Raw genomic sequence first — 144,179 nt, forward strand, 5'->3', positions numbered from 1 at the left:
ACAGTGCATAGCATGAACAGCAACATGAGTAACATCTACAATACTACATACATATGTGGTCCCTGCACCACACAGTTGGTTTACCCACCATGCCACTGGGAAACAATGGGGAGCATGACACAAAAGCAAATTACTTGATATCAATTTATAGAGAGGAGCTAGTCTCTGGGGACAGTCGAGCACTGCATCACTGGCATGGCACAGTCACCTACACCCGCAACTGTCCCCTGATGCCAGGTACACGGATAATGACACCTGACATGTAACTACCGGCGTTGCGCGATGTGACTATGTCATGTGTGTGTCATGTGTTCCCATGAGGTTGCTGTAGTTGTTCCGTGACATGCATCTGCAGTTGCTGCAACCAACATGTGTCTGCGTGTTGATGGGCATGGCACACTATTACGCACACCAGGCCACATGTGGAATCAGACGTAACGGGTGTATGTATGCATCGCACATGGACTTGCGAGACAAGGACATATCTGCGTAGTCTCAATGTATGTGTGATCAGTCTTGACATGTACCCCTTCATGGCAAGGTGTGTGGACTGTCCTATTTCAAGGACATGTGACCTGTGCCTCTAGTGTTCTGCAGCCTGTCTGTATGATAAAACATCCTTCTTCTGCACATATGTGGATGTCTGTCACTCCTGTAATGCGTCTGCCTGTTCACTTACACTGGCCCACAGCTAGTTTCATGGCATGTCATGTTGACCTTGAGCACCCACGTGTGTAGCTGACTCTTGGTAGGAGTATCACCTGGTTGGCATACGTGTCCTGGATGCATTGCACAGGACAGACTCTGTATGTAGCATATGTGTATTAGCTGTTGAACATGCGCTCAGTTCATTGACATTGGTGTGGTGCTGTACTTAATCTTCGTTATTCCTTCCAAATTTCTGCAGGGCACCGCCTCTCCCCCGACCAATGCCAGACTTGGCTGCCATAAGGGAATGGGACTGTATACGCCGCTACCGCTTCTCCCAACCGTTGATTGACAACTTGACCGCAAGGCTGGCACCACACCTCCAACCGCTACACAGGTATCCTACTGCACTGACACCCAAGATGAAGGTGATGGCAGCCCTACATTTCTTGGCCACGGGTACGTTTCAATTGACCATAGCTGATGTAGGTGGCATGTCCCAGACCATGTTCAGCCGTGTCCTGCATGATGTGTTAGAGGCCATGTTGGTACACCTGGATGAATTTATACATTTTCCAACTCGTGAGCAGTTGACAGGTGTCAAGGGTGAGTTCTATGCCCTGGGAGGGATGCCCCATGTCATTGGGGCCATTGATGGGACACATGTGGCTTTGGTACCACCACAGGCACAGGAGGTAGCCTTTCGTAACCGCAAACATTACCACTCCATCAATGCCCTTGTGGTATGTCTTGCTAACATGCTGATATCCCATGTCTGTGCCCGTTTTCCAGGATCAGCACACAATGCCTACATCATGAGGCGTAGCAGGGTGACTGAAATGATGCTGCAGCTGAGCAACGAACGTGCATGTCTTGTTGGTGGGTATACTCTGTTAGTCCTGTATTTTGCGGTATCTTAATATCTTACTGCTTCTCCTGACCAACTTCTGTCCATGATGTTTCCATGTAGGGGACGCTGGCTATCCCAACATGCCATGGCTGATGATGCCTCTCCGCAACCCCAGAACAGCCGCAGAACACCGGTTCAACGACACACATGGGCAGACGAGGCGCGTGATTGAGAGGACGTTTGGACTCCTGAAGAGCAGATTCCGGTGCCTCCACAAGACCGGCGGCGCCCTCCCATATGCCCCGGTGTAGGTCTGCAAAATCTTCCTTGTGTGCTGCATGCTGCACAACATGGCAGTGGAGAAGGCCGTGCCACTCATCCTGGATCCCGATGAGCAAGATCATCCACCCGTGGAGGATGAAGGGCTTGGGCACGGGGCAAGTGAGGATGAGGAGGACAATGAGGATGAGGACATCCAGAGTCAGCTTATCCGCAACTTCTTCTCATGATGGTGAGTCCCTGTGTCTGAGTGTGCACGCTTAGAGCCTTGTGTGGCATGTGTTGCAATGTGTGTGTCGAGCTGACTGTGTGCTAAGTGACTTGGAGGTGTGTTCTGATGTGTCATTCAAGTGATGATGTAATTCCACAAATTTTAGCGGGAACACAAAATTAATTAATAGCATGGTGACAACATCATTCCTGTAGAGTACATGTACATGTCTGCGGATTACTAGCTCTTCGCTGACTTGTTGTGTGTCTGTCCTCCCCAGGTTCCTGCGGCTGTCGTCTGCTCATGTCTTCATTGTCCTCCTGCTATTCCTCATGAGTATTGCAACGTGTGCTGGATCAGAGTTACATGCACAGACATAGTGAAAAGTCATTTTGGGTAAGGAGTGCAGCAAGGCTTTTTGTGGGTCGTACGTGTTTGTGATATGTGGGGACTGCTCCTGTGCATGTTGTGTTACCATGCATACATGTCGACTCACCATGGGCCACATGACGTGTTGCATGGCTCCCATGAATTGATAGTCACCCTTCCTGACAGTCATCTGTCATGGATTGTGGATTCTGATGAAGGCATCAATGTGTGTATAACGTCCCTCAGGAACATACGGGATGCTAATGGTGGACATAGTGTGGGACATCCCCATATGAGGCTCAATGGGGAATTGCAGACTCTCTGTGTGCAGCAAGGGGTGTGAGGCTCAACCCCTTCACTTGTGTGCCAGCTCAGTAGGATTTACCACATCTGTGTGTTGGAGGGGGTGTCCAGTGTAGGTCACACATGTTCAGCCAAATGACCTGTGAGTCTGTTCCAATGGAGGCATTTCCATTAGTGTGAGCCTGAGTAATAAAGGTGTTCGTCACACTCCAAGGTGCCTCATCTCTGTCAATGCAGGTCTCTTGCCACTTTGCATGCGGCATCTCTGGCATACTTGCTGTAGATAATGCATAGGAGTCCATGTGTAGTTTAGCGACATGCATGCAGTTGCTCATGGATTAGGCTCTCTATTGGGCATGAAGTACATGGTCGTGTATGTTTTTTAGCAAGGTCGACCACACAATGGGCCATCAACAGCTGCTGAGGGTGTGTCTCCTGTGCGCAGGTCGCCCTTCAGTTTCCTGATCCGGTGTAATGGCTCTTTGGTGATTGTGCATGCATTGTCTCTGGGTGTGCTATGTGACACTGGACACTCCTTACTTTACACACGCGCCTGTTGCAGTTGTCCTTCTGACATCCTAGTCTTTGTGTGCAAAATGGGGCATTTTGCAGGGAGATGGCGCCTGCTGCTGCACCCAGTGGCCACATACACAAGATGGTGTGCATCATGTTTGGCTCGCTCACATATGCCATGCTAGTCCACAGCATCTGGACCTCATGCTGCAACGCCCTCTGCATTATGCATTATGCACATGATCCACAGATAGATCCACTCCAAGTAAAGACAGACCATTCCCCAGGTCCATGACAACATCCGTCTCATATACTGCCCTGCCCTCTACGGAGCAAGTACATCCAAACTCCAAGGAAACTGGTCCACTTCCAGGGTGCATCTGCACACCTCAGCTTCAACACCCTGTGCCCCAGCCACATCACCGTCCACCATAGATAGCTGCAATGGATCACTGTCTGCTGCAGGATGACCTCCACACTCCCCACCCACACTCAGGAGGCAGTCCACAACCCGACCCCAAACCAACCTTGTACGTCTGTCATCCTAGATCCCGTTGGGCCATCTCCGTGCATCCAACCTTGCCCTGGCCACCGTTCTTCACATCCACCGTACTCCAGCATGCAGGACATTGTTCTCCCACCCGGCTACACATACCTGGGACTCCCTCCCTGGGTACCTCCACATGAGCCATGACCTCTACGCCTTGATGACAATCTCCCAAATAGGTCTGTCCGCACAGTTTAGCAAGCACCCCCTCAGCAGCCAGAGGCCATCACAGGTGAATGTTGTGCTCCATGACTACATTGAATGATACCTTGTGACCCATGTGTGTCCTGTACCAGACTCTGATCCCAGGGTATGGATGGCTGGAGTTAGTTCAACACTCAGGCATAGTTAGACATTTCCACACACATATGTCGTTGAATAATGCCAAATGACAGCAACATCTCATGTGCAGAACAATAAGAATTTATTTTTAGTGGGGTGAGTCTTTTGGTAGATGTGCTAAGGTGCTCTACCAGGTGCATAGAATCCAAAGTTCACAGGGGGAGATGGCATCCTTGTCAGTTGGAGTCATCAGAGTCCAGACCACAGTGTTGGTCATCATTGGCCAGACTGTGACCAGCAAGTCCATGTGGCAGAGAATGTCATTGGATGAGATGCTGCTGTTGTGCCAGAGGGCCAGGTGCCAGGCCAGATGACCTGGGAGATGTGATGGTCCGCTGACTCTCACGGTCTTTTCCGCGGACGACCCACCTTCCTCCGGGGACCCTCAGATGCAGGCCTTGACGATGCTGGGGACGCTCCGTCAGATGAATCCTCCTCCTCCTCCCTCCCTGTGTCTGGTGCTGGTCTACACCTGGTGGTACAGGGAGGGTTTGCCAGGCTTTGGGCGATCTGACGGAGTGATTGGCCCACGTCCCTGTGCACCGCCAGGAGCTCAGCCAGTCTTGCCTCCATCCGTCCTTGGTGTTGTTGATGACTGGCATGATGCTCGACCTGCAGGTCCTTAATCTCATCGAGGGTCCCCTGCATCCCGGAAAGTCTGGACATGACCTGGTCGATGCCTCTGGTGTCACACCGGTATGAGTCCAGGATGTTGCATATGTGTGACATACCGGGGTCCTGAGCTGGCTGGTCAGGTTCGCGCCTCCGCCTGCTTCCACTCCCACCACCCCTGCCCACACGAGCCTGGCCTGCCGTTGTGGGCACATCGGGTTTACGGGACCCCTGAGGGATGGCATTTGCGGGGTTGCCTGCCTCCTCCTGGGTGCCCAGAGAACCTTGTCCCTCCCGGTCAGACTGGCTGTGTTGTTCAGTGCGAGCAGGGCTCCTGGGTGTCTCCTGGGATGTGGCAGGAATGGGGGTGGTGGTTGGCACAGATGTACCTGACGCAGGTGCTGCAAGGGCTTGGGCACCAGAGGGTCCAGGTTGGTCGGGGTCATCCACGGAGTGGTGAGAGTCGTCGCTGCCGGTGGGATCATCCTCACGCTGAGCCTGGGACTGTGATTGTTCCGCCCCATTGTTGGGGGGGAGGTCGATGACGTTGCCCTGTGTGTGAGAGAGAGACAATGTTAATGCTGTTTCATGCCACATCCATGTTTCATACATATTCAAGTTGACACAGTTCCTCCAGGTAGTTGGATGTCCCTAGCATTCCTCTCAGTGTCCACTTGGGGATGGGTATGTTGCGGGGGACAGATTGGGATGTTCTCCTGAGTGTTTGACCTGTAGACTGTTGGCTCTGATGCTTATTTTGCTCTGGTTTGGTCTTGTTGTGTTACATGTCCATTGTGGGAGTGTGTGAATCCGTTGCCTGCCCCGGGGGTGTGTGCTTGTGTTATGGGGGGGGGGGGTGTGACCGGGCGTGCTGTTGTGTGTAGTGTGAGTTGTCATTGGGTCTCCCAGGTGATGTGTCTGTCCCCTCATGGTGCATGCTGGCATGACAGTGAGTGTGAGTTCCTGTGCTAGATACCTGTGCTTGTGGAGTTGGTGTTTGAGTGTACAGTGGTCCCAGGAGGGCCTTGTGCTGCATACAGCAGGGCCCAGTGTCAGCTACCTTGTCAGTAGTTTGCCAGTCCCTGTGCATTGTGCATGGGTATGTACCTATGTCATATGGGCTGAGGGCATTGTTGTCTGCGTCTCATTTCCACAATGTGTTGTGTGGGGCCCACCCTCCCGGACATCCAGTCTTGTGTTTGTGGTTGTTGTAGCCTTGGACATGGCCTTGCCTTGATTTGTGAAGGGTGCATGGAGACGTTAGTGGCATGGGCGTGGTTTTTGAGTATGGTTGTGTGCAGTGAGTGCTTGGGGGTAGGTGCGTGCATTTGTTGTAGTTGGGGTGTGGATGGCATTCCCCCATGTTACGTGAGTTGTTTGCGTACTCACCAGGCTCTGCGACTCCTTCGACTCCGTGTACTCCCACCGGCGGTAGCATGGCCATCACCTTCTCCTCCCAGGGATGGTAGTGTACGGGTCTGCGGGGCGGCCCACCTCCAGTGATGTTAGCCTGGGCATATTCTTCATTCATTTTCCTCTTGACCGCCCTGTGCAGATCGTACCACCTGGCTTGGCATTCATGCCTGGTCCTTCGGATGGGCGCAACAGCATTCACCTTATCGACAATCCTCTGCCACATGGCGGATTTTTCAGCTATGCTGGTCAGTCTGACCAATGTTCCAAACAGCTGTGGCTCGACTCTGATGACTTCGTTGACAAGGAGGTCCAGCTCCGCCGTTGTGAACTTTGGATTCTTGTCTGTGGGCATGGTGTGGGGTGTGGGTGTGGGTGTGGATGGTTGTGGGTGTGTGGGTGTGAATGTGAAGAGGGGGATGTTTGTGGAGGAGGTTGTGTGAAGGTGTGTGAGTGAAGGTGTAGCGAAGGTATGAGTAATGTGGGGTTGTTTGTGTGTGGGCTCTGTCAGCAGTGGGTCTGTTGCAAAGGCTCATGGTTTGGGTGTGTGGGCTATTTTTATTGGTCAATTTTTGGGTGTGGCTGTGTTTGAATTTTGGTGGGTGTGTTATAAGAGGTGGTTGTGTTTGGGGCCTCTGTTGGCCTGTTTGGATGTGGCAGGTCAGTCATTGAGATGTATTTTGTCGTGTAGATGTGTTTTGTGTTGTTGTGCGAGTCGATTTGACCCTCCTTGTGCTGTTTTACAGTGTCCTGGTTCTGTATGAGTCTTTTTCGCGTAGGTACGATCCGTGCCTACGCGATGCTGGGTGAGGGTGCTGGGGTACGGTGTTGGTGTGCAGCGCGTACATGCGGGGGGGGGCTGGGGGTACAGTGCGTACATGCGGTGGGGGTACGGTGCATACATGCGGTGGGGGTACGGTGCGTACACGCGGTGGGGGGGCTGGGGGTACAGTGCGTACATGCGGTGGGGGTACGGTGCGTACACGTGCGGCCCTGGGGAACGGCGCGTACATGCGGAGGTACGGCACGTACATGAGGGGGTGCTGCGCGTACATGGGGGGGTACAGCGCGTACAGTTTCGGGGCTGGGGTGCAGTGCGGACAGAGTGGTGTACGGTGCTGACATATTTGGGGGCATTAGTTTACCCATGTACATGTGTGCTACTGCGTTGGCTCCGTGCGGGCCTTTTTACGTGCGATTGTGTATTCGGACGGACGGTCGGGATCGTACTTGCGCGCTCGGACTTGTGTTTTACGATTTGCACGTGAAACTGTCCGGATCACATTCGTACACTTTTCCCGAGCGCCTCGATGTTGTCACTGCACACGAGGAGTTGTGCAATCTCCCATGCGCAACTGCCAGCACATACGCCAAAGATCAGTGCATCCCATGCACGGCTATCCCAGTGACAGTCCTGTTTGTGGGCCAACAGTGGGAGCACTGTCAGGTCATAATCCAATTCAGCTACCGTTGCATTGGATAGGCAGACCTCCATGGGCCACTCAAATGTGCATGATCGACAGTGGAACTAGGGCTGGACGCAGGTGACGTAGGCAAGACGGAAACTCAGACGGAAACTGATTCGCAACACTGCCATTGGCAGGGATCCCAACAGATACAGCATTCTTGCACGGTACAGTTCCACGTGACAGGGGTTGTGCATGTGCCCGGGAATGTCTGCCATTGCTTTTGTTAGGCTTGTGGTACCGGCACTCCTCAGACCGGCGGAAGTTTGTTGGAAGATGTGCCACAGCTCAGGGCAATGAGTCGTATGTGTGTACGACGTTTGGATGCATGGGTAGGTTTTTGACTTATGTGTCAAGGGCATCCCTCGCAGGTGTAGGTCGTGCAGGAATAAGTGTGTGTGTGTGGTGTTGGCACGTTGGTGTTTCATTAGCGCAGTTCGTGGTGTGGGAGTCGTTGGAGGCTGTTATGGTATCTCACGCAGGGTGTGCCAGCCGCATTCAGGACCAAGGTCGGGGGTTGGGTTGACCTTCAGCCTTGTGTGTTGATACAAAGGGGCTTCCATTCCTGATATCAGTCTGACTACTGCTTGTATTTCTTGAATGTGATGTGGACTTCGCGCTGACGTTGATGCCAGGCCTGTGATTTAGGGTGCACAGATTTCGAGACACACGCAGCTGTTGTCATGTTTGCATGAGCCAAGGGCCCGATTGGCCTTGCACTCCTTGTTCAGTCTCTCTCTTTCTTTCTCTTTCTTTCTCTCTATCTCTTTCTCTCTCTCCCTGTCTTTTGATGAGTGCCCGACACACCGTCTTATCTTGGTTATTTTCTTGTAGGCTGTGTGTCACAGATTGTCCAGGGATGCCCCGCCATGACTCTTCAGAATAGTTGTTTGGTGACAAATTAGGATGTGACAGTTTGGGGTCTATTAGGATGGCGGTTGGAAAATCACTCCGACCACCATGGTAGCGGGAAAGCACCACCCGCTAGGACCACAGCAGAACCGCCGGTCCAGTTAGTATGCTCAGGAGTCGAAATCCGACTGCGGTGGTACGATCGCGGCATTTAACATTGCGGCGGTTGCTGTTGCCAACAGCACCGCCGTGATGTCCAAAAAAGCATGTCCTGTATATCCCTGCACTGCGTGGCAGGCACTGCACATTGCCTGCCACCTGGTACAGGGACATGTAGGGGGGTACATGGTACCCCCCTGTGCACCCACACCCCCCCAAACACATTAGGGGCCACAATGGGCCCCCGGAGTCATTCTCTGCATGCCTTTCCACGGCGGTTCCACTGCCGCAGAAAGGCTGGCTACTGCCGGCATCATAATCATGCCGGCGAAGCCTGGCCCTGCACCGTCTCCATTTTAGCGATCCAGCTCCGCCCGCCCAGCGGCGGCCATCCAACTGCCATCCTAATAGACCCCTTTGTTTGGTCTTTCAATTCTGAATGTATGTATTAGGATTTCAGTACTCACATGTATGTAGATTGTTGCAATTGTGCGACATCAAGCGGGTGCTTTTGTTCATGTTTTAGTGCCGTTGATGTGCAATGTCTTGGTCCAGGGGAGGAGGAGGGTGCCCAGGGTAGGGCCCGGGGGGGTGGGGTGTGGTCCCTGGGGTGGTGGCAGTGGGTGTTGTGGCCCTCTTGGGTGTCTGGCATGTTCAGTGGCTCCATGGCATCTGTTGTTCGTCAGGTGTGGCTCTGAGCTGGGCTCCCTTTTGTGGTGCAGGTTGTAGTCCGACTTTGCACCAGGTCAAAGCAGGTGTTAGTTTCCTGGTGCTAAAGCGCCTTATCGCATGTTTTGTGATCTTATCGCCGATGTGGCTGGTCGTTGAGAATGTTGTGGAGTGGTGTTGTCGCGGCTTTTTGCTCGGGAACGCCTACTCTGCATCTCATTAGCGATAGTTGCCGGGGTCATTCGTGGCGATATTTTTTGCGGATGCTTTCGCAGGAAAACTGGTGGTATGGGCTGTTGACACCTGCTTGTAAATAGGGAGATAAATTTATCGCAACTTTGGCTGAGATAAAGTGCCATTAACTCGGCGATAGCTCCTTGAGAATATGGCCCCAATTGTATTATAAAAAAAAATATTTATTTTATATATATATTTTAATATATAAATATATATTTATAAATGTGTGTAGTTGTGGTTCACTTTAAAATAAAAAGGCCTTTTTTTATTGATAAGCACTGGATTTGTATGAGACTTGGAGGTCATTCATCTCGGCCATCTTAAATTTGATGAAAATCCGTCCACAGGAAGTAAAGTTATGGGGATTGTGAAATAGTGTGTTATTTTCCAATTTGGTTCTTTCAGGGGATTTCAGCAAATGTACAGGAACAAAATCTGAAAAGATTTGCACCAAACTTGTCATAAACATAGAACTTTGCTCAGAAAGCTTTTTTTTTTATTTGGTGTAAACACCTCCAGTTGTTTTTGAGATATTTGCAGTTAAAAAAGGTGCTGGGCAGGATCTAGATTATTGAGACTTTTGTATATATTAGTTAATATTCACTGTAAATCACATTTTGAAATTTTTCACACAATGTGATTGACTGGAAGCACTCAGGGCTACGATCAGAGATTTAAAAGAGCATTCCAATGGAAGCAGCAGTATAGTGAGGCTGTGAGTGTCCAACACATGCCCAGGTTAACACATAGATTCCATTCACCCACACCAGCACTCAGGGCCACAGTCAGAGATTTGGGAGAGTGTTCCAGTGGCAACAAAAGTCGAGCACAGCACAGGGTCCACAGTGCAGATTCTGGTTTATGCACCCATCCCAGTCACCCATATCAGCACTCTGGATTCATCAGGAATTTGGAGTATACAAAAGTGGAGTGAGAGATATAACTAATCACAGGGATTTGAGGACAATGAAGGAGGTAAAGAAACAGTGTGAATAGTGTGACCAACAAATATCCAAGAGCACAACACTTGCGATCAGTCATACACACACTCAGTCTGAAAGAAGGAATGACACCATCAGCCATTTGTTGTCCAACAAAGAACCAAAACACAAGAGCACCAGTCACTCTGGTATAAACTTACGAAAAATCACAGAGAATTCACAACTCTCATGATGAGAAAGGGTTGATGAGACAGTGCAGGGTCGGCTTTAGGGCGGTGCCACTGGTGGTGCTGCACCTAACGCTGCACTAGTGGGGTGCTGTGTTTAGAAATAACTTATGGGTTTAAATGCACCTGCTGCAGAGTTCCTGGGGATCCAGATGTTTTCAGCCAACAACAAACATTTGATTAATGTTACTGATGGAGAGAGATAGAGTTTTGTCCAGTGGCAGTTTTGACTCATCATAAAGTAGTGAAGAGGTTTAATATGCTTGCTGCAAAGAACACGTACCATGCAGATCATAGAACTGTATTCTATGTGGATAGCTCAGTGAGTTTCTGCTTTTGTCACAGAGATCCTTTTGTTACTTGCAGGTTTAAAGTTTCAATCCTAATATAGCACAATGATCTAAGAACCGTCATCAGAGTTGCATTCAAACGGCATGGTATAGGTTAGAACATTGTTTTTTGTCTCCAGTCTTTCATTATCCGAATGTTGCTAAAAAGGGTTCGTTTGGGTAGAAATACATTCTTAATAGTAAAGACATCCCCAACCACTGTGGTACATTTTACATCCTGAGTTTGTGTTTCTCCAGATCGAAAATTTCCTATAGACTAATTTACACATCTATGATTCATTGTATTTGTAGAATGTGTGTGTGATGTAAAGTGCTCCGGTACCATATATTGGAATGCGTAGCACTATAAAAACAAATGAAATGCATGAGAGAGGGCTATGGAAAGATGGGATTTTTTAACGAATACACTTACTAGATGATGTCATCGGTGATGTAATTTGAAATGTCATGAGTGATGTCATGAGGAATGTTACTGACCATGTCATGAGTGATGTAATATGTGTGGTCATATGCAGTGTATTGCGGGGGCGTAAGCTATAGTTGCGGAATTTCTATGGTTTTGGGTGTGCAAAATTTGAGTCTAACTATAAAGCCCATATAACCTTTTTTTCAGTGGGTTTCTAAGGTTTTTTTTTAACTCTATTTCCTAACTATAAAATCCCAATAACCTTTGTTTTTTTCGGTGAATTTGTTCGGTTTTTAATGCTATTTCCTAACTTTGACTATGAAAGCCTTTTGTTTTTTCAGTGAATTGCGACGGTATTTTGAATGGTATTTCCTAACTATAACATCCCTAAAACCTTTTTTTAATGAATTTTTAAGTTTCTTAAATACTATTTCCTAACCAAAAAACATATTTATGAAACACACCTAACTAGAACATTACTTTAACCTTAGGTTTTTTTTATATGATTGTAATCTAGAAGTGTTTTAGGTAAAAAAAAGTGTACTCCAATATTAAATTTAATAAATGTGGTTCTTTAAAAAACAAAACTTGTGTTTTTTTTCAAAGTCATTTTAGAGTTGCGAATTCACTGCTAGCGCAACACGTGCATATTTCCTGTTCCAGGCTCTGCGGAAGGAGCCACGGATCTAGCATGATTTCTAACAACCCATAAAAACATAAATGGACACTATAAAATTGATATTTGAAGTAAGTGATTTAGTAGAATAACATAGAAACTTATATTCCAAGAAGTATCTGTAGCTTGCCAGGTTGTTTTCATACATATTTACAGATTTGCGACGGATCCGCTAAGCCCATGTGACAGAGCAACAAATACATTTGATTGGTTGAAACACCTGCAAACCTCTTCCACAGGAAATTCCCTCCTATTTCTTCTTCTTTGGGGGTGTCACCTTAGTCCTCACACCTCTGCAGCACAGGTGGAACTCCTTTTTTTGGTGTTTTTTTGTAAAGCACTTTGCAAAATGGAATCAGGAGGAGAAAGAGAGGAAGAGCAGCAGAGAGAAGAAGTGCCAAGAAATAAAGCATCTATTGCTTGGCATTTTTTCTCCATTCCATTGTTTGTTAAATGCAACTTTTGCAATAAAGAATTGTCCTATGGCAAAAGCAGCATGCTGAAACATCTGTGGATCATCCACCCCCATCAATTGGCAAGAGTGGATATCCATAGGGATGCAGCGGAGGCACCCACATCAACTGCTGAAGAACCACTTGCTCAAGAAGATCCAGCCCAATTTTTTTATAGTTACAGATTGCTAAAAAAAACACCAAAAAAGCAAACTAGTTCCAAAATTAGAAAAAGGTTCTTTTTAGAACTGCTTATTTTGGTTTGAAGAAAGAAAAACTATATGTTATATGTTTGTTTGTCAATGTATGAATATTTGTTGCCATATGCCTACATATATGTCACCATGAGTAGGTGTGTGAGTGGCTCTGTGGGCCTGTCAGTGGGTGCAATAGTGGATTTGTGGGTTTATGAGTAGGTGTTTGAGGTGTTCTGCATTGTCTGTCAGGTAGTGGATTTGTAGATGTATGAGTGGATGTGTGTGTGTGTGAGAATGAGCACATGAGTGGGTGTGTGAGTTTTTAAATGTTAGTGTGAGTGGGTGTCAATATGTGAATGGGTATGTAAGTGGATGCGTAGTGTGTGAATAGGTGTGTGAGGAGGTATGGCAGGGCTATTGTGGGGGTGTGAGTACATAAATTGTAGTATCAGTGGGTGTGTGAGTATGTGAATGGGTGTGTGACTGTGGGAGTGTGTGAATGGGTGTGTGTGGGTGTGTTACTGTGTGTGCGAGTGGGTGTGTAAGTGGCTGTGTGGGTCTGTGAGTGGGTGTTTTAGGGGTTTTGGGGATCTCTGAGTGGGTGTGTGAGTGGCTGTGTGGGTATGTGAATGGGTGTGGTAGTGGTTTTGTGGGTGTGTGAGTGGTTGTCTGAGTGTGTGAACGGATGTTTGAGTGTGTGTGTGTGTCAGTGACTGTGTGGCTCTGTGTGGCAGTCCTGTAGTGATTTTGTGGGTGTGTGTGGATGTGTAAGTGTGTGAATGGGTGTGTAAGTGGCTGTGTGGGTCTGTGAAGAGCTGCAGTATTGGTTTTGTGGGTGTGTGATTGGGTGTGTGTGTCAGGGGCTTTGTGGGTCTCTCAGTGGATGTGAGAGTGGGTGTATGGGTGTGTGAGTTTGTGTCTGAGTGGCTGTGTAGGTATGTGAGTTAGGGTCTGAGTGGATGTGTCAGGAGCTATGTGACTGACTGTATGTATGGCAGTGTTAGAGGGTATGTACATGTCTGTGTGGGTGTGTGAGTGGCGTTGTAGGTATGTGTGAAAGTGGCTGTATGGGTGTGGGAGTAGGAGTGGGTGTCTGAGTGGCTGCTGTGTGAGTGTGTGAGTTGGTCTCTGAGTGACTGTATGGGTGTGTTAGTGAGTGTGGGAGTAGCTGTGTGAGTGTCTGTATGGGTGTGCAAGTGCATCTTTTAATGGCTGTGTGGGTATGTGAGAAGTGAGTGTTTGTATAGGTGTGTGAGTGGGTGTATGAGTGACTGTATGTGGGTGTTTGACTGTGTTAGTGGGTATATATTTGTTTTTTATTGTAGCGTGGAACATCTTCACAATGTAATATATTGCAACAACACTGCAAGAACTAATTTGTAAACCACATTGCTCCAATAGTGCCAATCATCTGTATAAAAAACACAAAATTTGATTTAGTATTACAAGTTATAAAAATACAAATTAAACTTAGAACTTTTAGCAATGCATAGCTTTATAATTGTAATAAATCATTACACATTCCCCATGCTTTAATGCTATAATAAAAATCAACAGTGTATTTCCCCTTTTTACTATTCTCAGATTTTAAACTTATACAACATAAATGATGTTCTATATAAGGAATCATCCGTGAACATTGGGGGAAAACAATCATATAGCCTGCATTACCCCTTCTCCCCCACCACAACTGCACAGTATGTCACAGGAAATAAGCAACACATTGCATTGCACACACTACAATTTTTCAAACTATCATGTTATCTATACTTGCAGTACTAGTTCAAAGAAACATATACTGAAAACGGGAACTGCATCATTAGAAGTGCTACAGTAGCACTACTAGATATAGGCACACCAGCATAGGCAAAGATTTAGAAAGACATCACCCTTGGAAGGTTGCATGATATCATAAATCCTGATAATGCACATACAATTACTAGACTATTGCACTTTTACAATTGGCACCCTCCTTAGAACTTTGCTTCCCGAAACGAAAAATAGGAATTTGGTAGCTTCCGATGCAATCTTTGTCTGCATTTAAGGAGACTATCATTAGATTCTGTCCATCCACTTCTACTTTTTTAGATAGACAGTGTAATGACCAGATCAAATACTAACTCCTTTGTAGTGTCTTGTGTTGGGGCCTTTGTAGAATGTTAATGATGGATCGCTTGTTATGCGTCTCCATGGTTGGTTGGGGGTTCTAGGTGAAGAGGAACGAGAACGAAGAGCCCGGACGTGTGGTGGCTGGAGTGTAAACTTCGTACTTGAATAAATCAACTTTAATCCACCTTAAAAGGAGCTTGTACTTATTTTGTTTGGCAATGGCATGCTGTGGATCGTATTCATCTACCACATGAAGTTTTCCATTTCACTCCAACTCACACAACGGCTTCACCCTTATGTGAAACTACCTGATTGTTCAAGTGAACAATATGTTCCGGTGAGTACTCACCTGCTGCTGATTTGTAGGACAATTTGATTTAACTTACCTATTGCTGTAAATTAATTTCTTAATGCTAAAACCTGTGCCTTTCAAAGTTTCCATTTTTTTCTTGTGCCGTCTTGTTGACTCTTGAAATCTGCACGTGGTATTCTCGTGCAGTCAAGGTTACAAACGTGAGTTCTGCCTGTCTCGCAGTAGGAAGGAGAAGGAAAGTACAAGCTCATCAGCTGCAGAAATTGGTCCCATGGTTTTCCTAGTTAGGCCGCTGTGGCACTTTACTTCATTGGTAAAGGATTCCCCAATGTCACTAAGGGAAGAAACAAACTGATCAGCGACAGAAATAGACCTAAAGGTTTTCTGCGTCACACTTTGGTGGCCATTTTAACACATTGGGAGGATTCCTAATGGTTTAAATACATTGTATATGTTAAGAGAATGAGCAGCCTGGCTCGTGTAATCTCACCTGAATCATTCGCTTTCTCTGACAACCTTGTGCTTGTACTCGGTGACAGGCACACCATCATCGCTGGCCAACACGTGAATTTCTCCGCTCTCTTGAAACCTCGCCTGAATCAGTTTGGTTCTCTGACAACCTTGTGCTTGTAAACGGTGACGGGCACACCATTAATGCAGAGAATAATGTGTGATACGAGTTATTTTGGTCAAAATTGTATGTTACTCAGTCACTTCCTGGTTTACTTCAAGTGCTTGGTGACTGGTGTGTCATCTACGCTCACCAGGTGACCTTAAGAAGGTATTTACATTGTGGTTACTTTAATTTTACACATTTCTTTTAACTTGTGATTGGAGTGTGTTAAAAATTCTGGCTAAGGTCATTTGAGTTCAAAACAAGCACAAATAACAATTTGAAGACTCCAATTTCTTTCACTTCGCTAGATTTAGTTTTTTTGTTTTTAACGCTTGGGACGATTTCACATCGCACCATCATGCAAAATGTTCCTGCACCACCATTCTTCCTTAGGAACTCTGGTGATCCTCCCATTCCTTGGAGGAAATAGAAAAATGTTTTTGCAAATTACGCCAGGGTTTGTGGTACTTCCTTAAGTGCAGAACGCAAAATGTTGCTACTGTTGCATTGCCTGTGATCAGAAGGCCAAGAAGTATTCGAGCACTTACCTGAACTGCCAGTAGACATAAGCAACAATTTAAATGAATATGAAATATATGTAAAAAGTTAGATTTACAAAACTTGCCGAAGGTCTCAAGGGTATTAGAAAGATATCAGTTTGGCAAGCGCATGCAAAGACCTGGAGAATCTGTGGCGGAATATGTGACTGTGCTAAGAAAACTGTCTGCTTCTTGTAGTTTCGGTGCTGCTAGTGAACAGAGACTACGAGATCAATTTATGCTAGGGTGTTGTGTAGAAAAAGCCAAGGTAAGTTTCTGGCAAAAGGATGATCCCGCACTTTCTGAGGTGGTCACTATTGCAAAACGTTTTGAACACAGCCAAGCATGTGTAGATGTGATAAATAAAGGAAGTTCTAATGTGAAGGAGGATATGGTACAATCAGTTGGTACAGGTAATGAGGAACTCTCTTGGAAGCTAATATGATTTACCACATATCATTCATTTCCACTCAAATCTTTTAGAGACAAAAAATATCTTGAAGGATCTCACATCCACCTAAACTGTGGGCCCCAACAAACAACTACAAGCACATTGGTGAACAACTCAATGACTTAAATTCTTTTTACAATTTTATATAATTTTTCCAGGAACATATAAAAACACAATAATGTGATGAAAGAATTGTAGTAAAAAATTACAAAATACAATGCACAAGAGACAGTGAAGTACGTGAAAAACATTCAAATCATCATATAATGGTTATTTCATAAGAATCAATCAATTTAAAGAAATCCAACAGTAGATATTGGGATTGGATATAGAAAGTTCAGTGAATATAACCAAATTTAACAAACAAGGGTGTCAACGCGTTTCGGTGGCAACAAATTATTCAAAAACCACCTTCATCAGGACTAGATTGATAAACTGTCTCTTTCAATGTTTACTTTCTGGTGCAAGTGCGCGTAACCTGTATGGTAAATATAAAATGGGCTGTTGTTCTCCAATTCGATAAGGAAGAACAATGGTGTTATTAAAAGATATAGTATGTATAAAAAGGACCTTAGGTTCCTGGGAATCCATTGGTGGTGTCTTACAGTAAGAAAAGGAGAGGAGCAACCTTATCCTTTTTATTCAGGGGGCATTTAATTGGTCATACACCTCGAATCCGGGTTATTACTGGGTCCCCTGTGATATCAGTGGGATACTTTAGTCTACACCAATCTTTATGATAATTATTCAGTATTTTCGGATTATGGAGGACGGAATATCTTTATAGTAGCGGTGAGCACTGAATTCCCTCTGTTACAATTAGGCACTCTCAGTCGGGCAGCGCGTCCTCCTTTATACTGGTTCCCTCATAGCCGGATCCGCTACTATAAAGATATTCCGTCCTCCATAATCCGAAAATACTGAATAATTATCATAAAGACTGGTGTAGACTAAAGTATCCCACTGATATCACAGAGGACCCAGTAATAACCCGGATTCGAGGTGCATGACCAATTAAATGTCGCCTGAATAATAAGGATAAGGTTGCTCCTTTCCTTTTCTTACTGTAAGGCACCACAAATGGATTCCCAGGAACCTAAGGTCCTTTTGATACATACATATATCTTTTAATATCACCATTGTTCTTCCTTATCGAATTGAAGAACAACAGCCCATTTTATATTTACCATACAGGTTACGCAAACTTGCACCAGAAAGTAAACATTGAAAGAGACAGTTTATCATTCTAGTCCTGATGAAGGTGGTTTTTGAATAATTTGTTGCAACCGAAACGCGTTGACGCCCTTGTTTGTTAAATTTGGTTATATTCACTGAACTTTCTATATCCAATCCCAATATCTACTGTTGGATTTCTTGAAATTGATTAATTCTTATGAAATAACCATTATATGATGATTGGAATGTTTTTCACGTACTTCAGTCTCTTGTGCATTGCATTTTGTAATTTTTAACTACAATTTTTTCATCACATTATTGTGTTTTTATATGTTCCTGGAAAAATACTTTTAATAAAATTGTACATTTTTTTTAAAGTTATTGAGTTGTTCACCAATGTGCTTGTAGTTGTTTGTTGGGGCCCAAGGTTTAGGTGGATGTGAGATCCTTTAATATATGTTTTGGCTCTAAAAGATTTGAGTGGAAATGAATGATATGTGGTAAATCATATTAGCTTCCAAGAGAGTTCCTCTTTACCTGTGCTTTCTGTACCCTGTCTCTTGGTCAGTGGAGTCACTCCCTTTTTTTTTTACAGAATCAGTGTTGGTACATAAAAAGCAATATGGTGAAAGCGATAAGGTTGGGTTACACAAACAAGAATGCAAAGATGGGAAAACTAACTTTGGGAAGTGTTAAAGGTATGGTGAATATAGTCATTATGCGAACTTTAAAGGCTGTATTGGGTGGAAAGCTAATTGTAAGAAATGTGAGAGGATAGGACATGTCGAAGTGTTTTAGGAGTGGTAGTAACAAAAACAACCCTACTAAGAAAAAAGTTCAAGAAGTTACGTGTGAGGATGACTTCAGATGGAGAGATAATTCTACAAGGACAAGATGGTTCATGTGGACCCTGGGAAACAGTACAAGCTGAGGGTGCTTCAGTATCCATGCTGTTTGATTTGGGGGCAAACATATCATTGATACCTAAAGAGTTCTTTGAAAAAAGCTTGTCAGGAAAAGTCAAATTATTCCAACCTAATATTTGTCCCAAAGGTTACGGAGGTCAGCCAATAAAGTTGATTGGGCACTTAAATCATTCTTTGCAATGTGAAGATAGACTGGCGGTAGGGAAAATATATGTCTCTAAGCGTGGTGATTCCCTTATAAGTTGGTAACACCAGAGAGATCTAGGTGTTTACCTCGATCCTAATGAAAATCCTGCTGTCAGCTTGAGACAACGTGATCTGGTGAATAAGGTAGGGTATGTCCATCCAAATTTCAAAAAAGGGTTTCCTGAAGTTTTTTAAATAAAACTGGGTTGTTTAAAAGATTATGTGCATACAATAAGGGTAAAAAAGGGTTCTATACCTGTTGTGAGCAAGATGAGAGGTGTGTTCCTTTACTTGTAAAGGATAAGATGAAGAACGAATTGGACAAGTTGAAAGAAAGTGGTATAATTGCAGAGGTGGAGGGCATGGAGTGGCTTGCTCCTGTAGTTATGGCAAAGAAGGCTAACGGCGAGGTTCATCTTTGTGTGGACTTGTGTGAATTGAATAAGGATGGGGTTGTGGATCATTACCCTTTACCTAATATTAATGAGATGCTAGCTATGTTAAAAGGGGCTAAGTGTTTTACGACAGTTGATCTGACATCAGCTTATCACCAGGTTAAGCTGCACCAGGACTCGCAAGACTTGACTGCTTTGGTTACTTTGTTCGGAACCTTTAACTTTTTGCAAATGCCTTTTGGCTTGATCTCAGCTGTTGCTGTCTTTCAAAGGGCAATGGAGAGGATTTTGAGAGGTATTTCTAGGATCAATATTTATTGGGACGATGTATTGATGTATGGTCAGAATGAGGATCAACATGACAAGTGTGTATGTGAGGTATTACAACGATTTAAAGACAACGGGTTGATGTTGAAAGCAGGAAAATGCAAGTTTAATCTTGATCAGATTGATTATTTGGGTCACAATATAACCTCTGATGGCATCAGACCCAAACAAGTATCAATTGACGACGATTACTAATTTAGTCACTCCCACTTCAAAGGAGGAACTGGTCAAGTTCTTGAGAATGACTGAATATTATAATACGTTTATTGGGAATTTTGCGGAAAAGACAAAAAATATGAGGTTGCTGTTGAAGAAGGGTGTTCAGTTTCTGTGGAATGACACATGAGGATGAGTTCAAGGCGGTGAAGAACTGTATTGCAGACTGTTTCTCTCGCTTAGTTGGTGTTGGTGCAGGGACAGTGCTAGATGATGAGTGTGGTGTGGATGAGGAATTTGAGGTGTGTCTTGTTAGTGAAGGTATGATTAAGGAAGAAGAATAGCAGACAGAGCTTCTCAAAGGTGAGACATTGCAAGAGGTCATTCAGAGAATTAGAAGAGGGTGGACTTGTATTGACAAGAATCAGTCACAATTACAATCCTTCTGGAGGGTTAAAGATAAATTGTCTGTGCAAGGGGGGGCTAGTGTTCAGATGGACCAGGTTGACTCTTCCACTTTCCTTAAGGGTAGGGTTAATGTCATGTGTACATGACAGTCATCTGGGAATCTCTAAGACAAAGGAGAGACTCAGACAAATGCATTGGTGGCCTGGAAGGGACATTCAAGTGGATTGTGTGGTGCGAAGGTGTTTTGAGCGTATCAATGCAGATAAGATTCTCAAGTGTAGAGTTCAACCCCTGGTTATTAGGGAATTGCAAAAAGGACCTCGGCAAGAAGTGGCTTTGGACATTGTGGGGCCCAAATACTTTATTCCAACACTGATAAATATATATTAGTGTTTCTTGACATGTTTTGCAGGTGGCCAGAAGTTGTGGTAAGTAATTCCATTGAAACACATGACGTGATGGAGTATTCCTGAACAAAGTTTTGAGAGAGAGTGTTTTCCAGTGTCAATACTAACTGAAAATGGTGCGCAATTGGTTTCTCGTGATATGGAAGACATTTCAACTAAGAGGGGTATCAAACCTAAAAAGTCAGCTTTATATCATCCTGAAACCAATGGCATGGTGTAGAGGCTGAATTTAGTTATTAAAGAAACAATACAGAGGTCGATTGCTGGGAATGTGTGTTGGAAGACTGAATTATTATGCAAAATTAGGAATTATGGAGTTACCGCTCATTCTACTACAGGATTCTCCCCATTTTAACTCTTCAAGAGGAGGAAGGCAAATACATTAGTATGTCCAGCTTGGGTTAATGAAAAGTGTGGCAATGATTTGAATGTTAATCAAAGGGATGAGTTAAAGGTTGTAAGAGAAAGTTAGAAGGTATTGGAAAGGAAGTTGCGGCTTGATTCTCGCTGAGCAGTGAAGAATACGATGGTTCAGGTAGGGGATTTTGTGAAAATTAAAAATCCTCGGTTAGGAACTTATAAAACTTTGTCTAAGTACTCTTTTCCCATGAAAGTTATCAAGGTTTTTGGGAATGCTGTGAAAACTGAAAATCATAAAATATGGAATCTGGGGCATGCTGTGAAGGTAAATGAAGCAAAAGAGGCAAATATCAGAGATAATGTGAAATGTGGAGACTCTTGTGTCAAGGGTGACTTGAGGAGAAGTTCAAGAGTCTCTAAAAAAATGCAATTTCCCAAAGCATATGTTTCAGGGTTTTTTTTTTCTCTCCATTGTGTTTTTTTTCCTTTCGGCGTTGTGTTGGAAAGGAGAGAGGTGTGCACTATCTTGTGATGTAGCCTTTGTAGAATGTTAACGATGGAGTGCTTCTTATGCGTCTCCATGGTTAGCTGAGGGTTCTAGGCAAAGAGGAACGAGGATGAAGAGCACGGACATGTGGTGACTGGAGTGTAAACTTCGTACTTGAATAAACCAACTTTAATCCACCTTAAAAGGAGCTTGTACTTATTTCATCCTTCATGAAAAATTATAGCGATAGTAGTGTATGTTTTACCAGAAATAGATATTTGTCCTGCTTTAAAGTTAGATAAATAAAGTAGGAGAGTGAAAAGATGGGATAAGCCTGTTCTTCTTCCCCTTATCAATATTACAAATAAATGAAAACAAGCTCGCTACTATCAAAATGCGCTGTCACGAAATGTCTTTCACTCATGTATCACAAAAAAACATTCGTTTTTTATAAAAGAACCTTCACCCACCAACCTAGTTGGTGGCATGGTTCATCATTGGGTTCCCACCCAAGACTCCTAATGAATCGCAGGTGCAGTGTGATGCCTGATTACAGCGGAGCTTGCTTTTTTTGTGTGACGCAGTGAATTTGTGAGTGAGTTAAAACTAGCTCATGGGAATCCGGCCCTTGGGAATTGTGATTTGTGGACCTCTTGGGTAGAGTTAAAAACAGTGATGGTAGATGTGAAGTGAGAACTTAATGGTCGTTCACATCCTAGTGTGAGGTCAACATGTTTCAGCCAATCATGCGTGCCATATGAATCACAGTGGCTTTCTTCAGGACCAAGCTGCTAGGGAAACCATAGTCAGTAGATGCATACACACTAAGGCATGCGTATATGGTGTGGAATAATGTATAACTTACAATTTTCACCAATCTTATTGATTCTAGAGTAGAAAAAAACCTTATGCATACAGTCATGGTAGCTCATAACATTGATGGAATCAGTGCAGAGCCAGTGCTGTGCGCCTGTGTCATGCAAAAGAGGACTCTTCTGTTCTACACATTGTAGCTTTATTATGTCAGATCTTATTGTATGTCAATGACATTTCACAGTATGTTGTTACCTTTGTGTCTCTTTGTTTATTCACCTTGATGTTTTCACAACAAACCTTTGTATGTGATGTACAAATGTTTGTACCACACATTTTCTGCCTCAATACTGGCATCTTGTCACCAATTGTAGATAATAAAGGCACAATCTGCCTTAAGCAGAAGGAGAAATGTGTTTGTTTACCACACATCCACATACACATGGCGGAGAATCATGCTCAAGCAGCATGAGCACATTTGCCTTTTGCAATGCATATTCTCTTCACTATGATGTAGGGAAAATAGGATACATTATATCCAAGCACACACAGAGTTGAGGCCTGCTACTTCCATGCAAAGGTTTCAAGTTCGAAACAGTTTTAGGCCCCAGGCCTCTGCAAGATATAATTCAAAAATACCATGCCACAAAAGACAATGGGCCCAATTCACAGAACTAACTTAAGGTATTGACAGAAGGCATTTAGGAGTCCTAAAGTTAGGAGTCCTAACTTTACTACCACTAAATTGTGAAAAATCCTTATTTTAAGACTTTCGGTATTCACAGAAGGCATTTAGGAGTCCTAAAGTTAGGAGTCCTAACTATACTACTACTAAACTGAGAAAAATCCTAATTTTAAGGCTTTCGGTATTCACAGAAGGCATTTAGGAGTCCTAAAGTTAGGAGTCCTAACTTTACTACTACTAAATTCAGAAAAATCCTAATTTTAAGACTTTCGGTATTCACAGAAGGCATGTAGGAGTCCTAAAGTTAGGAGTCCTAACTCTACTACTACTAAACTGAGAAGAATCCTAATTTTAAGACTTTCGGTATTCACAGAAGGCATTTAGGAGTCCTAAAGTTAGGACTCCTAACTTCTATGAATACCGAAATGAGTAAGTGCCTTCTGTGAATACCAAAATGGTAGTAAGTTTAGGATTTTGTCTTAAGTTAGTTCTGTGAATCGGGCCCAATGTATTTAGCTGAATTAATCAGGTCACACAATTCATTGAAATGTCAGGAAGTAGCCTGCAAGGTCAGAAAATTGCTTGCGGTTAGCAAATTGAGTTTCTGCATGAAGCGTGAATCATATCTTCCTTCAGACTCAGGACACCAGTAGCGTTTAGGCGTAGAAACTGTAAAAATAGATTACCACAAGTTCCATCTGCTAGAGAGACGGGCCAAAATGCACCAATCATTTAAGAGCCTGCTACCTCAGAAGCGCTGTGGTTTCTTACACCTTTAAGCTTGAACACGTACATAGGAAGAAATACCAGGTGCACATCCTGCCTTAGTACATACTGACACACATGTGTATGCTTCTACTGAGATCACACGTACAGGTCAGATAGCTGGTCACTCGCTTCTGCAGAAACCACGGCTTCACACCTAACCGGCTAGATGGCTTGATGGAAGAAACCACATACAAAAGGTCAGATAAACTTGGCCAAAAGGCGTTGAAGAGGACATAACCTTGCGCTGTGCAGTTAAATAAAGATATCTTTGCTCTGCTTAGATTCTGAGAACCGAAACACACAGGGTGCTCTCCACACTCATCATGTGAGGCTAGGCCTACCTACATGCGCTTCTGTTTCTGAGAAATTGCTACATCTACTGATCCCATCTTGTATGTCCTGTGTGAACATTGCTTACGTCAATTGTCAAAATGTGATCTTTTCCTCTGTGGTTTGGAAGAATAGATAGAACTGATTCTGAGCAAAAATGAAAGACATCAAGTTGCATCTCCTTTGAGGTGAACTGATCTCTCCTGTAGTGGCTGATTCTCACTACAGTATTGTCTTAAATCCATATTGTATTGTCAACTTGCTGTTCTTGGTGTTTGTTCAAGAGATATTTCCCTCTAACATATTGTTGAGTTCCTGAGCCAGGAGTTCCACTTCTTCTCACCTGCAGCCATATCTTGAAATACCTCCTGTCCTCTTGAAATAATTTGCCCAACTAAAAGAAGGTAAGAAGACGCCTGTTACAAGGTCTTCTCATATCTCTGGGACGGGTAGGATTTGGGAGTTGACATTATTAAAAGGTGAGAACAGTGTGAATGTTGTTCCTTTTACTTTACAAGTAACATGATGACAGTAGAAAATGCTTTATGTTATTATTTATATGTTGGGAAATGCATGCATGATTGTGTATTGACACAATAATAAGGACTAGAGTTCCGGTGGTCAGTCTGGAAGGTACTAGGGGACTTGACTAAAAGTAGTCAGAAGTGGTCAGGGTAGAGTAGGACTTTAGACTGGACAGCCAGTATATGTTCTGAAAGGCAGAACACTCAAGTCTGGAAGTCACAGTTTGTAGTTACAGACAGTGAAAGTCCTCCTTCTGAGTCCGGGAGAAGTGACCAGCAGTAGTAGTAGCTTTTTGTCCTAGTAAGTAGCTTTTAGAATAGTAAGTAGTTTTAGAATAGAAGGTAATTTTAGACTAGATGCGTAGTTATACAATATATCAGCATGTGTATGTAAATATGAATTACAGTGTGGCCCCAGATTAATGTCATGTTGTAGTTTTATGCTGTTTATGCTAAGTAGTTAGGATTTCATATTTTATGAGAAATATTGTAGAATTCTAGAAAAGGATTTTATTTAGACAAATGTCTCAAGGGTACACAGGTAGTCAATCACAACAGGTCCCTGAATTATTTGTAGAAAAACAACGAGAGAGAGAGAGAGGGCTTGACGAAAGGGTCCACTCTTAAGCCCCCTGGAAAATAGCAAAACAACAACAAAAGAGTGTAGCCCAAGCAAAAATTATCAAGGAAGAGGAGTCACTCTTGTTCAGAAGGACCCTCACTCACCAACCTAGTTGGTGACATGCTTTATCATAGGGTCACCAACAGAGAGGCCGAGTGTCTCTCTGGTGTGCTACAAAGCCTGGTTACAGCGGAGCGGGTTTTTTTCTTGTGTATGACGTGAGTGCAATGGTGCAAGTGAAGAAATGTGATTTTAAAAGATGCCTGAGTTTTAGCCAAAAAATCTTTAATGGTGGAAAACTAGGCAACAGTAAAAACAAGTGTGTCGGATGTTAAATAACTGGCTAAATTGACCAGGTACATCCTATTGTGTAAAAAATCAAAAAAGGTTCAACATGTTTCTGCTTCAAAATGCAAATCGTGAATCATTCATCAGGACCAATGCACCATGGCGGTATGCGCACGCTGAGGCGCACCCTAACCTGTGATGGAGTGAACCGAAAACTCACGGTATTTTAGTTCAACCTTCAGGACTTCTGAAAGTCGATAGTATCTGTGAAAATAAGCAGACAAACAAACAAACATACAAAACAAGTCACATGGCATAATAGTACTTAATAGCTCGAGTGCTTATCCATGATGCCAGAGTGTCTCGACTCGTGCTGCAGTTTTATTGCTCATTGGAGTGCAACTATATAGGAAGCACTTTGCCAGGGACGGTTTTGGTTCCCAGTCCGGCCCTGGAAATTGCTATTTGCATGGCAAAATAACTCTAATAACTAAAATATGTACGCATATTAATAGTAGTACATGTGTTCATAGATATCGCATGATTTATGTTGCTTATGTGATGTTTGCATTCTTGTTTGGATCCTAATGGTGAGTATTATCGCTTTAAATGTCGCTATATGCTAGGAAAATACTAATATAAAAAGGGATTGGTGAGGGTTTAACATTAGAATCATCATTTCTTTGTATTAATTATTCCTTTGTGTTTGTTTCGCTTAAGTTGATATTTGGGCCTACCTAAAATGGCGACCGAAATCGAGTTCAGAAGTGGCCACCGTCTCGTGAGCGCGATGCCTACTGCGCAGACTCGGATGGCTCTGTGAACTTCCTGACAACTTCTGTGCACCATGTCCCCGATCAAGGGTAGGATCTTGGTGGACTGCCAAACTTCAGTCAGTAAAAACTGGTCTAAATGAACAATTGGGACATGCAAGCAAACCTTGAACATTGTTGCATAAGGGCTACTTCATCTACGGAAATGAACCAGCAAAATCCATGGGAACCTCATAGAATAAAAATCGTACGTTTTCCAATCAGCCAATCACAACTTTCCGTCGCCTAAAAATGTTTCATGTTGTCCCGAAAATTATTATAAAAAGAGTAGTAGAATAGGGAGGGGTTAGAGCATTCGGCGGTTTTCGATGACTGCACACCCTCTTTGACCCCACAGGCGATGACAGATGCTTGCACGATTTCTGGTCCTTTGGAGATCTGAGCAAAGAACTTTGGACTTTGAGCTTTGGCCTGCTTTATTTGGACAATTAACGGCTAAATTCGGTTTTGCAGAGCCAAATGAATTAGAGAAAAACCCAGATAGCAAGAATAGGTAAATATAAATGTCCTGCGATCTGTATTACTTGACTAAATTTCTAAACTTCTAAACTTTGATTAATCATAAATGACGAAATTATTTGCAAACAATATTTAGTTAAACAAATATTTGATTAACAGAAATTTTGAGTTTGTGGTTTTTCGATAAAATGAATAAAGGGTTCTGAGTCTTAAATGTGTTTTAGCTGGTTCTAAATCGCCATCAACCAATCCAACTAATTGGTCCGTCGACCAAGTGGGTGGAGTGCCTTGATGTTTGGGATTAGGAATCTATAGGTGGTGAATGCTAATGTATATTCTGTAAAATGACTTTTCTTTCCTATAGGTAATAAGGTACCCCCCCACATGTCCAGCGCAAAATCAGCATCCCTCCTGTGTGCAGACTCGTGAGTAAGAGATGTGTGAGTGTTGGTGTTATGGGCCCCACCAATGACTGCGTGTGTGAATGAGCTAGTGTGACATCGGGTCTGTGACGCAGGGAGGATAACTGTGTATATACATATTTTTTCCCCTTTCCTTTTCCTTCCGGCTTCGCGCTGGATCAGTTTTTCTGATAGCAGAATGATGGTTTTATTGCATTGGTTTGGTGATTATTGCTTATAGATTTGATTATTGCTTATTGATTTTCCTATTTTAGAATATTGATTATTGATTGTGGATGTTCGGATAAGTTTTGGTTCATGTATTAACACTCTATGTTGAGTCGTGTTGCGTTTTATGTTGTTTTGACGACTTCTGGGATGTAGGAAGTCGAATGTAATGATTCCGTAGTAGGGCAGAGGTAAGCGCTGCTCTCGGGAAAGACAGAATTATTGTGCCCTGTAGGTACACAGGGAAAACGTGTGACGATTGAAATTGCACGACGCATTGTCTGGGTTCGATTTGGTAACATCGTCGTGTGTTACCGTTAGGGATATTTCTGTGTGAAAGAGGTGTATGGGTAGCGAAGGCCCCCTGTGAAAATCTTGGTCTTAAGTAACAGGAGTCCACATGAACTCTGATTACGCTTATCACTGGAAAGGTAATAGGTGTTCCCTAAGCTTGATAGAAGGGTAAAGTAGATGCTACTTTATTAACGAGTGTAATAATTCTGTAGTAGGGCAGATTGATGCGCTGCTCTCGGGAAAGACAGGATTCTGTGTGAATGAACTACATTTTCCATATGAAAGTGCGTAAATGAAACAGTATTCGACTCAATTGTGAAACTCTGGTTTTATTTCTCAGGAGCAGTGCGTCTCCAACAGGTGTCTTATTTCCAGAGAAACGGTTAGTTAATGCTTGGTAGGGTAGAGGGAAGTGCTACTTTATCAACGGATGTAATGATTCCGTAGTAGGGCAGATTGATGCGCTGCTCTCGGTAAAGACGGAATTCTTGTGAAAAAGGTCAAGACTATCCTTTTTGTTAGCGAAACAGATAATGGTGGTGTATTTATGTCGTTACTAACAGAATTTTAAGTAAAAAGTGAATGTAAAAAGTTTGCCAATAAATTATGTAAAGGAAGGGTCAGCAGAAGCAGGAGTAGCGAGAAAAGCTGACGTCAGAAAGACCGCGCTGGGATTGGTTTGTCAGTGAGGGACGAAGACGCTCCTGATTGGTATGTTAGTGTGCGCCGCGCTAGGAGTGGAGAATTACAGGGTGACGTAGACGCTCCGGATTGGTGCATTAGTGAGAGTCGCGCTGGGATTGGAGAATTGCAAAAGTGACATTGACGCTCCGGATTGGTGCGTTAGTGTGATTTGCGCTACGATTGGATAAGACAACAGAATAGTCGTAAAAGAAATCTAGCGATACTGAAAAGAGAAAGTGATGTATTACGATCCACCAGAGGAAGACAAAAAGTCCTGGTTCAGAAAGATCAAGAACTTATTTAAAAAGGTCAAACCGATTGTGACTAGAGAGGGACAGTTGCTTCCTCCACCAAAATCACCTGCATCCTTTATGGTTACGAAATATGGCTATCATACATGTATTTGGTTAGACAATTGGGCAAAGTATACAAAAGATGATGGAGTTTTAGCATTTCCAGAACATGGTTCATTCAATTTAGCGGTATTGAGGAATTTGAGAGCGAGAATGATGAAACTAGAACCAAGACCTAGACCTACTCAGTTTGAAGCATTGACAGAATGGGAAGATGGGATGTATGACAGAGAACAGCAGCGGAGTGGCGCAAGGTACAGATATATGTTTGGTAGACCGTGTGGACGAGAGAATCATGATGATAGAATGAGGAGATGGCGAAGTGCAAATATGACTGATGGTATGTTCCCTATGAGAAGTGCTGACGAGACTACTAGTAGAAAATGTACAGAAAAGAGAAATAATACAGGATCAGAAGGTTATAAGTATGGTGTGCATGAGTCGGCGGATGATGTTCTTGAGGACATGTTTTATAAAAATCCACCCCCGTATCAACCAAATTCCACATTATTGACACCAAGTGCCCCAGTAAAAGAATCACCACAGAATATAAAATTTGAGTCAATACTACATGAGGTAGGAAGAAATAATCCCTTTAGAGAAACAGAAAATATACAACCTGGTAAAATGGCGAATGAAAATTCAGCTGAATTAGCCAGAACTACTTTAGAGTTAACTGAAAAGATTAGGGAATTGACTAAAAACATGGAAGCTGTAACTGTTCCTGTAACAATAGGCCCTGTAATGCCGATTTTTGATAAACAAAAGGATAGTGAGCATTGTCATGGGGACAAGCGGTAGGAATTTCTGAACAAAGTACTCCTAAAAATGTGACAATAAATCAGAGTCTAGCAAATAGAGCAATAATGACGACAGAATCAGTACCAGGGTCACCAAAAAGCTTAGAACAAACACAAAATGAAATGATTCCTGTAGGTCCTACTTCTGATGAATTAAGTGAATGGTTAAGGAGTTTACAGCAAAAAGATGCTGAGCCTAGACCTTTAGATGTGTCTAAATTGAAAATAGTTTTGGAAGAGTTAATAGTAGGAACTATTCCAACCGAAAAATTAAAATCATATCAGGATGAGGAATTAATGTTTCTATGCAAAAGTATAACGTGGAGAGCAAGAAATTTACATGAAAGATTAGAAGAAGTAGCAAATGAAATGGGTATTGACTTTGAAAAGTTAAAGTCATTACAAAAACCATACAGAGTAGACTTTTCTGAAAAAGAAATTGAAAATTTGAATACTACAGGACGAACAACTCAGATTAAAGATTTAATTATTTGATTGAGAAAATGGGGCGATGTAGACAAATGGAAAAGTAGATGGTTTCGAAAACGAGACGATGCAACAGACAAAATGTTTGCAGCTTATCCGGAAAGAGAAAAAGAAAAGGTAGTAACTGAATGTCCCATGAGAGAGATTCCAGGTGGAGGCTATGTACATGTGCCCTGGACCAGACAAGATATTTTATCATTCACCAATGACTTTCCTCGCTTGCGCGAGAAGCCGGTTGAATGGTACAGGCAGGTAGACAGGTTTGTAAAATTATCAAAAGTACTATGGATTGATTTGAATAGTTTATTTGACATAATTGTACCAGCCGATCTATGGACAGAATGTAAAATTACAGTAGGTTGGCCTACTCAAGAATACCCTAGAGATCCAAACACAGGTGCCCCTGATCCAGAAGTAATGAGAAAATATGAACAAGTAGTTACCTTTCTGAAAAATAAAGTACCTTCTAAAGAAACTGATTGGGTAAAGATTGATAGAACTCATCAAGAAGCGAAGGAATCCGTACACACATATTACGAGAGGTTGATACTTGCCTTTAAGCAGTACAGTGGTGATGAAAATTTGAGTGAGAAGGATTTGAGTCATTTTGTATATCGATTTGTGTATGGATTACGACCTGAAGTAGGTGAAATGACTAAACAGCATACAGTAGATTGGCAAAATAAAAAGATAGATGAAGTACTGAGACATGCAAAATATTTTAGTGATGAAATTGAAGCAAAGCAGCGTAAATTGAAAGAAAAAGCCATGCGGGCTCAAGTAAAAGTGGCAGAGAGACAGGAAGCTTAATTGATTGAACAAGCAAATGGTACAGGCATCAGACAAAAACCTAATATTGGGAAAGGGAAAGGACAGATTAGTTTAGATGAAGCCAAAAAGAAATGGCCATGTCATAATTGCGGAAGAATAGGGCATTGGAGAACCGAGTGTAAATTTCCCCCAAGTGCTAATGGTGATAATGCATCATTGAATCCACAGGTACAGAATGAGGTGAGTTGTCAACCGCAGCGACAGCAGCAGCTTGTTGCCCAACAGAATCAGACGCCAAAACCGCCTTTTCCACAGAGCGTAAATCATCAGAAATACAGTAATGAGACAGGATTCTACAACGAAGAACAGGTAACTAAGCTGCCGCATGCTAGTGCTGTTTCGCAGCATTGGCTACAACGCGATGAGAGTGAGTCAGAAGAAAGTTATTGACGGTGCCGAGGGGGCAACTCTAGAAGTAGACCAGACAGGCCCATTAGTGGATGGAAAGGTTAATTACGAAAACATTAATTCCTAGTAGATACTGGTGCTACTCGTTCAACTGTTAGGTCAGCTGATGTTAAAAATCTTCCTCTCTCGGATGAAACGATCCAAGTAGTTGGAGTATCCAACAGACAGATAAAAACGTATCTCACTGAACCAGTTAAAATTAACATAGGGAAATTTTCTGAAATGCAGCGTTTTGTCATGTGCGATTCAAGCCCTGTATATTTGTTAGGGAGAGACTTGCTGTGCAAAATGAACTGCACAATATTCTGTACTCCGGATGGTATATCTTTTGAGACTCCTGATGAGGACACACTGTATAAAATGACTATAGCTAATATGGAACCTGAGATTACCGAGACATTTGCTGTATTTGACCACGAGGAATTGCCTCAAGAATTGAAAAAGACAGTAAAAACTGAGGTATGGGATTTTACAGGAGAAGATGTGGGATTAATGAAAAATGTAGATACCGTAAAAGTTACTGTAAAGGACGGAGTAAGTTACCCAAATATTCCGCAGTACAAATTGACACCCGAGATAATTGCAGGAGTCACTCCTATAATCGAGAGAATGATTGAACAAGGTATTTTGAGGGAAATAATGAGCAGTCCATGTAATTCACCAATTATGGGTCTGAAAAAGCCTAACGGAACTTTTAGAATAGTACAAGACCTGAGAAAAATAAACAAAATTGTTGTATCATGTTGTCCCATTGTACCGAATCCATCTGTGATTTTGTATCAGATTCCTCACGATGCAGAATGGTACACTGTGATTGATTTGTGTCATGCTTTCTTTTTCATTCCATTGCACCCTGACAGCCAACAGATTTTTGCGTTCCGTTTTGGCGAACATATTTTGGCATGGTGCCGAATCCCACATGGGTATACAGAGAGTCCCTCAATATTTAATCAGATTTTGAAAAACTCTTTAGAAGATTTAAAAATGCCTGAGAGTTCAGTACTGGTTCAATATATCGATGACCAGCTTGTGGCATCGAGAACTCGAGAAGCATGTGTAGTGGATACCATTGCATTGTTGAATCATTTGGCAGATGGAGGACTTAAAGTATCCCCATCAAAATTGCAATTCTGTCAGAAAGAAGTACAATATTTGGGCCACAAAATTGAAACAGGATTAAGAAGAGTAACTGCAGACAGAATCAAGATAATAAAAGGAATGAGAGCCCCAATGACTCAAAGAGAAGTGAGAATGTTTCTTGGAATGGTTGGATATTGTCATCAGTGGATCAGTAACTTTTCCCTGATTGCAAAACCTTTGGTATGCTTGACAAGAAGCGATGTAAAAGATCCCATTGAATTAAATAAAGAAGAGTTGAAGGCTTTAAAACAATTGAGAGATGGGTTGTGTGAAGCACCAGCTCTTGGCATGCCTGACTATGAAAAAGAATTTGAGCTCTATTGCAGCAAAAGAAATGGATGTGCACTTTCTGTGTTAATACAAAAACACGGAAAATTGAGGAGACCAATTGCATATTTCTCAGCTATATTAGACCCAGTAGCTGTAGCATTGCCTGGTTGTTTGAAAGCTGTAGCAGCTATTTGTAAGAGTCTGGAACAAAGTGAAGGAATTGTGATGGGATATCCTGTGAGAGTGTTTGTACCTCATGATGTGGCAATCCTTTTAACAAGGAGCCGCACTCAGTTCATGACGCATAGTCGTCTGACTAAATATGAAAAAGTCATCTTAGGTGCAACGAATGTGAGCCTTGTGAGATGTCTGAATGTGAATCCTTCAACATTGCTACCTGATGCTGAGAATGTGGAAGTCAGAGATGATGTGGATCATGACTGTTTGGAAGTGCTTGATTACTGTACCAAACCACATCCAGATATAAAAGATGTACCTTTGACAGAAAGTGACTATGTGATGTTCGTGGATGGATCATGCTTGAGAACGGATGAGGGAATTCTGAGTGCAGCGTATGCAATATGTACGGTAGCCGCTGTACTGGAAGCATCTTGTCTGAAAGGAGTAAAATCAGCCCAGGTTGCTGAACTTTTTGCATTAACGAGAGCATGTAAGTTGGGAAAGAATGTGAGAGTGACTGTGATAACCGATAGTCAATACGGCTTCGGTGTAGTGCATGACTTTGGGCAAATTTGGTCCCAAAGAGGGTTTTTTTTTTTTTTTTGTAAAAACCTTTATTAACATTTCAACAAAAGACAAGTATGGGCCTACAACCCCCGGGGCCGGCCGCTAAGCAGTCAGAGTAACAGAAGCAAATTGTAATCACAGGCAGCACCTCGGGGAGCAGATTCTCCATGCTAGCATACTCTTGGCCACTGAACAGCCCAAATAGGGACCAGGATACAAAAGGTTTTCATTTTATAATAAGGGATATAAGGATCAGGTGCCAAACAATTTCCCAGCAGCAAAAAATGGCAGGCAGAATAGTAAACGCCAACAATAAACAGCAATCTATCCAGGCAATGGCGCTAAAACAGGAGGTTCAGGATGTGGAGGAATATCACGGCCATTTGCGCCTGCAGTCCCCTGCCCTAGGACCCAGAGATCACCACGGGAATTGAGGCACACATAAAAAAGCAGTGATTGGCAGCAAAGGAGACCTACCGTGCTGACCCCAGAAAAGAAGACAAAGAAGAATAAGAGAAGAAAAAGGAGGCCATAGAAACAAAGTAAAAAACTAAAGAATCCCCTCCCCCAACCCCCCACCCTGCACCTCTGCAGATGAGTACGGCCCCCCCTCCCCAGCAGTGTGCCTGTCGCCCCGGAACCAGACCCGAAATATAGAAGAAACAGAGAAAATGGAGTAAGAAAGGAAACCCCACCAGACGGGGGAGTATAGAGAGTATTAATAAACTGGAGGAGGGCCTTCAAAACATGCCCCCGGCTTCTCCCTCCCGCACAATATTTCCTCCCCAAAGCAAACAGTAAACACACACAAAATCGACCATGTCAAAGAAAAAAAAAATGGGGAGCATTATGCACCTATTACACTATTAGTTATGTCGTGAGAGCACGAAACCCCTGTGCCCGCCCGCCTGTTAGATGACAACCTCTGAAGGATCAGCCTTATCCTTGGCCACTCTTTGCGAATCCACCCATGCATACCCATCGACCCAGTGCCATGTCCAATGTTACAAGGAAGAGGAGCGTCCAAAAAAGACCAGGAAGCGACACACCCATGTAGGGTGGACGTCTCTGAACACCAACACAGTCAACATTATGGAGGACCATCTTTCCCAATACTGCCCCAGGATCTGTACTGCACACAAGGTCCAGGAAGGCGGAATCAGCCAGAGCAGGCGACTGTTGCTGGAATATTGCCTGGGTCGCCGGAGGTTGCGCGTGGGACAAAGCCACCACCCCCCGCTCAAATCCAAAACCTCCGGAACAGACCGGACCCACAGCCCGCCGATCACACGTTGGCACATTGTCCGAAGTGTCCAGCTTTCCCCTATTCACAGGGGCGGCCACGACACTGTCCTCCTGTGTGAAGTGTGACAAGTCCCTGTGTGCCTGGGGACAGGCGGATCGCAACTGTTCCGACGCTGAAGCAACACTATCAAGCTTTCTCCCCAATACCGAGGCGCCGTGAACCAGGGTGGAATGAAGGGCACCGAGAGCTTCGAGAAGGTCACCGTACCCCAGCCCAGCTCCCGGCGCCCGCTCCGCTACGCCCCTCTTAGGCACACACTCCCAATCTTGCTGAGACCCAGTGTACAGGATGATAGACTCCATCCTAGCAAGATGGCCGCCGGGTAGGTTCATCCCAGATTGGGACCGGGACTCAGGCACAGGCGCATCAAGTTCCATGTCACTGGAAACAGGGTTCCGGGGGCAGACAAAAATATATATCCAGTGTGTGGCCACAGGTAACAGTCATCCCCACCACGGACCAGCGCCCGCGAAAATCCGGGAGCAGCCCACGGAAATCGGGACGCGTTACGGGCAGCGTCCGGGCAGCTCACCGGCGAAGGCTCAGGCAATTACCGGAGAATCCTGGAATTGCCACCCCGGGCATGCACTCGTTCCGCTACGCTCAGTGGTAGGAATGACCACAGCGAAATTCAGGCCAATATTCGCACCGCTCCGGTACTCCGGCTCCACCCAGTCACCAATGGCCGCTGTTGTTGAACTGCCGCCCGGCCATGTTGTCCACCCGAGGTCCCGGTTCCAGGGTTGCACAGGCCGCAAACTTCAAATGGACATTTCTCCGGCGGTACCGCCGCCAGAAACTTCAGAATCACACGAGCGGTTGCCGCTCTCAGCCACCAACACGGGCATATAGCGCAGGCTAAGGATCTCATGCAGGATATCTGTGCGGGATGTGGAGGTTCACGGAGCCGGGAGCCTACGCTGCCGTCCTGATCGCCATCTTGGCTCCTCCCCCCCAAAGAGGGTTTTTGACATCGAGTGGAACTCCTATAAGGAATGCTGAAGTGGTTGGAAAATTGTTTGAGGCGATACAGCTGCCTAAGCAGTTAGCAGTGGTGAAATGTGCTACACATACTAAGTCTAATGATTATATTTCAGCGGGCAACCGGTTTGCCAACGACATGGCTCAGTATTGTGCACGTAATCAGAACTCAGTTAATCGTGGGAGAGAAAAAGAAATGAATTCATGTCCCTTGTTGTTACTAACACTGTGAATACATGGGAAGAAGTGAGGCAGTTACAGGAAGAAGCAGGAGATGAGGAAATGAGACAGTGGGTGGAAGGAGGATGTGCACCACGGGAAACAGATCATGTGTGGGTTTATCGGGATGGAAGACCAGTTATACCTGATAGCATGGTTTCTACCATGGCACGGATTTATCATGGACAAGCACATGTAGGAAGAGATGCTATGATCAGACTTTTTAAACAGACATGGTATAATGCAAAATTTAGACTTGTAGCTGAAAGCCTTTGTCAAAGATGCCTTATATGTCAGCAATTCAATCCTGGAAGGATAACAGTGGTAAGTCTGGGAACTAGAGGACGAGAAGGAGGGCCTTTCACGAGAATGCAGATTGACTTCATTGAAATGCCTCCCTGCAACAGGTTGAGGTATGTTCTAGTAATGGTTTGTCTGTTCTCTCGATAGGTGGAAGCCTACCCAATAAGAAGGAGTGATGGAATTAAAGCAGCCTAGCTGTTATTGAGAGAGTTCATTCCTAGGTTTGGTTTTCCAGTCACGATCGAGTCAGATAGAGGAAAACATTTCCATAATGAAATTATGAAATTTATTTGTGAAGCATTGAATGTACAACAGAAACTACATTGTGCCTATCGCCCAGAGGCTTCTGGTGTGGTGGAACAGGTAAATGGCACCATTAAAAACAGACTAGGGAAAATGTGTTTAGCCACAGGTTTGAAATGGCCTGATGTCTTGCCTCTGGTACTCATCACCATAAGATCTATTCCAGACAGGAATACAGGTTTGAGTCCTCACGAGATTGTGATGGGGAGAGCAATGCGACATGTTTTCATACCAGTCAACAAGCTATTGCCTATATCTGATGACTTGGTGTTGGATTATTGCAAGGGGTTGGCTGATTCCGTTCATTCTGTGTTTCATCAGGTTGGATCGGATGCCACCACTCTTGAAAAGAAGCCAGCTCATGATCTGAGCCCAGGTGACTGGGTGAGAATAAAAGTGCATAGAAGACAAAATTGTTTGGTCTCACGGTGGGGTAAACCACGTCAGGTGATCCTGACCACGACGACAGCTGTAAAATGTGCAGGAGTGAAGAACTGGATTCATGCTAGTCACACCTTGCGAATTCCAAATCCAGTGGATAACAAGTAAGGAGAATACTTTGAAGAATCAGATACAAGTTCTGAATCAGATGCTGAAGAAATAAGAACAAGACAAACTCCTGAAAGGGGGGAGTCAGAACCAAGTCCAGCTATTGCACCAAAGAATCTTCCATTAAGAAGAAAATTGCAGATTTCTGACACCAGCTCAGAATCAGACACTGAACCAGTACAAGCACACAAGAGTGAAACTAAAAAACAGTGAAGAGACTGTCAAAGAAATTCTTAATAAAGATGTTCCAAATGAAAATTCAAGAGAAATTCCACCTGAAATAACAGAAATAGATGGTAAGGTACCAGATACAGAGAGTGAGGGAAAGAGTTTTGCGGAAGACCTCGAGGAGTTGTAGGGAAACCATACATCCAGGTAGAAGAAGGGACAGCTAGTCAGCAGGAAGATTGTGTGGAAGAACCACGAGGAGGGACAGAAGAAGGTAAAAAAGGAAGTGGTGGAAAGAAAGACTACTGAAAGTAAGAGTCAAGTTGGAACTGAATCAGAGGACAGTGACAAAGAAATACCAGAAGGTCGAGTCCTGAGGAAAAGAGAACTGAGAGAAATGAAAAGGGAAGTAAGTCAAAAAAGGCCAGCAAAGGATGAAATTTGGCCAAACAAGATAAAGAGATTGAGATACAGATTGACACAAGTAAATTCATCTACAGCTGAACAAGTGAATGAAGCGTCCAGCCAAGAGAAATCAAAAGACGTTGAACAGACACCATCAGAAGAAAGCAAGAGAACGAGAAAACCTAACCAGAAGTCACAAGAATAGTCGTATGTGGCACTTCCTGAAGTATGAGAAGAGGCAGACAGCCAAGGAGATCTAGAGGTGACTATACCAGAAGTGGTTGAGGAAGACAAAGAATCGGAAATCCTGAGAGTTATCTTGTCCGACATCGGGGAAGAGACGGATGTTTAGGAAATTCTGAATCAAGATTGTGAAAGGAAAGTAAGAGACGATCAAATGCCAAACTGAAGAAACAAAAGTGCTCTGAAAGGAGAAACTTGAAATTACCGAAAAAGACATAAAACTGAAAAGAACCAAGTAGGTGCTTGGAGCCTTGGGTTAGACAAAACTAGTTGTGAAGTAGAAGAGGCTAAGTCAAAAGACACTGATCATTTTCCGAAATGGCAAACACAGAAAGTAGAAAATCTAAATGTGTGTTCCTCAGAAGATGGTGCAAAAAGTGTTGTTGTTGTACAGGATTACTAATGCTTCTGCGGAGTGCGTTAGCTTTAATGGTCTCATGCAAGGTTACATTAGAAACAATAGAAGATCATAGTGAGAATAAGACTAATGGAGAAAAGATTCAAAAGATTTATCCGACTAAAATAGATAGAAATTACTTACATAAAAATAGGTCCATTACTGATTTTTCTAACAAAGTTTTTTCAAAATTATTGTACGAATATATGAAGACAATGGATGTGAGGGATTCTTATGTCTGCATGTAGTTGCCTGCATCAGTATCTGAGGGAGTGACATATCATCACCTCCCAGTAACATATGGAATAACATGTAGTGTATTAGCAAGTTTGTTTTACAAAATAGGGAAACTAGAATATTATTTTTCAGATGTAGATAACATAGTTTCATAAGTACCTGTAGTCAATAAACTGAATAAAGTAAAACCTGCTAAAGTATTAGGTGATTTTTTCTTAGAAACTAAAGAATTAACATTAGAGTCAATTTTTAGAAATAATCTAACTTGTAGTCTGAAAAGAGAAGCGAAGACTTTCTTAGATATGGTAGAAGAAAGGAGATTAAAAATGCAAAAGAAGGTACCTGAGGGAAAAGAAGAAAAGACAGTTTGGGATGTTGAAAAGGAAAAACATTTGAAAGGAGAAGCTAGTCCAACAATGGCTTTAGATTGGCCTCGGAAAGGGAAGTTGTGTATTAGAAGAAATCAGACTGCATATGATAACTATTTTGTAGGCACAAGTGATTGCCATGATACTTATAGAATCATGGGTGGATAGGGATTTAAAGGAGGAAATGATCCGGTTTTTCCTGGATTATATGTTATCTGTGGGAACAAAGCTTATTATCGATTACCTGACCATTGGTATGGCACATGTTATCTAGGCCTGGTTTTCCCAAAGATATTTCATGTGGGAAGAGGAAAAAATGGTGCACATGAGATAGGTAGACAACTAACACGTAGGAGAAGAGAATCTTGGTCAGAAATTGTAGGAGACATTTTTGGAGCGTTGATACCAGCAGTTGGAATATCTCTGAATGCACATAAAATTAGAACATCATCAACAGTAGTGGATCGCTTGTCAACAAGCACTGCTGGAGGATTTTTATTGGTAAATACCGAAATGGTCGCCATGAGAGCCATGGTAATGCAAAATCGACTTGTCCTTGATATAATTTTGGCAAAAGAGGGAGTCTGTGGAATGCTGAAAGTTCAACATTGTTGTACTTACATTCCTGATGAAAGTCAAGATTTAAAAACGTATATAAAGAATATAACTGATTTGCATGAGGAGATTGTTCCACTGGAGGTTAAAGGTATTTGGGAAAAGATTGGGAAAAGGTTTTCTACTATTAAAGACTTTTTACTAAAACTAGGTAGCACTTTTATTGGTAAAATATTATTTCCAATAACATGTGTGATTATTCTAGTATTAATTCTGAGATTAGGATGTCATGTAGCAAAAGAAGGAAAATACGAAATAACATAAAAAGAGAAACTGTAAAGAAAAGAGAGAAAGAAAGAAAAGAAAGAGAATTTGAAGAGGTAGTATTAGAAGAGTGGAAAGAGAGTATGTATAAAAAGACAAGAGAAGAAGAGACAGGAGAAACAGTCATGTGATCTAACAAAATATTAAGAGAACTGAATTCATTTCTATTTACCAAATTTTGCAACATTTAAGGTAGTGTGGTGATGTTAAAAATCCCCAAAGGGGGGATTGATGGAGCAGGTAGAACAACATTTTGTATACCTCCTCTATTTTGCATGAAAAGACTAACTATATAAACCTACTGATTATAATTTTACTAACGGATTGCTGAGTGAAACTAAATCAACCTTTTGCATACACCAATCACACGTGGGAAATTGCTATCTGCATGGCAAAATAACTCTAATAACTAAAATATGTACGCATATTAATAGTAGTACATGTGTTCATAGATATCGCATGATTTATGTTGCTTATGGGATGTTTGCGTTCCTGTTTGGATCCTAATGGTGAGTATTATCGCTTTAAATGTCGCTATATGCTAGGAAAATACTAATATAAAAAGGGATTAGTGAGGGTTTAACATTAAAATCATCATTTCTTTGTATTAATTATTCCTTTGTGTGTGTTTCGCTTAAGTTGACATTTGGGCCTACCTAAAATGGCGACCGAAATCGAGTTCAGAAGTGACCAACGTCTCGTGAGCGCGATGCCTACTGTGCAGACTCGGATGGCTCCGTGAACTTCCTGACAACTTCTGTGCACCATGTCCCCGGTCAAGAGTAGGATCTTGGTGGACTGCCAAACATCAGTCAGTAAAAACTGGTCTAAATGAACAATTGGGACATGCAAGCAAACCTTAAACATCGTTGCATAAGGGCTACTTCATCTACGGAAATGAACCAGCAAAATCCATGGGAACCTCATGAAATAAAAATCGGACGTTTTCCAATCAGCCTATCACAACTTTCCGTCGCCTAAAAATGTTTCATGTTGTCCCGAAATTTATTATAAAAAGAGTAGTGGAATAGGGAGGGGTTAGAGCATTCGGCGGTTTTCGATGACTGCACACCCTCTTTGACCCCACAGGTGATGACAGATGCTTGCATGATTTCTGGTCCTTTGGAGATCTTTGGGACTGTAACGTGCTGAGCAAAGAACTTTGGACTTTGAGCTTTGGCCTGCTTTATTTGGACAATTGACAGCTAAATTCGGTTTTGCACAGCCAAATGAATTAGAGAAAAACCCAGAAAGCAAGATAGGTAAATATAAATGTCCTGCGATCTGTATTACTTGACTAAATTTCTAAACTTCTAAACTTTGATTAATCATAAATGACGAAATTATTTGCAAAAAATATTTAGTTAAACAAATATTTGATTAACAGAAATTATGAGTTTGTGGTTTTTCAATAAAATGAATAAAGGATTCTGAGTCTTAAATGTGTTTTAGCTGGGTCTAAATCACCATCAACCAATCCAACTAATTGGTCCGTCGACCAAGTGGGTGGAGTGCCTTGATGTTTGGAATTAGGAATCTATAGGTGGTGAATGCTAATGTATATTCTGTAAAATGACTTTTCTTTCCTATAGGTAATAAGGTACCCCCCCACATGTCCAGCACAAAATCATCATCCCTCCTGTGTGCAGACTCGTGAGTAAGAGACGTGTGAGTGTTGGTGTTATGGGCCCCACCAATTACTGCGTGTGTGAATGAGCTAGTGTGACGTCGGGTCTGTGACGCAGGGAGGATAACTGTGTATATACATATTTTTTCCCCTTTCCTTTTCCTTCCGGCTTCGTGTTGGATCACATGCTTTACGCGGAAATTACCGATAAATATTTAGATTTAAGAAGAGAACTTGACTATCCTGCTGGAGCAAGAGTGATTGCAGGACTCAAGCTGACAGCAGATGTGGCAGTTTATTAAACATGGGTTTTAGAATTTGTGGTCACAAGATTATTGTTGGAGGCAGGGCTTACATGAGGAAACAATCGACCTCACGACATGGGTCCCAGCGGGGGGCAGTGACTCGTAGTCACACACTGCAGGGATTAAGAAAAAACAGTAGTCCTGCATTAAATCATCAATCGCCACTGGCTTACCTTTAGTCGTGGTAGAGCTCTCAAAACCACTTACTTCGTCAGAGACACATGCCTGTATAATACCTGCATACTCCCTTCTGTGGACCCGAATATTATCGAGTGTCTGCCTTGCGTGTCTTTTAAAGGGAGGAAAGATACAGGGTGGCAGACGCGTTCAGCGTCTTCACGCCCCGCTAGGCGCAATGACGTATTGCGCTGCGAGTTAGCATGAGCCAAAAAAGCTGAAACGGTAACCTCCGTGTGTATATTAAATAAGGAGGTAGCTTGCCAATACGCGACGGCATTAGGCGTGGCCTGCATCAAAAGGCACAATGACGTGTGGGTGTGTTAAAAAAGGAGCTGAAACGTTCACCTCTACATGCGGGCAAGTGAAGTTGAAAAAAACTGTTGAAAAAAACTTTATTGGCCCATCAAAAGTTATCGCGTTTAAAGGATATTTATAAGAAGAGTGATTGGAGGAGTAATTTTGAAGGCATAATCCATTAATGGTTGTATGTCAGCACTCCTAGGCTTTATGTGAGGGGCATGCTATTCTTAGCACTTAGTTGGACTAAAAGGGATTTGGTAGTACTGATGAATAACAGTGTATAAGAGAATGTCACAAGTGGGTTAAATTACAACAGAGATTGAAAAAGGAGTTTGCAATTCTGTAGGTGGTCAAGGGATTCAGACCAGACCTACATATGATGTAAAAATAGGGTTAATGACACCAAAGAGGGGTTTGGTGAAAATTCAGCGTCTCATAATCGAACCCCAGGGGATATTATCATTCAAGCCGTGCAAGTTTGTAGAGAGGCGGTAAATCCAACGTTGCTCTTTCTCAAATAAAATCTACGGGACCTGTTTCCCGGTTTAATCTGTTCAATGACAGTCCAACGCCTTTTTTAGAGAGAGGCCGGAGAGGCCACGGGAGAAGAAGAGGGGCGAATCAGGTCCATTGGGAACAGGAGAAGGCAGTGGGGAACCACACAAGGAGCAAGTACCGGAACCCACAAGGTCAATCGGCACCTGGCAAAAACATAGGCAACTACAATGGCAATCCTTACAGCTCATCTTCTCTAGAGCAAGGTCAGCCGCTGCTTAATGAAGACATGCCAGCAGCAACTGGCGACATGTCCTTCCTAGCTTCTCAAGAGTGGGAGGAACTAGTTGCCTCTTATAGTCAAGACCTCAGCAATCCTCCAAAATTGTTCAGAAAGGAAGAAGCAAAACCACCCGCAGCAACGAATCCTTAGTCTGGGAGTCGATACTAAGCACTATGCAATACTCGACTGCGGCCCTGCAATATCAATCCCACAAGCTGGATCTCCAACTTACAGTTGTTCAAACCCTAGCTGACTTCACCTCAGGGATCGATAGGAAATTGGGTGATTTAAATGGTCTGATAAAAAGAGGGCAAGAAGCGGCCTTTAAATCGCAGCCAGAGCAACAGGAATGCTCCTGTGCCCCTATAGTGGACAAGCTATTAACGCTCCCGATGATACTGGGTGACTTTTTGACCGTCTTGAAACAAACAGCTACAACTCAGAATATTGTCTGTAACGACAGCCTGCAGGTCGACGGCAGCGTACATGGCCGACAATCAACAGGGTTGCTACATCCAAACAGGGACAGCTTACCAGGAGGAAGCGGCCCCTCGCAAGGCTCAAAAGCCAGGCTGTCAAATAAAATGGATTTATCTTCAAAATCTGGAAGTAAACATAAAAGGAAAGGCAGGAACAAGAAATCAGCTCACCGGGCACAACAGTTAGTGATTAACTTTCAGCCGGACCTAGCGGCAACAGACCGAATAAGCGATGAAACTTCAAACTCAGCAACTACAGCAGCAGCTGAAAGCAAAAGGGCCAGGACTACAAGACCCAACCCCATAAGGGCACAGCAAAGTAGTTCTTGCCAAACAGAGAGCGGTAGTAATAAAGTGGAGGATGGACACGAACCACTTGAAAAATTAGCCGGCAACACTACTTCTTCTTTAATTCCTACACCCAAGCGGAAGATCCTGGTACACACCAACACAAGGCTAGATCCACCAACACCAGCACCAGACAGAAAGAAACTCGCTGAAGGACTACAAGTGGTAAATCTGAAATTAGGTCTAGACACACAAGAAGTCCATAACAAACGTTCATTATCTCCAAGTCAAAATCATGGGCAAGGCGTCAGCCTGCACGGCACAGAACGACCTTCATCTGACCAATTGTTAACATCACACAACAGCAATAATCACAAAATGACTAAAGCTCATCCTTCTATACAAGGGCCTGTCGACCGCAAAGAGCCAATTAGCACTGGATCTCAGCATCTCACTCAGGAAACATTTGCCCACATAGCAACTAGCAGTGGCAGTTTGCAGCCCCAATGCCAGGATTCTACTACTGCAGAAGAGACCGATACAATAATATTCCTTCCCCAATATCAGTCACGTGGTCGTGTGGACATCCTAAATAGAGGGAACATCTTACGACTCCTACATTCCAAAACATCCCTAGCTAACGTTGATACTTCTGATTTAATGTCAATCAAATTCTTGCCAGCAAACACTGGACAGAGCACCGAAGCGACCAAAACAACATGGCGATCTTTAGAGGTTGCTGGTAGAATTCTACACGAAAGAAATAGATTTCAAAACTGGGGGATAATTCTGAAATCAATACCAAAGCCATCATATCCAACACCTTTTCTCAGTCTAGACGCAAGCTCGCCAAGCCTGGCGACCTTTTCAGTTCTAAAATGTGCAAGGAGTAGAACACCAGGTAGAACTATTGAGGCCAACCTGACAATCGCTCTGTTACCAACTCAAAGTCAATCATCACTACCACATCCATCAATAAGCAACAACTGGACCGCCATCCACCGACTAATAACACCCGTATCCCCAAATTGACAACAGACGGCTGCAGCATACCCATCACCAATAGACCGTGAAGGAACTTCCATATGTGTCTGGAACATTAATGGCTTGGCATCTAAAATGAGTGACCAGGAGATCTTTAGCTACATGAAATCTTTTGGCATAATATTGTTACAGAAGACCTGGGAAGATAAGCCCTTCGACCTGCAAGGTTATACCTCCTACTCACTTCCTGCAACCAAGGAATCTGCTTTTGGCCGTGGCTCGGGAGGTCTGCTGTTTCTAGCCTCAATAACCAGAATAGGTGAGCTTTTACCTATAACAATACACCTAACACCTCCAAATTTAATTCTGGCAGTAAAATTGATGCTCAAGTTAAATCAGCTTAAACAGCATATTGTAATAATAAATGTCTATATTCATCCTAAACAAAAAACAAAAGCAGCAAAGGAGCTGTCAATGGAGCTACAGAGAGTGATGGATGAAGAGGCAACAGATCTCTTTATCTTGGCCGGAGATTTTAACATGCACCTCCTAGGGCAAAGTGAGGACGACGATTCAACGCCGGACTTCTCAGGCGTATGGGGAATCCCATCGCAAGGCCAAATAGAGACCATCCATCCCTCAGGACTGCGACGAATCTGCTTCGGGACTTGGAACATCTAAACATGAGAGCTCTAAATGGCTGGTTTAAAGAGGACAACCTACCAGCAGCCACGTGCCACTCGACTATGACATCATCTTATCTAGATTACACCTTTACAACATTAACAATGTTTAACAAAATTGACACCTTTAAGATAGGCAACTACGAATTTAGTGACCATCTGCCACAAGAGTTGAACCTTCAAGCTCTACCATGTCATACACCAGAAATTAAGAAGTCTATTTTTCTGGATGAAACTAGTAATCTTAGAAGAATAAGGTGCAACTCTAACAACATAGATGAAATATCGTCTACAGCTAAAGCCCTGTACAATCAAGGACGTGTTAATCTACAGCAGCCCGTGGAAAGTTGGGAAAACTTTGTTATATCTTTAGGAGGAACATTTTCCACCAGACAAGGCCCGAAATGGAGGGAAGCTGAAGCCAACCCAATTAAGATGGCAAGGAGTCCAGTTTCAAAAACACTTAAGCGAAATTTAAAGCAACAACGTAGAAATCCAAATGACCAGAACCTACAAGATACGCTAAAGAAATCATTAAACGGAGGAGCTGGGTTAATAAAAGAGCAAAGAACAATGATTTATGGGCCAAACTCTACCACGATGCAGGCCAGAAAAAAAGCACAAAATTCTGGCAATCAGTTAACAAACTGCAGCGGCCTAATCATCCAGGCATAGGCTCAAGAATCACTGAAGTCTCTTGGGTTGACTACCTTTTTAAACATTTTAACGACTCAGCAGCAAAAGAAACTATCGTTCCCCCTCTCCAACCGGGAAATTCCTGCTCCAACAAATTGACAGGCAGACACAAATCAACACTTACAAAGGGAAGATGATAGAGGCTCACCAAAGTCAAAGCTCTGGGAGACGGATCAGCCAACAGGCTCACAATGTCAATTAAATGTAGCAGAAAAGCAAAACGGCCCCCTGGCTACAGCAATAAGGAAGCAAATTGCAAGAGGAAGGCGGGTGGGAGAACCAGGCCCAAATGGTATACCACCAATGCTGTACAAGCAAGACCCCGAGTGTTGGAGTAATGCTTTGGAACCTGTGATAGGATACGCATTAAGAACTACAGAATTCCCTGAGTCATGGAGAGGTTTGATCATCATCCCACTATACAAGCAAGGAGCAAGGTCAGATCCAAACAACTATCGACTGATAGCCCTTATAGATACAGAGGCCAAATACTTTGCGGGGATCATTTTAACTGAATTAACCAGCTGGTCCTCTATGAACCACAAAATACCCATCACCCAAACAGGCTTCCGCCAAGGGCATAGCACAATAACCAACATCATGGCCATAACCATGCTCATGGACGCTGCAAAGCAGGGAAAATACCCTCTATATCTCTGCTTCATAGACTATTCAGCAGCGTTTGATCACGTTGACCGCAGAAAGCTCTGGCAAAAGCTAGACAAATGGGGGATACCACCACCTTTATTGGATCAACTCATTAAACTGCACATCAACACATGGATTAGAATCAAACTAGGCGCCGGGAAGCACCTCTCATCCGGATTACTACTACAAAGGTTCTAAAGCAAAGATGTGTTCTAGCCCCCATGCTTTTTAGCCTTTTTCTGGCGGATTTACCGGGGGAACTGGATAGCGGTCTTTCACATTCTCCGAAGCTAGGGGGCACGACATTGACAAACCTGCTATATGCCGATGATTTAGTTCTGATTAGTAGGACTCCTATTGGCCTTCAGCACCTTCCTGACGCAACCTATAAATTCTCGCAACTGAACGCTCTGGAAATTAACTTTAAAAAATCAAAAATTTTGGCAGTAAACCACCACAAGAAGGCAAACCCAAAGTGGTACCTGGCCAGCAAACGCCTGGACCAAGTAGAAAACTATAAATATCTGGGCGTTTTGCTAGACCGCAAGAACTCTTTTAAGCCTCAGCTAGAATCTCTGCGAAGAAAAGGGAGACATGACTTACTTAGCATTAAAACCCTTAAAGAAGCTGCTGCCGGACCCTACGCTCGAACCTTTTTTAAAAGTCTTGCGAGCAAAACTGCGGCCCACACTCAATTATGGCAGCGAATCGCTGATGGGAAGAGACGCAGTAACTCTCGATAGCACAATAGCAACTGCCTATCAAGCAATCTTCCAGCTCCCCAAATATGTTTCACCGGCTCAAATCAGGCTGGAATTCGGCCTCTAAAACCAGGTGACAGAAAGAAAGGGGGCTTTTGTAAAATAAGAGCGGCCGAAGTGGGGACTCTGAACAACCATCTTTGGGTAGAGCTTTCACGCACTGGAAAGCTGACCGCCAACGTGTACCTTCAAGAGTCCATCAACACACTAGGCTTGACAGACGCCTGGAACACTCCAATGGGCAACTCAGACTTTAAGAAATTAGGGGCATATTATCAAGAAACGGCGTTGAAATTATCGCCGCTTTAGCGGCAGAAAACTGCCGCTAAAGCGGCGATAATGGGCTTGGTAATATGCTCTTGAGAATTCCCATAGAAGCCCATGTTCTTGTGTCAACATGGGCTTCTATTGGAATTCTCTGCGGCATATTATCGAGTCCATTTTCGCCACTTTAGCGGCAGTTTTCTGCCGCTAAAGCGGCGAAAATGTTAACGCCATGCGTGATAATATGCCCCTTGGTAACCAAGACAACAAGACTAATATCATCAATAGATGACAAGAATGCTCTATCTAATCGAGCTCATGGTTGGGCTGTGTTAAACAACTATGATGTCCTCAAACCCCAACGCTATCTCAAGGCAGGTATAAAAATTGCGACCATGGAAAGATTCTTGAGGCTCTACCTGGGAGTCGGAGTAATCAACTCGCTTCTACCACCTTGGGAAAGAAGAGGTGGAGACCAGCCCTGTCGTTTGTGCGCTAGTGGCATGGAGAACCTTATTCACATCATATGCATCTGTGAGAAGTTAAAAGACCTACGGAAAATGTTACTAAAGCCATTCTTCAATCAGTATGGTGTCAGGTCTTGTAGGCAGGCAGTTATGCTGTGCTTCAATCCATCTTTAGTACAGCTACCCTGCCGCCTCATAAACTTTTTTGCACTGACTGCGACGAAGCTGAAAAGCCTACCTGCAAAAGTTACATCTTTGGGAACTGTTTGAGCCACCTTGTAATACCGGCCTCTCACAATGGAATCTGGATGCTAAAAATAGCTGCTACAGGTTGCCTACTTGCCGCAAGGGATCATTTCGCCAGTTTAAAAAGAAATTTTCTATTGAGCTGCCTTATAATAGACTCAATGCTGTCTGTGCTAGGGACACATGCACTTTTGACATTATCTTAAAATTTTCACGCATACATAAAAGTGTTTATTTTAAACTTTTTCTTAATTGTTTGTATTAATTTAATGTGATTGATCTTATTGTTAAATGCATGTATGCAACGGTTTTAATTAATCATGCATATTAATAAACTTAAATTAACTTAAGTTAATGAAAAGAATGCAAGGAGTAGGAGATGAGTGAATCTCCAGGATAATGAGAAATAAAAAGAAGAATTTACCATATGAAAGAATGCACGAATTTAGAAATATAAAAAGTTCAAATAAATACAGGTATTAACTCAACAGGCATACCTCCCTGTCAGAGGCAGGGCGGTTTTCAGGGCCGGACTGGCTAGCGGGCTTTCCTTAACAAAACAATGCAAAACAAATGTTTTAAAAAGTAGGCTTTAAAGCTATTTGTTTTGCATTGTTCATTTGGAAGCGCCTGCAGCTCCCCAGCAATAAAATCGTCCACTCTGCAGTGAACCTGGGCCCCACCCTGCCACCATAGCAAAAAACGCCCGGTAGCCAATCCGGCCATGGTGGTTTTAGAGGTTGGGGAAAGAGAGGTGGATGATTTTTTAGTGGAACAGATCTTGATACAATGTCCAAACATAAAGACAAGGTCCTCCAAAGTGCCATGGGGTCTCCTGTAGAACACCTGGTTGAGGTATAACCTGAAAACAGAGACCAGATAGGAAACAACTGCACAGAATGGCACAAGGCTACTAAATACCACACATACCCATGGCCTTAGGAGCCTGCCAGTCCTCCCACTCAAAAGAGACCCTGGGGCGGACCTAAGGGTGGTACAAAGAAATGTCAGGAGCCTGCCAGTTCTCCCATTCAGAAGAGACTCAGAGGCAGACCCAATAGCAGTATAAATAAAAGCCACTCACAGAAACCAGTAGTAGATGCACAAGCCCAGAAGAGGCCAAGAGGGAGACCCTGAAAATGGCCAAAGCCAGAGGGTCCTAATGATAGCAAAGCAGAAGAAGGGACATTGAGAGAAAACACATGTCCTCCACAGTTGACTCACATCAAGGTGGTTAAGAGTCATAAAGACAACACAGCTGCCTTCTTTGCATACTCCCTGTCAGGCGATGATATCCATGACTGGGCCACATATACTCTAGATGAGTGTAGCCAAACACAAGAAGACCCCATTCCAGGCAGTGTTGTATATTTTGTAAATGGGTTTTCACAGTAGATTAGGACACAGGATTGAGACACACAGATGCAGTAGTGGTCAAAGCCATGCAGCATGACTCTTTAGATACATTGCTGATACCAGACCAGATAACGTCGCCACCTCATTACTTAACTCTGGTGGCTGAACTAGTAGTTTTAGTGCCAGTGCTTAAACAAGGGGAAGGGAAAGCAATAACCATTTACTTTGATTCAGGCTATGTCACCACAATAGTGCAAAATGATCCCTTAGTAACACACATACTACAGTTTTGTTAGCTAGTAAAACATTGACACCTTCGGGCCCATTGGATGCACACAGACAGGAACAGATTTAATATATATAGAAAGATATCCAAGCATTGCTACTTATAGCCCTAAATCAGCTACATTTCCCTTGGCACACTGCCAGGCCCAGCATGTTTCTCCAAATAGGCCAGGATTGGTTTGTTTGCAACATAAGATGACCACAATGTATGAATGCATCTATACTGTGTGCTAGTTTCCACAATACTTCAACATCAAAAGCCCTCAATGGGATCAGGGCAAACTCAAGGGCAGTGCGACCAGTGCCACCACATGGGGTGATGACTTCGGGTGGGGGGCACTGGTTCCAAGTATATTATGGTTTTAAAAGCATTTGCTAGCATTCCTCGCCTCAGGCAAATCACAAAGCACATACAAAGTAAATAGGTCAGTGGGTGACTTTTTTTTGTAAGATACTTGTGTTACTCACAGTTTTATAAGTTAAACTCATAATATATAGCAGTGAGCTATTGACTGTCAAAGAGCTGTAGAGATACTACAAGTTATAGATTAGATCAATATAGTTTTTGTTCAGTCTTTTATTTTTCTAATGTTGCTATAAGTAGAAATAAATTTTTATTAATAAAGAGAGCTACCGATCATGGTGTTACAGTTCAAACACTGAGTTTGTGCGTCTCCAGAGCAAGCACTTTTAAACTATACTGCCTATGAGTATGGATGTCATGTAGCTCCTACACCTTCTAGTTCTCTGTCTTATGAAACATTTCTTAAACATTGATTTCCACGTGTGACTAATTGTGTCTAAGTAATGTAGGTGTGGTGTTGAGTCTTTTGACATCCTGCCCTGGTATGAGTGGCACTTCAGAACCAATTAAATGCATCAGAGAGAGTGTTTATTGAGACTTAAGGGGCACTGTTAAGGGTTGGTAGTGAGGGAATCAGTGGCAGAGGTGGTCATTGGGAAGCGTCAACAAACATTTTTGCACCGGGCGCCACCAGTGATAAAGTAGGAGCTTATGTCCATTGTGATGCCAAGTTTGCTGCTAATTTTCTTGTCCATGAGGTAATGCTCCAGTGGGGCATTCCTGTGAGGATCAGATTTGATGTTGGCACGCACATTTCTGTCAATAATATCTTCTCCCACCTCACCACTTTGTTGGGAATGACACACAAACTCTTGTTGGCTTACCACCCCCAAAGTAACAACATCCTGGTGTGCTTAAATTACCTTTTCAAACACAAAATAAGTAAACTGTGTGTAACATTGAAAAATGAATGGTTGCACTGTCTCCCACTAGCACTGCTCACTTTAAGAAGCACCTCAGGTTAGACCACCATTTGACACCACATCAGATAGTGACAGGGAGAAGGATGAACATCATTGTGCTACTAACTAGACATAGGTGGCAGACTGAGAGTGCACCTGAAATAGTACAAACTTAAATGTCTGTTTATTTGTATTACCTAACACAAGTGTCATTGTTTGTCTCTAAACAGGGTACACTGTAGCTGTCATGCATGTCAAAGCCCCTCCAGATGATGGCCCTCCAGTGCATGACCAACAGACACCCTTTCCATTGGGAACTCCATGTATGCATCAGGAACCTATTTACCAGTGTTGCGATTCTGACAGCACAGTTACTGTGTGAAACATTTGCAGCTACAAGTGATGGATTTCTTTCTCACTCCAACATCTGCCTGGCCTAGCTGTGCCATCCATCCCTTTGGACACTGAGCAGGAAAAGAGGGGGGAGAACAGGATAAGCAACCGAAGTAAAGCCTCCCTCATCCACTTCAACAAGAGACACTTATTAGTTAAACTTAAACTTATAGTTTTATTTTTCTTTCTTTGTGCGCTAATACTGATGATTTTTAGCCCTTGTCTGTTTCTATTTCTTCTATTTCTTTTATTGTACATCAACTATTATTCGCATGCGCAGAACAGCTGATAATGATACTGACCATCATCCTCTCCATGCTGCTTTGTTTTGAAGATATGTGATACCAGGTACCAGCACAGTATAGGCACATCCACATCTAACACCAGTTGTTTTGTATGCTCCCTCACCCCCCATGTTGCTGCAGTAGATAAATTGCATCACCCTATAGAGGTATTCCCAAGCCTTTATTCACTGTTTTTTGCACCTTTTTTATGTAGAATAAAAGCATAGCTGCAGCCAACACATCTTAGTCCCATTACTGCGCAAGTTACAAAAAGATTTGATACCATCTCTGAAGTATTACTGACCTTGACAGATAGACTAGAGAAAAGAGATCAGTATCAAGAATGAAGATAACAGGGCATTAGAGAAATTGGCCAAAGTGGGAAAAACAAAACGGATAATAGACCAGGGTATTTTAGGGGTAGCTAAACCATCATCCAAATGTAGTACAGGATCAGTATTTGCCACTAATAAATGGCTTACCAGTTCCACATTCATATATAGAGCTGTTTCATTGTAGAATGGCACAGAGACAAGTAGCCATTTAAGATTTGGTAACATTATAGGACAATTTCAGAAAATATGGGATGCAAACATACAGAGATATACATGGACAGGAACTAAAACACACTCTAGAATAGCAATGAAATTGACTCAGTTTTCTCTATGTTTCAGAGGAAATGGGATAGTAAAGGTGTGAATTAACCTCAACACCACTGTGGACGACGCCGACATGCAGGGGGGCACCGCCAGCCTGATTGACCACTTTTGTCAGTACGGGACCCGGTTCCACATGCACCTAACCTCGAATTGGATTGGCCTCTGTGACTGTACACACACCCTCCCTGGTGATACCAGCAGTGGACTTCTCCAATTTGTATGACTGTCCCATGCACTGTTTAAGAGACTTTGTTTCACCGTCAGGGGAAGAAAAAAAGCTGCAGAATACTATGGCACTGCGGTTTGGGAAAACGTCCCACAAGAAAACAGACTATTCAACGACACATGTGGTCATAAGTAGCATGGTGGCAGTCATTAGGGGTTGTCACCGGAGGGTTGACCCGGGGAGAAGCAGAGACGGTCTGGCTAGGCCCAGATGTGGTTTGCAAGCCAGCTGTGTGCTCCTCGCACTTGATTTTGAAGTAGAACCAGAATAAAGTTGATAACGGTGGCCATGAGGGGGGTGTGTGCAAGGGGACAATGGGACATTGGCTGAGGCCATTCAGACATTGCATGATCTATACAAGAAGGTGGTTCAAGAGAGGGGTGCGCCAGATAAGGGGTTCAAAGGCTGGTTCGAATGGGTACCGTCCTGGATGTCGGGGGTGTTCAAGGCCTTGTTGCCTCTAATTGTTTTGTTACCTTTGACATGTCTTATATTTTAGGTGATACTAGCATGTTGCAAAAGGATGACAGTTAGCGTAGGAGGAACATTTTTAGTTAGGAAAAGCACCACGGATGCCTTACAACAGAGTGTTATATATGAGGAGATTCTATCTGAGGAAAGGAGATTAGGAGAAGAAGTAGTTGAAGAATCAACTAGAGGGGGAATGATGTAGAGAGAAATAGGATACATTATATCCAAACACATACAGAGTTGAGGCCTGAAACTCCCATGCAAAGGTTTCAAGTTAGAAGCAGTTTTAGGCCCCAGGCCTCTGCGAGAACCATGCCACAAAAGACAATGGGGCATATTCTCAAGAACGTGTGATAACCATCGCAAAAGTTACTTAACGCAATCTCCAACATCGCAGTCGATCGTGGGAATCCAGCGCCGTGTTAACCAGGATTTCACAACACGGCGGTACCATGCGATAGTCAACAGATAACACGACAACTGACCGCGTTAAAAACAACGCCACGCAGCAACAATGCGAAACGCTAACGCAAAAAATCCTGCGATGAGGCCAATTGCGATACAAAAAGGCGCAAAAACCAACCAGCTGCAGGCCTGCAAATCCCACGCGTCTGACAGGAAAATGCACTATTAAAGCTACAAAAACTACACACCAGAAAGAATCCAAAGTATGTAGCAACATGGATGCACCCTGGCCCAGCACAAAGGCCAACGCGAACCCCACAAGTCACACAGGCCACCAGCAAGGAACAACGTGGCCGGGTAAGGCCAAGGAGAAGAGGGAGAGGAGGACGGGGTGCAGTCTACAGGAAAACAAGACAAGCGTCAGGGAGGTGACAGAACACATACCAGCAACTGTACCACAATCAGACTATCTGGAATGCAACCGGTGTGTCGAGGAGGACAATGGATGAGGCCAAGAGGCGCTGGCATGACCTGAAAACTTAAACCAGGCCCAAAGCTGCTGCCAACAGGAAGGCAGCAACGGCGACAGGAGGTGGGAGTCCTGCGCCACAGGAGGAGCTGGAAGAAACGGAGGCAAGTCATCAGTGTGGAGACAGTGCAAGGAGGTGGGAGTACGGACACAGCACAAGAGGACTTGACACAACAACAACAGGGTGATAATCCAACAGGGACTAGGGGGACATGGGGAGATAGGCACAATAACACACATGCACAACGAGGTATAGCACACTGCACAACAATGACACAGGGACTTGTCCCCCATCCCCGTGGCACACTGCAGCACACACACATAGCAATTACAGCACATCCCATGACAATGTGGCACAAAGTGCAACACCGAAACTGCAGAACAGGGGACACAACTGGGCCCGCCCATGCGCAGAAACAGGCCAATCACATTTGACAGAGCAGGGAACTGTAAAATGCATATGTACGGGTACAACGTCACATCAGTCATGTAGTCCGAATGTCCACTGTCCCAAACCAAATTGCAAGCACCCCCCAAACAGTCATAGGGTACATTGTCACACAGTCTGCATGTCTACAAGAACAATGCACCAACATAAATGTCAACACAATGTCAAAATGCATCTCTGCTTCACATTGCAGAGGGACAAACAACACCTCCAGCAAGTCAGACCAGACAACCCATCAGTGATGCTGGAGATGAACACCACACCTTCGACATCGAAGCCCTACAACAGCCCCTGGACATCCCACGCAACCCACCACCAGGACCAGGGCAAGAGGAGAACCCAGCCCCCGCAACAGACCACACAGCATGGAGCACCCGCAAGCACGGCTGGCTCACAACACTTCACCGACCCACACATGGCACCCCAATGCCAGGTGTCAGAACTCCAAAAGGAGGTGGCCCAACAGGTGCGGGTGTGGTCCGAACCCATGGAAGGCGAACTAGAACACATACGTGGGTGTCCAATACCCTTCAGGGACCACCTACACCCCACAAAGAAGACCCACACTGCCATAGAGACACAAGCAGATGCACATTCCCAGTACAGAACCACGCCCAGGGGCACGCACATATCAGTCAAACACCCACGTTGGCTCTGCGTATGATGGCACAGTCCACTCCCCTTATGAATTGAGTGGGTGACGACAAAGCTACATGTCCAAGTTCTAACCCACTGCCTGCGGTGGCATGTCTGCGTCTGCTGTACACAGCACAATGTAATGTCATATAGCCCTGGGCCCCCATGCAGACAACAAGACCACAGGGACACACGCATATATCATGTTGAACTGGCTACGGGCACGTGCGCCCGGTCCCCTTTATTGGAAGGGCCACATGTACAGTGACGCCTGTGCTGGATGTGTGTGGGGTAAGTATAAGCCAGCCCGCATGGAGTGCTTGGTGCTGGCAACAGCTTAAACAGTGGACACCAGTGCAATGGAAACAGAAAACACCAGCATAACAGAGTCAAGTGCAGAGCAACATGTAGGGAGCCGGAGCAAGGACAGAGGTCACCCAAAATTCAGTCAGGAGGTTCCGTGAGTTGCAGTGCACTGAGGTTGGGGCACTAGAGATGAGCGCGCTCATGTGAAGAAATTGCTACGATTGTGTCCCTTTGGGTTAGTTCTGATGCAGATGCAGTGGGGTGTGTTACACCTGCATCAACTTCCTCATAAACGTCCCAGGTCTCCCACACTGCCTGAGGTGACAGTTGCATCCGCAGTCCACAGCACAATACCCAGTAATACATTCGGGTGTGTAGCTTGACTTCCACCTCCAGTCTGCATTCCTGCCTTGGGGTTGTTGCCTCCTACCTTCCCATTGTCTGTGCCTTCTCCCGTCCGCACACTTGACACATCTTCCTCATCATAGTCCCAGATCTTCCCCACTGCATGAGGTAACATTGTTGCGTGTGCTCTCCACAGCACAGTACTCAATCAGAATAGGTCCATGAGTTGTGTGCACAGAGTTAGTGGCCCTGGATGCAGTGCGGCCGGCACAGGCACACCGCCACGAACGGTGACTTACGGTGCAGTGTGATAGGGACACATGAGCTGAGCGGGTCCTCGTCGATGTCCAAGATGAATGGCGCAGAGTGTTTCAGAGGACAGTGGAAGGTGTTCTTCCAGGGCCTGATGCAGAAGGCAGAACCAAGCAGACACAAGCAATATGTAGTAGATGAATGCTACAGACACCTACTTGACAGCAAATCAATATCGGCTACATAAGAATGATGACAACACCCAGGCCATAGTCTCACATGCCACCAAAGTTCAAACAGGGAGTGTACATGGATCATGGGGTACAGAGTCAGTGGTACCAGTGCTGAAAGGGGATGCGATGATACGTGTACAATGGCATAGAATGTGCCATAAATAAATCATGTTTCAGTTCCACATGTGTGACCGACTTGTCCGCAGTGTGGTCCAGAGCCATGGCTCAGCAGGGGCCCACAGCCACGTGTCGTTGGCTCGCGTTGCACAGAGGTAGTGACACCAGGGCAGCTGTCGGTAGTGTTGGATCACCTCCGTAACGATGATCCTATTCCCTTCGGACTGCAACGCTTCATCCTCTTACGCCTCGCCTTGCGTGCGTGCGATGACATGTATTCTGCCTTTGAATAGTCGATGTCCAGTTCCAATTCTGTGACCTACTTGTGCACAGCGTAGGCCGAGGGCAGTTGTCCGCGTAGGCCCACAGACACCTGTGGTTGTAATGCTATGCACGGACTTGGTGGCACCACATCGAAGGGAGTATAGTGACATAAACTCTGCCTTAAATGATGTTTCCTGCCATGGTGTAATCAGGACTCAGTTCAAAATTTGTGACCTACTTGTCCGTAGTGTAGGCCGGATGCAGCAGTAGAGTATGTCAACGAGAAAGGAGTGAGGCGGGCCTGTGTCGTGGAGGCCGTGATGGTCTGAGGAGGCTGCCAAGGTCGCGGGCCTCAGGCTTGGAGCTTGCGCCGGCACGTGGTAGGCCCTATTTGACACACGCGGTGTCGTCAGGTGGGCAGTGTGGCCTGGCTGTGCAGGGGCAGGCCTGATGGGTTAGGGGTCCTGCGGGTCGGGGTACGGCAGGCCCACAGGATCGCAGGCAACTCCGCTCACGAGGACGGCGTCTGCCTCGTGGCGGGGTGAGAGGCGCCGCCCTTGCAGGGACGTTGGGCATTCCGGAAGAGGACCACACCCAGGGCTACGTGCTTTTTATTCACACCCCTACGCTGGGCTGGCATACGCCGGGCCATCCCACTCCGCTCAAGCTTACGGGGGGGGACATAACAGGCAACATTTCTGTGTACTCCCCCACTGGCTGGGGTGACATGGTTGCGTCCACTGTCCACTACACTCCATACACCAGCCGAGTATGTGACCATGGATATGGGTGTGTTCTGCATACTGGGGTCTGTCCAGCACATCGCCGCCACTCTTGGCATTGTGTACTTTCCCAATCATTGTTCTCCTGCCTCCATCACACATGCCTGGTTGCCACCTCTCCCCACATTCGGCTAGTGTGTGGCAGAGGTGCCATGCCATTGATGGCTCATGTTCATGGCTTGCCCAGGTTAATATTGTAAGTAGTTCTATCATGTCTTGGCATGTTTTTTTGAATGTTGTATGTGATTTTGTGACGTGTGCATTGCCAGAGTTGTGAGTTGCATGGTGGTGGAGTTGAGGTGTCTGGGGTGTTCATTTGGTACTTGACAATGGGCAGTGCATTCCCATTGGTGCCATCCTGTAAGCACTGGTTGATGATGGACTGTCGGAGGATGAGGGAATCATGCACACTGGCTGGGTATTTTGCTACGACGTTGGTGGAAATTCCATGGTGTTCGGATGTTGCCTGCACATTGATGTGAGACTCGTGCTTTCTGTTGGGGTGAATGTGTGCTGTGTCAGCAGGGGGCACAAGTAGGACATGTGTGCTGTGGATTGCCCCCGACACTTGCGTGCATCCAGCTATGGCGTACGGTCCTTGCTTGGTCTCCAGCGTGGTGGACGTATTGGTACTGGGGTACCAGGCTGATGATGGCATCCAGGACAGGTGTGAGTAACTTGGATGTGGCTGGCTGTGAGACTCCTATGACTCTGGCGGGTGTTGGTTGGGGGGTACCAGTGGCCAACAGGTGCAGCACAGCCAGTAGCTTGGTGTGGGGTGGGATGTTGGTTGTCCACTGTGTTGGTGCCGTCAGCCTGTTGGGTGATGATGGTCGGGATGCGTAGGATGGTTGTCCTTTTGAGCCTGTAGTGGGCAATGACATTGTCAGGTGTTGGGTCTGTGAGGCTGGTGCGTTTCCTAGGGGTCCGCTGTCTTTGTCTGTGCTGCCTCTGTGGTGGTCTGGGGAGGTTCAGGGTGGGGGTTGGGGTCCTGGGGGTGTTGACGGTGGGTGTTGTGGCCCTCTGGGGTGTCCGGGCTGCATGATCAGTGGCTCCATGGCATCTGTTGTTCTTCAGGTGTGGCTCTGGGCTGGGCTCCCTTTTGTGGTGCAGGCTGTGGTCCAACTTTGCACCAGGTCAGAGCAGGTGTTAGCTTCCTGCTGCTAAAACACCTTATTGCCAGTTTTGTGACCTTATCGCAGATCTGGCTGGTCGTTTAGAATGTCGTGGAGTGGTGTTGTCGGGGTTTTTTGCTCGGGAACGCCTACGCTGCATCTCATTAGCAATAGTTGCGGGAGCCATCTGTGGCGATATTTTTTGAGGCTGCTATCGCAGGTAAACTGGTGCTATGGGCTGTTTACACCAGCTTGTGAATAGGGTGATAAATTTATCACCACTTTGGCTGTGGTAAAATGACGCTAACTAGGCGATAAGTCCTTGTGAATATCCCCCAATGTGTTTAGCCTAATTAATCAGGTCACACAGTTCGTTGAAATGTCAGGAAGTAGCCTGCAAGGTCAGGAAATAGCTTGCGGTTAGCAAATTGAGCTTCTGCATGAAGCGTGGATCATATCTTACTTCAGATTTAGGACACCCATAGCGTTTAAGCGTAGAAACTGCAAAACTGGTTACCACAAGTTCCATCAGCTAGAGAGACGGGCCGAAATGCACTAATCACATAAGAGCCTTCTTCCTCAGAAGTTGCGTTGATTTCTTACACCTTTAAGCTTGAACACGTACATTGGAAGAAATACAAGGTGCACATCCTGCCTTAGTACATACTGAGGTACATGTGTAAACTTCTGCCGAGATCACACCTACAGGTCAGATAGCTGGTCACTCGCTTCTGCAGAAACCACAGCTTCAACCTAACTGGCTAATTGGCGTGATGGAAGAAACCACATACAAAAGGTCAGATAAGCTTGGCCAATAGGCGTTAAGCAGGACATAACCACGCGCTGTGCAGTTAATTAAAGATATCTTTGCTCCGCTTAGATTCAAAGAACCGAAACCCACAGGGGGTTTTCCACACTCATCATGTGAGGCTAGGCCTACCTACATGAGCTTCGGTTTCCGATAAATTGCTACATCTACTGATGCCATCTTGTATGCTCTGTTTGAACATTTCTTACGTCAATGGTCAACTTGTGACCTTTTCCTCTGTGGTTTGGAAGAATAAATAGAGCTGATTCTGAGCTAAAACGAGTGATATCAAGTTGCATCTCCTTTGAGGTGAACTGATCTCTCCTGTAGTGACTGATCCTCACTACAGTATTATAATAAATCCATGTTGTATTGTCAACTTGCTGTTCTTGGTGTTTTTTCAACAGATATTTTCCTCTAACAACTAATGAATGAAAGGAATAACCATTTGGCATGCTGTGTGTCATATGGTAGAAAAGGATTGCTTTCTCACCACATGCATACTGAAATGATTAAAGAACTGATGTTCATGCATGATGGGCACTTTTGCATGACACACATGCGCAGCTCTGTCTCTGCACAGATTCCATCAATGTTATGAGCAACCATGATTGTATGCATGATGTCTTTCTCATTATATTCACTTTAGAATCAATAAGATTGGCAAAAATCGTTACGAATTATTCCACACCATATACACATGCCTTAGTGTGTATGCGTCTACTGACTAGGGTTTCCCTAGCAGGCTGGTCGGGCACCTTTGAATAAGCAATGCCCTCATGTAATGTTGGGGCTCCCTCCTTAATGCCCCAAGTGCCAGTCACTCTCACAATAGGCTGGGCCCCAGTCACTGCCACAGGAACCAGGGCAGTGTACCTCGCATGGCGCCACCCACCTCCTCCCTGGTCCATGGCACCAGCAGGGGGTTAATTTCAGCAGTCACAGAGGGCCAGGCAGTCGATGAGCTCCGGTCTCCCAGACGCAAGCCACTGCGGCCTGAACAGTGCCCTTGGGGTCCATGTGAGCTCAAGATCACCAGCCTCAGCTCCCTCACGATGCCGCCCAGCCCCTGGCTCAAGCACCGTAGGCAATGCAGGTGCTCTCCGCATTGGGCCCCCTCTCTGCCTCACATGTACGCCATTGGCGAGGGGTAAACTGCAGGATTCGTTGGAGGAAGAGAGGCAAACAGTGTACTCAGGTCTCCCAGTCACTGACGCATGCATTCCAAGGATGGGTTGGACCTCGACAAGTACTCGAGGCCACAGCTTCACCCCCTGACTCAACACGCAGTGTTCACTCTCCGTAGCGCCCGCCAGGGCCCAGATTCTCATCAGAGGTTACCGGCCAGCCTCGATCAGTTATGGGCGTTGCCGGGGACACTCTTGCTTTTTAGGTCTCGCCTGAGCCAGTGCATGCGCTGCACTGGTGAGACATTTAGTAAGTGGGCTTTAAAAAGTCCGACCACATGCTTTTGCTTGTGGCCTAAAGCTTGGGGTTACGCGCACAGCCACCATCTGGCTTTCAGATCTCTTCCTCATTAAGCGCATCGCTCAAGCGCATCGCTCGCGGGCACCCTTAAAGCTCGCGCACCAAATCAGCATTAGTTATTCACTCCTGCTCGGCGTGTGCTTTAAAATATTATCATTAGCTATTTATATCATTCGCGGGCACTCCCTCTCTTTCCCTCCTGACTTTCCTTCTCCATGCTCTTTCCTTCGCAACCCTACTCTCGTTAGTTTTCCCTTTCTACCCTTCTCTAGCTGTCTCCTTTCTTGCCTTGCATTCTCTTTCTCTATATTTTCTTTTTCTCCTGCTCCCTTCTCTCACCCTGTATATCCTCGATGTATATTTGTCGTCTACTCTCTCCTACAGCCCACTCCCTTTCCAGCATGCCTTCCACCTCTCTCACAGTTTCTTCCGAGTTCTCGCCTTGGCCACGCCTCTTTTCTGATTCTGTCCCTGCAGTGGACCAGACCCTGCACAGTCAGCTCCGCTGCTTCCTATTTGCTTCCGATATGTAGCACCTATCCAGCCCTAGCCAGTCTCTTTTTGGTCATTTATTCATTCTATGTCTCTTTCTCTTTCTAAGTCTTATTAAGTCTTCGGTCTCGCGCCCTGCACTTTTTTGTTTCCCTCTTCTTTCCTTCTCTCTATAGTTCTTCTCTTACTTGCTTCTTTATTTCCTGACGAGGGCCCCGTTTGTTCTTGTTTTCGAATGCCCTTCTTTTCATGCACCCTTTTTTTCTTTTCTCACTATTCTTTCCATTGTTTTCGAGTCTTCTCCTCTACCATTTCCTCCCTTCTTTTTTCTGAAGTCCATCTGTAGCTCCTCTTAATCTTGTCCATCTTCCCTTTCTTTCCCTTGCCTTCGATCCCTTCATGCCCTCTCTCCTCTTCCCGTCGCTTTGCCTCCCCTCCCTTCTTCTCTCCTCCTTTCTCACCTCCTTTTACACCCATGCTGTTCAGCTTGCTTCCTTCCCTTCCCATGCACGTTTTCCTTCTTTTTCCATGACTCACTACAGCGTTTCATTCATACTTTTCTGCATCAATTCCTCCGTTCACTCTCTTTGCTATATTTCTTTATTCCACTGTCCCGACCTCCCTTCTAACACCCTGTGGCCCTGTGTATTTTGTCGCTGGCATTCTTTAGTGAAATGTAGCGCACATTGCCCCTATATATTTCCTCTTGTATGTATGGTGTCTTCCCAGCTTTTATTCAGTCGTTCTCGTTCTTGCTTTTCCTCTGCAGCCTCTTTCCCTCTACGTTTCTATATTATACCGAGGCACATCTCTTTACCAGGCACATGCACTTATGTCACTTAGGGAGCATGCAGTACCGAGCAGGGCATTTGCAATGCGTATGTTTGCTTGTTTGTTGCTGGGACATAACTGCGTGTTAAAGAGTCAGAAACACGGGTGAGTGCACATGAGATTTGTGTGCGTCAGTGTTGCCGGTGAATGTAGGAGTGGCCATTAACAGTAGAGACAAAGGAGCATCAGTGTGTGAGGGCTTACGTGCAATGTGTGTGTCTGTGTAGATGTCTTCTAAGTGTACAATGTATGCGAGCCTGTGTATGACTGTCTACGTCTGTAAAATGTGTATTTCTTTGTATTCTATATGTGTGCTTGCATAGAGGAGCATGTTTTTCTGTGTGTACACCTCTGCACGTTACTTGTGAGCTTGTGCACGTGTCATTGTATATGTAAACGCTTGTGCGTGTTTGCTTGTGCAATAAATGTGTACAATGATGTGTGTATCACATTTTATGGCGTGTGTGTGCTGTGCAAATGTTGTGCTTGTACCTTTGTGCATGCCTGTGTGTTTGTGTAGATTGTGTACGCCTTTGTACTTGATATATAGCTCCGTAGTAGTGCTACTATGTGTAAAGTATGACTGTGACTTTTAGCTGTGCGTTTGGGCATGTATAGAAAAGCTTCTGTAACGCCTTTGCATGGTGTGAATTATTATTATTTTTTATATAGGAATGACTGTGTTTATAGATAAGTATGCGTGTGTAATATATGTATGCACTGCGTGTTTGTATTCCGTGCTTGGCTACGAACTCTGTTGTTTTGTGTGCCCTTCAGCGTATGTATGTCTTTTTGCGAGTTCATGTCTGTATGCATTTGTGTAATGTATGTCCCTTTGGGTGATGTATGACTGCTCCCTGTTTTTTGTATGCGTATGATATAATATGTGTGCTTTCTATGTAGTTTTTTGTAAGTGTGTGTTTGTTTGTGTGCGTGTTTTTGCTTTTGTTCCGAAAGATAACGTACGCATAGATAGATAGATAGATAAGTAGACTTTATTCGATATGTAATTTCAATATCATAAAAGTACATACACTTGAATATATATAAAATCATTTAAAAACAGTAAAATTCATTTAAATCATGAAAATGATAAAATTAGTAAAAATACGAATACAGGATCAGGACATCAAGGCATATATCATCTTAAACCTGCATTGATAACCGCAACCTCAGCGACATTTTCAGATAAGATGAGACAGCTGCTAAGGTTAAAGGTGTTTCCAAGGATATCAATTTTTGGTAAGCCACCTTACATGACCTTATTCCCCAAGATTTAAGCAGTGGTTTCAGAAAAATAGCTCTTGGGTGTTGGTAAAATCTGCAGAATAAAATACTGTGAATGTTAGATTGAGTTGAAAGGTCATCGCAAGGGCACTTCGGTAAGTCACTGGACCAGCAGTTTAAAGTAGGAAAAGTTAGAAGTCTAAAAAAGGTATTAGTGCGAAAACGAGACAGGAGCATGCGCATATACGGAGATGGTTCTAAGAGTAGATAGTGCTGTGTACCACTCAAGGTGGTTGATTTTTGATAATCCGCAACAGAACTCTTCTGATTTTCTAGAGACCATCGTTTGCAGCTCCAGTAAGTTAGGACAAGATGCTTTAACGTTGGTTTTGGTATATTAGCTAAGGTTGAAGGGTCAGTAAAAAATTCAGAATGCCCTATATAACTAGACAAATTCTTGACATAGTTCAACCATTTAATGTTCTTAGCATCTTTCAATTTTAGACAATCTTTAATGATTTCCCTGTTAAAAGGTGTCTCTTCGTTGGTCCAGACTTTGTGCCATAACAAGAGGGGCGAGGATCTAATCGTATCCATAATGTACTTAAGGCCCAGTTCAGTGTGCACCATATGAGTAGAGGTGCCGGGAGGGACGGCCAGGAGATAGCGTAAAAAGGCGTTCTCCAGACGTTGAATTTGGTCGACGGGTTCAATCCCCCAGATCCCGGATCCATAGGTGCCAGTTGGAATACACTTCGCCTGGTAGATCTGCAGTAAAGGGCTTATTGGTCGACCCCCCAGTTTTTTAGAAAAATTAGTCAAGGCCCCTATGGCTTTAGACAGTGCTGAGCCTCTCGCTTGAGCCACAGCTCGCCAGGTGCCCCTCTTGTTAAAAGTAATGCCCAGGTAAGGAAAACTATCGATGTTTTCCAATTTGTTGCCTTTCAGAAAAATAGTGCATGATTTTTTTCCAATCCCTAGGCCACAAGACATGGTATAAGTTTTAGAGGTGTTAACATTCAATCCTTTTCTTGACATAAAATCAGTAAAGGCATTGACAGCCCTTTGTAGGCCGATAGGTGTCTGGGACATAATTGCAGCATCGTCCGCGTAGAGGAGGATGGGAACCGGTTTACCATTTATTGTAGGATAATCGTGGTAAGTTCTATTCAGGTGATGGGTAACAGAGTTGATATAGAGAGTAAAAAGTAAAGGGGCTAAAATACAACCCTGTCTAACTCCTCGCCTGATAAAAAACCTGTCAGAACATTCCCCATTATTACCATATCTCACGCGGGCCGAGGCGTCCCTGTACAGCTCTTTGATGAATGAAAGAATGGGGGGGGTCTAAACCAATCTCAACCAGAGAATCCCATAATTGCTTATGGTCAACGCAATCAAATGCAGAGCTAAGGTCTACAAAGGTTATAAAAAGATTACCTTTTTTGGCCTGGGTATATTTTGCTATTATAAGAGTTAAATTCAGGCCCTGTTCAATTGTACCCTTGCCTTGTCTGAAACCATATTGCGCATTAGAGATGATGTCTTGTTCACTTAACCAATCCTGTATTCTATTTAAGATAATTCGCCCAGCTACCTTCATAAGGGAATCTAAAAGTGAAATTGGGCGATAATTTGCAGGATTATCCCTTGCACCTTTTTTAAAAATTGGGACGACAACTGCCTCAGGCCAGGTGGGAATAAAGCCAATGTTATTCAACGAGTTTAAAACATTAGTGAGCAATGGAGCCCATAGGTCAGGATGTGCTTTAAAAACGTCTATTGGGACACAGTCCGGGCCAGGGGCTTTCCCAGATGGGCTGGCTTTTAAGGCCATCAGTACTTCAGAATGTTGAAAAAAAATATTTAAAGGAAAAAAAGTAGTTGGATCACAGGGAAAATTAAGGTCACTTTCACACTCACACGATTGGTTAGCGGAATCCCGAGGGTTATATAGGGTGCTAAAGTGTTTGACCCAAGTTTCAGGGGTTATGGCTGAATCCAGTATCAGGGGGTGGCAAAGTCGAAAAAAGGGGGCATTAACTGCCCTCCAGAAGGCGGTGTTATCCTTCTTCTCAGAAGCTTCCACAAGCGCTGACCAGGCCTCCGACTTCAGCTGGTTTTGTCTAGCCTGACGGATGCTACGATAGTTATGTCTAGCTTGCTGAACTTCCAAGCGGTTCCTAGGATTACATTTCAGAGCTGCTTTCAAAAGTCGCAAAGCTTTAGAGCAATTTCTGTCAAACCAGCCATGGGTAGATAATTGAGATTTCCTTGGGGCTCGTGCAAGGAGAGTTTTTATTTCAGACAAAATTGTAGAAAAGGAATTAGTTATTGTCTGTGGGTTTTCAGTTAATGATAAACAAATTTGAATATGGTCATATACGTTGTTAACCAGAGAGTTAAGAAAAGTCAGGGGGACCACTTTGTCCCATTTAAGAAAGAGGCCTATGGTGGATCCTGTGTGTAAGGGAGGAGAATAAAGAGGATTCGGCCTGACCGTGTCATTAGCGAGCGGGGTTAACTTTAAAGTTAACCCTATAGGATAGTGGTCGCTAATGGCAGTGTCAAGGGTCTCCCAATTAAGAATCATTCCTGAGTACCTGACAGATATAAGTGTATAATCAATAGTGGTATGACAGCCTCTCCCGTTGTAAGTAGGTTTGAAACGCTTGGGTGGGAGACATAAATCGTTAATGAAAGATAAGTTGAAATGAGATGTTATATCATTTAAGAGATCACCTAATTTAGAGTGACGAAAGTGAGTAGAAGGGTCGTCCATATCGACTGTCATTCCACAGGTACCTTTAATACTCGGAGAGCATAAGGAACAATTGAAATAGCCCACCATAATGATTAGGGTGTCGGATTTATTTTAGGACTCTATTTTAATTAGGTCAGTTTTTAAGCCATTGAGTCGCAATGTTCTTAACTCGTTCCACTAAGGGAAACAGCAAGGATTTTACCAACTGTTCAATGTCAGTCAGCAAATTTGAGAAAGGAGATGTAGGAGGGTCTATTGAAGGCGTTGGAGGTCTACTTTGTGTGGTAGTCAACTTAGAGTGAGGCATAGATTTGAGCAAATCAGAATGGGAGTCTTTTCTCCGTTTTTTATTAGGTGCAATGGAGTTTTTTTTTACTAATAACTTAGATGTAGAAGGTCTATTTTTAACAGCTTTGCTCTTGAGTGTCTTAGCGTTGTAGGTTGGAACTAAATCCTCGGGGGAGCTAACAGTTAATAATGGAGGAGATAAGACACGTGGGGTGGTTTCCTTTGGAGCAGGCGCTATCTCTACTAAGTCATGTTGTTGCAAAGAAGGACCAGCGTCGTCCCTAGAATCAAGATCAATGGTCCTTGATGGGGGAGAACGGACCTGTTGAATACGGCCCAGGGACGAACGCTTCTGATAGATCGGGTCCATTGATAGACGGCGTTCCGTAATGGCAATCTCATTTTCTAGAACGGTAGCGGCTCTGGTTATAAAATGGTCCAAGGTCCCCCTAACTAAACCCCCCACCAGGGATGGCCTTGGTTTTATAAGATTTGTAGCCATAGCGGTTTAGTAAATAACTAAAACTTGGGTACAGAAGTAGACCAAAACTAAAGATAAGTAAAAAATGAAATGTCAATGAATACCACTAAATATCGATAGAAGACTGAATAAAAACAACCCCCTGTATTCCGAGCTAAACAAATAGTGTACAAATCGCTTATCTCTCAGTCTGGTGTTGCCTCTGGTGTCAACGACAGGAGGTGTGGCCCAGCCCGGCCTCAGTCGGCCTTGGACGGCCGTAGACGGCCCGCCCTTTGCCCGGGCTTAGCCCGGCGTGTCCCGCTGCACGTCCCGCGAAGCGGGAGGCGCGAGGTCTCTTTGTAGTCCGCCGCCGGTTAGGGGGAGGGGCTGCTGGTGATGACACTGCCCTCCGCTGCCTCTGGTCTCTGTAGTCCTGCTGTCCTGTCGGCGATTCTGTGTACCATACGCTGCGCGTCCCGCGAAGCGGGAGGCGCGAGGTCTCTTTGTAGTCCGCCGCCGGTTAGGGGGAGGGGCTGCTGGTGATGACACTGCCCTCCGCTGCCTCTGGTCTCTGTAGTCCTGCTGCCCTGTCGGCGATTCTGTGTACCGTACGCATTTAGTATATAAAAGTATGCAGATGCATTTGCATAAAATATTCCCGATTGTGTGTGTTTGCAATATGTGTGAGATGAGCAAGACATTGGAAATAGAAATATCAAGGAATTGTATTTCCAGTGATTGGTTGGAATACGCCATTTTATTTTCCGTACGAATAAAGAGATGTGCGTGGTAGGTGCGTTTTTTGTTTGCTGCAGGGCTACGTGACACGCATGCACGCCAAGACTCTGCATGTAGAAACAAAAGGGCGCTCTTGTTTCCACAGAAATGTGGACACATTCAAATATTTACAATTCACCATTTTAACATATAACATATTATTGGCAATCAGTTGGCAAACAGATTTCGCTATTTTTAATCTGCAAAGGTCTGGAGCTCGGCCTTTGCTATACTAGCCATACATGTGGCAAACATCCACAAAAATGTGTGCTATCCGTAGTGGGGGAGAGCTCTGTTTTATGTAGGGGTTAAAAGCCACACAGAAGACAACAATTCAAAATGTACTTCATGCTCATTCAGGAAGGCATCGCTCACAGATACCATCCCATCTCAAGAGCATATCCGAAACAAGCATTGGCATAGCCAATAGGTCTCGCCTTTGGGACCTTGTAAGTGTTTAGTTATCCAGCACAATATCCTTGGTGCAACAACATCAACTGTTGCATGGCTAAACACTTATAAGGTCCCAAAGGCAAGACCTATTGGCTATGCCAATGCTTGTTTCTCTGTGTGTTTATCCAAAAGGGGGAAAAGGGCAGGGAAAGGCAAAGGAGAGAATGGGGTGAAAGGAAAAGAACAAGGGCAGGGAAAGACAAAGGAGAGAATGGGGTGAAAGGAAAAGAACCCAAAGGGAGCACAGAACTCTCCTAGACCGAGTCCACACTCTTCAATTAAGGTTTGTTTATTGAACTCTCAGATATCGATTAAAAGCTTTTAGAAACTTCACATTTAGGCCCAGCTCATATTATTACCCGGTTTTTTAACACCAGGCTATATAATTTTGGTGCAGGATTTTATTAGCGGATCAAACATTCACCGTAGAACCTAATGGGTGAATCCTGGTTGGTTGGATTGGACTAGCTGATGGGTCCTAGAGGTGCACCTAAGCTGTAGCATCCAGCCAGATTGGGCAGGAAATCTGTGCACTGGGAAATATTGAGGTAGTCCTTGAGTGTTTAAGACCGAAGAAAGAAAATCACGGGAACATGTAAAACAAACATGGAATGGGTGAATAAAATCAGAAAATCTAAATGAGCATAGACCAGAGTCCTTTGCTCATTTAAGTACCCTTTTTTAATGTGGAAACGTTTGAATTTCATATAAAACAATCAAAAACAGTTGCTTGAATCATAAAGTGAAGGATTGGGCCAGTCATCAAGCGAACACAATTCTGTGATTCTGTGATATGGCACTCTGATTGTGCCCCGAGAACCGTTCAAAGATAAGTAGAAACATTCTTAAAACTAGTCTCTGGAGATTGCACGTAATGTGGGAGTGTTAACAAGCAACTTTTTAGCAGTGCCAGCATTTTGCCCCAGCGTTCCATATTCTAAGTATTACCTCTAGCATGCCAGTACCGGTTGTGTGTAATAAAGACGGTGTCGGAGGGATGGGCGGAAACAGAAGCGTGGAGGCCATATGGGGTTGATAGTGAGACGTTTATTGTCAGAATGGTACAGATAAACAAGGTCGCAGAGCAAATAAGGTCTGGACGTCTAGAGTATGTTTTTTGATTTGCAGATGTAGACGGTCTTCGGTTGCAGGACTTCTCGTCGCGCTCTCTTTATCTCTCTCTCTCTCTTTGGTTACGGTGGACCAGAAGGGGGCTTCCCCAGAGGTTCTCTAAGCAGGCATACCCTCAAGAGAGTAAAGAGGGACAATAATTATCCTTACAGTGTGGGTTTTTGTATTATTTCTACCACCACACCCCGGTGATAATGTGCTGGTTGTAGGGTGTTAGTAACAGAAGGCTGTGCTAAAAGCATGGTCCCTGTCTACAGGGTCCTTCTCTTACACTCCCATTGTTTGGCCACGAAAGTGAGACGGTGCTAATAAAAAAAAAAAATAATAATAAAAAAAACGAAAGATAGAGGTGCACAACTAGTTGAATGAAAGTAGTCAAGGTCCGGAAAACCTGGGGTTATGGGAAAGGAATATAGGACACATGTGACCGAATGTTCCCCCAAGGCTAGGGATACGTAACAGTGCCAAAGAGAAGGGAAAATATCAATCAATAGAAAGCTGTGCACTCAGTATTGCTGTGGTGTGGAATACACGGAGCACACGTTCTCTCCACCCGCCACCACCACGAACCCCTGGTGCCCCGACACGTACCGCCTCAAGCCGCAACTCTCCTGAGTTGCGGCGGCTCTTGCGGCTCCTTCGGGGTCCACCACTCTTCCCACCATTCGTCTGGGTCTTCTTCTGTGCTTCAGTCAGGTCTTGCTACTTCCCGGTAGTAGCTCGCTGTCTGTGCCGCTCGCTTCTCGGTGTTCTCCTTGGTGTTGTCTCCCCCGGTTCTCCTGGCGTCCTCCCTCCGGTTCTCCTGACGTCCGCATCAGCCACTGGATCCTCCTTTTCCTCTACCGGGTTGTAGTGTACCGCAGGTGTTGAGGCCGCCCCCTTTTCTCACAGACGGCTTTTAAGATGTCAACTATGTTAAAGTCGATGTTTCACTTGCAATCTCTAACACTCAATCTCAGCCATCCTCATTCACACTTCTTCTCATACTCACTCACAGTCTCAATCTTCCCCTCAATCATTCTCTCTCATTCAGTCTTACTCACTCACTGCCTTTCTCACTCACACTCGAGCTTACTTCCTCACACTCATTCTCACTTCCTCTCAGTCAGTGTGTGTCTCATTTAAACTAACAGGTATGTCTGGGATTTTGACAAAAATCAAACATGAAAAAATGGTACTGATGAATTATTTAGTTAAATCATTGTTGATAGTTTTTCTTTTAGAATGGCTTTCTCCAGGTTGAGGAAACCAATGCACTGAAAGCCATTCTTGAAGAAGCTTTTGTTTCTGCCCGTTTGATTTTCATACTTTGGTTTTTACAGAGAGTGGGGGTTTTCTCGTTTGCCCAAATATTTTTTCAAATGGGTGGTCTCTCCATTCCCTCCTTTTTCCCTGTCTTCAATGTCTCTTGTGCTGACCCTGACTCCCTCTACTTTTCCTTTCTTTTTTCCTAACTACATTTCTTACTCCACCTTTTTCTCTTCAACCTCCTTCCACTCCCCCCTTTTTCTCTTTAACCTCCTCCCACTCCCCCTTTTTAGGTCTCGGCTAGCGAAGACTGCGCTTGCTCAGTCTCGCTCGTGAGACATAATGACTTGGAGAAGAGGGGCTTGAACCCGCCCCTCTTCTCCCCTCTTCTCCATTGGCTGGCCTCTTGAATGCTGGCCAGCCATTGGAGAAGAGGTCCGTCACTCCGAACAGGCCCCGTCCTTTTCGGATTCGGGGGCGTGTTTTTTTCAACTTTTCTAATTATCTCCTCCAGCCAATGGCAAGAGGAGAGAAAAAGAAACACGCCCCCGAATCGGAAAATGCCGTTGCGTTTCTCCGAGGCATTTCTGCTTCGCCTCGGAGAAAGGCGGTGGTGTGCTCGTCCTCTGTTACAAATGAAAGAAAGCTAAGTAGTCCATGAGATGTGGTTCAAGATCTTAGCTTTATTCTTCAAGCAGGATCCACAACAAGTTCATGCTAGGCCCTAATCAGTGTCCAGCAATGCCCCACCAGGAGCAGCCTCCCTGCTGCTCAGCCCATCTCACCAACTGATCTTTGCTTCCACTCAAACACACTCAACATTCCGATGACATCACACAGACTGAGTAGCAAGGCAAGGACAGCAACAGAGAGGATGCATCATTTACTTCCTAGATTATAACACATCCCCCCCTCATCAAATTTGTGAAAACAGGAACATGCAAGAACAATGTACTTTCATGCAATTTGCAAAATTAGGAATATGCAAGAACAAAGTACATTCATACAATTTGTAAGATTATAAATATGCAAAAACAAAGTACTTTCATGCAATTTGTGAAGATAGTAAAATGCAAGAACAAAGTACATTCATGCAATAAGACTAAATAAATAAACTGTGCGATGATAAAAAGACACACATACCCATAAACTAATAAGCTTCAAGTATAACACGAAGCTTCAGAATATAACCTTAAAAAGGGTAACATTGCACCCCCAGACAGGCAAATCAAGATGATAAAAAGATAATAAGTTTCTACACGTGCGTTCCTGTGACGCACGGACCAACCATTCTCACCAGGTAACTTATTAAATGGTACAACCAGACATAAGTCTGAGAAGGCTCACAATAAGGAGTCTTCTAACGTGCATACTGATAACACGCAGACCAACACCTCACACGAGGTAACCACCAACCCAAAGGTAGAACCAGACAGATGAGTCTGAGAAGCCTTTCTTCTTACGTGCGCACCCCCCACGCACAGGCCAACACTTCACACAAGTAACCAACACTATGGGTAAAACCAGACAAATATGTCTGAGAAGCCTTAACATAAGTCTTCTTACGTGCGCACCCATAACGCACAGACCGACACCCCACACAAGGTAACCACCAAATCATGGGTAAAACCAGACAGATAAGTCTGAGAAGCCTCATAGTAAGGATCTTCTTACGTGCGCACCCATAACGCACAGACCGACACCCCACACAAGGTAACCACCAAATCATGGGTAAAACCAGACAGATAAGTCTGAGAAGCCTCATAAATAAAGACACTTCTAACGTGCGTACTGATACACACAGACCAACACCTCGCACAAGGCAAAGTTTTATGAAAACATACACTAACAAAACCAGAGACACTATACTCACTCTCCCCCTCTTATTCAAACATACACAAAACAAGGACAACCCTCATAATCACCAGCTCACAGGACTGGGAACACATAACACTTCCCCTGTGGAAATTTAGCTTACAAACTGAACATTATCTGCGCCATCTTGCCTCTCCCCAGCGCCACGCACAGCGAATGCACGGCCGCCATCTTAGGCACCCCACTCTCTCATTGTCACTCGCCAGCGCGTTCCCCTGACGCTGCAAGCATCCCCCGCACGCCGGCCACCCCCGCTCTCTCATACAGGCCATAAACCCTCTCCTTCTGCGCGACCCTGCTACGGAACCACTTCCGACCGACAACCCATACATGGTCATGCCTCTCCTTTGATAACCCCCTTCCTCTGCGCCCCATTGTCCGAACTGGTCCCAGGCCATCACCTAGCCCTGCGGATGCAGTTTATTGCCCCTACTGTAAGGGAAACACCCCACATCAAAGGGATTACAGTAGATCAAAGCCCCTACCCCCTGAGACCCGACCGGTCACACACACCCCCGGGAATTGACGGAATACCCTGCTGCGCAATAGCCATCTCCTACTGTGGGTGGGGTGGGAACTTCTACTGTATCTATGTATGGGATCGGATCTGAACCGGGGCTTCAGGGGATATTCCCCCATGCATCAAGGGAATCTCAAGAATGTACTATGTGTAATAAAGCAATAAACCAGTGTATAAGAGACTAGGTCTCAGAGATGCAGTTAGAGCACCTCGTGACGATACCTTGCTGTCTGATCTGATGTGTTCTGCTCCGACGGAATAAAACTTTGTTTCCTGCCTTCCAGTCTCCGGCGCCTGCCTCTTTCATTGGTAAATTATCGAGTGGTATAAGAGGCGATTACCGCCGGGCAAATACTTGAAAGGTTATCGACTGAAACTGCCGCTACCATTTAACAATTGGCGTCCCAAACGTGGGGCCCATCAGCGACACGTGGATCCAGTGGGAGAGGTCCCGACGACAGAGTGAACGACTGCAACGATCGGGAGAGCTCCTGCCCAATAGACCCTCGTCTGGCAGCCGATCATCCGAACTTCACTGATTCCGAGCAGACCTCTCTCGAGTGATCTACGGTCCTGACTGGGAACCATCAGGAGTGCCGCGGCAAATACGGAGAGTAGAGGACGATCGGGCGCTGGAGGCGGAAGACGAGAAACTGTCCACGCGGTCCGGGTAAGGTCGTGACACACGACAAATTGAGAAATAATTGATTGATTGTTTGAAGCTTTGGAAATACTAGTATTGCTCATTGATTGTTCTTTTTGAGATATTCGCTGTCTACAAACGGGGAGGAGTAGAAATACTCTCTCTCTCTCCCTTTGCAGATAGTGAAGGGTAGGTAACGCAGACTTTTGTCCCCGTTGAAACCCGTCGTGCCTATCTTTTTCTCCCCATTGATTGATTGTCCGAACATTGATTGTTTTGAAGAATAGTGCTTTTTGAGATATTCTCTGTTTGCAAATAACGTAGAATAGGAATATTCTGTCTAGTCTTTGCAAATAGTGAAGGGTAGGTAACGCAGACTTTTGTCCCCATTGAAACCCGTCGTGCCTATCTTTATCTCCCCATTGATTGATTGATTGATTGTCCGAACACTAGTTGTTCGATATTGGTTCTTTGGAGGTATTCTCTGCTTACAAATAACGAAGAATAGAGATATTCTGTCTAGTCTTTGCAAGCAGTGAAAAGATAGGTAGTGCTGACTTTTGTCCCCGTTGAAACCCGTCATGCCTATCTTCTCCCCACTGATTGGTAGTTGGTTCTGCCCGGACCGCTTATTAGAGGTGAACCACCCGGCTCCACTGGAAGGCACCCCTAATAAGGACATGTTCACTAAATATGGACTAGTCGCCGTAGCTTATAGCAAGCTGTGGCATAAATATACCAAGAAGGACCCCGAAAGTCAGTGGCCACTGATGGATCCTTCGACGACCATAAGATAGAAGCGCTAGAAATAGCTCTGCGTAGCAATAAGACGACGCCTACTATGCTTGACAGTATCGGCATGTGGCGCAAAGAAGCAACGCAACGGAAAAAGAGGGAAGAAGTAAAAGCAGAAAAGGAATTACGAAAGGCAGCTCACCTTGCCGCTAGAAAGTTAGAAGAAGACATAAAGGAGAGAAGGGAAACTAAACTAAGACAGGAGCCCGAAACCTCAGGCCAGTACGCTGTTAGGACCCCTTCTTTGCTCTACCCTGAGTTGTCCTCCAAGCAGCGAACGAATGACGAATTACTGTTAGGTCCCCCGATCATTTACATGCCCCCTCCGTATGCACCCTCCCAATCAGTAGTGCAACACCCACAACCCCCGAACACGAGCGAAAGCAGTACAGGGGCCTCGGCCCTCACGGCCTCCGCGCCGGCTGAGCCTCTTGTGCCGAACCCAACGTCGACTACAACGCTAGACGACCATGAGATAGGAAAGAAAGAGTCCACCAGAATGAATCGATTAACTAAGGATGAACGAGCAGGAATTGACAAGATAGTAGGGACGCTGGTGGAGCGAAAAGAAAGTGAGGAGTATATAACAGACGTGTATAACTCGTATGCCGACAGCCGCAGACGACACTTCGTCGTACGGCTCTGTTATCACGCCCTGAATGCATATGAGGATAGGTACCACGATAAAGGTCCCGAAGGCTTAGCGGCCCTATATAGGAAGGTAGACATTGGGGAAGAAGGAGAGGGCGATGTAACGAACCTCTTCACTCGTACACTCGAGGTCTACCGACACCTTAAAGAACATGGACAGACCACCAAAACAGAAACCCCCATAGCAACTAAGCCCCAGGGAGGAAGGGCCGATGCCATGATGCCCATTAAAGAAGCTGCCCCCTACTGGGTCCCCCCACGGGGTCAGGGAACACACGACGACATCAACCACCAAGATGCGAAGGGAAGGGTTGTATATAACTGGGTCTACCAGCCGTGGGACCGGCAAGATATTTTGACCTTTAGAAAGACTCTACCCGACTTGAGAAAGAACCCGACTGCCTTCTACACTGAATTGGGTACAGCCTTAGGCTCAACGATAATGACGTTAGCAGATATCGACTTGTTCTTTGGGCTATGCCTGCCGGCTGATGTGTGGAAACAAATCCGGAGAGTTGACCACGCTGAGCCGTTCGGATATACCTGGGTACAACTCGATACCATAGATAAACAGCGAGAACCAGGACAGAAACCCCCGAAAGCCATCTTAGAGCTCCCAGACAAGATTGTACAAAAGCTGAAGACTTTAATCCCAGAAAGAAAGGTAGACTGGTCGATAGTGACAGCTTGCCGTCAGAAACCCCAGGAAGATGTGTCTGAATACTTCTCCCGATTCGAGACTGTGTTTTCCGATTACAGTGGCCAAGACATGACCACCGCAACCGGACACCACCTTTTTGTCCAGAATTATGTAAAGGGTCTGTCGCCAGAAGTTTCCCAGAAACTACAGACCAGCGAGAGTAGTTGGGCAGCCTCCAAACCCGCAGCAATTCTCCAGATGGCCCAATACTACGAAAACCAGAAGAACGAGAATGATAGGGCGTCAGAGAAGAAGAAAAAGGAATTAAAGGAGAGGGTAATGATAGCACAGTTGCAAGGGGTGACCATGGGAAGGGAACCCCCGAAAGAGAATTACCAACCAACCGCCCCTAGAAAGCTACCCCCTAGAGATCATACCCCTACACCCTACAACGGACGGAGAGACTTAGATGGGAATCAATGTGCGTTCTGTAGGGGGTTCGGACACTGGAAATCCCAGTGCCCGGTCCTTCTGGAAATGAACAAGAATAGGGACCCCAGAGACACAGCATATGACCCCAGAAATAGAGGACAGGGACGAGGGCACACGAACAACACCATCAACGACAGGCCAGGCAGACCAAACACCTTTGATCGCCCCCGCCAAAACCAGTGTCAGCAGTCCGACTATGAGAGCACTCATGACTTCGCATAGGACCGCCAGGGGCAAGGGAGGGATCCAGTCGAACTCCGTGTTGACCAGCAAGGTCCTTACGTCACCGCTAAGGTCTTGGGTACAAAATCTCCATTCCTGGTAGATACTGGGGCGACACGTAGTGCGTTATCTAAACGACTGATTCCTAGGGCACCCTTGTCTGGCTCACACGTAACCTCAATAGGCTTTGACGGAACGCCCTCCACTAACCCCTTATCAGCACCAATCTCCTTTGACTTAGAAGATAACACCACTGACACGACCTTTCTGCTCTCCTCCAACACCCCCGATGCTATTATGGGACTTGATTTGCTAAAACATTTTCGAGCCACCATCAGATGCTCCCCAGACGGAGTTCGAGTCATCCTACACGATAACCCAGATCTGTCCAGACCCTGTCACACACGGCGTATGCTCTCTATAACCGATGCTGATATGTCCCTACTCGACACATTACCTTCACATCTATGGGCTAAAACCGACTCAGATGTAGGGCGCATGGTGATCGACCCGGTACACATAACCGTCCGACCGGACGCAGTGCTCCCAAAGCTTCCACAGTATCGGATATCACCCGAAGGCGAGAAGGCATTGGTGGAAATCATCGAGTCCCTGGTCGAGGCAGGAGTGGTAGAAGAAGTAGTCAGTAATGTTTGCAACAGCCCTATCCTACCCATTCAAAGAATTACGAAACGCCCTCTGCTCGGCCCCAGTCCTAGGAACCCCAGACTACACTAAACCTTTCTCCCTCTACACCCACGAAAGGGAGGGATGTGCGTTGTCTGTCCTAACCCAGTCCATAGGCCCTAAGCAACGCCCTTGTGCCTACTTCTCTGCCACTCTTGACCCCGTAGCCAGAGCTTTGCCCGCCTGCCTTCGAGCAGTAGCCGCCGCTGCTGTCTCTATCCGACAAAGTGAGGGGATCGTGCTCTCGAACCCCCTCACGGTATTGGTACCCCATGCTGTTGACACCCTCCTGAACCAAACCAAGACTCAACACCTGACTAGCGCACGACTGACTGGTTATGAACTGACTCTGCTTGCACCCCACATCACATTGAAACGATGCACCACTCTGAATCCAGCTACACTACTGCCTCTCCCTGACGCTGACCCCAATGCATCCCCTATACATGATTGCGTGACCCTCACCGACGAACAAACCAAGAGTAGGGTTGACCTCCGGGATACTGCCTTCCCGGACCCTGACGGAGAACTGTGGGTGGATGGCTCATGCATCAAGCTCCCCGATGGCACCACCTCAGCTGCCTATGCAGTCACCACAGCCCGAACAGTTGTTGAGACAGCCCGCATCACACAGCGATCCGCACAGGCGGCGGAACTAATTGCTCTCACACGAGCCTGCATCCTGGCAGCAGGGACAACCGCAAACATTTACACAGACAGTCAGTACGCCTTCGGGGTAGTTCACCACTTTGGGCTCTTATGGAAAGAGAGGGGATTCTTGACTTCTCATGGCACACCCATCCTGCATGGAGATCTAGTCTCTGCCCTGACCGAAGCAGTCCTCCTCCCCACACGGTTAGCTGTGATCAAATGCCAGGCACACAAGAAGGTGACAGACATTATAGGACAGGGAAATGCACTGGCTGACATTACTGCCCGAACCACAGCCGAGAATAGGTCCACGACCCGTATGTACGTGACCAGGTCACAAACTGAGAAATGGAAGGATGCTAGGGAAACAATTAGGGATATCCAACTAGCCAGCACACCACACGAGTTAACTGAATGGGCCCGGGTGGGATTGAAGGACGATGACGGTTGCTGGCGAACCAAAGACTTGAACAAATGGTTGTTACCAGATTCATACTTGATCCCCATGCTGACCATGGCACACTCCCCCGCACACATAGGGTCTGCCCCCATGATCGAACTCATCTCTAAAGTCTGGCACAACGACAAAATACCAGACTCAGCCAAACGTCTAGTCCAACAATGCCTAGTATGCCTCCAACACAACCCTGGGAAAGGAACTGCTGTACCCCGGGGAGGGTTTGGGGTCCTCAATCACCCCTTTGAAGTCCTACAAATGGACTATGTCCAGCTAGAAAGGTGCCAAGGTTTGAAGTATGTACTTGTCATTGTGTGCGCCTTCAGCAAGTGGGTGGAAGCCTACCCAACCCATGACAACACCGCTATGACTACCGCAAAAGTACTACTGAAGGAATTCTTCCCCCGATACGGCCTTTGTCGAATTTTGTGGAGCGACAATGGCCCCCACTTCGTAGCCGAAGTTATCCAACTCATCTTAAAAGGGTTGGGTGTAAAACAGAAGTTCCATGCGGTCTTCCATCCCCAATCTGCAGGCCTGGTTCAGCGACACAATGCCACATTGAAGCTTAAGATAGCAAAAATAGTCGCCACCACAGGGCTTAGATGGCCAGACGCTCTCCCACTAGCATTGCTATCAATGCGTTCCACCCCCACCAAACACCACTTAACCCCCTACGAGGTCGTCTTCGGGCGGCCCATGAACCTTTGGACTGCACCAAAACCGACATCCATCCACGACGTCCCGGACGTCCTCATGTCTGATTATCTGTACAATCTAACTAAAACGTTGTCTATCATCCATCAGCAGGTGCTGCACGCCATTCCCGATGTTTCCAGGGGCCCCGGGCACGACATCCAACCTGGTGACTTCGTCTTAGTGCGTAACTTCCAGCGCACCAAGAGTCTGGAGCCCCGGTGGACGGGCCCCCTGCAAGTCCTGATCACCACCCGAACAGCTCTTCGAGTGGAGGGGAAACGCAATTGGCTGCATGCACACCACTGCAAGAAGGTATCACCGACCCTGACAACCACGGACAACGTCACCGCCCAAGAGGAACTTCTGGACAAAGACCGACCATCCCTGAGCCGCTGCCCGGATACAGAGACACTTGAATTGATTGAATATCCCGATCCCACTGTGCCATCCAAAGAAGGGTATAACTTGCGACGAAAGGAGAGGACTTCGGCTAAGCAGACCACAGGCTAAGTGGAAATCTCAGAGCGGTAGCCTAGTCACCTCAAAGGCCACCAGGAGAGAAACTAAGCAAAGTCTGTGGTTCTGCCCGCTACCGAGTCTCTTGAAGGTGATGGAAGCGCCCGACATGAAGGTGATGGAAGCAACCGGACGTCCGAAGATCCCCTACAAAAACCCAAAGACTGACCGAATGCACAGCTTTAAGACTATAACACTTTTTATTACCCTTCTCTTTTGCCTTCTCCTCATGGTCACCTTCTGGATCATGGAGGAGAACACACCCGCTCATAAGACATTGCTGACCACCGTTCAACCTACCACCACGAAGGAGCACCATCTGATCTCACTTTCACCCCAACTCCGAGAAAGGCGTAAGGAGTTCTGGAATAACTCTTTTGTGCAGTTGCTCCACCAACACAATCTTGCCACCAACGCCACTAACTGCTGGATCTGTGGATTGCTACCACATGCCACTGGGCACTCAATCCCTTTCATCCCTTCACCTTTTTCTGTCCATGGTTCCTGCCTCGCCTGGCTGATCCTTCTGCAGGAGAGCTACAAGGACAATGCCACTTCCGGCAGAACCATGTCACACTTCTACCATGGGTTCTGGATGAACAAAACTGGTAGAACTTCCGCCCTCTTCTGCCCTCTGAGATCGAACGCTTCCTTTCACATGGACATCCCTGCCAAAGAACGAGTTGAAATGCAAGTGTTCAACAATCCAGCCAGACCCACCTTCTCTTACCTCCGAAAACGGACGGCCGCCACCCTAACAGTGGCCCTGTCCGTCATCAACATCACTGGATCTGTATGCCTCGAAGGCCTGGGGGCACAGCTGGTGGGCCACAGCTCCTGCCTCATCACCCGAACATTGGATTCAGTTGACCCACCCTCCTTTGTTGCCTCCCCGAATATGTACTTCGTCTGTGGTACTAAGGCCTACACCTGGCTCCCGAAAGGTTGGGGAGGCACCTGCTACATCGCCTTTGTCCTTCCTCCGACGTATGTGGCTCCAGCAAACCATCACCGACAGAAACGGGCCAAAGACATTGTGCAGGCCGACTCCACCGGAGCACAGTTCATGGACGCAGTCAAAGGCCTTGTTCCACTCTGGGGCCCAATGGCAAACAGCCGTGCCATCCGCCACTTAACCCAGGCAGTCGAAACGGCAATGAACATTAGGGCTGGCGCCCTCGCCAACAACACCGCCGAGCTCCAGGCCGTCCGCTTAGTGGCCCTTCAGAACCGCCTCGTTCTAGATGTGGTTCTGGCTGATCGTGGAGGAGCATGCCGCATCATTGGGTCCAGCTGTTGTACCTACGTACCAGACAACTCACCCTCAGTCTACAAAGCAATTGAACACCTCCACAGACTGTCCACAGAGGTCCATCAAGAGCAAGAAGAATGGTCGCTGGGGAGTTGGTTTTGGGACGCTATTAAAAGTTGGGGATGGAGGCTGTTTTCATTTATCCTAATACCGATTGTGATACTATGTGGATGTTGCTTGGGGATTCAGTGTCTGCCACCTTTATGTTCGCTTTTTATGAACTGCATCTGCCCTAAGACTTTGAACTTTGAAACAGAGCGGATGAAAGCCCTTTATGAGGTGGAGGTCCGTAGTATTATGGGGATAAATCCGAACTAGACAAGCTGGCGAGATATGTTAAAAGGGAGGACTGTGGAAATTTAGCTTACAAACTGAACATTATCTGCGCCATCTTGCCTCTCCCCAGCGCCACGCACAGCGAATGCACGGCCGCCATCTTAGGCACCCCACTCTCTCATTGTCACTCGCCAGCGCGTTCCCCTGACGCTGCAAGCATCCCCCGCGCGCCGGCCACCCCCGCTCTCTCATACAGGCCATAAACCCTCTCCTTCTGCGCGACCCTGCTACGGAACCACTTCCGACCGACAACCCATACATGGTCATGCCTCTCCTTTGATAACCCCCTTCCTCTGCGCCCCATTGTCCGAACTGGTCCCAGGCCATCACCTAGCCCTGCGGATGCAGTTTATTGCCCCTACTGTAAGGGAAACACCCCACATCAAAGGGATTACAGTAGATCAAAGCCCCTACCCCCTGAGACCCGACCGGTCACACACACCCCCGGGAATTGACGGAATACCCTGCTGCGCAATAGCCATCTCCTACTGTGGGTGGGGTGGGAACTTCTACTGTATCTATGTATGGGATCGGATCTGAACCGGGGCTTCAGGGGATATTCCCCCATGCATCAAGGGAATCTCAAGAATGTACTATGTGTAATAAAGCAATAAACCAGTGTATAAGAGACTAGGTCTCAGAGATGCAGTTAGAGCACCTCGTGACGATACCTTGCTGTCTGATCTGATGTGTTCTGCTCCGACGGAATAAAACTTTGTTTCCTGCCTTCCAGTCTCCGGCGCCTGCCTCTTTCATTGGTAAATTATCGAGTGGTATAAGAGGCGATTACCGCCGGGCAAATACTTGAAAGGTTATCGACTGAAACTGCCGCTACCATTTAACACCCCTACTTCACCCATTTATGCACTACAGTGCAGCAACATTCGCAGGACTCGGAAGGTAACACAAACACCCTCCTCTTCTGCAAAAGCCCAGGACTCAGGACATGCGTAATCCCTCACCTACACACACCTAACACCATATACTGGTGATGACATATACCAGACAACGTTCACTCATCACCTCAAATATTCTCGAAAGAGCATGGAAATCAAAACGAAGGAATAAGGATGGCATTAAACATTACAGCACAAGCTCAGACATCACCTTAAACAAAAATATGACCAAACAGTCACGTGACCGGCGAGCGACATCTCACCCGATGCTCACAGGTGCCTTTAGACAGCAATACCAAAAGAAATTCCTCCCAGTGACTTTTGCGTACTCGCTGCAACTCCAGACAAAAAAAACTTTACAGTTGGCTGCCTTCTTAGCTCTGGACTTGTAACATTGCTTCTTAAGTCTAAGTCAAAAAAACGGCGATCAGAGTTCCACAACAGGAGTTTACCAAAGAAATCTTCCACACTGCTCCGTGTCTCGCCACTCCATTTCATGCGATACTGCGTTACCCCGCTCCACTGCATACGCCACTGCTTTGCCCCTAGTAATCACGGGAAAGTCTCCTCTCCTTCAATTGGACCCTGAATCCAAAATGGTGGCACGTAGGCGACGGCGCGTCGGGTGGCTCCCGGCACATTGTCGCATGCATGCTACGAACAGTGACCCACAACGCGTCGCAAAGGATCCATGGCAACCTCACTGAGAACAGGTACTGTTGCGCACGCTATTAAGGGCACGAGCGTCGTTTCAAACTTTAACGCCACAGCCAACGGATTAATTAAAGTAACGCTTTAAACTAGGATTAAGATATTGTAAAAATACCTCCTCTGCTCAGTCACGATCCAAGTACACTAGTAAATCCCACCCTCCGTTTAGACACACGCTGGTTCGTTCGTTCGTTGTATAAATGTGACACTTCTCTTTCCAGTCACACGCCGGATCACTAGCAACTCCAAAATTCACTCCTTCGGATATACACCAGTTGCCTGTAGGACAGCAAACCGAGCAGCATTCCAAACCTTGAAGTGACAAGAGCATCGGGACTTGCAACCATTACATCCAATGTACTTCGAGACAGCCCCTGTCAGCAGGTAGTTGAAAGTCGAGCAGAGCTCCTCTAAAATGCACAACCATAAAACCACTTTCAGAGAATTCGTCATCCTCTGTGGTACATCACAGCAGACCAATGTAGGAGGAAGTAGACAGGCAAACAGAAACTGGCACAAACAAGTTGTGGGCGACCGTTGACAGGGTCACTGGTGGGGCATTAGGGGTGCCAGGTTTCTCCAAATCCAGATGATTCACTTACAGAAATTGATTTCTTCACTTTTAAAAGTCCAATCAGCACGCAGGTTCTTATAACTCGTCACCAGTGTTACAAATGAAAGAAAGCTAAGTAGTCCATGAGATGTGGTTCAAGATCTTAGCTTTATTCTTCAAGCAGGATCCACAACAAGTTAATGCTAGGCCCTAATCAGTGTCCAGCAATGCCCCACCAGGAGCAGCCTCCCTGCTGCTCAGCCCATCTCTCCAACTGATCTTTGCTTCCACTCAAACACACTCAACATTCCGATGACATCACACAGACTGAGCAGCAAGGCAAGGACAGCAACAGAGAGGATGCATCATTTACTTCCTAGATTATAACATCCTCTCCCCCTGCTCTATATATAAACATGCACTAATGATGTAAAACTGCACTACACTCATCCAGGCATACTGGTCTACTGCCCCTCTATGTTTTCTAACGAGTTTGCTACCCGCCCTGCCTGTGTTTACTGCCCGCCTCCTACGTGTCTTTATTTGTTCCTGCTTCTTGCCCCCTCACCTCTCTTGACTTTAAGCTGCATCTCTTGCTCCTCCATGGCTGCTCCGGGATGTGGAGATAAAAGCTGACACCGTGCACTGGATGCAGTGTCCACTATTGGGAGAAGGAGCTGCTACAGCACTGACAGCCTGGATGAAACGTCACTTAGCGCGCGGAGGGAGGCGCCGCCGCCATCTTGGAACGGAGCAGTGTCCGCGGAAATACTGCGAAAATTCAGTAACAAGACAAAGGTTTTCGAGTGCTCGTTATTTGTATTATTTTGAAAAGAAACGTAATTCTGTGTACTAATGCGTCAGTTAAACAAAAATACCTGTTTAGCAAATAGACGCTTTTTAATCACTAGCATTTTTTAGTTATTTAGACTATTTATTTGGTAAACAGTGGCGTGTGAGCTTAGGTTTCTGTTTCAGTCTTACGTTGTGGCTCCGTTCGAGGCAAAATCCACACCTTCTCGCTGTTGTTTACATGACCCTTTCCCATTCTAAGATGGGTGGTAGGACACGGCGGTCCAAGCAGGTCACTTCGGTTATCTATCCCGGCAGCCTCCGCCTGAGGCAGGCAGCCATCTTGAAATGGGCATTCTTAAGGGTTATCTCTTATTGTGCGAACTTCTGTCTACAGCAGTCGTTCTTGCCTGGTCAACGCTTATATTTATGTCCTTTAGAACTTTGCTGCAACCCGACATAGCTATCTATAGTGCAGCAGGTTCAGTGGCACCAGGGTGCACTCCGCAGCGGGCTTGTTTGGGGCTTCTTTCGGCAGGAGGTGGGTCTAGTTGCCACGACAGGCCATGCTCCTCTGGCCATGCGCTGTTCCTCCCATCACACCCCTTGCGCTGTGGCTGGCTGCAGTGATTCCAGGATTTCTGCCGTGTTCCGAGAGGGAAAACGACAACAGGAGGATTTGACGGTGGCCAGGCTTGTTTTTTGGGAAGTTTGGAGAAAGTTTCGGGTCCCGGAATCTTGCGCCTGGACGGACCACGGAAGGGAGAATGCGGCCGACTAGGATTTGGGGGTGAGTACTGGGATCCGCCGCTGGTGTCATTTAACCGAAAAGACTCGGATTACAGGATGTTTTAAAGGCTGAACCGGGGAGTCCCTCTACCCTTTAAACGTATTTTAGAAATCTCTGTTTAGTAAATAACAGCCCTTTACATTGTCCCTCCGCTGGCTAAGAGGGTTGGAAGAACTTCAAACAAACAAATCTGAGCATTTGGCGTTATATGGTCTGTAAAGCTTGCATGATCTGTCTTCACCAAAATGCATCACGATCTGCAACAAAATAATCACGTAACCCCTCCCCCCACACTCTGGGATTTTTGTATTCGAACTGTGCTTTTTTGTTAATTGCGTACCACCTTCATCATAGGGAGTCGCAAGGTTTTCTTTGGTTGTACTATTTGTTGCCATATTTTTGCAGTCGGTGTTGGTAGCTCTATTTTGAATGCTGTGTTAGTTATTGTCTGTCTGTCGCCTATAATACAGAAACAGTGTTTCCCTCACCCCCTAATGTCTGTGTGTGTGTGGCTGTGTGTATGTGGCTCTGTATTGTGTGGCTCTGTGTGTGTGTGGCTGTGTGTGTGTGGGGGTGGCTCTGTGTGTGTGTGGGAGGATCTATGTGTGTGCCTCTGTGTGTGTGGCTCTGTGTGGGTGGCTTTTTGTAGGTGGCAATGCCAATAGCTCTAACTTAAACAATGCCGAGACCATTGCATTGTAAATGCTTGTTCCTTCGTATCTTCATGTCATCATCCTCTTCTTTCTTCCTGTTTTTTGAACTACCAGGTCACAGTAGGCATAAAAGAAATACTACTGCAACCCTTTTAACTATAAAAACATTACCTTTTCCACAACACCATTTTTGTGGAAAAGGTATTCTGTCAATTTGACATTTCTTTAAAATGAAGTTTCATTAGACTTTTTGCTAGCCTTCAGCTGGATGGACCCTCAGGGCAAGTACACAGCTAACTCCTGCCTCAATAACTGAAGCAGGAAACTGAAAGCTGGAATCTGCAGGGTCTCTTCTGTCTCTTGGTTTTTAACCCCATCCATTCCCAACTAATCACAGGGTGGGTGAGGTCAGTGAGGCTCCTAAATCTATCCCACCCTGTGAGGGAGAGTGTGAGGTGATAGCCGCATTGATAGGTAGATCTGGCCACTTTGGTGAATCCGAAAGCGACTGGGGCTACCGTTAAATGCAGTGCTGAATTTGAGGCGCTGGTTTCCCATGCTCGGCACAGTCAATTGTCAGCACCGGCTCTAGTGACAGTCCGTGACATGGTGGTGCTGTCTTTTTTATTTTGAGATGAGCACAACTACTATGTTTACTAAGTCAATACATATTGAAAAAAATGAATAACACTAGCCTCTCATGCCATTATTTTATCTTTGTGTGTCCTGAAAGAGTCTGAATTGTCACACTTTTTGGAGTACAATGGTTAGTAGTTATGTTGGTCCTGCCACTCAGGGCCAGCTCTAGGGCAGTGCGATCAGTGCCACCGCACCGGGCGCTGACTTGGGGTGGGGGCGTCATTTTTACAAGTAACTGTATAATTTTAAAAGCACCAACCTGCTGGCTGTTCCTGGCCTCCAGCAAGTTTTGTAGGCACCAACTAAAACGTCAACATAGCTCCAGTGATTTATCGTGTTCCTGGAAAGAGACCTTGTTTGTCCAGAGGAAGTTTTGACTCATCCAAAGGTAGCGCAGAGGGTTAAAATGCCTGCTGCTAAGAACGTGTACCATGCAGATAACAAAGTGCATGTAATGTAAATAGGTCAGTGGGTTACTGCTTCTGTAAGAGAGCTCATTTTATTACTTGTTGTTCGTTAGTCAAAATCGTAATATAGAACATTGAGCTATTAACTGTCATCAAAGAGCTGCGTGTAAACTGCAAGTATTATGTTAGAGCTATACTTTTTTGCCCAGTCTTTTATTATCCTAACCTTGCCAAAAGGGTTCATTTGGGTGGAAAATAATTGTTATTAAAGAGAACCTCTAACAATGGTGTTATATTTAAAATTCTGAATTTGTGCTTTTCCAGAATAAGGACTCCTAAATTATATTGCCTACCAATGTCAATGACGTCACTCCTACACTACACCTTGTAGTCCTGTCTTATCTAACATTTCCTAAACACTGATTTACACACCTATGATTGCCACTGTTAAATGTGTGTGTGATGTAAAGTGCTCTGACACCTTACCCTGTTATGAGTAGTGCTATGAAACGAAAAGAATCCGAGAGACAGTGGTTCTGGAGACTCGAGGGGCACTGTTAAAGGGTGGTGGTGAGGGAATTCGTGGGCACTGCTGGCAGGGGCAATGGGCGGAGCAGGCTGCAGTGGCCTTCAGAGCAGGGGGTTGGCACTCAATGTTTTTGTAAATTAAGCACTGGTTACATGCGACTCTGCAGTGCTTCATACATGGGAAGCCAAAACTAACACGGGAGGTGGGCCGTTTTGAATGGTATGTATGAGTTGTGTACATGATGTATATCAATGAATGGTGTGGATAAATGTTTTAAAATCTGTCATTAATAGAGATTTCAAATTATTTTTCAAATTGTTCTGGCTAATGGAAGGTCAAAAAATCAAAAAATAAATAAATTAATTGATTAATTCAAGGAAAACAAAGTTTCTTGACACTTTTTGTTTCACTTCAAGATGTGTCTTCTTAAGGTAAGTTAAGATTTGTTGCAGTACTAGCAGTATTTTTGTTATTTACCATACATGGGAAGGCACGGAGGCATGTCAGGCCGCTTAAGTCAGAGGTGAGGTTCTCCAGCCATGGTGGCTGGTGCAGGTGCCTCCATGTGCCTGAGCTAGCCACCAGACAGCTTCACTATCTCGGGCTGTTGTTTGGAGCTCGCTCGAGAGCCTGCACTTTGTGATATACTAATAATGGATGTTCACTATTAGTAAAGTAGAAAAAGGGCAGAACACAAAAAGGGCGGGCCTTGGTTGCCCCCGGAGCGAGCTGCCCCTGTGAGCTGAGTGATTGATGGTCGATTGCCTGGTACTCAGGTTGTGTTTCTGAGGCAGGCATTGCTAGCCCGGTGCATGGTATGACTGGTGGTGGTGTACGTTAGTATATGGCATGTTTAGGCTAAGGTATTCTGAAAAGGTGAAAGATGGAAGTTAATGAGGCAAGGCAAAAGTCTAGTTGATTGGGTAGCACTTTGCCAACTATATTTCTCTAGTGCTGTGTTTTGTGTCTGTCTAGTTTGGGAAATACAAATTCTAGTCTAGCCAATTATAGGGTATGATACTGTGTTGATTGTGTGCTGTACCTATTGTCTACTGTATACCGATTGGGCGTTATTTGCTGTGTCTTGACTTTGGATCATGTCGCAAGCCTGGGCTGTGTTGCCTTCCTTTGGGTTGATATTTCATCTACGTTTGTTGAGACTTTGGCTCTCTAGTGGTGGCCCTTGTGAGGCAAACAGTGCAGGTTTAAAGGACCAACAGTGCATGCTACAAAGTAAACAGCACTAAACAATCCAGGCGTAAACAACAATGCAGCGCCGAGTACAAAGAACCGTTCCAATGCTCTCTCGCACACCGCACGCCTTCGCCGCACAATGGGCACCGCTTTCCGCTGCGAAGGCAGGGCACACAGCAGCAGGTGTCTGCATGCAAATCCCGCGCCGCTTTTTTGAGTGAACAGCTTGAGGCAGCAGCTCACGGCAAAGTCTTTATTCCGAGGCGCGCCGCTTTAAATGAACCTTTTTACTTGGAAAATACACACACTGCTCTGCAGGGCTGTGGGGACCTTTGCAGGGGTGCGACACATTGGCTCGAGGGGGAGTTTTAAAGCGGCAATGCCCAGTACAGGAGGTCTGTAGGGACTTTAAATATAGACACCAGCCATCTATGGGGAGTGCAAGAACCATGAAATAAACTGAACCCGCTTCCATATCCCTGTAGAATGGCAGAGCAGTTTAAAGAGACAGTATCAGGAGTTACGGATGCATCGAGAAGCCCACTGTGGAGTCTACAGTTCTACATACAATGTATTGCTTAAAACACAGTGGCCTAAAACGTCTGCAGCTCCACGCCAGGACCTACCTGGTGCAGAACAGTGTCCATGATTCTTGGTTTTTTATGTTTTATCATTTTTTTAAATTTACATGCAAATATTTGTACAGGACTATGATGTTCAGTTCCATGCTAGAAGACACATTTAAATAAAATAAAACTTGAACATTAATCGACATACATGTCAAATGTGGCAACTAATTTATACACGACAGGTATAAAAATCAAAAACTCAAAGAAGACCTCCAAGACCTTTGGAAAACGTTTAGTGGTTGTACTTATTAAGCGTGTAGCACTGGAACACAAACTGAACAAACTGAAGAGAGGCATATGCAGATATGTAGGCTTCTTGAAGGTGATGTGGGCTACACAGAGTGAACTAAACACCAGCAGCATGTGTTGAAAGTTAAGGGGGAATGAATTTCCGAGTGACTGTAGGAGTGGTAGACAGGGCTTGGGTGCATTACGTAGGGAGCCGTCTTTGCATGTGACTGACATAACCTGTGCCCCTCTAGCTTGTTGAAGTCCCTCAAACCCAGCTTCTGTTGTTGCTTTCAGAATACTGAGCTGAGTGCTAGCCATTTGCTCCTGGGAAGACACAAGCATCAAGGCCTCTGCAGACATGGCTTATTGCTGAGTTTCCCAGCTAGCCAAGGAGTACTTGAAGCCTTAAAATCTACTCATCCCTCCACAGAATAGAAATACTACAAGTGCAAGTGAACCAAACAGTGACTCGGCCTGTCAAGCAAGCCCCCTCTCTGCACCAACTGTTCTGATTTTCTTCTTCATTTGATCCTGCCGCTTTGGTAATGGTCCAGCACTCACATGGACTGCCCTCGTGTCGATCGGGAGAAACCTATGTGGCAGAAGTCAAGTCCTTTGTGCCTGTGTACTTTCAACTATTGCTATGGGCCACACTGAGTTTCTTCATCCTACATCATCGAGGTTTGTTCCCCCTCAGTAAGAAGCCACAGAACTAGATGCTTTGGGGTACCAAAGGAATAGGATCTCTTCATTTAGGTGATCACTGTCACTAATTCTAAACCTAGGAGGAACGTTTGATTTCTTAGACCCTCACCCTGACAACCTATTCTAAGACATAACCCTTTTGCTTTACAGGTTACCAGTGGGAAAGAAATCAGACACTCTGGAAAACTCATAGAAGTGTAACACATATTTGATGCAAAATATAGCTTGCAGCAAAAAAATGTAGGTGATATTCGTAACGGATCAGGGCTTCCATGTCTCAACCGTTGGAGCACGTAATGCTAAATTTTACTTTTATACACTTTCTTCATTTCAGAAAGCAGATAAACAGCCAGTGATTAAACCAAAACTCAAGGTAGACCCTAACAAGCAGGAATCTAAACCTGACGTACTATAGTAGGTGCGCCCCAATATGGGACTCCCCAGGTTCCCCGGAATGTTTGGAAGACAGACTGGCTGTGAATTGAAGGGAAGCAGGCATTATTAAATGGGACCAGATTCTTCATGAGGGAAAGCGGTGTTCATGGGAGCAGTTTCAGCATGCAACCAATAATATGGTGTCCAAGTTTACATTTATCCAGCTACAAAGCTGCACTCGAGCCTTGGAAGGAGATAAAGCTGAGACCAACAATTTGGAGGAGAACTTGATCAACAGTCCACAACGGAAGAAGGTGGTGGCAACCTGGTATGGGTTAATCATGGATAGCGCAGAGTTCACCTAACTCTTTGTGAGGAGAAATAATGCTGAATACAAGTCTCAATCAGTTATGGCAAGTATCTTTCAGTTTATTATATAGGATGGTTAAACCGGCATATCTCAGAAGGAACCATCTTTAATCACAATTGAAGGGTCCTGAAGAGGCATATTGCAAGAAATGTGGCTTAAAGAACGCTGACGATGTCCATATGTTTATGCTTTGCTCTAATATTCAGGATGTCTGGAAGGACATTTGTACGTTTCTGAACGACCTTTTGCATATCCTAATCCAGGTAAGCCCTGAATTAACCATTTTTGGGATGTCACATTAAAACCGGAGACCCTCTGGGTTATGGTAACAAATTGGTATTCTATTTAATTTTGTTAGGAAGAAGACAGATCTGTAAGTATTAGATACAGTCGATGTCCCCCTAAAAAGCAGAGTGGCTTGACTCAGAATTATATGTTCACAGGATGGATTTGAGCCATAAACTTATGGTCCCCTTGACTGTTTGGCTGAAAAGGAGTGACGGAGGATAATTTTCGAGTTCAATTAGGAAGGGATTGAACTGGTCTTTTTTGTATTGGTCCTCAAAGGCTTCCTCTAAGGGCAGACTACTGAGGAAGAGGTGAGGCATTGAGGTTTCAGCTGGAAGCAAGCAAGGCAAATGAGGACAAAAAAACAAGCTGGAATGTAGCTCCTCTCATGGAAAGAATGCGAGAATTCAACCTTGGGAGGAAGAAACAGTGGGGTAAGGCAGAGAGCTGACTTCATAAAATATTTGGTTCTTGCTTGGCTGTTGCAACTTTAAAATGATGCTACACTTATTTGATGAATCCGTCTAAAACTGAACTCAGAAATACAAAATGGCTGCATGTTTAAAATGATGTATGTTAGTGTGCAATAATGCAGATGCTTTGATAGTATCTTAAGCCAGTCAATAACTTTATTTCGGCCATTACTGCCATACAAATATCACATTCATACAATACAATACAGACATAATAAGAAATCAATTTTAAAAAGGCAATCCTTGATGACTAGGCTTTTCCATTTTGAAGACATGACTTTCCTGAAGCGCCAAGGTGTAAAAATCCTCAAAAGTGCATGTAAGAGAAATATAATAAAATGATAGCCATATTACAGAATGGTAGAGACTACCCTACCCCCGTTAATAGATAGAGACCGCAAAAGTGCCAGAATAGGACAGAAAACGTATTACAAGAATCCAGAAGAAGTTCAATATGATTAAATAATACATTAAAACAGATTAAAATGAGCATAAAAAATAATTAAAATCCAAACCGGGAGGTGTATTAGCAAAAGTCTATCCCGTTAAAATTAACGGCATGACCCGGCATGCGCTACAATTCCATGTTTGGTACAATTCTTCATCATTGGAAATAAGATCAGTTAAAAAGTAATAAAATACAAAAGAATTGGGTAGATTACATGTTCAGTGCATACCTTTTGCTAATCCACATTTTGCCTAAACATTTTGCAAATGCACAGACGATTGGTGTACTGGAGTCTGATTTTAAGATACGTAACGCCACGCTATGACAGCAGGGGGCCTAACTGTTTGCAGATAAGGGATATCCACCTAGATCTCATTTGGTGGTACCTACGGCAGGCAAAGAATATATGACTCTTTAACAATACTTTTGGAGCACACATGCACTTCTATGATACAATTGTGTACCTTAGAAACAAAAATCCACAAAATTCAGTTGGGCTCTTGTTGTTCTCCTCTTTAATGTCATCAGATTCCAATCCCTTATGCCAATGCGTTTCGCCGTGTTAGGGATAACCTACAGCTTCCTCAGGGCTGGAAATAATACAAAGTAAGCATTTGTAATCACATCCTATAGCACTTCACATAAGTGCCATAGAGCCCATATTTTGACAATCTCGTGTAAAGGACTATTCAAGTCTACAGCCAGTGCAATACATTTCTACACAAGCCCAAATTAAAATCGTTATGCTTTTCTTATTCTTACACATGCTTTTCTTATTTTTACACATAATTTAAAGCCACATTTGACATGTAACCTAAAGTTCAGCATTTCACTTATTTATTTCCATTCGGTGTGTAATCAGTAATCATCCTGATGTGTTGTATGGTGTGTGTATCCCTTTTCAAAGGTTTTAGGGTGGATTTGCGTTTCGTGTTCAATGCCCTATCCTTTGGCACTAGAACATCTCGTTTACAGTATCCTCTTTGAAGGAATCTCCTCTCCATATCATTAATACATTCCTCAAACTGTGAAGTTTCACTACAGTTCCTCCTTGCCCGGATCATTTCCCCAAAAGGGATTGCTTTCATCTGGTGCCATGGGTGAGCACTTTTTGAATGCAAAATTGCATTACATGAAGTTGGTCTGCGATACATCTTGCTTTGAATACAATTGTCCTTTACGTATAATTCCACATCAAGAAATATTATTTTTGTGGTACTGTGACTCGTGGTGAATCTAATATTCATGAAATTGTTATTTAGATAATCATAAAATTCATACAACAATGGTTCTGTTCCTGTCCATATCCTGAGGCAGTCATCAATAAACCTTCCCCAATATAGGATGTGTTCATTCCAACGGCTGGCCCCTGAGCCCCAGACAAGCACCTCTTCCAGCCATCCCATAAATATATTGGCATACGCTGGTGAAAATCTGGAGCCCATGGCTACACCTTGGGTCTGTTCAAACCACTCCCCTTTGAACAAAAATAAGTTAGTAGACAATATTAGCTCCGTCATGGCCAGTAGCATTCGTGTGTGTTCCCATTGATTTGCTGGCTTTTTTCACAGAAAATGATTAAGTGCTTTTAAACCCAGTCCATTCTTAATACTTGTGTACAACAAGACCACATCGAGGGTTACTAGTATCATCCCTGGGTCCCAACTAATGTCCCCCAATATGTTCAGAACGTGGCGTGTATCCTTTATATATGAGGGTAGATTAATCATTATTGGTTGCAAGAATACATCCACAAATTGTGACAGGTGTTCCGTCGGTCCCCCAATGCCCGACACAATTTGCCTCCCTGGTGGAAAAGGGAGGCCTTTATGAATTTTCGGCAAGGTATACAAACAAGGGATTCTTGGACGATTCACTTTCAGAAACATGTACTCATCATCATCCAAGAGACCCTTTTCATGCCATGATTTCAAACATCCATTAATCATATTTGTCAAAGCATACGCAGGGTTATTGACAACTTTATCATAACATAATACATCATTCAATTGGGAATATATTTCATGTTCGAAATCCACTTTGTTCATTAGCACTATATTCCCACCTTTGTCTGCTTCCGAATAATCAATTCAGTGTTTCCCATTAACTCCTTTAGGGCACACCTCTCATGTATTGTCAAATTATCTTTTACATAACCCCCTGGGGTGTCTTTTTAATACTGTCATCCAAGTCTGCAATAACTAGTCGGTGAAATATTTCTATGTTGTTTCCACTGATCAAATTGGGAGACCATCTGGACTTGCTCTTAAATCCATTAGATACTGTCAAGTCCGGTCTGGTATCCAGATTTTCCAAAACCTTGGCTATTGTTACCGGGTATTCCTCTAACTCCGTAATTGAGAGGAGGTTGACCGTATCCTGGATATCATTAATGGTTAACGAATTAGGCATTGTACTACATAATTGCATGGTAGTTTCTTTATTTGGCTTCGGGTTTTGTGCAAAGTATGTCTTCAGTTTTAAACGTCTAATATATTTAAATAAATCAATTTTAGTATCACATATATCACCTCTTACATTTGGACAAAATCCCAAACCTTTCTTAAGCAAATTCTTCATATCCTCTGTAAGTACAATGTTGGATAGATTCACCACCTCCACCTCTTTGTCTATCCCCGTGATCATTCCTTCTTGTCCCAGGACCGTGTTTTCATTCCTGCCCTGTCTCCTCCTACCACCTCTCTTCTTTCCCCTTCTTGTTTTTTTGTAGTTCCAGTTCGCCTGGCCTGCTCTCAATTCCCCCTCTTTATGCGGTTTACCTCTTGTAAGAAAGAAGAGTTCCCCAAAGGGTGCAATTGTCTTACCAGTGAGCTAGATGCCCCTTCCGTATCACTGCCACTCGTAGGGATGGTACTCAAGGAGGTATTGCTAGAACTTCCAGATAATGGTTCTGTCAGTTTTTTACCTTAATCCATTTGCATAAGATAGTCATACTTCTTGGAAAAGTAAAAAGAATATATGACTAATGGTCCCTCCATCTACCCTAATCGGGTCTGTCAACTGACCTTGGTTGCCCCAGCGTATCCTTGCATAGTTGTTCTCATGCAAGCGGATGGTCAGTGATAGGATTTCAGGTGGGATGCCCATTTCTTTCAACACACACCAGAGTTTGTGTCTAGGAAGGAGGTCAAAAGAAGACTGCAGATTAATCAAAACTATATATAGGCTTCCCTTAGAGATTGTCACCGCCTTCCATGATAGTAGTAGGAAGCGGAATACCTGATCGACAGTGCTCACTTTCTGTCTGAACCCGGCTTGGAGGGAAGTCAGAATGTTGTTTTCTTCTATCCATGTTTGAAGTTTCAACAAGAGTGCTCAGGCAAAGACCTTTTGGGTGTAATCACCAAAACCCCAGAGAAGATCTGGGGAAGGGAACCAGAGGCACTGGGTGTTAGGAGCAGGCAGCCTCCAACATATAATGTTCAGCACAGATCGGGCCGCTCCCAGTTAGATAACCTTGGTGCTACAGTGTTAATTTGTGAGTGCAGGCATCTCACAAAACACTGGCCCCTTCCATGAGGGCGGAATTTCTGAGCCGGCAGCTATTCCGTTGGCCATAGCCAAAATATACAATGATCAATTCAGGGGCTTTAGAGCTAATGATTGCATTCATGCTAGATTAAATTTCCGCTAAGGTGAAAAACCCGTCAGTCGTACAAATATCATAGTTAGCTGTTGGCTCTGCGTTAGCATCAATAGGCTCTCCAGGATAATAGAGATGAAAAGTGGCGATGCCAATCCTCTACAGCAATGTTGTTGTCGGGTGACTGGGTTCAATTCTCTTCTCCCCTAGTCACTAATCTGTGCCCAACGCTCCTCTTCCCACTCCTTTTTGGCCTTAAAAATTGCTTTCTTGTATGCACATCTGATTTCCCGCACTTGGATGACAATATTTGCATGGATTACAATGGCCAGCTGAGATCTGAGGTCTCCACACTCGCGCATGAACCAGGCAAATTCCGATTTAGAGCAATTGTTTGTTTTTTTGCATTGAACTTTAAAAAATTTGTATGGCAGTCTGAAATCTTGCCAAAATCACTTGGGGGTTCTATAAGACTGTGCATTCATTTTGTGGTTGCCTCCAAATTTGTGTTCATAAGAACTAACTTCTCCGGGTCTGTTGCAACACGTGCCCATTTGAGACACCTTTTATTATTGGTAGAATAGACCACCCTGGAGGCAAGAATAGCATCTGAAGAATTTAGGCATCTAGCCCAGGGGGAAATTAAGGTTAGCTCGAGAGGATTATGGTCACTATCCGTGGGAGACCCCAAAGTCATATCACAACTTTCAGCCATAATCTTAAGTCTATTAGGTACCTTAAGCAAGTATAAAAACTATTTCACAGGTGTTCATTCAAGTAGATATAAAACGTGTTCTCATTAGGTGCTTTGTATCAGGATATGCTGTCATATTTGCAGCTGTTTGTAGGTGTTCACTTGCAGTGAAGTTAACCGACTCAATTAGCGATCACAATCAGTATGAGTTTGCAAACATTGTTTAACTTTTCCAACATTTCCATAATTGCATTGGTGCCCCATTTTGCTTTTGCTTTTAAGATTTTGCTGATGTTTGCTGTCATTTAGTGGCTGTTGGCGGTATACAGCATGTACAGCCAGTGGCCCTGGTTTTAGCTCTGTGGGTTGTTGTGTTATTGTTTTGCGTGCTTTTTTTCTCTTTGAATGCAGTATGCATGTTTATATTGCAAATACATTTACCCATATATGTATTTAAATATTCTTTCAGTGTTCTGAACTAACAACTGAGTCTGCATATTCACACATTACCTGTAGTCAATCTGCATCACCTCCCTTTCAGCCAGGCCTCAACCTGCCCTCCACTTCTACCTGAAGAGTCAAGGAGGCTTAGTAGTCCACCTTTCTGTTTAAGTACATAGCGTCATAGTTAGTGGAGAGCACCAGCACTCTCCCCATCAATGGTACACACAGTGTGTGGGAGAGGTGTGTCAGAAAGTTTTAGGGGTGCCTCTAGGGATGTTTATGCAGTGTCTCACTCTACTCTTACATGTGTATGGTATGAGCATGTCTCACCTTGGGGAAGAACATCTGTCGTTCAGTATGGCAGAGTAAACTGCAGATGAACTTGGAGCAATACTAGTAACCTGCTGTTCAATACTCAATTATTTTGTCAATACGCACTTTCGTGCCATCGAAACCCTATTGGAGAAGAAACATAATGCAAAAATAAGCTCATCCGAGTTTGCGTCGACCTTTGCTCTACAGCCCATTGCATTTTGAAGATATCTTACCGCCCGCCTTTTTTTGCTGGTGATGACAGCCCACGGTGGAATTGGATATTAATGTGCACCAAACAGACCAGAAAACATGTTGGCTTTCCATTTCTTTTCACACATAGATGTAAATCAGGTGCTTCTCCTGGTAGTCAAAGAGAAAGTTATTCCTTCCTGTGTATTTCTGCCCCCGCTATGTACCCAATTTCGAAATTACTCCATAAGAGGAATGAAAAAAGATGACCCAGAAGAACCACAAGAGGATGAAAGAGAAGAGCTGGGCTTCATCCCGGCTGTATAGGCGAATATGACAGCAAAGGAGTGAAACATTGGGAGGAGACTTAACCGATCTAGGGCCTGACTTAGAGTTTGGAGGATGGCTACTCCATCACAGACATGACGAATACCGTCCGCCTTATTGCAGGTGCATTGGGATATAACGCACTTGTAATATGGCAAACGTTTGTGAAGGTGCACCAGTCTGCCAAACTCTAAATCAGGCCAAAGGATCTTTGGTGATAGGAGATGCATGCCTCCCAGACATATATATGTATGCTAAATTAAAATGTAAGTTAATAATCATAAATAATGCTTTTTACCTTGTTTGCATTTGTTTAGCTCTGACTGCCATTATTACATTGTATACATTCTCTACTGTTTGCACAGATCTAGGAAGGTCCTCCCTTGATTGTGTTTCTTCCTTGTTGGTGTGTGCTTGTATGAAGTCAGCAAAGTCTGCTCTTGTTTAGTTTAGTGCTGGTTAGTGTTGTGTAGGTTAGTATGAAGGTAAGTTGTATTCAATTCTGGGACATCTTTCTAATCTCTTAAGTGTATGGTGGGTGCACCAAAGGACTGTGCCAGATGTTGTTTTCTCTGGACTGTGTGGTCTGTTGTTCTTTGTTCTGCAGGAGGAAAGTGTTCTCTGTCTATTGCTCACCATCCAAGCAGGTAATTATGATACAATGAGGGGTACATGCCCGGGTGGGATGTTTAAGCGAACTCTGGCTGCTCTAAGAGGCCCAGTGGAGGGGTGCAATTGATTTAGCAGCACCATGACAAATGTATGGCTTTGGGGGCGGCTGTTTTAGGCAATGAGGGTGTAGAGGGGGGTCTGACTACTATGTTCCATTTGAGAAAGGCAAATTACAAGTTGGAAAAGTGCTGTGTAGTGTGTATTCTTGGGTGAAGCTTGCAAGTGCTGTTGAGTACTGCGATCGGCAAATTAAATAACTTAATGTTGGATGTGGTAGGCATTCTGCCCAATAGACTTTGGATGTTATTGCAAGGCGTGACTTTGTGACTTTGTGACTTTGTGGCAAGTGCTTTTATGAGAATGGTGATAGCCTAGTGTCAAAACATCTCCTGTTAGAAGTGGGTGTCTGTGCTGCTACCTGTGCTGTAGCATTCACAGTTGTGTGGTGGGATGCATTTGTATTTCTTGCTTGTTTATAGGCATCTAAACAATGGTATGCTAGCCAAGGGGAACCACAGCGCTGTGCATATTAACCCCTCTAGAGCCCAGTCACAGAATGCACAGTAATCTAGACGGTAAGAGGTAAAGAAGCTATGCAACCTTTCAGAGGCAGGAATACTGCCAAGTAAGTGACTTTTCACCAGATGAACTACAGAGCAGTTGGAGCAGCAGTCAAAGCTGTGCAACGTTTAAGAGGCAGGGACAATGCCTTCTGCTGTACCTGTTTGCCAAATTAGTTGAAGAGCAATTAGAGTTTATAGCATTATACAACTCGTTGAAGACCCAGATTTCCTCTTCTCGCCCAAAGAAGACCAACAATGGAGCAAGGTTTTACGTCTGAGGCCCCCCAAATGCTCCTGAAGGTTTCCAAAGGTGACCGTCTCTATTCAAGAACACCTTCATTTGGTGATGGCTCAGACCTCTAACCAGACTGACAACCTGCACATGCAAAGGTGAGACACGATCATGCAAGACTGATGCGCCATGCTGCATGTTTCCCTCCTCTTTTAAACTCCTGCTTAACAAGCATTTGCAATGCAATAGGTCTCGCATTTACACAAGTTTAAGCAATTGGCAATGTAAATGACTATGCCTTTTATTTATGTTAAAAAAACAAAAATAAAAGGCATTGTCATTTGCAATGTCAATAGCTCAAACTCGCGTAAATGCGAGACCTATTGCATTGCAAATGCTTGTTGGTAGGCATGGGGAGAGTAAGTGATTTGCCCATAATCACGGGATGTAGAGCCAATGTCAGACTCGAACCTGCTCCCACCATTGCCAAAGTCAGCAACCCTTATGCCGCATCGTCCATTGATCATGAAAGCGCGAAATTTGCTTCATGCCGAGTTACTAGCATGAGTATGTAAATGCGCGCCAATGTTACAGCGAGTCAGCTTGCTGCAAAGAAACATACACTTGGGGTATTTAGATGCTTGGCAGAGTTCATTTCAAAAACACACACAGCTTGTATAATGTTTTTTATTTCATTCTGTGTGCTAGCCTTCCGTCCTCCTAAAACGCAATTAAATTAGATGCGAACCACTGAGCTCTGTTGTTCTTACAATGACTTGTCTTACTCAAAGAAAGTCGCAGAGTTTGTTTATTTAGAATTGCAAGCAAATGCGACCGCGAGTTTCAAGTTGTAGTAAGTGACTTAAACGTAAGTTCTCAGTGTGGGGGTAGGGGGCCAATGTCAGACTCGAACCTGCTCCCACCATTTCCAAAGTCAGCAACCCTTATGCCGCATCGTCCATTGATAATGAATGCACGAAATTTGCCTCATGCCGAGTTACTAGCATGAGTATGTAAATGCGCGCCAATGTTACAGCGAGTCAAATAGTTTGATTTTTGTCCCAGAAGCGATATAGTTTGGTAAAACCTTCAATCTGCCCACTGTATCCTGTGTTATAAGCAGAACAGGAAACGGCTTTGCACCTACAATTCGGAAGGATGTCTGGCATTGTTTTCTCCTGGCGCCCGCGTTGTCTAGAATTGTAACACTTGCGAATGCCGCCATTAACCAAGACAGAAGGCTTGGTCTGGTTTCGATGTCAGTGGCGCCTGTTGTCTGTTCTGTGATAGAACTCTTCCGTGCAGTAAGAGAGGGGGAGGAGCGTGTAAGAGAGAGGGGGGAAGGAAAGACTTTCATGCGAGGCCAGCTTTAAACCCCTAAAAACACCTTCCTATCCTGCGCTTTTATTGCCTGCTTACGTTAAATGTACACGTACTGAATGCAAAAAATGTGTGTGTGGCACTTACTAATCCTTCCCCCATGGCCGATAAAAATACAAACAGTTTATAAAGTGTACCTAGACCAATAAATATTAACTAAAGTGAATTGTGTGTCCACGAGCACTGTATGAAGTGCTGCAAGTCAAAACAACTATATTTATTTGTCTTTGTGAATTAGATTAATAAATCCGGATGACTCTTTGTAGTTTCGCTGGAAGGGAGGGGGAGAAGTTGCTCCGAGCGTGTCGCACCATTTTTAGCAGAGAAGCCACAAATTTTTATAAGGTATTTTGTCATAGTGCTCACAACCACAGCTTTATTTTTGAGGTGTAAAGACTTGGAAGTGGAGTTGTGTGAAGGGGACGTCTGATCAGCAGCAACAGCCAGCCTCCTGGGTCGGGCTGGACGGTGGTCCTGGTACCGGAGGCCTGCGGCAGGGCTGGGAGGCACGGGGTTGGTGTAAATGAAAACTAGGGTGGAGAAACTTTGGGTGCGGCGGTAGGCATAACAAGAAAGAGAGCAGAAGATAAATAAGCATCAAGTATGGCTTTGTTGCATACAGATTATTGAACATGCTTCCATTTCCAAATTATGAGACTGAGAAAGATCGATAAAGAATCTCTTAGAAGTAATCTTAGAAGCAGTGAGCAGTGGCACTGCCGCAGAATTAAGCTGTATCTGTTCATGGAGGGTGATTGCGCAAATTGACAGCCCGGCAAGGACCCATCTCGGCACCTACCTTTTAGAAATGACAGTGCTGAGCCCCGGCAAGACCCGCCCCACTTAAAGCCCTGGCTTCACATAAGCACCAGTAACCTTACACAAGGACACGTTCATTTTTGGTAGGCATGGGGAGAGTAAGTGATTTGCCCATAATCACGGGATGTAGAGCCAATGTCAGACTCGAACCTTCTCCCACCATTGCCAAAGTCAGCAGCCCTTGTGCTGCATCGTCCATTGATCTTGAATGCGCGAAATTTGCTTCATGCCGAGTTACTAGCATGAGTATGTAAATGCGCGCCAATGTTACAGCGAGTCAGCTTGCTGTAAAGAAACATACACTTGGGGTATTTAGATGCTTTGCAGAGTTCATTTTAAAAACACACACAGCTTGCATAATGTTTTTTATTTCATTCTGTGTGCTAGCCTTCCGTCCTCCTAAAACGCGATTAAATTAGATGCGAACCACTGAGCTCTGTTGCTCTTACAATGACTTGTCTTACTCAAGCAAGCAAATGCGACCGCGAGTTTCCAGTTGTAGTAAGTGACTTAAACGTAAGTTCTCTGTGCGGGGGTAGGGGAGAGAGGCACGCAGGCTTTAGAATTGCAAGCAAATGCGACCGCGAGTTTCCAGTTGTAGTAAGTGACTTAAATGTAAGTTCTCTGTGCGGGGGTAGGGGAGAGAGGCACGCAGGCTTTAGAATTGCAAGCAAATGCGACCGCGAGTTTCCAGTTGTAGTAAGTGACTTAAGCGTAAGTTCTCTGTGCGGGGGTAGGGGAGAGAGGCACGCAGGCTTTAGAATTGCAAGCAAATGCGACCGCGAGTTTCCAGTTGTAGTAAGTGACTTAAACGTAAGTTCTCTGTGCGTAAAGTAAGAGCTTCAAAAGTATCACAGACAACGATCAAGGCAAGAAATGCAAGTTTTAGCAACAAGTTGAAATTGGCGAGTGTTTTTAAGTCGGAAAGCAATCTGGGTTACATTAGAACAAGCGGCCGTGCGGACGCGAAAGTGAAAGCGATCGCGATCAAACATCAAAGCGGCCGTGCGGCCGCGAAAGTGAAAGCAAATGGTGTGCAGGCTGCCAAATGGTGCGCGCGCCCTGCGCACATGCACTGTATTTGGAGGCCTGAAAGCACTCATTTGCACTTCCAGATCCCCCTTTTACAAAAGCTCTCGCGAGAGCAGCGCTAAAGCGCTGGCTCAGGCGAGACCTAAAAAGGCCACATCCCAGAGATCCTTACTGTTTCTTGTTTACTTGAGTTGACATCATCCGGTCGTCCTACAATGTCCTGCTAACTGTTAATGGGGAATGAAATGTCGGTGCAAAAAAAGAAACAGACATAAGACAGGCAAAATTGTTGCAAAGGAGCCTTGAGCTATTCTCCCATTGGGTTGTCTAGAAACCAGCGTGGGAGAGCCATGGGAGGAGGATTTCTTCAGCCTTCGCTCAGATGTTTCCTGAAATATTTAATTTTGAGTCCTGCTAGAGATTCCTTTGCTGCATTATGGAATCACAGTGTTCCCATCTACCTTCCCACAAATTATTAAAAATGACGTTTCATCTCTCTCCAGTTCACCCCTCAATCAAATCTCTTATCAATCCCTCGATAAATGTAGGCAAATGGGCCAGCTGCGGTTTCATTTTGTGTTGCAGACAACTCGGGCATCAGCCTCTTTGATGTTAAGAACCTGGATATTTTGGTCCCCTTGAGACCTTTTTGGGGTGAAATCAAACTGCCTCTCACTATCTTGTGAGTGTTCCTACTGCCCCGGGCTGGCCTCCCTGATCCCGGACACTTAGTCCAGTCCTGTTGATGCTTCCTGCTGCAGAGATTTCATCAGCAGTTATTCAAATATTTTTAGAACTTTTAAGGCTGACATATCCTGCTCAGCCCCCCTGCCAACCAGGAGCTTTAAACACCTACAACTTTGGCTAGGAATGTTCGGTGCAAATTTACGTTTTAGCTAGAGTATAAATAAAGAATTAGCCTTCTTTAAGAGATAGCTCTAGATGGGCATGCCTTCTGATTGCGTGCTTGCTTGAGTCATGTACTCTTGCGTCCAGAAATGCACAGCACCTCCTAGATTATGTTAAGTTGTTCCCATTAAAATAGCACTGGTTAATTTGGAACCGGCCTGATGTAGGGTAGTGTTAAGGATAGTTGCCTTTGATCTTGGGAGATCTTCGCAGTGTATTACGTGCATCAGTGCATTTGTTTTATTTCTTTCTATGGACTGACTGGTTGATTGTCCATGACTAGGCTAACGTAAAGTGCTATCTATGATTTATGCATCACAAATACAAGTAGGTAACAATCATGCAACATTGAGTGCAGGGTTTCAACTAACTTTATCTGATCTGGCTCTGAGACGTGTCCTAGGGTGGTGCAGCAGAGTGCTGCTGAGATGGCAGCACTATGCCAACTTTTTTTTGCATTGGGGCCATGGTGTGTGCATGAAGCTATCAGGGGGTCTGTCCAGTGCAGAAGTCTTCAAACTTTGTAAGCCAGACTTTCTTCCCTCACCAAAATGTTTTTAGTTGAGTCTCTTCATAATCTGGTAGGTGGGAGTGACATGATGAGGGCAAGGAGGTGCTCAGGGCGAGGCAGCTTACTAAACAGGTGCCCCAGTATACATTATACTGCATATAGGACTGGCCTGCTATCTTCCCCTCTTCTCTTTTTATGTACTCTTCCTTTCGTATTACCTCTCTCTCCTGTCAATGCCGCTCAAGGGCCTGTATACTGTCAAAGCCCCATCTGGTGTCATGGTACCTGCCCTGTCACCGCACACATCACCACGCAGGCCTCCGCCACTTCTCTCTCATGCGAATGCTTCACCCTCATGCCACTGCTTCTACCTCTTCCCACTGCTACGCTCTCGCATCAATGTTCACCTTTCCTGTCCCTGTCCATATGTCTCTTCCCTGACCACCTGCCCCCCCGCTTCTCCCCTTCCAGTTGGGGTCCACTTCTCTGATTGGTATCCACCACTCCTATCATTGCCAATGGCCACCTGTCCTGCCATGCCCTCTGTCTGTGCTTATTGTTGTTGCTTATAGTTTAATGACCTTGCTCCAATGCACTGTACAGTAATCCTATCTTTTCCCTTGCACTCGTCACTTTCCCTCTTTTATTGCTGCCCATCACTCTTTGCACTTCACCTTCCCTTTCACAACCTCATCTTCCTTCTCTGCCCACAGGCTGGATCTCCTGATAGATTGGTAGTGCTGGGACAAAACTGGTGTAGCCTGTGACTGCAGCTTCCACAATATTCTCCGCCTTCCAGAGGACCCTGTCAGGTTCTCCTGTTTTGTGCTCTATGAATTGCCTACATTAAAGTTGCATTCCTGCTAGTGCCCCAATCTTCCCTCAGTCCCTCACTGGCTATATTGAGTTTTAAGAGGAGTGACCTCCCTTCAGAAAAAGCACAATTACCTGCAAAAGAAGTCCAAAACAAGCTTCACCCACAAAACGACAGTAATAAACGTTTCATAGTCATTGTGTAGGTGAAACTTATTTTGGGCCTCTCTTTAAGGGTCGTTTAATATTGATCGAAATCCACTTAAAAACCTGGCGAGCCCCAAATTTCTTTCCTGTTGCTGTCGAACGCCCTGGGCATTCTGCCCTTCCCCCAGAGCGGGCAGACTCCATAGTTTTAGAATATCTTGTCTAGAGTGTTCTGTATGAGAACCACACATTACAAGTATGATGAGAATGGTGGTGTCTAGTGAGCATGTTTGGGTGGAGGTGGTGAGTGCTCTCGAGTACCGTGATAGCTAAACTACATGGTGTATCTACGCCGCGTTCCATTTGTGTTAGGTGTTCCATTCAATTTTCTCTATTGGTCTAACATAAAGCAGCTTAATTATAAAGCCCAATTAAGGACACATCTTACATGAAAAAGCTTACCAAAAACAATTTGAGAAAAAGAGAGACAGCGGCCTCTGGTACACCTCTTTAGTGCCTTTCTAAAGAAAGAGTGCGCTCTGATATTTCTCTGTTGGACTGCTGCATTTTATAGACACAGCACCCTCTGGTACATCTCTGCATACCATTGTATGGACAAGGTAACTGCTGGTATCTCGGCCTGGCAGTTTTACCTTTTAAATAGAAAGTACCCTCTGGCAAATTTCAGATGGCATGCTTGTGTTTTTTAAGAGATGGCACCGAAGGGCACATGCTTGTAAGACGGCAAGGGTTTCTAAAGATGGAACTCCTATGGCGCTTCTCTGCAGGTCACACAGACTTTCAATTAGCACAATCCACTTTTTGAAGAACTTTAAGGACGTTTAAAAAGACAGCATTTGTTGTTACATCTCTTTAGACTGTGGGGTTTATAGTGAGAGTAGTATAGTGGGGTATTTTTCTTTGACTGGTCTGCAGGGACATTTAAAGCGACAGTATCCATGGGCACCTGTCCATAGGACTGTCCGCAAGTTTAAATGTTGCATAACGAGCTATGTACTGCTATATTGCCTCAGTTTGTCAAGTACTCTTAATTATGTGTCCTGCAGAGACATTGAATGAGACAATTGCTGCCAGCTCACCTTCACACGGATTTGCAAGGGGCGTTAGATTTTATCTACACGCTCTTTTTTCCTAGACCAAGCATCATCTTCGAACAGTAGGTAGGACATGCAGCATGGCCTGATGGAGTCTTGCTGGAGTGTTGTTAAATTATACTTACAGTCTGTGATTATCTTCTGAAGAATTGGTTTGGATGGGCTTCATTGACATGCCTACAGTGGAAAAGTCAGATTTAGTCATAAAGACATTTTGCAAGCATTCCAGTCTGGTTTACCACTGTCTTCTGTAAAGCAGTTGCTGAGTCAATTTGATGGAGACTAGAAAAGGAAGCGGAGTGGAATATACTTGCCAACCATATATTTCAACCAATCTTCCTCCAGGGATAATATTAACCTACAGAAATATTTGACTCTGTATATCGCTTACCACCACATCAAAAGTTAAAGGTAAGAATATCGGGGCTGAGATAGAGTTTGTCTCCCATCATACTGTGGGTCCTCTTCCCACCAAATTTAGACCAGCAGACCACTCTAAACACTGCCAGGAACCAACGTCACAGAAGTTCCCTCTAATGTTGTAAACATGGTCTGCCAAACAGGACTGCAGCCATCCAAACATATACAATGTTTTACTCCCCCCCAAAAAAAACTCCCAAGGTGGGAGTTTGTTTTTTGGAAAAAGTAAAATCTATGGCTCCTACACCATGGGGGGCTGCCTCCAATGGTGTGGGGGTCAATATATTATTTTACTGTCACTCACCGAACGGCAAAGTGAGGAACAGGAAAAAATCAAACCATATAATACCGGCCACTCTAAATTGAGGGGACTGTGTTATATGCGAACCTCCGAAGGCCCATACTCCATTGGGCCATCAGAGCTGGAGCCGGCTCCGTCGCTTAACGTCCAACGCGCGTGTAAATCAGGATGGATGGAGAACCCTCTCTGAAAAACTCTAAATCAGCCCTACAGTTACTATTCTTACCCCACCTATAATCACCTTGCAATACAGTAGTTATTTCAACTTAGTTGAGATGGTATTGCTATGTGATATAATGCATGCAATATAATGGTGGTCTATCAGCCATATTCCTCCTGTTCCCCCTTCTCCCACCACGGCCTCAGAGCCAACACTGTTGTGTGCGCAAAACAGTCGTAGCTGATCTCACCACCCGAGCTGGTCTCACACCCATTCTAGTGTTCTGATCATCACAGCTAATAATTACCGGCCACCTAGCATGCTATTCAATAACAGGGAAAACAACAACCCCTTCTGTTGCCCTCAGCTCTCTAGATGTGTTAAGTTGAAGTGATCCTAAATTCAATATTTGCTCCTTCCCATTAATCACTTGGCAAATTAACTGAGTGACAGAAACCCAATTAACCTGAAACTCATCAGTGCCTAAAGATAAGATAAATAGCCTAACGCTACAGACCAGGATTCCTTATGAACAATTGTGGACATAAATCAGCGCAAACAAACTAATTGCTGAGATGAATACACACTAGGCACCATGACAAACATCTGTGAGCATATACAACATTGCCAACAAAAGTGCGATTAATCTGGTGTTTTTTGGCTCTTCTGCAGGTCTCGTCACACTGATAGGACTCAGTGTAATTGCCAACTCTCTGGGTTAGATGGGGTCTCACTTAGTCTTGGAATTGAGATGTTATTTTCGTGCTATTAGTTATAGAAAATTGGGATGGTGCAACCTGAATGCAAAGCGTCAGCCTTGGTTGTGTGAAACGGTCAAGATCTGAAGGGCAGCAATTTCTGAGCCAAAAAGTGCCCCAATGCCAGATTATGTGCTCTACAAGTGCTAACTAACAGGAATAATGACAACAAATTGGTACATATTATTTGTGGTAAAGGCTGAGAGGCTGCGAAAAATGACAGCCACAACAGTCAGTTTACCATCTTCGAAATCTCAGGGCAGCAATCTCAGCAGGCACAATCTGTTCAACAGAGGCTAAGAGCCCAATTTAATTATTGTCGGTCCGGCCATTACTCCATCGCCCTGGTGGAGGTCCTGACCACCAGACTTATAAATGACCTCCAGGCTGGCGGTCCTTTATAAAGAATTATCAGAAACCGTTGTCACGGCGGTTCCTCTGAATGCATTTCACTGTTTGGTGTAGGGCTACGTCAACATGATGGAGTCATGCACTAAAGAGTTTTCTTCTTTATTTTCAAAAAGAAAATCCCAAAACGGAATTTTCTTTTTGAAAAATAAAAAAGATAATGCCCCCCTCGCCATCAGAGTCATTTTTTATGGCGAGGGGGTGCCATTATTTTCTTTTTACTGCCCCTCATCTCCAGGGTTTTCCTGGCAGTGATGGACAGTAAACAAATGGCTATATGTCCACCCATCCTTATTGGGCAGATGGAAATTTAGCCAATTCTCTGATGGCCTTTACTCTGTCGGGCTGTCGAAGAAGTTTGATTACCAAACTTAAGGTCTGCCTGCATCTAAATCGAGATGGTGGACCGCTATGTTGGTGGGGAGGGAACTCTGTCGCCGCTGCAACAGAGTTCCCGCTCTGCAAACATATTAATCAGGCCCTAATCTGGCAACAAAGCACTTTCTCAATATAGCGCCCACTACCACCAACAGAAGGTCTGGATACTTCTAACCCCATACACCTGGGCTGAGTGAGCAGATCTTTTACTCCGAAATCCCTTTGTTACTTCTAATGACTGAAATGTATTTTCCTTCACAAACTTGATGGCTCATCCACCAGTAACACATCTCACAGAGAAGGCTCACCTGTAATGGAAACTGCAATACACTTGGATACCCCTATCACACTGGAATCTCAGATCCAGAATTTGCATTTCTTTCCTCTCAAAGTTCCATGTTTACACAAGGAGTGTTGAAAACAACCTCACTAATGGCTATTTGCATTTTGTTCACCTATGCATTATTTCTCTGTACTCCAGTATAACTGAACGGGGCTGCTGTTGATTGAAAGTCTACAAGTCAGTGGGCCAGAAGCTGTTTTAAGGCTGTCAGCTTGCAGTAGGTAGAAACCGTGTCGAGGTTTAAAGTTACTTTCATATGCACCTGTCTATGGCCAGCAAGACCAAAGGCACCTCTAATTGTATCCAAGACATTTTATGAATAAAGTGCCCATATCTATCAAGAAATGGGAACCGCCTATCTTCTGAGGAGTTGTGCTTCTGCATGTGAGTGGCTAAAGCATGGTGTTGGCAAATGGAGGTGATTGTTTACAATGATAGTAAGTCTGTGTAGAACAGAATTGCTCTGGAATAGAGCCTGTGCAGTCCTAAGAGAGTTTCTTCCCTAAAAGCATCAGATCATGTTGCAGCACAGAGTCAGCTACCTTACCTATCATGAACTACTTCCTCCTGACCAGAGATAAAGATGATCTCTGCCGCCTCATATTTCTGGATCAAGGTAATCTTCAACACCATCTATCATGACTCTCTCATCCAAACCAGTTTGTTCACACGGGCACATCTATGTCCCACAAGTCCCTAATACCTGTGAAGTCCACCCAAGATACTTCCTTGAGCGTAATAATCAGTAACCTCTACATAGAGCCCCTTGGATACTACTAAATGAGAACAGCCTCATAATTCACCTACTCTATAACCCTTTAACCATGAACACACACAACTTGACTTGAAAGTCTCTTCCACTCCAGGCATCCAAACCTCAAGCACTACCCGCGCCTCATCCAGACCTAAATGTCCAGTGGCTGTCTAAAGTCCTACAAAAATTAAATTTGTGCCATTGACCAAGAATAACAATCAAAATTTGCCTATTCTGGATTTATTCGAACCACAACTTTCTTCAAATTCCAAGTCATTTAGAATCATCCTGAACACAATCTCACCCTCGAGGATTGCACCATCAACCCCCTGCTCCATAGCTTCCCAAACTCGACAATGAACCACTTTAGGGCATCCCATATGCTGCAGCATGCCTTCTCAAGGGCCTGAACAAATAGGACCACATCACCCCCATCCATATGGAATTCTAGTGGCTCTCTTTGCTGAACTGAACAGCCCTGTACGGAAACCCAGTCACATCAATCACAAGGCAGCATTGCCCAACACCACTGCATAACTGACAAGAAAGTCCACCATATCTGGTGACTCTCTGCATACCTACATAAGGACAATATCAAACTAAAGGCAAAAAAGGCAAAAAGGAGCAAAAAAAGAGAAACAAGGCAATAGACCATTAAATACATGTGCCCAATATCTGGAACATCATCTCCTTACTCATCAGGACCACTCCAACACTGCTCCAGTTTAGGATAGCACTGAAGGCACACCTGAAAAACAGTGCATCATGACACAGTAACATTCCATCTTGGAGTCAGTGAGGTGATCTTGAACTTTGCAGATCAGTGCACAGGACTCGGCGTGCGGCACATTTTTCAAACGCTGGAGGGCACTGTGTTAATTCTTTGGACGCACGGCGTTGGGGCATGGAAATTTCTCACGCTCAGCAGTGCTGCATTGGAAAAACAGGCGCTGGAAGAGCAATGCATCAATTTTCTTGTTTTTTTCAAGCTTTTCAGCTCCTACCAACAGGAACAACCTCCAGAGGCCCGGAACTGGATCAGACACCTCCTGGCAGGTCAGATCTCCCAGCAGTGGAGTTCAAGGAAGCTGGTGGTGAAGTCTTTGTGTCCCTGAGACTTCAGAACAGGAGGCAAGCACACACAAGCCCTTGGAGATTCTTCACAGGCAGGTTCACAGCAAAGTTGCATTCTTTGTCCTCTGCTTGGTAGAAGCAGCAACTGCAAGCCAGCCCAGCAAAGCAACAGATTTTACTATCAGGACATGTAAAACACACCAGTACATGTCCTACTTTTCACATACACTGCACCCTGCCCATGGGGATACCTTGGGCCTACCTTAGGGGTGCTTTACATGTAAGAAAAGGTAAGGTGGGCCTGGCAAGTGGGTGCACTTGCCAGGTCGACATGGCAGTCTACAACTGTGTGCGCAAACACTGCAGTAGCAGATCTGAGACACATTTACAGGGCTACTCATGTGGGTGGCACAATCAGTGCTGCAAGCTCACTAGTAGCATTTGATTTACTGACCCTGGCACACTCAGTGCACTCTACTAGGGACCTACCAGTAAAGCAAATATGCTAATCATGGATAACCAATCATAATCACAAGTTACACAGACATCATGGGAGGGCCAGGTCTAACACTCATGTTAGTGAAAAACATGTTCAAACCACCATCTTAAATAGAAGCAAAGTTAAAAAAGGAAAACTAACATAAAAACTAAATATAATCCTTGTAACAGATGATGGTTCTACTTCTCCAAGTTTAACTTATGTCCCAGAGGAAGACCAGGATTGAATAGCACCCATGGATGATACTATTTGTCACAATCCTGAAAAGTGGTTGCGGCTTCAGACACGCTGATCAAACTTTCTAAATAATTAGAAGACCATGCATGCTACTAGCCACCTAATTCGGTGGTGGTCTGTTATGTTTAAGTACTGCTTAACATTTGTTCTGCTAGGCTGCGGTTTTATTGTTGTAAAGTTTCATTTTATTTGTCGTTTATTTTTAAGAGTGAGTGATGTGTTATGTCAGCTTTGTATATGTGTAATACTTAATACTTATTGTTTGATGTAACTCAGAATGTTTCTACGCTCAAATGTATGATTTGGGTCCTGGCAGTTGAAGTGTGGGAAGACAGGGAACGTTTCTGCGCTAGCACCTTACATACGAGACTGGGGAGAAATGATTCTAGTCTTAAGGCCAGGGATTTTGAGATTATTTTATAATCTATATTTACTAATGAAATTAGATTATAGTTTCTACATAAACGTGGATCTTTATCCTCTTTGGGTATAAGGCAAATTAGTCCTTCCAAAAAGGAACCTGAGCAAGTGCCCGTTTGCAAAAAGGAATTTAGAAGTTTGTGTTACTTGGGAAGAGGTAGTTGGGAAAAATTTGAAAACAATTCGACAGTTAAACCATCTGGGCCTGGAGCTTTATCTTTCTTAAGAGTGAGGAATGCAGTGTGTAATTCTTTCAATGAAATATCAAGCCCCAGTAAATCAAAATCCAAGTGAATATCAAAAGATTTTTCAATAGAAGAAAGGTAATTCAAAATGGATTTGTTTCTGGGTGAAGCTTCTGGTGTATATAGGGATTTGTAAAATGTATAGAACTCTTGCAGAATCTCAGAGATTTTATATTTGGGTAATTGCTGATCGTCAAGGATCATTCGATGTTAAATTTGTGTTTTTTGACTTTAAGGTAATTTGCCAGTAATTTACCTGATTTATTTTGGCCACCATAGAATTTTGCACTAGACTTGAGCAAATACAAAGAAGCATTTTCAGTAGACTCCTTATTAAATTGAAGTTTAGTAGCTATGAGATCTGTCAAGCAATCTTTCGACTTAGTAGCATAATAGGAATGTTCCAATCTCTTTATTTTTGCAAAAAGGTCTGTGGCAATTTTTCGTTCATTATGCCTTTTTTTGGATACGCAATCAATGACAAAATCACAAGCAGCAGCTTTAAAAGCATCCCATATGGTGTGAAAAGGGTAAGTGTCTGACTTGTTAAAATTAAAATATTCTTCAAAAAAAGAGGTGAATGATGAAGAGAAAACAGGGTCAAGCAACAACAAGTTGTTACATCGTCAACGTCTAGGGACAGAAGGTTTGTTAAGTATGTCTAGGGAAATGGATACAGGGGCATGATCAGAAATCAAAATAGAACCAATATCTGCAAATTGTAAGGGTTGGGAAATGTTATGAGAAATAAAAATATGATCAATATGTGATTGCGTCTTATGGACTGGGGAGAAGTAGGTATATTCTCTCAGGGTGGGATTACATAATCTCCATGCATCAATTAAATGCCTATGTTGGAAGGAATGTAGGAATGATTTATGAGCCTTAAAAGAAGTAAATGAAGTTGGGGAGTTGCGATCTATGAAGGGGTCTATATTTGATTACAGTCTCCTGCCAAAATTAGATTATCATGAGAGCATTGCATCAATTTTTCTGCAAGGTGAGACCAAAAAAGGGAATCACCTGCAGTTGGAGCATAAATATTAAACAAAGAGAGTGGAACCTTCCCAATCAATAAATCCATGAATAACCAGCGACCCATTTCGTCATTTTCTTGAGATATAAGTTTAACATGGAGGGATTTGTGATAACACCATTACGTTTACCATCACCTGGGGAGAAGAAAACTTCACCAACCCAGTCTCTTTTTAACTTTAAGGATTTAGAGTCCGTGAGGTGTGACTCCTGAATCATTACTATATTAACCTTCAATTTAGATAGGTGTGATAACATACGCTGCCTTTTGATTGGTGAATGTAAACCTCGAACATTCCAAGTAACAATATTCAAGGACATATACTAACTATTGAGAGAACAAATTGAACTAGACCAGACTGAATATACATTTGATAAACAAGAAACCACAACATCATGTAAGTGAGAAAAACTGTAACACTATATGAAGAAGGGAAAAAGAAGAAAAATACCAGAGATGAAAGGGTAGAGAAATAGTAAGAAAAAAGAGAAGTAACCAAAAGAAAAAAGAGAAAGGATAGAAATAAATGGAAAGCAAGAAAAGATGAGAAAGATCGGTTGAAACCACATGGAAGAGCGGTGCATCCAGAACTCACAGAGAAGTGCACAAGGGTGACTGGATATGGTAAGGTGCGAGACAACGAGAAAGACACACAACAGGGATACCTATAAGAGGAATAAAGAAGATCAAATTATAAATTAATGGCATAACCAACATAGTGAATTCAGAACAACAAGAAATGAAAATAACTTAGGGAAAAAAAGGTTAAGCATGAAAAAGCAGATGCAAAAGAGAAACTAATCACTATCGAAACAAATATATATGTTCAAAAACATATTTTCAACCAAGTTTGAGAAGTTGAGGCCCCTGAAGTGTCCATGGTTTCAATTCTGCATGCATTTAGAAAACTTTTAAGCTTAACTGGGTCATCATAGGAGGTTGTTTTGTTTCTGCACGCAACCTTAAAGAGGCAAGGATGAATAAGACCATATCTAGCACCAAGAGCACGAAGATCCGGTCTCATGTTTAGAAACACTCTGCTTCTGTCCGCAGTACTTTTGGCATAGTCCTGTGAAAAGAACAACGTATGACCTAACCAAGAGATGCGTGTTGATTTTTTAGAAGCTGAAAGAACTTTGAGGAGATCCGTATATTCCAGGAACTACAAAATGACACCTCTTGGATGCTTAGAATCAGAGGTGTTGACAGGCAAACATCCCAATCTGTGAGCATGTTGAATATTCAAATTACTGTCCTCAGGTAGACCCAATACTTTAGGTAAGAAACTTTTAAAGAAAGTGAGAGGATCCGCACCTTCCGTATTTTCTGATAAACAATATATGCGTAGATTGTTTCTTTGATTTCTATTTTCCAAATCCTCAACATGTTTCTGTAAAGAGGATACATGTGATTGAAGGAAGTGAACCTTGTTTTCAGTTACATTAAATGAAGAAACACTATGCTCCACTGCATGGAGTCGTTTGTCCATTTGGGACCAACTGTCAGTCAAAAACTGAAGCTTAGTGTTTGTTTCCTACATAAAGGGTTTTAAGGCACGTATTTCTTCTAACAGTAGACCCAATGAAGCAGGAAGCAGAGATTTTGCAGGAGAAGGAGGATCTTTCTTGAGGCGCTCAGGATTGACCTTGGCTGGATTTACCGGATTGGTTACCGTCGGTGTCATAGATGAAGTCTCACCAACCCTTGACTGAGAGACAGAAGCGGATTCCATTTTGGCAAGTTTTGTGAAGATTGTAAAATTTTTGATGAATCTGTACGTCATAGATGAAGTAGAAGAGTTAAGCCGTCTTAGTCTCCCCATAAACTTTATTTCCTCATTGCTGGCATGCTTCACGCACTACCAGGAAGTCATTAGGCTATTCACCATAGCAGAGCCGCACTTTAAAGACGGGAACCGCAGAAAAGAATCACCGGCTTGCACCGTCGCACCGGAGCTCACGGTGCAGCTGCCATCTTCCTTAGGCGTCAAGCCACGCCCCCCAGGAAATCATTTTTTTAAACCAATGTTTGACATAAGGAAAAATCTGAATATTGAAAAGTAGTGGTATCCTCCCAAGACCCACCCCCAGGACTTCTCCAGATGTCTAGTGGCTAGACATATATGTGGAGTTGGCAGGTTTTCCTGAGGCCAGATGGCCCCGGGGCCATGTGTGTGTTTCTGGGCCCTAAGGGAATTTTAAGGAAACATCAAAACAGTGGCTGAGCTCCTCAATGGTGTTCAGACATGTCAGTGCCACAGCAAGGAGCTAGGTGCTGTTTGGATTTTTTCTGAGGATGCCAAAAAAATTCAAACAATGTCTGGACTACTTGCTAGGGCACATAACTGTATGTCTGAGTCCCAGCAAAGAGCAAGGCAATACTTAATTTGTTTCTGAGGATAAGAAAAAGTCCAAACAGAATCTAGCTCCTCATGGAGCACAGAACTGTGTGTCTGTGCCTCAAAACGAAGTCAGACACTATTTGGAATTTTTCCATAGGCTGTTGAAAATCAGGACGGTGTCTGACTCCTTGCTGGGGCCCAGATACACAGTTAAAACAGGAAGTGGGGATTGGAGAGGGTGGGTCTAGAAACAATCCTAGTTCATCCTTTTTACTATCACTACCTCCTGGTTTTGTTTCTTCGGTTGGTGGGGTGGTGGTGGTGGTAGGAGGGAGGCTTGGAGGAGCTGAGCTGCTCCTTCCACCCTCTATCCCAACAAGACAAAACAGTGGCTTGAGCTGGTGTGCATGGCTAGGGAGCAGCTGGGTAATAGCAACTGCCCTTAGCGCTTCCTGTAACCTCATCGATCTTTGGAAGGACAAGGGAGGGCCTAGGGAATACCTCACAGGCCTGTTTAATATGTGTGATGTGATGCCACACTCATATTAAACATGTGGGTTGAAAGTTAGCACCAGGCTTCCTTATTCAGAAGCTTGCCCGTGTCAAGAAAGGATGAGCGGCGCTAGATTCCTCTCTCCAGGCCACAGGGCAAGGAGGAGTTTGCCCACCACTGGACAGACAAAAAAGGGAAAAAATAGCTGCCAGATGCGAATGTGCCCCTTTACATTGTTGACATATATATACTCCCCAAGGGCGCCCTGTTGTCACTTTTAACTGCCATATGTACTTCAAAATGGCAGCAAAAGGATTAACTGGCTACTTGCAGGAAAGGTACTGAAACATGTCCTCAACACTGATGTTGTTTTCCGTGAAACAAATTTAAGCCCAAAAGCATTCATTGCATTTGTGTTGTGTCTGTGTGTCAGCTCCTTCCTATTTAAGACTGATGTCTCCATATTGGGTAGTGCTGCTGGTGTGCCTAGTTGTCATGTGGTGTTGTGTCTTGTATGCTCTTTTGGGTGCTAGTGTGACGTGTTTTAATTGCAAGTGAAGTTGGGAGTTCTTTGATAGTCAACTATATGGTATTTCTGTAATGTGTAGCAGATATGAGACATCATTACTTTGCTGCATTTTGTGGCTACCTTCGAACTGACAACAAAGACTCATGATCAACAATCATAACACACGACGTTGGATGCAACCAGAATTCAGCCAATACTGTTTCAGCAGTGCCCGCAGCCTTTGTCCCTCTAACAACTGCTCCAAATCGTCCTTTTCTCCCATACATGCTCCTCCTCTGCTGAGTAGATTACGTTATTAGGCTGAACGCCTAGCAATTGACTTCAATCAAACTGTAAGTTGCCCTTCCCTTCACTATAATTTTACAATAATGCACTGCTCCATGCTTCCCATTATCATTTACATTAGCCAAAGTGTGCATTATCCATTCTTGGAAAGATTTGAACAATGCCATTTCAGCCGCAACAAAACTGATAATTTAAATGCCATTGATGGATAAATCATACACTTCAAGACATTTTGCAACATCAGCTGAGGGTAGAAACCTTTTAATCTTGTTCCTACAATTATTGAAATCTAGAGTTTTCAAATGTCCTTTCAATTGTTCATCTTTTTGGCAGTTTTGGCATAATATCTTCTTAAGGAATAGTAATAGACATCAATTTCTCCAGCAATAGCTTAAGCAGTTTGGCCTCTTACTTGAACAACCCTCTGTAAATTCAGGTGTATTCCCAGACATACCAAAGTCCGAGTAAATGCATGGCACAGCAAGATGAAACTAGAGGACACTAACCTGTAGCGAAGTTAGAGTCTTGGAATTAAAGTGAACCCGAGGCGGGGGGGTGGCCCGGGGAAGGAGAGGGAGGAAGATAGATAGATAGATAGATAGAGAGAGAGAGAGAGAGAGAGAGAGGGAGAGAGAGGGAAAGAGAGTGAGAGAGAGAAAGAGAGAAAAAGAGAGAGAGAGAGCGAGAGAGAGAGAGAGAGAGAGAGAGAGAGAGAGAGAGAGAGAGACAAGAAAGAATATACACACACTGGGAGAGACCATGAAAAACCAGGACTGTCCTGATTACCCTAAGTTAAAATGTCACCTTGGGTACAGCAAGCGTATATAACATGGAGATTAATTGTGCACTTATTCACAAGGAGCTTTCGCCGAATTAACGGCACTTTATCACAGCCAAACTTGTGATAAATTTACCTATGCATTCACAAGCTGGTGCTAACAGCCCAAAGCACCAGTTTACCCGCGATAGCAGCCACAAAAAACATCGCCACAGAGGCCCCCCGCAACTATTGCTAATGAGATGCAGAGTGGGGGTTCCCGTGTCAAAAGCCGTGACAACATCACACCTCAACATTATCAACGAGCAGACAGATCTGAGATAAAACACAAAACAGACGATAAGGCACGTTAGCACCAGGAAATCTACACCTGCTGTGACCTGGTGTAAAGTCGGACAGCAGCCTGCACCACAAAAGGGAGCACAGTCCAGGGCCACATCGGAAGGGCAACAGATGCCATGGAGCAACCCATCGTGCGGCCCGGACACCCAAGAGGGCCACAACACCCTCCGACACCACACCCAGGCCCGCAACACCCCCCCCCCCCAGGACCGCCCCCAACCCCGGACTAAAAAACTGCACACCAACACCACAAATCCCAATACAAACATTTTGCCTGATGTCGCACAAGCAAGATAATCAACAGACATGCGTGGCCAGGAAATGGAGACTCAGTCAAACAGCATTGCAATCACCAACACAAAACAACATACAAACAAAAGTCGAGACAACCCTTAGGATGAGTCCTAGCGGCTCCTCACTGGACAATCCATAGCACACAGCCTGGAAGATCAAATCCAAGAGAAGAAGTTGTGCCATGCGCCCAATAAAGGAAAGACAGGCACACCTTCTTCTCTTGGATTTGGTCATGTGCCCGGTATGGCAGGCCATACCGGGCACATGCACAACCCCCGTCACGTGGAACAGTACCGTACACGTATGCTGCATTTACTGGGTGCAGTGCCACTGGCAGTGCTGCGGATCAGTTACTGGCTCAGCTTCCGCATTACCAAATCACATGCGTCCAGCCCTGGTTCCACTGCCGAACATGCACATTCGAGTGTCCCATGGATGTCTGCCTATCCAACACAACTGTTGATGAATTGGACTATGACTGGTGACTGCGCCCCCTGTTGGATCATGAACAGGAGTGTAACCGAGACAGCCATGCATGGAATGCCCTGTCATACTGCGTATGTATTGGTAGTTGTGCATGGGAGATTGCACAATTACTTGTGTGCAGTGACCACATGGAGGCGCTCCCCTATTGGGCTGTGTTGCGGATTGGTGAAATGGCATGGGTTGAGCACATCTACCAGGACCACTTAATGGATTGGCTCACCCTGGGGTTCCTTGAACACGTCAACGACGTACTATTGGCACACATTGCACATGAAGCAGCACGGGCATTCATGGACGAATAACTCTGTTCCTGCAGCCACATCTGATTGTCACCCACAGCACATGTCCCAACAACTTGTTGCATTGTGGGGATTGCTCACACATTCCACCCCAACAGAGGATACGTCTGCCTATGTCCGCGCTCTGGATGCATGCGCGTGGAACAACGCGTGTGTACACTCACCTGTGCAAGGTGGTGCAGGTCCATGCCTGGTGCAACGCAGCATCGTTTGGCAACGTTGACAATTCGAACACACTGCTGGGGGAGAGCACACACATGGCAATGTATTACGACATGTGAACCTGTCGGACCCTCACACCTGATCACTGTCAGCAGAGCAGACAATCGGCGCACTCCAGAGGCAGAGCACTATGCAGATCCCATGGACAGTGAGTCGTGCCCCCTCACACGGGGCAATAGGCAGACACCAAATAACACATGACTCAATTAGCAAGGCAAGGTGGGCTGAGAGCATTGCCATCCGTGATGAATGTTGCACATTTTAGCCCCAACATGTTCTGAACTTCGACATTTACCCATGCTGCATGTAAGTGTCTTAAGCATGTCCCTGTCTGCTGTGGCCGTTGCCTCGTCCGTACTGACACGCACATGCCAATAAAGTCTATGCAACTCCACTAGTGTCTAACTGTGAGGTGTGTTGTTTGGATTGTTCACTCGTGCGCCACAATGGGCATCGTCCCTACACAGGGAGGAACTGACTGACGCATGTGCAATGGGGGGGTGTCCCTTTGGCAAGCTCCACCTATGGGAGACAGACATTGTTATTGGATAGGTGCTGGACGCCATGTGCATTTATGTGACTTCAGCAATGTGAGTATGGTGTCACACCTCTGACCATGTCGAGCAATGTCACAACAGAATGTGTCCACACAGATGTGTGTGAGTAGGTATGCGATGTGAACTTCTGGTGTCACATGTGCTGTAGGACACCACTCCTGGCCTGCTTTCGTTTGGGTCAGTCCTACACACAGCCCTATTCAATACATGGACGTATGCCTACGTTGGGGGTTGTGAGATTGTTGTTGATGTGCAATTGGGACACAGCTAGTACTCACCTTCACAGTCATCCAATTGGCCATGTGTCTCAGGGATACACATGTGCATAGATGACAGTTACCAGGGTGTACCTTCATGTGCAATCATTGTACCTACATCCAGCCATAACTCCATACATGAGTGAACATAGTGATGACACATCTGTGTGATTTAGAATGTTTTATTCACATTCAGGTGATTGCGGGAGCTGGGGCTGTACATGGCCATCCAAGCCCACATCACATGGAAGCCCAGTGGTGTGCCAACCAGAGTCCTTTGGGGATTGCACAGTGATTGGGAAGAGTGAGAGTGCAGTCTGCAGAAGGATAGCTGTGTAATTGGCCAGCGGTGAACAAATGGCAGTCCGTGTTGGGGTACGGGTGAAAGTCACAGAGTGTTCTGGGGGTCACTATGAGGTGTTTCCCAGGCCATGATGCCTAGGTCATAACCAGGCAGGGACAGGCCATACGGCGGTGATGGCTTCTACTGCCTCCTTCCTCACACAGTAGTTCACATCCCCTTCTTACTCCCCTGATACGGGTTCTGTTTCCGGTGTGTCCGGTGTGTGTGGCGGGGTGATGGCTGCATCATTGTGTGCCACTGACACATCAGACTGCGAAGGTGATGGGGCAGCATCACTGTGTGCCATGGACAGATCAGGGGTTGGAGCTTTGTGTGTCGATGTTCCCGCTGCAGTCATCTGGGAATGGCTTAGTGGCAGCAATGGCAAGATGAAGTACTGCAGGGCATTGAAGTCCCTAGCTACTACTCGCTGGTGTCCATCCGTGTCAGACATCCTTCAAGCCTGCATCCGGTCCATAGTCTCCATGGACCGCCGCATCTGTCCCAACTGTGTGCTCTCATGGCTGGTGCTTGTCTGCCCACACAGTTCTTGTTTACAATTCATGGCACCAGTGAGGTCCGCCAAGGTCTGTGGCGTAGCATGGTGTGGACAGGGGGTGTCCGATAGGGACTGTGCGTGGTCCATGATGGGACTCAGACACCCACGTATGGCATCAAGTTTGGCTGCCATGAGCTCGAAACCAACCCGCAGCTGTTCAGCCAACTCCACCTGGGAAGACCACACACGTATGTGCTCCATGTATTGGTCGGGGGTCCTGGGAGGTAGCCGTGGTGGTGTGTGTTTCCTGCTGTGTGGTCTGTGCAGGTGGTGGGGTCACCTCGAGGCAGCTGGCCTGCCCTGCTCCTGCGTTTGGGGTGCAGAGGCTGTCCAGTATCCGTTGGAGGGTATCTTGACATATGTGCAGGTTGTCCTCTACATCCTCAATGATGGGGTTTGTGTTCTGCTCTGCAGTAAGTGTTGATTGTTCCCTCTGCAATGTTAAGGGGAGATACAGGTTAACAGAGTTTCACATGTATGTTGTTGATTTGCATATGTTTACATTCAGACTGCATGCCAATGTACATTATGAATGTTTTGGGGAGCTGGCTATTCGATGGCAGTCAGTGTGTTTTCCGAATACATGACGGATGTGTGGTGGTACCTATTCATTATCATCACACTGTGTCAGGCAATGCCAGATGTGAGTGGACAGTTACTACGCACAAGCGGAACCTGTTGTGGGCTCTGTATTGTGGTGCTTTTGTTGCACATTGTACCACATTGCCGTTGTTGCTGATGTCCTGTGATTGCTATGTGTGTGTGCCGCATTGTGGAGGAGTTGCCCCTGCAGCTCTGATTTGGTGTGGCCTTGTCCCTTTGAGGCGGAGTACCTTTGAATTGTGTGCTTTTGGGGGCCTGATTTGCTTTTGACTTGGGTCATATGTGCTCTCGGACAGATTTTGTGGCCTGGTGCATTGTTTGTCTGCTGCGTGTATTGTAAGGCATGGGTTGTGGGTGCACGTGGACATGTCAGGGTGTGACCTGCTCCTTTACGGATGTGATCCGCACTGGGCTACATCCATGTCAATTTGTGGGCCATGTCATTTTTTTGGGCTGCTGCCATGCTATCGGACATGCGGTGTTACTTTCATAGTCAGTGTGGGTCACAGAGCCGCTGCTTTGCTGGATTTGGCCCATGTGCATGGGTCGGTTGTGATATTGGTAATAGGGGGGGGGCCCTCTGTGCACATTGTGGATGGGGGACTATTTAGCGTTTCTATGTGTGCTGCAGTGTGCCAAGGCATTCAGGAACATGTTCCACGGTCATTGTGGGTGTGCAGTGTGCTACGCATACTTGTGCATGTGTGCCATTGTGCCCATCTCCCCATCCCCCCGTCCCTGGTCGTTACTCACCCTGTTGCTGTTGGGTCAGTTCGTATCGTGCTGTGTCCAGGCCTCCCAATCCTGCCACTGTTTCCTCACTGCTGACTGTGGCCACCATTTGCTCCAGCTCATCCAGCTCCTCCTGTGTCGCCGGAGGCCCGCCTCCAGTCGCCGTTGCTGTTTCCCTGTTGGCGGCACGCTTATGTTTGGTCTGCCTTTTCAGATCATGCCAGCACCTCCTGACCTCCTCCAGTGACCTCCTCGACACTCTGACTACATTGACGTTGGTAACGATGGCCTGCCATATTTCGGTTTGGGTTGCCAGTACCGCAGTGGAGGTGCCGAACAGTTGTTGACCGACGAGGATCCGGTCTTCCTGCAGATTGAACCCCGTCTTCCTCTTCCTCTTGTCCTTGCCCTTCCACGAACGTGAGGTTCCTGGCTGGTCCTCCGTGGGGCTTGTGGTGTTCAGCTTGTCCTCTGCACTCGGTCCGGGTGCATCCATGTTGCTATGCAGTTTGAATTGTTTTTTGCCATTTTTTCTTGCATTTATGTTGCTTTTTCCCACGAGACGCATGGGAATTGCAGCCCTGTGGCTGGTCTTCGCTGATTTGTGTACCACGATTGTCCTCATCGCATGATTTTTCGCATTCGTGTTTCTCATTTTTGCAGCGTGGTGTCGATTTTGACGCTGACATTTGACACGTTATCTGGTGTCTATCGTATGCTGCCGCCTTGTTGTGAATTCCACGTTGACACAGGGCTATTTTCCTGCGATGGGCTGCGATTTTGAAAGTTGAGTTACACTGCTCTTGCGGTAGTTATCACACGTTCTTGTGAATATTCCCCTTTGTCTTCAAGGGTTTGGTTTGCATAATTTAGTTAAACTGGTACCTTGGCTATGGCAAGCTTCTGCATAAAGCAATGAAACTGATCCATGGATATGGTGATGGTTTATATCATGGAGTTGACCTGGGACTTGATTGCAGCAAGTAAACTAAGCAGTGTAACATGGTACATTTAGTTTTAGGGGCCATCCGCTAACATCCATTCATGTAAGTAAAGGACCTGCCTGACATTAATACAGTTGGAAAACAATTCTACAGAATGTTTTGGAAATACCAAAGTCAACATTATTTTCAGTTTACACAACAGACAACACAACTTTAATTTTTCCTAAATATTGCTGAACAAAGAATCCTACAACAAATCAATTTCTGATAGTATAACAGAGGAGGAAATTCAGCTAGGATCACCCCATGCTTGAACCATGTATTGCACCCGATAGAGCCAAAACATACCTGCTGTTACTGGGTCAAATCGAGCCCAGTTCTTTACATTCAGTCAATCAGAAGTAAGGAACCTGGAGATGCTTCTCAAATCTGACAATCCGTTCACATCACAAATCAGCACAGTGGTCTGTGGTGTTAATAAGCCCGTCTCTTTACCACGGAAAATTCTCCTACTTCACCAAACAAACTAAAGGGTGGAGCTGACCAAGGCGCTTAAGGCAGTCTTGACTTCTGCAATATCATCCACGCTAGTCCCCTTAAAAGGTATATTTGCTGGTTTTGAAGGTTTCTGAACAGAACAACCATAATAAGCTTACATCTCTGTGACCTAATTAAATTTCCACCCTTCAACAATTTCACTGGCTCTCTAAAAGATTTAGGATCAATTTTAAATTCCTTCTGCACTGCTGACAGAGCCTACTGGGGTAAGCAGTCTAAAATACTTGTAGAAATTGCACCACACTTTATGCCAACCAAGAACCTTTGTCTAGCATCTAATTACTTGATATACCTACGAGACTGAAGCACAGAGGCAGATGCCTGGAGTTAGAAAGTCAAGACTGTCAAGAACCCAATTCTGAGATCTAAACCAAACTACATTCAGTTAAAAAAACTTGTTAAAATGAATATAGCATTTTACATCGCATGCGCTTACAACCCATGCGATTACAACGCGGTCATTACAACGACCGCATTGTTACATCGCGATATCATTACAACGCAAGTTGTTACAACGACTTGCTCTAGTGGGCACGTTGCACTTAGTAATAGTATAATTTACTATTCCAACTCCAGTGTGTGCAACAGTAGGGAAGGTGTTGGAATAGTAAATTATACAATTCCTTAGTTTAGAGCGCCCCTTAGAGCAAGTCGTTTTAGTGACTTGCGTTGTAATGGTACTGCGATGTAACAACGCGGTCGTTGTAACAACGCGTTGTAATCGCATGCGTTGTAACACATGCAATGTGATGGCTATTTCCCGTTAAAAGTGATAGTTACACTTCCGTTCAACAGACTTGTATAAAGAAAAGGGTTCACCAACAAAGAATGTAGAAGACAAATCCCTGTCCATCTGATTGGGCCCTGATGTTCGGTTTCACCTCAGCTCAAGTACTTTCCGCCATAACCTACAGTGCTTTGAAGTAACCAAATGGCGACAAGCGGTGCTCTCTACCTCTAAATACCACTAAATAATAATAATTAAATAAAAAGCATAAACATCACAACAATTACAAACATCAAAACAGATTATTCCATAGGTCAAGGACAAAGAGAACTGCACAAGGATTTTGAAAAGTGCTGATAATTTTCAGCAGGAGCACAAGGGAAATAGGGCTGCAGTCGAGTTGCAAAAACTAGAACAGTAAAAAAGTCAAACAAGGAAATGAAGGCACACATTAACAAAGACCTGAAGAATAGAAAATTGACTGTCAGCATTTGTAGTTATACCTACATAATTCATTATTATCATCAATGTGAATGTAAAGTAGAAGCCTCATTTCGAACATACCGCTATGTATTATTAATTTAATAAATTTGTATTGTTCATAGCATGGCGCCGAAGGCCACTTCACAGTGCATAATGACAGGAGGTATGTTCTTACTCATTTAATGACACTAATGGAAGAAGAAGAGATGATGGTTAGAGGGGGCCAGGTGAGCTGCTTCAATATGTGGGAAAAAGGAGACGCTGGTTGACTCAGAAGACCTGGTCCCTGAAAAACAGGATGGGGTGGGACGGTCAAAGCCTGATCATGAGCTAAAAGCTCTAACATCTTGGAGCGGAGGCCTAGTACATATTCCACCACATTTTGTTTAGGTTCATGGAGAGGCCTCTCCCAACCTTATTTTACAAGGGCAAGTGATCCCTTCACAGGATGGCCAAAAAGAAGTTCAAGGGGGAAAACCCTACTCCCTTCTGAGGCACTTCTATGTAAGCGAAAAGCAGGCATGGCAAGAGGACATCTCATCTCCTTTTGAGTTTTTCAGGGAGTCCCATTGTTAGACTTGGGGGTCTCTAGTTGGCACAGGTATGCACTTGTGACAAATAGGGACCCTCGCCTCTAGTCAGGGTAAAGGGGTACACTCCTAAAATAACCCCTGCTCAGCCCCTTGGTAAATTGGCACAAGCAGACAGGCTTATCTCAGAGGCAGTGTGTAAAGCATTTGTGAACACATACAGTAATCAAGTGACAACACTACAGATGGACACCACACAGGTTTTATATAAAAAATAAGTATTCTTTATATAGATTTACCACAAGACCATAAACGACAAAAATACACAATACTGTTACTTTAGGTGGTAGAATTTAGCTTAGTTCTCTTTAGTTCTTAAGTGCGACACTTTAAGTCAATGTACTGATAAAGATGCGGCACGCAGGGCAACGAAAGTGTTGCAACGATGTTGATGCGTTGAAGATTTTGGTGCAAAGAAATAAAGACGTGAAGATCTTCCAGATGCGGCACGCTTCTCCGATGTTGCGAGAAGACTCGACGCGTCAGCTGCAGCGGCGACACACTTTACGTGATGCGACGACAGCAGCCTTGGCGGCGACACTCTTCTCCGACGTTGCCAGACGCTTCCGCTCGATGCGATAGCTTGCAGCGGCGACACACTTTACGCGATACAACGAAAACAGCTCCGACGGCGGCACGCTTCTTCGTGGATGCGAGGCACTTTTCTTGATGCGGTGCAATGTGACTGCTACGATGGCTGCGATGGCGACACGCTTCTTCCTTGATGCGAGACTCTTCTCTTGATGCGGTGCAATGCGTCAGCTACGATGGCGACACGCTTCTTCGGCGTTGCGAGACACTTCTTCGATGATGCGAGACACTTCCGCTCGATGCGACAGCTGCAGCGGCGACACACTTTACGCGATGCGACGACAACAGCTCCGACACGCTTCTCCTTCTTGAGTCGCGCTTTCAGCTCCTTGCGACACGCAGTCCCTCAGAAGGCCCAAAGTCAGCAGCAGGCACTTCCAAAGAACTCTGGGGAGCTGGGGGTTGAAGTCTGTTGTTCCTGAGACTTCGGCAGGAGGCAAGCTCTTTTCCAAGCCCTTGGAGATCCATCACAAGTTGAGCAAAAGTACACACAAAGTTCCTTTCTCCTCTCTTTGGCAGTAGGTAACCCCTGTAGGCCAATCCCCCAGTTTCAGGGATAGTCTCTCCTCAGTTTCTTATTGGTTCCTCTCCTCAGCAGAGTTTCTTCTTGTTTCCCAAAGTGATCTAAATTCTTGGGATCAGGGTCCCAATACTTATACTCCAAAATCCTTTGTCCTCTGAGGGTAGAGGGGCCTTTGCCTTGTTCAAACCGGTTCTTGTCAGTTCTGGAGCACTTTGTTTACCTGACTCCTTCTTTCTTTTCAGAGTGAAGGGCAGAGACATCAGACGCACCACAGGAGGTGGAACCAGCATTGTGGAGGGAAGGCACAGCCATATTCAGGTCCCAGGTGCAACTCCTCCCACCCATCTAGATGCAGATCTCTCTATTCACCACTGGGACACCTCACCCTGTCTCCTTGAATTCCCCAGCCCTGTCACTCAAACTCCAGACAGGGAATACACAGCCTAGCAGAGGCAGGTTTGAATGGTTAGACAAGAAAACACCAACTTTCTAAAAGTGGTATTTTCAAACACAGAATGTTAAAACCAACTTCACTAAAAGATGTATTTTATCATTCTGAGTTCAGGCATACTAAATTCGAATTTCTACCATGTTCCCTGAGTCAGTTAAGATTATAAGATGTAATAATCAAACTGTCCATTCTGGCCTATGGAGAACAGGTAGCCTTGCAATAGTGAAAAACAAAAATGGCTGTAATTCACTATTAGAACATACCACACACACACCAGGGCATGTCCTACCTTATCCTTACAATGTACCCTGCCCTTGGGCCTACCATAGGGGTGTCTGATATGAAGAAAAGGGAAGGTTTAGGGACTGGCAAGTTGGTGCACCTGCCCAGTCAGCATGACAGTACCAGACTGCACGCAGGCTCTGCAATGGTAGACCTTAGACACACTTTTACAGGCTGCTTCTGTGGGTGGCACAACCAGTGCTGCAAGCCCACCAGCAGTATTTGGATTTACAAGCCCTGGGCACTCCTGGCGCACTGTACTAGGGTCTGATAGGTAAACCAAACCAACCAATCATGGAATCACAAATTCATACAACAAATTACAGTAGGGACCACTTGCACTGTGGCACTGGATAGCAGTGGCACAGTGCCCTGAGCAACTAACACCAGCAAAAACATATGAGGCAACAGCAAAAAATGGAAGGGAGACCCACGCCAAGGTGCCAGGTCTAACACCCATGACCATGCCTTTTAATGTCTTGTTGAATCTTTCCACAAGGCCATTAGTTTGTGGGTAATAAGGTATAGTGAATTTGTAGTTCACTCCACACTCATTCCACATGTGTTTTAGGTATGCATACATGAAGTTGGACTCTCTGTCTGACATCTCCTCCTTAGGGAACCCTACCCTGGTGAAGACACCAATGAGACTTTGGCTACTGCAGGGGCTGTCGTAACTCTAAGGGGAATTGCTTCAGGATACCTTGTAGCTTAATCCACTACTACCAATATGTATTTGTTTCCTGAGGCTCTGGCTGGCTCAAGTGGACCCATTATATCAACACCAACCCTTTCAAAGGGAATCCCAACCACTGGTAGTGGAGTTAGGGAGGCCTTTGGTTGTCCACTAGTTTTGCCACTGGCCTGCCAGGTTGCACAGGGGCTGACAAAGTCATACACTTTATGGGACATCTGGGGCCAGTAGAAATGGCTGACAAGCCTTTCCCAAGTATTAGTCTGGCCATGATGCCCAGCTAGGGGGATGTCATGGGCCAATAAGCATAGGAACTCTCTGTACAGCTGAGGCACTACTACTCTGCTACTAGCACCAGGTTTGGGGTCTCTGGCCTTAGTATACAGGAGTCCCTCCTCCCAATAGGTCCTGTAGGAACCACTGACATCTCCCTTTTCCGGTGCAGCAGCTTGCTGTCGCAGGCACTCAAGAGTGGTGCAGACCTGCTGTCTAAGGTACAGCTGTTCCCTAGAGGACCCCCCTGGGCCCAGGAGCGCAACCTGGTAAGGTCCAAGTTCCATGAGCTCAGTTCCCTCTTGGGTTGACAAATTCTCTCCCTGTTGAGAGGGATCCACAGCTTTCTGCTGTTCAGACGCTGGTCCCCCAGTCTTCTTACCTTTCCTCTTGGAAGGTTGAGCCATCTTTTCAGGCTCGAACACTTCTTTTTCACCCTGTGCTCATCTTTGTGCTTTGGTATTTACACACACTATCTCAGGGATGTGCAGCATGGCTGCATGGGTTTTCAGCTTTATCTCAGCCCATGCTGAGGTCTCCAGGTCATTTCCAAGCAGACAGGCATCTGGAAGTTTTAGAAAGACCACTACCTGTTTCAGGCCAGTAAGCCCCTCCCACCCAGTCTAATGTCACCATGTTGAAAATTGAAACAGCGATATGAGTAAGCATTCACTAAAGACATGAATTCCCCTTCCTTGGACCAAGTTTCTGTCCTTATGTTGACTAGTGTCTGGACTCCATTTTGTATTGTCGTGTCTCCACGTGCTCAGCACGAGAAGAGTCCTATCTTCGTATCAGTTGCTCTCATAATCTGCCCAGTAACAGTCTATAAATAGCTCCTTTGTCCGTCTGGCGCATGCCCAGACTTGACCACATCTGTTATCAGTTAGTCCTTGCTTGACCATGTTTTCGCGGGCTTAGGAGTGTGTTAACTCCGCCCACATATTGATTCTGTATCGAAAATGTCCATAAAAGGTAATATTCTTTGCTTCATGTTGTATCCACCCACTTATGAGCCCCTCTGTTGTGTATAAAAGGGGACTGTGTATGCAAGTTCTGTGTGCTACTCTATGCAATACTGAAGAGTGTTGTATAGGTTGTAGGACCACCCTTAAGGGTTAATAAACTCTGTCTTTGTATTTTGCAGTTTCCGTGCCAACTTCCTTCTAGCTTTTGTTACAGGAGAGCGAACCCTTGTATTCTGTGGGCCTAGCTGGGGCCTGTATTCATCAACCATAGCCATGGAATGGTCTGTAGTTACACTGTAAGCATTGATGACCGGATAGGTTTTACCAGTCAGGTATTGTCCTGGGGAAACCAGTGTATCTTTCACTATTGTGACACTGGCACCTGTATCACTCAGAGCTTCTAATCTAGTCTCATTAACAAAGTGGTACTGTAGGTATGTCTTTTCAGTTAGGGGGGCAGACAGCCAACTCTCCCTCCACTTAAGAAACGAGAATAGCTTCAGTGTGAACCCTGATTTGCTCTGGGCACACTGTTGATCCCATATGAAGATTTGCCACACCAGTGCTAACTTGAGGTGCACTAGGTGCATTCTTGTTAAGACAGGCAGAATCTCCAGTTTGGTGTCCTAACTTCTTACAGATGCAACACCAGGCCTTTAGGGGATCAACAATTTTACCCTTATACCCACTAGTGGGCTGGGAAGACATCTGGGGCCCAACCTCCTGAGCAGGTTTTAGGGGCCTTCAGAAGACTCTTGGTTTTTATCTTACCCTGGGGAGGTTTTGTAACCTCTTTCATTTAGTCACCCCCAGAGCAAGTTTTGGTCACCCTAGTCTTGACCCAATGGTCTGCCTTCTTTGCCAATTCTTGGGGAGAAATTAGACCGAGGTCCACCAGATACTGATGCAACTTTTCATTTGTGCCTTTACTTAACATGTGTTCTTTCATCATGAGATTAGAAAGCCCAACATGGTCATGCACATCATTTCCAGTTAACCAACCATCTAGTGTTTTTACTGAGTAGTCTATGAAGTCAACCCAGGACTGGCGTGGGATTTTGTGAGCCTCCTGAATCTAATACTATACTCCTCAGTTGTGAGTCAAATGTCCTCAATCAGGGTGCCCTCATGAGATCATAGTATTCAGCAAGGGTCAGAAGACTGTCCCTGCAGTTACCAGTGAACAGTTCCCGAAGCGATGCTCCTCCGTGTGACTTCTTCACTTTTCTCATGCCACAGTCCTGCTGTGAACCATTTGATGATGTCTTCACTTTCCTCATATTTGAGAACAATCCCTTTGGGGATTTTAGGGTCATAAGAATGTTCTATTTCCCTTTTTGGTTTGCTGCCACCATTGATGGGAGGTAAGCCCATCTCTGCTGTCTCTTTTTCCAGAGCCTGGAGTCTGGACTCGAGATCTATTCTTTTGGTCAGCCTTGCTAGAAGGATGTCCTCTTCATTGAGGCTGTCCTCGATGATCTCATCAAGACCTGACCCACCAGTGTGGAATCTAGGTGCTGTGAGTACTACTCTTGGAGTCAGGGGCACAGTGACCCTGCTCTCCCTAGTTAGTGGGGGAGGTTGGGGGTTGTCCTCATGTCACTAGCATCCTCATCTCCTGAGTTGGGATCTCTCCCTCAGAAGGGTGGTCCCTAGCATTTTCTGCCAAGAGCTCCTGGAGCCTGACCTTAAAGGCATGGGACCCCATGGACATCTTCGTAAGTTTACACAGGGACCTTAACTTAGCATCTCATACAGATGGAGTAGGGGATGAGGTCGAGCTCCTCAACCCTCTCCTGTGTATCAGCCAATATTTCACTAATAGTGAGGATCTTTTTACAAGAGGTCTAAAAAGAATTCTAAAATACTTTTACCCCTAACTATAGTAAGCTGTTATTTAAAAGAAATGTGCTACAGACTTAACCAAGATTTTTACAAATTTTGAAATTGTTGTGTGATCAAGTGTTGCCTGAGTAGTCCAACAAATGCAAATTCATAGACCCCACCGCTGATCCACTAATGTAGGAAGCTGTCTCTGTATTTACTGTACCAAAAAGAGGTGTAGTGTGCACAGAGCCCAGTGAGTCCCTAAAGGTATGACAGAGGCTAAAGTAGATAATACCTTACTCTCAAATTAGTGGTAGCCGGGCTGAGCAGTTAGGCTTATCAGAGGGTAGTGTGAATGCATTTGGGGTACATACTCATACAAGGCAGGAACACACACTCAATGACGGACTCCAGGCGAATGTTTGTAGAAAAAATATTACTTTAGCTACTTTTATTTCTAGGAACCTAGTTGAACTCAGTTACAGGTAAGTAGAATTTTATGCAATACTTTAAAATTACTGGCAATAGGTTTGTATAGCATTAAACAATACTTTACAGGTGCGAGAAATGCTTTTCAATGCAGAAAGAGATACTTTGTATTCAGGATCACACTTAGTACAATGCAGTGAGAGACCAATGCAATCCTATGGGACAAAGGCAGATAAGTAACTTACAGGTCAGTAAGCGGTTTTGAGTTTCAGTCTCCAGGGGTTTTGGTCAACACTGGGTGTGAGAAGTTGGCCTGGCATATGCTGTTCCTAGTTATAGGGACACCTTGCACCAGTCCAATTCGACTCTTATTGATGATAGGTTTAAGACAACCTTTAAAGAAAGCTATCCTAGTGGTAGCTGTGGAGAGCAGCCTTCAGGCTAAGTCTTGAAGGAGTGTTAAGCTTATTGTTTTACCATAATAACCTCTTGCATGACCAAATGAAAGAGTAGCCCACACAGGTATATATATAAAACATATGTATTTATTCTAGACAGAATCCCACAGTCACTTTATGTGGCTAGTGGCAAAGTTACACTTCAAACAAGCATTTATAAACACAATAAATAGCACAGAAATCAATGGGCCCCAGGGGGGACCAAACCATATACTAAAATAGTGGTATAAGAACCACGACAATTCTACAGGCAATGCCTAGGGCATTCAGGATCGCTTGCCCCTTCAGAATCCACCCACAGTTAAGAGGAAGGGGACCCACGGGAGACGCGTGCAGTGCAAAGAGCTGCTATCGGGATCGCAATGTTAGCCTATGGAGAATGTCGCGGTTGAATATTTACAGTTTAAAGACACTTATAGCAGTAGTACAAAGTTAAGGCTTGAGACTTAAGGCTTTGGAGAGCCCACCACCACGGGAGTACTGAAGTACCGCTGTTACCTTCCCCAGGGAAGCCGGGTGCATAGGTCGATTCTGGTGTCGGGTCGCGGGCTGATTTTCAATGGAAAAGGAGTCCAAACTGCTGCTAGCTGAAAGCGTCGATGAAGTCGTGAAGGTCTAAGATGTAGAAAATGTAGAGAAGAACCTGAAAGCAGAGGGTACAGAGTCTGGGTCATGGCACAGTGACCAGGGGGCTCACAGCAAGGAGCCCTTCGATGTCAGGTGCTTCAGGTGAGGGAGATGCAGCTTGGCTCTGCAGTCACGGGCTCCGGGAGGCTTCAAGGAAGGCCAGCTTCTGGAGGGCGACTGTCCCACGTCGGATGAGGGTCGCTGCGGTGTTAGTGTCCCGATTGGATCCACTAAGCCTTGGCAACCACAACCCACGCAAGATGAACAAAGCAGCTGCTGGTGCAGACCCACAAGGTCTGAGGGTGCTCTCCTTTGGAGAGAGCGCAGAGCAGGCCTGGAGCAACCAGGGGAATTCTTGGATGTGAAGATTGTCCTCCGCCAGGGCCCACAAGTTGAGAGACAAGGGACCGCGGAAGGCAGCAAAATGGAGTGCGTAAAAGGGCTCCCACGGGCCACCGGAGCGGGCTAGGGAGCTGAGATTTGGCACGGATGCTGCTTGAAGGTTGGCTCAGAAATGGGCCAAAGTACAACTTCCCCACTGGTCGGGGTCGTGTGCTATGCAAGAGGTGGCCGGTGTCTCGGGGTATGCAGGGATCTCAGCACCCACGTGGTCCACGGTGCTCAGACTTGCTGGGCACGCTCACAGGACTCTGGGATGCTCTGGAGACCCACCTCAAGGTTGCTGGAAGACGTCGAAGTTCATGAGAGCAGCGAAGTTTCCACCGGGTATCTTGCAGTCTTTCAGGTGCCTGCCAAGCAGGGGGATAACTCCTTTATCCCAAGGGAGATTTCTTCAGTCAGCTGGGCAGCAGCTCGTCGAAGGTCAGTTCTGTAAAGTTCTGGATTAATCTGAGGCTCTGGGGCCAGGTTATTCACATATATCCCCAAGATTAGGGGATGGTCCCAACAAGAGCCTACCAATCAGAGTAGAGGCGGGAAAGGGTGGCTACACCCACTCCCCTTTGTGTGTTTCCCGCCTGGGCGAGGGGCAGGATGCCCCTGAACCGGTTCCAGGCGGTGTATGTAGAATTGGGGCTCTGCAGCTGCCTACGTGCAACTCTGAAAGGACATTTGGTGCACCCACCCTGTTCCAATCCACATATCCTGTCTGGGGAGATGCTAGCACCTCCCTGTCACAGGAACCCTATTGTCCAGCTGGCGAGGCTGGGGTTTTCCCCAGCAACAGCCGGCCAGGGTCGTGTAGGTGGCGGGCAGTAGCCATTTTGTGTAACTTGTGCACTTTTAAATTGGTGTCTAAATTCTTTTTTTTTTTTTTTAATTTTTTATTGACGAGTACATGACACAGCGATCCTTCATACATTCAACCATAATTTTCATCAAATACATTTATCTGCATCATGACTCTGATTTTTACAAAATAGCCCACCCCCCACCCTGAACCCACCCAGCTACCCTTGAGGGCTGAGAACTAGAAATGAAAAAGAAAAAAAAAAGAAATAAGAGAGAAAACATCCCGTAGAGTTCATAACTAATTAGATAATATACATGATACAAACATAATTAATATACATTACTATCATACTACATTTCAAGAATCAATGATTAACACAATCCAACCAATTAATCAAGGGAGCCCAAATCAATTCCCCCTTTCTACGGGCTCTTGGGCCTCTCCTTCTAAAAACCAACAGCTCCCACTTCCCTGTATTTAGAAGTTTGCTAAACCATTCATGTTCCGATGGAGGGGATGGATCTAGCCAAACAGTTGCTAAACATAATCGAAGTACAGCCATTGAGACAAAGAATAACTTTTGCTCATGGGGCATCATATCCACTTCAGTTACCCCTAATATAACTGCCTGTGATGAGAGTGGAACTACGCGGTGAAACAATATCTCCAGCCATCGTTCAACTTTATTGAACAGAGGAAGCAAATTGGGGCACGAAGAGAACACGTGAATAATATCAACCGCAAACTCACCACATCTGGGACAATTAACTCCCAAGGTCCCCCCCCATTGATGAATACGCTGCGGGGTTATATACAGATTATGCCAGGTTTTAAAGCAATGAACTTGGAGATTTGCGGATATAGTAGAAATGTAGCTGAGCCGTAGTGATTTTTCACAGATCTCCTGCCCAACTTGCAATCCTGTATGCCATCTGCCAAAATGCTTATCCAAATCATCTTTTCTTTTTTCGTTAATCATTTTATAAATTGAAGATATTGTGGAGTGCCCACCTTTAATAGCCTCAAGTAACGAAATAGCAGTCCAGCTAACCATCTTCCGAGAAAGAAAATCCCGAATCTGTAAAAACTTTAAAAAATGTTGATTGCCGAGAGTGAATTTCTGTTTGAGGTATTCAAAAGTCCGTACCCCATCCTCCGAAACCAAGTCCCCTAGCCTATTAACCCCGTGGGACCTCCATTCTCTAAAGTATCCATCAGAAAAGATTTGGGGCAGAAGAGTGTTACTAATAACTGGAGTATATAAGTGTATTCTACCAATATTAAATAGTTTGCGGATAGATGTCCAAATTTTGAAAGCCGCAAATAGACCTTTAAACCTCACACGTTTAAAGTATGCAAAATCTATATGCTTAAATAAAACCCCTGAGATTTCCTCTCCATACACCAGTTTATATATTGAGTTTTCCCGCTCCTCAAAATCAGGGCAATCTAGCAATACTGGAATATGTCTCAAGGTAATGGCCCAGTAATAAATCTGAAAATTGGGCACGGACCAGCCACCCCTTTCTCTAGGTAAAGTCATAAATTTAAAGGCTCGTCTGGGTCTTTTCCCTGCCCAAAGAAACCATGAAATGATACGTTCGATTTTTTTAAACCATATTAAATCAAATAGGATGGGGATAGCTCTGAGGAGATACAAAATCTTTGGCAAAAAAAGCATCTTTATAACATTGCATCTCCCCATGAGTGTTAGATAAAGATTATTCATCCGCCGGGCATCCTTTTCAATCTTACCCAACAAAGGATTCAAATTAATCTCCACAATCACCTCTGGATTTGGATTTATTAAAATCCCAAGGTATTTAGCAGACTCAGTAACCCTATAGTCCACCAGTACGATCTTATCATTACATATAATTTGGGTTTTGGATTCATTTAAATGATAGCCAGATAATTTGCCAAATTGAGATGTCAATTTTTGAATTTCCACTAAAGCAGTTGCGGGTGAATCTGTTAAAATAGCAAGATCATCTGCATAGCCCAGTATCTTAGTTTCCCCACCCTTAGATCTTACTGGACTGATCCGGTTGTTCAAAAGAAATTTCCTAATTAAGGGATCTATATAAATGGCAAATAATAAAGGGGAGCAGGGGCAGCCCTGTCGAGTGCCTCTTGCAATATTAATAGTTCCCGATTGCGAGCCCATAATTGAGATTTGCGCGGTGGGTTGTCGATACATAATTTGTATTGCAGTAATAAATCTTTCTCCAAACCCATAGTATCTTAAAACCGCCCATAAGAAGGGCCAGGAGACCCTATCAAACGCCTTCTCCGCATCTAGCAGGATTAAGGCCATAGGGTCCCCTGTAACCCTAGTGTAATCAAAAAGAGTGATAGTGCGACGAATGTGATTAATTGTTTCCCGACCTGGGACAAAGCCGTGTTGATAAACAGAAACCAGTGACTTAATCACACCAGAGAATCTCATGGCAAGCACCTTAGCATAGATTTTAACATCGCTATTAATAAGCGTGATAGGACGGTATGAGCCCATGTCTGTAGGATTTTTATCTTTTTTTAAGAAAGTTATAATTCGGGCCTTTTGCCAGGACTCAGGGGAGGATTCCCCCATCTGGACTGTCTTAAAAAGAGCCAACATAACAGGAGTCAATTGGAGACGGAATACTTTATAGAACTCTCCTGGTATGAAATCTGGACCAACAGCTTTCCCGCCCGGGAGCAGATCTAAGGCTTGCAAAAGTTCTTCCATACTTATTTCAGCATCCAATGCATCACGTTCTTCCGGGGGTAGTGTGTCAACCCCAACCTCCCGTAAATACTCTTGTATTTTCCTCTGATGCAGATCATTATCACTTATATCTTCCCTATACAAATTTTGATAAAATTTTTGAAAGGCATACAAAATATCCTTATCCCCCGACACCAAACCAACATCTGGATCTAAAATGTTTTGTATACGCGTGGCTATTTCTCTTTCCTTGATTCTTGAAGCTAACAAGTGCCCTGCTCGCTCACTATTTTCGAACATTTTGGATTTCCATATTAACCAGCAACAGCCGGCCAGGGTCGTGTAGGTGGCGGGCAGTAGCCATTTTGTGTAACTTGTGCACTTTTAAATTGGTGTCTAAATTCTACCGCTTTTCCCATATCGCCCTTCTAGCAAGGGGGAATCGTACCCTCATGCCCATGGCTGGACTGGGGGTATGATTCCTTCATGTGTGACACCAAACACGATATGGTTCTGTGTAGCCATTCTCAAGTTATCGCGATGACGCAATTTACTTATAATGCGGTTAAGAGTATATGGTATGGCTACACTACAAACAACCCAGTAACGATTTTACGAAGGTTGCAGAGAGGTCCTACTCATGTAGGGGTCCCTCCTCACACATACCTCAGCACCCAGCCCTCTAGGATTACCAGGGCCTGCCATAGGGGTGACCTATGAGAGTATATGTGTTGTAATGGTGTGGGATATAGGGTACCTACATCCCTGTAAGGGGTGCTAGCACCGCCTTACCCAGACTACAGTAGTGGTCTGGTGGTGTCAGTTTGGGTGGTTGTCCCAGGGTGGCACAATAAGTGCTGCAGCCCTGGTAGGCCTACTGGGGGACCCATGCCCTGGGTACCTAGGGTACCATCTACAAGGGACTGGTAGGGCATGCCCAGCATCCAATTAGGTTTGTACCTAGAGTACTCACATCAGTTTTAGGGAGAAAGCAGATAGGCTGGGGTCCTGGATAGCAGGATCCCAGCCAGACTAGTCAAAAACCACTCAAATATCAGGCAAAAAGTTGGGGACAACCATTAGTCAGATTCCACTCTCCTACACTGGGCAAATGTCGGACCAAGGTAGGTGCTGCACCACCAGCGGCACTGGGGCAGCTGGGTGCAGAGGTCACTGGGCCCAACGTTATCCTATGGTGGCTGGGGCACCTCAAAAGGCACTGGTTACAGGTAAGTACCTGCGGTTGAGGGACACGGGCCCTGGGGGTTAATATCAGCACTGGAGGGGCCACCAAAGAGCACTGAGACTGCACAACCAGTGATGCAAGAGCAACTGGATGCAGAGTGCAAAGGAGGTGTCGGGCCCCATTGAAACCAATGGAGATCCTCGGTTGGGGAAAACAGCTGCAGGCTTGGTTTTGAAGGTTGCCCGAAAGAATACCATGACTGGAGAGGTAAGTTGGATAGCAGGGGATGCTGGTACACCATCGGTTGGGCACTCCTATTCCAGGAGGTGGAGGTGCAGGGGTATCATTAGGCATCAGGTTTCTCTCACCAGCTCCAGTCTTGGTTGAGGGACCCTTCAGGTTGAGGCTGCAGGCGTCAAGGGGGAGGTCAGGAGAGGTTGTCCAATGATGGATCCCAGGTCAGGATTGCCGGGGAGACTTCACTGGGTCAGTGAGCATCTGGTGCAGAGTGGTGCAAGTGTCATGGATCCGCCTGGATACGGAGTCATCATGTTGGTTTCTTGGCTGGACAAATCTGGTGTCCTTGGGAGACAAGAGTCTTTGTTGAAGACAGCACAGGTCCCCAGGAATTCTTGTAGGTTGCTGGCTGAGGGCCAAACCAGTATCTCAAGGAGGAGACAGTCTGGTGTGGCTGGGGCCAAGTTAGTCGTCTTTTCCACAGCTGCATTGCTCTTCAGTCCTTCTTCTTTGTAGATCATCGAATCTGAGGAACAAGGTTCAGGGGAACCTTTAAATACTAAATTTAAGGCTGTTACTGAAGTAGGGGGCTGTAGCCAATGGCTACTGTCCCCTAGGGTGACTACACCCTTTGGGTGTCCCCTCCCTTTGGGGAGAGGGGAACATCCCTGTTCCTATTGGGCCTAATTCTCTAATTCAAGATGGAGAATTTCTAAGAGAGGGGTTCACCTCGCTCCTGGCGACCCTATGGGTGTGCCAAGCTAAGGTGGACACTCCTACTCTGCTAACTAATTTTCCTGCCTATCCTGCTGCCAAAAGTGGGGTCTGGACAAGGGACGGGCATCTCCACTGGTTGGAGCTGCCAAAATCAGCACATAACAAGGTGAGAGCCTTTGAGGCTTCCCACCAGGTGTTGCTGTTCCTGCAGGGGGAGGTGTGATGCACCTCCACCCAGAGCAGGCTTTGTTTCTGACCTCCGACAGCACAAAGGCTCACATCCCAAGAGGTCAGAAACCTGTCTGGTGGTGGCTGGCGGGGACCAGTCAGCCAATACACTAGAGGTCGGTCATTTCTAGGGGTAATCTCTAAGATGCCCTCTGAGTGCATTTTATAATAAATCCATCAATGGGATCAGTGTGGGTTTATTATGCTGAGAAGTTTGATACCAAACTTCTTAGTCTTCAGTAAAACCACCATGGAGCTGTGGAGTTCATGGTGACAAACTCCCAGCCCATGTACTCAAAATGGCTTCACTGCTCTTACAGTGTCTGTTAATGGCACTGACACTGTGGAGGCATACTGCTCATGCAGCTATGCCCTCACCTGTGGTATTGTGCACGCTGCCTTAGGGCTGTGAGGCCTGCTAGAGGGTGACTTATCCATGCCAGAGGCAGTGGTTGTGGGGCTGGCACACAGGGATGCGTGCCAAGTTGACTCTTCAGTTTGGTCTGCACCAAAACACGCAGCCTGCAATGGCAATGTGTGGGTGTTTAGGGTGAGGGGTCTCTGAGGGTGGCACAATACATGCTGAAGCCCTCAGAGGCCCTCTCTGTTTACAAGACCCTTGGTACCAGGGATACCTTTTACAAGGGACTTACATGTGGCCCAGAGGTGTGCCAATTGTGGAAACAAAGGTACCGTTTTGGGAAAGAACACAGGCCCTAAGAACCTGATTGGCAGGGACCCAGGGCACACTCAGTTAAGTTAGCATCAGTTATCTGGCAAAACAAAATGTTAGGGGTTAACTATACAAAAAGGGGCACTTTCATACATATACAAAACCAGGTTATTACTTTTTCCCATATCTTCAATTGTAGTGGCTCCCTTAACGTACTGCAGAGCGAGGTCAGTCTTGCTTTTCTCTTCTTAATCCCCCCCCATAGAATGAGACTCTGCTTATCTTCATCCCTCTGGTCCTTGGGCCCCTCTTTAGGTGAAGAGGAGTCCTGTAATCATGATCCTAGATTTGATTGCCTCCCGCGCCATCCATTGCCTTCTAGGAACACATATTTAGTTATTTACTAAGGGCCCGATTCATGAAGGTAAATTTGCACTTTTGTGCAGGTTTACTACTTTTCGGTATTCACAAACTACGTACGGAGTTTTACAACTTTGCACTCCCTATGCTTTGGGTGCGGCATTCTCTGCCCCAATGGCAGAGTCTCTGAGTGAGGAGAAATCTGCATACATAAGTATGGAGAGTGCAAAGTTGTCAAACGGCACACATAGTTTGTGAATATCGAAAAGTAGTAAATGTACATAAAAGTGTAAGTTTAGCTTTGTGAATCAAGCCCATAGTTTTTTCTTGCATTCATTATGTCATCTCATGGCTTGTTCAGGGAGCTTCATATGTTCTTCCAAAGAATTAGGAGAGTCTGGAATGGGGGGGTGAGGGGTTGGGTCCTGAATGTGAATTACGGAAGAGGTGGTTAGTTTAGCAACAACGTATGGCATGTTCCTCGACAGGGTTGACAGAGGTGGGATTAGAAGGGATGTGGGTTATGTGCGTGCAGGGAGTAAGAGGGGGGCAGATCTGTTTCTAAGTTTTGTCTTTGATACTAGTCCAGCCGATGCAGCTTTAGTTGAACAGTTCCCCCAAGCCATTGTTCATTGCAAAGCTTCTGGACAGTTTGATTTTGGAAGCAGTCTGGTTGGGCTCCCAAGGTTGGGTTGAGGACATTTCATAGCATTTGGCCTTTGCCCCCATGGTCTTAAGCCCATTTTTGCCACCTGGACTTTTGTAGATGATCTGCACTTTAAGTAGAAGCGTTGGAGGGTTTGGACACAGGGAGTGGGTGTTTAGGGTGAGGGGTCTCTGAGAGTGGCACAATACATGCTGCAGCCCTCAGAGGCCCTCTCTGTTTACAAGTCCCTTTGTACCAGGGGTACCTTTTCCAAGGGACTTACATGTGGCCCAGCGGTGTGCCAATTGTGGAAACACAGGTACAGTTTTGGGAAAGAACACAGGCCCTGAGAACCTGATTGGCAGGGACCCAGGGAACACTCAGTTAAGTTAGCATCAGTTATCACCGAGTCACCAGAATGCACTGTGCACTTCATATGCACAGTGCAAAACTGTCTTGACCCTTAAACTTAGTCTGCATGACACATGGGGAGAGTGGCATGCTTTCAGTGTGGGTTTGAAATACCCCTCTGTAGCAGCAGTGGTCAACAAGCAACAAGTGGGGCAACTTATATGGGAACCGAATTGTCATTAAAGTCACTGTTTTCACAGTGTCACTGTTCAGACTGTTTTCAGATCTTTAAGGCAGAGAAAACGTCCCCTCTTCCTATGGACTAGATGATCCAGGCAGTCAGTGTTCTTTGCCTGGATTGCCTCCTCCTTTTCAAATGGCAGGTGTGTCTTGTTTTGTATTGTATTGTACTGGTATTTGTATTGCACCTTCTATGACACTCGCAAGGCTTAACATGCTCTCTTAATTGTTGAGCAAATAGCTACTCTGTATACTATATTTAGGCCCATATGTGCTAAGCGATTTAGCATTTCAAACGGACCGAATCGCTATTTCAGACGCTAAGAAATGTTAAATAGGCTTTCCATACGCCTAGAAATCACATTTCATGATTACCAAAGTAGAAGATAGCAAATACAGGTTTCCTAGTTGCGATTTCCTAAGCACATGCACAAAGCATTTCCTAACTGCAAAATGGGCATTTAGAAAATGCTATTGCTATCGAATCCAATTTGATGTTAAGCATGTGCAAAAATGGAAAAAGGCACCAAAAAATCCACTTTTTTGCAGTGCCACGTGTGCATGCTCGCCCCGAGGGCCATGGAGCGCTTTACACGTGCACCACTTTACTTTTTTTTTATGTAAGGGGGCCCTAGACTCATAGGTACGATTGCTTTTGCATTTCAAAAATTTGGAAATGCAAAACCATTTGTAATTCTGGCCCTTAGACCCACAGGAACGAATGGTCTTGTATTTCTTAAATAGTGATTGCAACGCTGTAGGAATCGCTATTAGGAAATCGCAATTTTAGTTCATTCCATTTTGCATTTCCTAAATAGCCATTTCTCTGGATTTGCTATTTTGGAAATGTAAAATGAAAGCTTCGTACATGTGGGCCATAGTGATTTGTGGTCCTGGCCAGGTCATGGAAGCGCTCCTATTTACTATTGAGCTTTTAGTGCATACTTGACACAATGTTAGTTGTAGATACTAAAGGTCAAAAGTTGGGTCAAAGTACAAATGTAGATGTTGAAGGGGAGACAGGACAGTGAGTAACCCTGGGGTACCTCCAATCGGACTCCTTGGTTGGAGGATTCAGAGCCCCTATCCTTATCATTGGGTTGTGGATACGGATGAATGATTGAATACACCACATTTACAGTTGTTATGCTCTAGCACGCATTGCTACTTGTACACTCAAAGTATCAATTGAATGTGTGCACACATTGTCTATGCATACATGCGCAGCATGCAGCACGGATGCACGCATTTTGCACATGGTCGCCCTTTGTCACAGACATATCATTTTCAGCTGGTGTGTATCTACGAGTAAAACAAATCAATTATCAGAGCAGACTTACAACACAATGTGTACAGATGCACTGCCTGCAGCAGACGCGCACACCCGTGCCGACAAGAGCACATAGTACACATCATATTTACAGGTATATTTTTGAGGGCAGCGAAATCCTCTTCGACATGTGTATACATCCAACATGTGACACGTGCGCTCAAAACATCCTCAGCTCGCATACGAAGAATAATACATTTATTGTTTAGTTAATAAAAACCGTAACAATATAACATTTGTTAACAGTGCATGGTACCTATGAGATCAGTTAAAAAGTATTATAAAACAGGTGCTTTTTTCATTAAGTTTTGAGCCGTTTCCTTGTGCAACTAGCCAATGTGTCAGTAAATTTAGGCTGTTACCTGGAATTAGTTCTGAAATGCCGTCGTACTAGTAACTTAATATTAAAGCATACATACTTGCAATTTGATTATAGATAATATAAATTATGTACAAAAAAATTTGCATTAAAAGGAGCAATTGTGTACAGCAGCAGCGGGGTGAGCAGGCAAGTTCATTGTTCGTTCAAAGGGGCTATCTTGTAACTGAAGTTAAGTCCTTAAGGTCTAACTGAGACAAATCCGTATCTCATTCGGAGTTAGGAGAAACGTTGATGATTTTTTAGTCAGTTACCAAGTTTTTTTGCCGTTTTTGTTCAGCAAACGTTAAAAATTTTGCTAGGCGGCAGTTTAACTGAGTGTTTTCTGGGTTAAAACATGCTAGTACCGCTTGTCTCCTTGTTCGAATACCCATTATGTTGAATAGGTTTTTTAGGAGTTTCTGCCGGTCTTGAGCCATATTTTTGCATAGGCAGATTAAATGTAAAATGTCACCTTGCTTAGCTTTGCACAGGCTACAGGAGTCTTGACCTATCTGCCGTTGCCATGGCGGAAGATGTTGGGCACAAGGCAGAACTCCCAATCTGAACCTCATGAAGCTCATTTTTTCTGCTTTAGAGTACCCCTGATTAAAGTATGTTTGTGGGGTCAGGGACTTATATGTATTCAGAGTCATCCAGGCATGGGCTCTATTAGAAAAGGTTGCCTTGTCTTCAATCAGTGACGCTTGTTTGATGACCTTCCAGGCTAGTTTTTTAAAAGCGTAGTATCCAATTTGGGTTTCCCAGAGATCCTGTAGTTTAGTGTATTCTAAGGCTGACTGAAGGTAAGCTCTGGCTTGGGAGGTTTCTCTGAGTTGCAGTTCTTGCCACAGCAGACTGTTAAGCATGTGGGATCGAGAGCTTTTGATCTTAAACCAACAAATGATATATGCACCTTGTCTAGCAAGATCTTGTCGCAGGAGCCCGAACTCTAACCTGACCTGGGCTGGAGAGATGTAGTTCGGAAGACAAAACATTTGTTTGTAGGCTTTAACCTGGAGGTTGTCTAATTGCTTAGCATCTCTGCCCCGCATTGCTTCACTACCGTATGCAATTGTGGGAAGAAGTTTCGCCTGGGCTACCCTTAGTAAGGGGGTCAGGAGCAGCCCCGTGAGTTTGTGCGCAAGATTTTTCAGAGTTATGGCCATTAACGTGCCCTTTCTTCTTTCCTCCTTCATCTGAGATTTAAACAAGCCTCCTTTGTCTATTATTACTCCTAAGTATCTGTACTCATCTGCTGCATCAATTTTTCTGTTGCCGAGGAACCAATTTCTCTGACATATTTTTTTGTTTTTTTGGATTGTCATCGTCCGTGTTTTTTGCAGGTTTATCCTTAGATTGTTCTCTTCGGCGTAGTTCTGCATTGCCGTCAGGAGGTTCTGTAATCCGACGTGTGTGTGGCTTAGCAGGACTACATCGTCTGCGTACATTAGGTTGGACTGTGTAATCCCTCCTAACCGCG

The sequence above is a fragment of the Triturus cristatus genome, chromosome 4_1, assembly GCF_964204655.1.
Source record: "Triturus cristatus chromosome 4_1, aTriCri1.1, whole genome shotgun sequence".
Taxonomy (NCBI): Eukaryota; Metazoa; Chordata; class Amphibia; order Caudata; family Salamandridae; genus Triturus; species Triturus cristatus.